Source organism: Anas acuta, chromosome 1 (genome assembly GCF_963932015.1).
Source record: "Anas acuta chromosome 1, bAnaAcu1.1, whole genome shotgun sequence".
In the NCBI taxonomy this organism is placed as follows: Eukaryota; Metazoa; Chordata; class Aves; order Anseriformes; family Anatidae; genus Anas; species Anas acuta.
In genome coordinates this window covers 201414999-201557614 of record NC_088979.1, presented here as the reverse complement: position 1 = coordinate 201557614, position 142616 = coordinate 201414999, and the positions used below count along the sequence as shown (strand labels likewise).

The 142616-nt window shown below is 46.2% G+C and overlaps 1 protein-coding gene and 2 long non-coding RNA genes across 12 annotated transcripts; 2 read left to right on the top strand and 1 right to left on the bottom strand.

The window, feature by feature from the left end:
- The first annotated feature begins 25061 nt into the window (after positions 1–25061).
- On the top strand, positions 25062–27379 carry LOC137850096 (putative mediator of RNA polymerase II transcription subunit 29). Its single transcript, XM_068670316.1, has 2 exons — positions 25062–25069; positions 26728–27379. The coding sequence occupies exons 1-2, from the start codon at positions 25062–25064 to the stop codon at positions 27377–27379; spliced, it is 660 nt and encodes a 219-aa protein (XP_068526417.1).
- Positions 27380–27548: 169 nt separating this feature from the next.
- Positions 27549–134184, top strand: LOC137849930 (uncharacterized). 10 transcript variants are annotated; one of them, XR_011092181.1, is made up of 9 exons: positions 27549–27853; positions 65091–65347; positions 87197–87248; positions 119489–119641; positions 120456–123263; positions 124688–128792; positions 130796–131420; positions 132113–132223; positions 133079–134184. It is a non-coding gene; the product is annotated as an uncharacterized lncRNA (long non-coding RNA). The 10 variants fall into 10 exon arrangements; XR_011092178.1 differs by having other exon boundaries at positions 119489–123055; positions 123150–123263; XR_011092174.1 differs by adding an exon at positions 37716–37955 and having other exon boundaries at positions 119489–123263.
- On the bottom strand, positions 103014–106508 carry LOC137849931 (uncharacterized). Its single transcript, XR_011092182.1, has 2 exons — positions 105876–106508; positions 103014–105583 (listed from the first exon to the last, which is right to left on the bottom strand). It is a non-coding gene; the product is annotated as an uncharacterized lncRNA (long non-coding RNA).
- Positions 134185–142616: the final 8432 nt, after the last annotated feature.

The window sequence follows — 142616 nt, the reverse complement described above, 5'->3', positions numbered from 1 at the left end:
ATACAGAGATGGGAGTCCCACGAGGCTCCCACAGGAGGAAGGAGCTCCTTTGTCGGCTCCACGCACAGATCTTCCCCGCAGGGAAGGCGGCAGCTACTGAAGAAGGAAATCTTTGAAACCGCGCCGTGCTGCAAGCAACTCTCAAACACCCTGAGCGACCCCAGGAGGAACACATAAGGAGCTGGGTTGTCTCGAACGGCTTGAAGGATGTGAGGAATTTCCTAAAATCATCATCGAGGGCACGTCCGTATTAATTTGTGTGACTGCAGAGCCTTGGTTAATTACCGAGCTGCACATCCACTGGAGCACGGTGGCTCCTTCCACCCCGGCTACTCAGCGGAGACCCAGCGCCCACCGAAAATTCCCCATCACCCATCCTCATCCAGCATTATAACAGCATATATATGTTATAGCGGTAGCATTATAACTTCCACACGCCTGCCCTAAAAAGTGCTCCGAAGGCAGCATTCACCACTAGCTCCTGGGATCCCATCCCTGATGGTGGGATGCAGGAGGATGAGGAGCCCTCAACCCCTTCCCAGCTCTCCGGGGTGACCCCGAGGTGTTGAGCATCCATCCCCATCCTGAGGAGGACGTCCCACCAACAGACACACCACTTTCCCCTTTGGTTTTTATTGTGGCTTTTTTTTTTTTTTCCAGTATGATGCTGCTGTGGCTGCTCAGGAGGCAGGACTTAATTGGAGAGATCTGGAGCAAGGCAGATTTTGTCATGTAAATGATTCCTGTCACAGGACACGATCTAAATTTGGATTCTGAGGCTGGGGCTGAGCAGAACAATCTCTGCCGTAGCATGGCAGCTGTCAAAGGTAGGGAGAAGCTTTGAACACCTACAGGAGTGATGGCTGGTGCCTTTTATTTCACTGCGGGGTACATTTCATCCTCTGAACACATCGAGTGATTATATATTGCTGGACAGGAACGATCCTGGGAGACAGGCTCTATTATTCCCACTCCTTTTAGCTAGGGTAGCCAAAAAGCCCAAGCGCTTGTGGGCAATAAAAGGAGTCGTTATCAGGGACATGATTTGATCTTGAGATTTCCAAGCTCCCAGGCCTGTGCTCAGGCCACGAGCCAACATCACAGCCTGTTTCTGTTTAGTGTTTTCGCTCTCTGCTCTTCGGCATCACAACAGGAGGCAGCACTTTCTGCTCCGCTCCGCCTGGCAGTGCTGCCTCTCGCCGTGTTGTCCCCCTGATGCTGCCCCACCAAGTACCTGCTCCTTTAAAACAACTACTTCTAAATAAAAAAATAAAAATAATAATAATAATAATAGAAAACAACAACAACAACAACAACAACAAAAAAAAACACAGCAGTTCTGACAGCGATGGATAAGTCTCCAGTAAGGATGGTTTTTGGGTGTGGATTCTCTGGTGTCTCATAGGGTGAGCGGCTGAAGCTTTGCCTGTGGGTTTGCAAGACTTCATGGCCACCTGGATTCCCAAGTCTTGCTCTTCCCTGCTGTTCCCCTCTACCTGATTGTTTGCTTTCATTATCAAATCAGAAATTTCACACTCGCAAGTCCAGTGGTTCTCCATCAAATTCAGCTGAAATTGGCCAAGCTGTGAGAGGAGCTGGCGAGACAGGTCCATAAAGCACGAGCCCAAAGGCATGACACGTGAAAGCATTGGCCTTGCGTCCTTGGGAAGCCAAGCTAATGGGGAACAGCAAAAATTTGCTCTGGAAAATGGCTGGAACAAATCCTGTTGAATGCATAATGCGAGTAATCTTCCAGCGGCCGGGAGAAGCGCTACGACAAGCAGAGCAGGGAGGTGAAGTGCCTCATTCATAAGATCCTCCAGCAAACACGGCGCCTTGTCACGCTCATACAAAATACATGAAGAAACCACGATTTTTGGTGATATTCAGTGTTCACAAGTACTCGGTTCAGCAGTTTAACTCTGCACAGACCCGTCATGGGCACTGTGCTGGAGCGGATCCCTTTTGGATGGGTTCGTTTTGGCTGGCCAGAGAGTAGGGCTGCTGGGGTGGAGTGATTATTTAAACAGCTTCAGCTTCAATGCAAATCCCTCGGCTGTGAATATTCAGTTGTAAATTTGACATACGGTTTCTATATGCCAGTAAAACTTGACCTAGACCGGTAAAACTCTTAATGAGCTAAAGAAACACACCCACCCAAACACAAATCTAGAAAACCTCTTGGAACACATAAGGAAATATGGGCAGAAGGCTGTTGGCAGCGTTTGCCTTCATTTTGCTGAAGGTCTTTCATCAGCTTTTGATTTTGTGACCCGGAGAGCAGTTCCACGGCGTATTAAATTAAAGCAGCCCATCCTAATAAATCTTTTTCAGGAATAACAGCACCGAGGAGCAGCTCCAAAAGGCAGCCTGCTTGCAGTGCCATCACGTAGAGCGATGCGCCCTCCCCAAATGTAGGGCATGCGAAGTAGCAATTAGTTAGCTGGGGGGAGACCCCAGTACATGAATTTGGGGCGGGGAGCTCTACCTGAATCCCCCCTGGTAGGGAACCTGCCTGAGGTCCATCTGGCTACCCATGGGTTGAACTCTAAGTGTCTGGATGCATTTGCAGAGCGTGCAAAGCCGCCTGCCCCGCTCCCAGCGTCACGGCCACGTGCCGGGCTGCAGGACATCACGCCTGGGCTCTGGTCCATCTCCCGCTCGAAGACGTGGTTCTGATTTTGGAGACCTCCTCCTGGCTTTGGCTCCTCTCCAGGATGGAGGAAATGACTCAAGTGACTCTTTGGCAGCGGCAGTAAAGAGGAAATATTAAAGAAATCCTTGAAAATGAAAGAGGCACAATCACGAGCAAAGCCCAGTGAAAGCCCACTGCTGTTATTATGATTTTCTTTTTGGTAAAGCCCCTGTCTCGGGTAGTAATTGAACCCAGAAGGAAATAGGATATTGTTCATATCCTTCCCGTGCCCAGGGGCTGAAGGTATGAACCAGAGCTCAGATGTGCAAGGAGCTGCACGGATCCAGACCACAGGGACCAGCCTTACCCCAGCAGCACCTTCTGCCTCCTGCGAGTAGCTCAGGAGGGAGCAGATGGACTCAGATTTAGGGACAGATAAATGAATACGAGATTTCAGTGACAAAGCCATCTGTCTCGCCAAAGTCACCCACTTCAGTAGTCTGCGAGGCTTGGATCCACCCACTTGTGTTGTAGAGCCAGACTCCAAGCTCGGGGATTTTACTTATGGTTAAGTGTGATGTCTGCTTTGCAGGGAGATGAATTGTGCCCTAGGGGTAGATGCTTCTCTGTATTAACTGCAAACGCAGAGGAGGATTTAGCTTTGGTTTTGTCATCTAGAGTCAACACGTCCCAGGCAGATGCTCAATGGTTCAGCTCTTTCCTCATTAGAAGGAACTTGGTTGGTGTCTTGGCTCACTTGTAGTTAGGGCCGAAGTGATGGGCATGCAAAGGGCATGCTGATGACACCATGGCAAGAGGACTGGTGCTCAGAAGGACCTCTCCTCACCCACTGCCACCTGATGGGGTCTTCTCCTAGCTTAAAGTCCCCATAGGAGCACAGGAGCACCTTTAGTATTTTGGGTCCTCAAAGACGCACCACAATGCTGCAGGTGGAAAAGAGGTGAAGTTCTCTGCTGTGTCCCAAGTTTTCTTGGTGTTTGTGTACTTGGACAGGAAGAACCACCTGGGCCATTGCCCGCTCATCCTGGATCAGCACCTCCTTTGAGCTATGGCACATCAGGGTCTGGCTGGGACATCCCAAAGGCACCTGGGGACACACAGCCAAAGGGAGAGAACACCCACTGCGGCATCAGAAACAAGGCAAGAAGTCCCAAACACCTTTGGGACTTAAGCTTTGGGTTAAGTTGGCTTTGCAGAGCAGCTCCCAGGAGTTGGGTGCTTGTGCCCTGGTGCATTTTTGGGTGCATTGACCCCAGGAGCAAACTCTGGACCTCGGTCAGAGCCCGGGTATGGGTCAGGCTGTCTGCCTTCCTCCCCATCCCTGCCACTTACAAAGAGCTGGCTGGCAAAGAAATTAAACCCTTTATGGCTTCATCTCCATGAACCCCAAATTTCTGCTTACGTAAATGAGAATCACAGAATCGTTGACCACCCTGAGCTGGAAGGGACCCGCAAGGGTCAGATCATCAAGGCCAGCTCCAATTAATGTGCAGCCCCGATTAACTGGAAGCCTGCTGCAGTGGGACTGATCGACTCTGCGGGCACCTCCACGGGACAGAGGCTGCTCTGTGTGCCAGGGGTCTATGCTATAATGCTTCATTTGCTTTTTGAAACTTTGAAATGTAAAAGGCCACCCGGGCAGAGATTTTTGGGGCTGCAGAAGCCAGCTGGGCATCCGTGCAGCATCTCAGCCGTACAATAGGAGAGGCAGCTCTGCTTCCAATGTGTTTCCTTTGCTGTCCTCCCACCCTCGCTCCTACGAGCGCCTCATCATAATTCCTGCAGCACAGCTGACAATTCTCTCTTGTGTTTTCTGTCCCTGAGAAGTCTCTGCTCAAAGCACCAGCGAGAGCTGCCGGGTATTCAGGCTGAAGGCTCACACAGGTACCTCTCACGAGCTGCTTCCAGGCTACTTGCCTGCCTTTTTTGTGGTCTGGCATGGGCAAAGGCATATCCACCCTCTGGGCTCCTGGGCTTTTTGTTGGAAAGAGCATCAAAAACTCCATCCTTTGGAAGCTGTGCTCCTCGAGGAGCCATCAGCATCCTCTGGCACAGCACCATCAGCCACCGCCTCGTTAAATCTCAGCTCCCCGCTACCTCCAACACGACCGGGGCTCTTGAAGGTGCCTGGCGAGCCCCGCACGTGTTTCTCCTGCAAATGCATCAAATGCATCGCTTTCCTTTGGTCTGGCTGATTTTCCAAGCCTTGCCACAGCCGTTCATTGATCCTTTGTAGCAAACTGCAAAGCAAACAAACAAACAGAAACAAACCAAACCACAACCCCCCCAAAACACAACACGAGACGCAAGATAAAACCCCGAAGCCTCATCAACCTGCATAGCTTAAAGCCAGAGAATATATTAAAAATTTCCATCATGGAAATTTCCTAGCTCAGCATGGAGATTTCCCACTATATTCGACTCTTCTGTTTTTCAAGGCTGCAAGCAAAGAATGGAAATTTCCAATTACTGCATCAAAGGCTGCTGCTCTCCTGACAGTCTGCTTCGCAGGGGTCATCTGCTCCTGTAGGACATTAAATAATTTAAGGGAGGGACAGGGAGGGTTTGCTCAGCTGCAGCATTTCCTGCGGGAGGCACCAGCGTTTCCTCTGGGGCTGGGTGGGAGGGAAGGAGCCCGCTGGCCCCGCCGGGGTCAGGACCTGGGGGGCTGCTTGTGCCAGGTCCCTGCACGCTCAGCAGGGAGCAGGGGGAGCCCAGGTGCTGTCGATGAGCTGGAGCTGTCCAACCTTCACCCTGCTGCTTCCTCTGGATTGTCTCCATCCCATCCCATCGCATCCTGGAGGGGAGGAGGGAAGATGGAAAAGCAGGGAGGGATCTTGTCACTCCCCCCCCGCAGCGGTAACACCAAAATCTCTGCTGGTCAACGGGGCTGTGGAAAGGGGGTGGAAAGTCTCTAAGGGACGTGGGTTGGTGATGGGACGTGGGAGGTCAGCCTGATGGTCGGAGTAGGTGACCTTGAGGGTCATTTCCAACCTGGACAGCTCTGTGATTGCCAAGGCAGGAGGATCTGAGCCACTTCTGCCTCCCCCCTGTGCCGTGGGTTTGCAGCACGGGGTGAGCAGAGCAGCCCCGGGCTAGGGCTGGTGGCAGCCCCTACCTGGCAGCATTTCATCCATTCCTGCTCGTGGACAGCACTGGAATTCCCTCCCAAGGTATGGTGTAAAAATGCAAAGTAATGGCACAACCCGGGTGATTTTCTTCATCGAGCCTCAGCACCGCAGCATGAGGCATGTTCAGGATGGTGCCATCAGCGTCTCCAGCTCATCTGCCTTGGCATGAGCACGGGGAAGGAGGAGAGGGAGGAGAAATGAGTACGTACGAGTCCAGGGAGAATTCTGACTTGGCCTCGCTGTGTGATTTTTGCAGGCCACGTCTTATCTGTGCCTGTAAATCTGGCTCCGTGATATTTATGGGAGCGCTCTCGGATTAATGCGTCTTCTGAACTCCGGTCGTTACAGAGTGTTTTCTGCTGGTCCCAGCTCATTACAGAGGTAATCATGTGAGCCAGTTTATTTAAAAGTGGAACTGGATCTGAATGTTCTCCACGCTGAAAGGCTCTTAAGAGCACGAGCTTGCAGCAGTAACTGTCCGTACCTCCGCAACTGCTCGCATCCAAGAAATTCAGAACTCTGCACAACAGCATCTACGTGGTTGTTTCCTTTATGGGGAGGCAGAGGGAGACAAAGTGGGTTGTTTTAAGGTTTCTCTATGAGTTATTGGTAAAACCGGGATCAGAGCCCTGGTCTTGAGGCGTGTTGGCCCTTATACCTTTTATATCCCCTTGGTTTGAAAAACAACTCGTCCTGGTTGGTGTCATCAAGCCCAAGAGCAGGTATTTGCTGTCTCAGAGGATCTAGATGGGTCATGGAGTTACAGAATGGGGTAAAATGAGGTTTTCTGTGAGTCTGTCTTCATAATATGTTCCAGAAAATACAGCTGTTGTTAAGGGGAGCGTCAGCGTGAGTCAGGTATGCGACGAGTTTCAGGCAGCCAGCACAGGAAAACATCAGCAAAGCTTTCTGAAAATTAGAGGAAATAATTTCTGACACAAACGGTCTTGCACCAAGCATGAGGCAACTGGCCCAAACCTCATTATGACAAAGAAAATTACATTTATCACCGGACCAGAAGCTGGTGGCTGTGCACAGACCCACGAGCATCACCTGCAAAGCCCTTGGTAGGAGCTGGGAGAGAACAGCCCCAGAGAGGGATGCAGCAGCTGGCAGCATGGTAGGGGCTGGTTTCCCAAAGCTGTGGAGAGGAACGGGATGAAGCACTGAGATGAAACCCCAGGATGGGAATGGGAAGGTTGCAAAGAATTTTGGGGGTGTGTCCAAAAAGCTGTAACATTTGGCATGGTGCTCATCTTGGCCGAACAGCAAGAAGAAAGCAGCAAAAAGAAATAAAAAGTAGCGTGTAGTGAAAGAAAAGCAGAGAAAGAGGGGATATAGATAGCAGGTGGAGGGTATGCTGTGGAGGGAATAATTAGGAAAACTGCAGCTGGCACAGGCAACGTGGATGGCTAAGGTATGGAGGATGTGGAGAAGTTTTTAAGGTGTTTGATGAGCAAAGGAGTCCTTGCAATGGAGATATTAAATGGGGAGGGGGCAGAAGCATTCAGACACGTTTATTTTCTTTATCTAGAAAGAAGCAGTGCCACGTGTTTGTGTCAGGAGGGTAAAGGAGCTCCTGCTCTGCTCTTCAGGTGGGATTTGGTTCGTCCAACCCAGCTATCAGGCTTTAGCACCCGACCCAGCTGGCTTTTTTGCCTTCCTAAGCAGTTTATGGAGAGAGACATCTCTTCCTGAGGGTGATTCAGTCGCTCCGGAGATAGGTGGGCTGAGCCACTTTCTAAAAGTGACTTTTTTATTTTATTTTATTTTCTCCATTGACTAGAGAGGAGGAGGCTAGACGCTTGGCTCCCGCTACACACCTGCCTTTTTGGCAGCTAAAATTAGGTGAGATGAGTCTCATTTGTTGGTAAAACCAAGAGGGGTGTTGGATATCTACTACAGACTTTTATTTTTAGATCATTCATCCAGGAAATGTGCATCAAGGGGCCCGTAAGAGCTGCCTCCAAAGGCCTCTGGACTGCTGGCATTGGTTTCACTGCTGGCCTTGGCACAAGGAGGAGCTCTCGAAGGCCAGGGGAAGGGCGAGGAAAAAGCCTTGATAAATAGGTTGACGAAAAAGGTTGACAAAAAGGCAAGAAGGACAGCATGGGGAGCTACAGCTTCAGTCCCACACAAAACAGTGGAACCGCTGACGTACAATTCAATCCATATGGAATTAAATGAGAAGAAAACAACTAGCATCAATCCAGCCAGTTTGGGTAGAAAAATGGTATTTTCAAGATGTCATTTTCAAGACTGGTATTTCAATGGCTTGCCATTCTTCAGTGAGATTACAGATTTATTTGTCAGAGGCAATTACAGCTCTACAGTGTGTTGTCCTCGTACCCCAAACTGCATACTCACTTGTCAGTGATATATTTTCATTAAAAAACTGGCACTCTAAATTATCAGATCGAACCCATTTGTAACATGGGTTAGAAACCGGCTGCCAACAACCTCAGAGAACATCCTCAGCTGGGAATTCAGCACCAAATGCAATTTTGAAGGTGAGTTTCCACAGGGATCAGAAGGAGGCCTGACACGTGGAGGCAAAGCAGGGAAATGCTTTGGCTCACGGTCTAGGAAAAGCCCCACCAGATGTTGAAGGGAGGAGGACCTGACTCATGAAGGCTGCTCCTCGTGAACGAGTCCATCTGCCTCCCTGATCTCATGCTCATGCTCGTCTAGAGGCTGCTCAGTGACTGCAGGGTTTGGATATTTTCCTTGTACCAGCTCCTAGGACTCAAGACTATATCCCCAAATCCCACCAGCTGCAGATACTTTAATGCCAGCAGCTGTTGAGCACCGATGAGGTCAGGAGGCCAAGGGATGGGCACATGGGAGCAGGGAGATGGCATGTGAGGGAATCGGGAGGGAATGTGCTCCATCCTCACTATGTCCAAAATATTGGGTGGCAGCAAATCTGTCTGCTTATCCCCCCGGGTTCCCTTCCTATAAAATTTGACCCTATAACCTCAGCGAGCAATCCCCAGTAGACCTCCAGGTAAAATAGCTTTATCTTACAGCTGAGGTAGGAAGCAAATGTTCTGGCCAGGGACTGCAGAAGGCCTTGTTCTTCCAAATCTTCTCCTCCTTGGCCAGGCCCACTTGTTTTTTCAGGCGTGCTTTGGATACGTGGCCACCCAGATGCAACTTCTCTGCAGCCTGCACGTGGAAGGGAAGGGGATTTCTCCTGCACAGGCAGGTTGCACGTTGTCTCACTGCTCACCACCCAGTGGAGGATGGAAGGCTCTGTGTATCGATGTAAGCCGGTAATTAACCACGCTAAATAATGAGGAGGTAGCTAGATAATTCAGTCTAACCCTTCCCACTCTAATGATAGTGTTTTATGGGCTATAACACATTTTCCAGCTGGACCCTACTGCTCTCCTGGTAGCACTTTGGACTTCCAGGGACTAATGTAATACAATATGATATAATATAAAAAGCCTTCACGGCAGCCAATTATACTTTTAGAACCAAGTAAGAGAAGTGCCACACAAGATGGCAAAAATTACTCTGCTAACACGAGAGATTCATTGCACAGGGCGTTTTTCGTGTGATGCCCAAGCAATGACGCAACCCGGTCCCTCTTACAGCCTCAGTATATCATGTAGACAGCAGGGGAAGTGTGCAGGAAGGATCCAAAAGTCCTGGGCTGAAATCCCAGTAAAGCCGATGGCAGGATTTCCATCCCTTTCAGAAGGGCCAGGAGCTCACCCCTGAGAATCCGTCCTGGCTCTGCTGGGCCGTGCGTCCACCTCCAACTTTTCCTTTCATGCCATCTGTAAAACGGACACAAAACCACCTGTTTTACTCACAGGGCTGCTGTGCAATTTAACGCACCGCCTGTTGAAAGGGTCGGAATAACCGCAATGTTTTCTTTATTGCCTGAATATCAGCCCAGGGTATGAGGGCTGGAAGCAGATGCAGCTCCCAGCTGCGCTGTGCAAGCAGCTGTGAAGCCCTGCAGGCAGCAGCAGCTCGCCCTGGGGTCCACGTGCCCACCGGTCAGCCGCTTGGGGCAATAAACAAGGTGTAAACTCCATAAATCGCTTGCTTTAGACCCTTTCATCTTTCAAGCCAGTTTTTGCTTGTGTTCCTCTTGGCCCTTGGGCTTCTAGCCTAGGGAAAGCAACAAAATATGGACTCAGATGGTGCTGGAAAAATTTTCTCTGGGAAAGCCAAATGGATCCACGCTGAGCTGAATGTGTCTGAAAAGGTCTGTCCCATTTCTAGGTGTTTACCAAATTAAACTCAAGGAGGGGGCCTCGAACTGAAGATCCCCTTAAATCAAAGTGTGCCAGGGGTATTGTGCCCCCTCTCAACAGGACAAGCCGGGAGAATGTTATTCAAACAGCGAGTCCTGCCCATGTCTGCCCAAGAAAGAGAATTTAGAGCCTGAAAGAGCTTTTCTAAAGTGGAAGAGAACTGACGACACGGTGTCCCTGTGATAACCAAACCGCAGGGAGAGCCTGAAGTTCAGAGGCAAAGAAGTGAAGGAAAGATTTTGGCTGCAGCAGGCCAGCACAGGGACAGTGGCACCCTGGAAATGAAAGGGAGGGCTATAGAAGGGGAAACCAGGAGATGAGTCACTGGCAGCTGCTGGGGAAGGAGGCAGCACGAGTGTGCTTTGAGCCGGCTTTCCACCCCCTTTGCCGTCTAAAGCAGAGGATTTCAATGCCTGTGTTCATTGTTAGCGCAGGGCGAGCGCCTGCTGAAGTCCCGAAATCTTCCCTCCGGAGGCACCGATGTAAGGATTTGGAGCAGCAGGTCACAGCCCAGAGCTGGAGGGATCTCCTCCAACCCCACCTCGAGCATCCTGCACGCCTTTGGGGGGCACACAAGCAAAAACCCTGGAGATGCAGGGCACGGAGGCGAGATGCGCCCGCTGTGCCCCGTCCCAAAGCAGGCGCTGCGAGCCCGGCAAACAAAAGGCTGCCCCGGGGAGAGAGGAATTCACAGCCACCATTTCCCGGAGGAGCTACTGAAGGCGTCGCTAATTGCTATTTGCACGGCTGGAAGCGCCCAGGTAAGGTGCAATGGCTCTGCCCGCCGGCTTTTCGCGTGCGGTAATTCAGCCCCCGCGCCTCGCTCTCCGCCGGCCGCTCCGGCTTTGCGCGGCGGGGAGGAGGCTGCCAGGAGTTTGTAAGTTTGAATATTCCTCCCGGCCGAATAATGGACACCAGGCTTTCAGTAGATGGGCGCTCAGGAGTGTTAGAGGAGCCCTAAATGGCCGAATTGTTCCTCGCGCTGAAAGAAGCAGGCATGATGTTTCCAATTCTTCTTCATTTCAGACAACAGCTAGCTGTTTTCGTTTACTGGAGCAGGAGCCGGGGAGGGAAACAATATTGAGTGAACGGTGCTGAAAAAGGCTCTGTGTAAAGCAACAAATTTTTCTGACATGGACCCAACCTTGCTTTAGAATATTGCTGGCAAGTCAATAATAGGTACAGCAGAAATCAATCGGCAGCAGTGTTGCAAACGAGGCAGGGAGCACAAAAAGTCCTTTCAGCACAATAAATAAATCTCTGCTTGTTCAAACAAGTAGCGTTTATGACATGATATGGAACTTCCAAAAGCAGGCATTTGTGCAAACAAAGATGTTAAGTTTATTAAGCAGCGTAACCAAAAAACAGCTTGGAAAACTCTTCTCCTCCCCCTCACAAGACTGGAGAGATAAAACATTAGGAAAAAAAAAAAAAAAATCCGAGCAAAAGGATCAGAAACTGAGGGATCTTGCAGAGAGCTGCAGCAGGGGGGAGGCAGCCTCCTGCTCAGACAAGATGCTCTCTTGGGCATAAAATTATTTTTAGGATACAAAGCTATGGTATCGTCCTATAGAATTCAGCAGGAAATTATACCTTTCTGTTGAGCTTTTGGCTGTTATTAAATGTCTGCAATAGAATTTTAGAGGTTATTAAAAAACTCTGTAAAAATTAAATTATTCTCTGTTTAACTCTACAGCCTTTTAAAATAACTTCCACAAAACTGAGTTAAATTTCAATTGACTCCCACTGCTTTCATTGCTTACCCAGGTCTATGGGATTTCTCCCTTACAGGTGCATTATGTAACATTAAAATTGCAGTTGATTTTCATTTGTAAGTAAGCGGACTGCCTTTCAGCTACTCTGCTCCTTATTAAAATGTACAACTCAATAGTACTAAACAACTAGTAGCACGGCATAAAAATCTTATAAAACACTCACAGGTGCATATAGAAAGAAAGGTGTTCAGAAATGCTTGAAAACGATTAAAATGATGGGTTTAAAACCTTGGGAAGTCGGGAATAACCTGGATATTGAGAGACCTAAGCGACAGTGCAAAGCACAAAGAGAAAAAGGCACAAAAAAAAAAAAAAGGAAATTTTGTAATGTATGAGCCACAGTAAGGAAACCTCCTAGGAAACTGGCAATCTTGCAGCCCATCAGAGAGTAAAAGGAACAATTAGGATGTTGCAGAGAAGAGAAATTATTTCTTTGTGTCTCTTTCCAACCCGGAGATTGTCACCAAAATACTTGCTCTGTGCTTGCTCAATGCACGTAATGAATCTGGGAATATTGTCGAAGATTTAGGCTAAGCCCATGCTTGAACATTTTGTGGGAGTAACAGCGTCAGCAAAAGCCCGTGTGCTTTTTATATTATACCAGCAAAGAGTCAGCACAATGCAAAGACAGCTTATTCTGCGAGAGGAAGCTTGTTTACCCCAAATTACCCAAACCAAAAATGCCGACAAAAGACAAGTTTGCGCAACATCTCTGCTGAGGCTGTGTGCGTGGATGTAGGATATGGCCAGAGCTCAGTTATATTCCTGGAGCTAGGAGCTGGGTTTCTCAGCGTGGGCACTGCCATGTTCCTTCCCAGGCACCCGAACATCCAAGGCTGAGCCCAACTCTTTGTTCTGGATGGAGAGAGGCAGGCGTCCGTTCAGAGCATGTGCCCCAAATGCTTAACCCAGGTTCATAAAGGACATTTTGGGATGTTCTCAGGTGACTCACCACCATCCCCAAGATGAGGAGACAAGTCCCGTGTCCCAGCCATGGCTCCCAGATGCTGGCTATGTTTCCTAGGGCTCTGCTTTGGGACAGCTCCAGCCCCCAAGCATCCCCTAGCACCACTCTGCATGCCTGCAAGCCCCGCTTTCCTAGACAAGTCATACAAGAAGGAGATGCAGGAAAAAGATAAATTAAAGAACAAGAGGTCATTAGGATGGTCTAATGGGTACCTCCATGTGTTTTGGGGCCAATTAGCTACAAAGCAGTAAGCACTAAGCAATATGTGCCTTCTTTGCACTACAAATCTCCGATGTACCAAAGGACTGCAGTCCACCTGGGCAATGCCCACTGACAGCAGTGACTTTAGAGGAACAGCCGAGTGGTGGCCATTTGGGCTGTGTTCCCTGGATCTCAGCCCAGCTGGCAGAGCCTGGGCACCAGGCTAAACTCTTTTACTCTCCAGAGCAGGGAGAGTCACTCAAATTGCCCATCAGGAAAGCGAAGCTCAGGGCCATGCCCCTACATTGCCTAGGAGAGAATTTGTTAACCTTGGCCAAAACTACAGCAAGCACCAGGCTAAAAATGTGATAGCAGGGGCAATTGTTGACCCTGGTGCTGGCCCTATGTGGTCTCCAGTAGCCACTGGATCAGAACAAGGTCCGAAGAGCTCCCCCAGCTACCTCCAGCAATGCCCTGGGAGCATCCCCAGCCCCTGGACACGGGGCTGTTTGCAGGAAGCACATCTCCACCCTGGATAAATTAGTGCCTGGGATCTGCCTCATGCCCTGCAGCACTGCACAAAAACAGGAAAGCCGTGCAGCCACCGTGGCTAAAAGTAAATTCATGATTAGCTAATATGTTTTGCTGTAATAGTAACACAGCACTGTCTGGAGCTAGCTCAATAGCCAAAAATGACCGGTGATAGTTACACCCTGTGCTTTGCACAGAACAATAAATAAATGATCCAACAAAAAATGCCTCACTTGGTCCGTCCCATTTCTTTACTAAGGTGCAGGCAGAAGTGCCAGTTCTAAGCTCTTGGGGGCAGGACTAGTCGTGTTTTAGGCTGAGGCTTCCAGCATCCTCCATTCATCACTGTCCTCGGTGGCTTTCAGAAATCCCAGCTATGAAGCAACTATTCCCGGGTGGAACATAAACAGTTGTGCTGGTCGAGGCTCCGCTCGCGCCCCGTGTCGTCACTGTCTGCAGCAAAAAGGAGCTGCAGAGACGGGCTGCATCGGGGAATCCTCCCCCAGGTGCATCGCATGCCCCAGCTCATGGCAGGGACGGCGTGCACCTCCCTAGGCTGCTGCCACCAAGGGGGTGGGAGGGCAAAAAGGTGCCCTTGGGCTCCCTCAAGGAGCACCACCAAGGTCCCTGCACCAAGACCAGCGTGGTGGGACCCCACACCTTTCCACAAAGCAGGATACAAAGGGGAACGGCAGCAGGGACCTCCCCAAAACTTTTCCCCTCCTGTTTCCAGATGCAGCACACTTCCCAAGAGAGCCAGGCGGAATCTGACATGAGTGATGTGGCTTTTGGCTGGCCCTCTCCACCTGTGACTCTCAAAGCATTTGGCAAGGCACACTTTTCCCTTTCTGATAATTGCAATAATCTAAGCAATGCGCATAACGATTCAGAGCTTTTATAATTGCATACTTTTGTCCAAAGGACACAACACAAAGCAACGCAAATTAATTTCCCCTCCTTCAGTTTGCAACCATGAGTTAATTGCACAGAAAGCAAAGGCAGAAGACTTCTGATGCTGTCCCAAGAAATTGCTGCTGTCGTTCATCCAGCTGGTCAGGATGTGATGATCAGTATCAGTTACTCAGCAACTGATCTGGCGTTGGCCTCCTTTGATTTAATGTCCTGTAGACTCACTTGAACTCGCACGCAGAAACGAGTTCTCCTAGGGACACGCAGAGTCTTCTCCTGGAAACGTAGTATTTCTCGTGGATCCTGGAATTCCTCTGAATTACAGGGAGGAGTTTTTCCACTGGGGAGCAGAGTGCTTGTGAATCAGCCTTCTGAAGAATTAAATTTGCTTATAATTTAAGATTTAGCTAATGCACAGGATGATCTTTTGGCAACGTCGTGATGCAAGCTTGACGTTTTGAGGTTATAAACCTCAAGCAAATAAAGGCAGAAAGAAGAATGGCTTCAGAAAAGTTCCATTGGGCTATAAGTCAGAGGCTGTTCCACAACATTTTATCTCTGAAATGTCATGCTGTACTGGCCTCAAAGCAAGAAGAACAGACGGTTCATCTAATACAATTATTTTAGGATCCTTTCATCATAAACAGTGTGCATGCCAAAATGAAAACGTATCATGGGAAAGCATTTCTCATTGAAGCCCGAATCTCCTCCCTAATGTTTATTCTATGTCATGGAGAACACCAGGGGCCAAATACACTCTGGGCTAAAAACACTGGCATGAGTTCTTGCAACATAAATCTGGCGGCGATTCAGGACGCGACAGCCGAAGGAGGCTGCGGGCTCCCCGGCCCCGGCAGACCCGCTGGTGGCTGGTGATGGAAAGGGGGTGATGAAAAGCAACCCGAAGCACACCACGGAGGCTCGCTCCTTTCCACAGCTGCTGGCTGCCGTCCTGGTCCCTGCCGTGTCCCGAGCTCCTGGGAGGTGCAGCGGCAGCCCCGACTCTCGTATTGACGGAGATCCCCGCGTGGTGGTAATTTGCACCTCCTTGCAACAGCAATTTGAATGCCGGCCCGGGTTGCAAATCAATCTCTTCTCCATTTTCAAGAACATCACAAAGTCTTTTTTCCTGCGAGGAAAGCTTTCGGTGCTGTTAGCTGAGTTGAGGCTGCTGCATAATTCTCTCTTATTCTCAGCACGTTCACTTTTAGTTGATTATTTCGGCTGTTTCACTGCTCCCACATTCTGGGCTATTGTCTTCTGCCTTGCGAGTGTGATCTATAGTTTCAACCACAGTCACGCTGCACTTTGCTTTATTTAGATTCCTCTTATTTCATCGCAGTCCTCCTGCCGTGGGGCTGGGGTGACTGGCTTTCACGTCACCGCCGAGGTTAGCAGCAATGACTTTCATCATTTCCTCTGGGTCAGTCCTAAAGACACTGAACAACCCAGGGTCCAGAATAAATAAATGGGAGACTTCAATATCTCCAGCATAATTGAATTTCAAATTGCGTTGTAAGATCTATGGGTGAAATAGTTTTTAATCCATTTAGTCTACCAGATTAGTCTTTGTACCTTTTTCTTTAATTGGGACTGTGTTCAGGAACTGTTCAATAACTCGCAGAAATCTAAATAATTTATAACAGCCTTATCTTTATTAGCCAAACTTACATTCTCATTAAAAAAACATCCATTTGTTTGACACGACAGGCTTTCCATAAAACTGCTCGGGCATATCAATCAGGTTAACGTCCTTTAATTCATTACCAATCATGTCCCATATCAGATTTCCTTTGATATTGTTTGGGATCAGTGTTAAACGGATGAATTTGCAATTACCTGGGACTTTGCTGGTATAGGAAATTCAGTCTTCTGCAGGGCATCCGCACAGCATCCCAGCACTGCAGGACAGTTTGGGTAGGGAAATACCTTCACACATCTCCAGGCACCAGGGCTGGCCTCCACCAGGAGTTGGACTTGATGATCCTTATGGTTCCCTTCCAACTTGGGATATTCTATGATTCTACGATCCCCATACATTGCTCAGAGCCTTTTGCAAAGATGGAGACCCCAAAGCTCCTTGGGTTGCTGTTGAGCTGTATTTTTTTTCTCCTAATACCTACCTGCAAAGTCCTTTGCTGCAACTTGTACTGACCACCTCTTGTTCTATTATTTTGCCCCTCCAAGGAAAATCTGGCAGTGTCTTTCCAATAATCTGCAAGGGGTAGTTAAAGACACCAACAAGCTGCCTCTTCTCAAGCCTGAACAACTTCTGCTCTTCTGTGTCCCACCAAGTCTCCTCCATGGGCTCAGTGTTGTGTTATAGAGTCGTAGAATCATTAAGGCTGGAAAAGCCCTCCAAGATCATCTGGTCTAACCATCGCCCTACAACCACTGTCACCCACTAAACCATGTCCCCAAGCACCACGTCCAACCTTTCCTTGAACACCCCCAGGGATGGTGACTCCACCACCTCCCTGGGCAACCCGTCCCAGTGCCTGACTGCTCTTTCTGAGCAGAAATGTCTCCTCATTGCCAACCTGAAATGCCCAGCTTCACCAATAGCCCAAGTAGATGCAGATTGCTGCTTATTTACTGTTCTCTGCTTTATTCATATGGCTTAAAAGCTATGTACTTCCTCGGACCTGCCCCGTGGAGAGTACTTGAGAGCCTGGAGAGCCAAAGGAAGCCCTGAGCCAGAGCGTAAAGAGGAACCAGAGAGAGGTAGACATAGGTGGAGTTGCAGGTCTGGCACTCATGCGACCCTGCAGGTTCAGCTTCTTGTTTAAAGTTGTCATCATTTTAGGAAGAACGGTGACCTGAAGAGCTGGGGACGTGATGTAATACATTTCACATGGGCTTGGGTTTGTTGTCCGATTTTCTAAAAGATAGCAACACATTTTTTGGTGAAAAGCAATGCCATCTGTGTGCTGGGCGATATAAATCTCAAAGAATAAAGGGACGTTTCAACAAGCAATACACTCAGACCTCTAATTGCCTTTCCTAAATGCCTGCTTGGCCTCCCACCGAGCTGGAGAGGGGTGCCTCAGCAGGCAGGCGACCTCTGTAACGCTTACAGGAACCATCACATTAATCTGCCACCCTAAAAAGAGCTTTAGATAAAGACTCCTAGCTGCTCTCTAAATCTAGGTGCTGGGAAGGAGAGGGGAGGAGAGAAGGGTGTGGGAAATGGCCTCCTCCATCCTTCTGGCCAGGAGTAAAAGTCAAGGCAAGGGCTGGCATAGTGGAGAGCTGGGGATGGGCTTAAGGGACAAATTGATTATTAATTCGATCTGTGATAAAAGAGCAAAATAAGTACTGGTTTGCTACCTGGAAAAAGGACCAGACGTCTCTCTTCTGCAAAGAGAAAAGACAGATTTTGGCTTGCAAGCCCAGTAGAAAGGCTTTAAGCTACCTTTAGAGGCTGGCAGCAACTGTCCAAGTGGTGGAGCAAGTGATGGGCTGATGGACCAGGCTGTGACTAGTGGGCAGGAGCTTGCTGAGAATAGGAAGGTGGAGGTTGACCAAGCTGGAAGAGAGAACAGACGGATGGAGTTCATCCCTCTGAAAAAAAGGAAGGAGCAAGGAAAGCAGAAAAAGGAGGCTGGGCAATAAGCTGTATAAAGTCTGGAAACAAGCCTAGAAAGTGATATCTGTGGAGGAATGGCATGAGTATGGAGGACTGAAATGTGAAAGACGAGGGACTAAATGAGTTTTAATTATCAGGGGATATAAAGGGTGAGAAGAGAATGCCCTGGAGAGGTGTCAGAAATAAGAGGAGGGCAACAGAAATTGTGTGTAACTGAATCAATGGAAAACAAGAGAGGAGAAGTAACAACAGACTGGAACATCCATAATTTGTCATGCTTTATCAGAACTACTTCTGCTGAGGGAGTAAGTCAATCCAAAACAACAAAAGAACCGATAAGAACCGGTTAAAATCATTTGAAGAAATTAGACCAGCAGGGCTGGATGGAGCTCTCCCAGAAAGCACTGGCCAGAACAATTCCTGAATAGCTGGTGACAGGGAGAGCCTGAGGAGCAGGGGGCTCCACGAAGAGAGAAGGGTAAATGTAGTGCTTGTCTTTAAAGAGGAGATGGGCTGTGAGAATTAGCCAGCAGTCAGTTTAGCATGTAATGCAGAGAGATAATACAATAAACTGCTAATTAGTTATTAAGCACTTGACTGATAATAGAAATATAGAATCAAGCAGCTTGGCTTTGCCATAAATGAGTGATGCTAAAGCCATCCAATTTCCTTCTTTGAGCAAAATGACTATGTTATAGAATAAGGGAGAGGGAGTATACGTGATGTATTTTGAAATAAACAGGGTTGTCAACACCCTTTCACACAGCATTCCCATAAGCTGACCAGGAACTATGATCTCTGTGAAATCATCTTAAGACACAAATGACAGAGAAAAACTGTATTCATACAAGAATTATGGATTCCCTTCCTCTGCATTGAGAAGGTTTTCCAAACAGGCTCCCGCAGGGTTTGCTCCTGGACCCGATTCGAATATTTTCATTAGCTGTTTGGATGACGGAATAAAGAATATATAATTCCTCTGGAGGATGTATTCCAAAATGTGCCTGGGAAATAGTACAAAATCAACCGGAATTGGTTCAATATGGACAGAAGCAACAACACACAGTAATGCAAAGTGGCAAACTACTGGTCAAGCAGCCATTCGAAGGAAAGGGAGATGTGAACAAGACCCCAAACCGTGCACAGCTGTTGCAGAAAAAAAAAAAAAAAAAAAGGTAAATCTGGTTTGGGGACATGTGAACTGGAGTATAATAGGTGAAACTTGAGAAACAATTATCCCAGTCTAATGAGGGCTCAGTGTTTGGGTGCTGTACTCAAAGAAAGTAGAAGAAAGATGTAGATGAATTGTAGAGGGTCTGGAGGAAAGCAATAGGGATTACAGACAGGTCAAAAGTTTGGAGGATAGGCTGACAAAATTTTCTTTGTTCTGTCTGGAAAGGAAAAGATTGCAGGAAAAGATGAAAACTATTTTCTAACACAGTGGAGACTTATAAAAGGATATTGACAATTGTCAACTTGTTGGTTTGATTTGCTGCAAGGAATGTTGTTACTAGGTATCTGGGCCATAAAAAAAAGCCCCATAATCATAGAATCAGAAAAGCCTCCTAAAAAAGAACTTCTCTTTGAATTAAAAATAAAATTTCTAAATTAATTGCTACATCTTCCCCTCTGAAACATGGATTAACCTCTCCCTGGGATGGTTTGATTCTTCTCAGGGCACAGAGGGGGATGCGTGGTCCCTTTCCAGCTTCTCCCTTTCCATGCCTGCATTGTGTAGTGTGTCAAGGCTTCTATCTTCCTCACGGCTGTCCAAAACATCAAATATTGATGCAGATCTAGTGCTTGTGCTTCAGCATAACTTCAAACCCCGTTGGTGAGAATCAACTATCAAACAACAGCAGAAAGCCAGTGGTACCAAATGAAGCACGGAGTTTTCCCTGACCCTTACCAAAATCAGTCTTTCCTCCTGTGCATTGCATAGTTTGACCAGCTTTGTTTTCCATGAACCGATGTTGCTCTGTATGAACAGAATAAAGAGCATCTCCCATTCCTGCATCTCCCACAGGCAGCAGGGGGGTGAATCTGGCACCGTGGTCCTTTTTCCTTAGGGCTAAAAATTAGTAAGTGTGCTGGTGTGCAAAGCTGGTGTGCAAAAATATGCTTTATGTGACAGGGAAATGGTGTGTTTCTCACTTTTCCTTAACTTGAAAATAAAGGAATAATATCTGGGAAAAGGTTTTTTGGAGTGGTTGTTCAAGAAATACAGGTGTTGAGGGAGAAAGAAGGAAGGAGTTAACAGCCTATCAGGAAGGGACAGAATGGTTTGGGTTGGAAGGGACCTCAAAGCCCATCTCATTTCAACACCTCCCACCAGCCCAGGCTGTCCCTAGCCTCATCCAGCCTGGCTGTGAGCAATTCCAGGTTGCTGGGACTCTAGGAGGTTTATGAAACAACGTTCAGGATGTCTCTGGGTGGAGATAAAGGAAGAGAGAAATCAAACAAAACCAGAAGCGGTCTCATGGTAGAGTCCGTTTTACATCAACTAATGAAAGAAGGAGATTGAGGAAGGGTTTTTTGAAAAATATAGGAGCCATGCAAAGAATGATTGCTGATGGACCTGAAGGAAAATAATTCACCGAGGTCAAGAACATTTCGAATTTTGTAGTGAGAAGGAAGAGAAAAATAAGGAAAGGATGAAGGGATTTAAGATTTTGGCTGTCATTCCTTGTAGCCCTTAAGGTTTTGGGGAGCTTTCTGCTACTCTGAAGGTGTATTATTTTCTCCTCTTAGACCAACACCAAGTTCTGAATGAACAGGTTTCTGTGTCTGTCTTTGTTTTTGTGAAACATTTCATTCGTTCCATACAAGTAACACAACTGCAGAACTCAACACAGATCTGTGGCATGGTTTGGTGGAAGGAATGAAGTCTGCCCTTATTTTGGAGAAGGAGCAACTGAGCCTTGGTTGGCACCAAGAGGTCCTGAGAGGCAGCATGGAAAGTCACTGGTGCCTATGAAGTTGTCTCTGCACTTCATCTTGAATATTTAGCAAATGAATGAGACTTGGGTTTTCAACTTAAAAATCACTTTATGGACCTTGTATGATGTTCACGGCATCCCCAAATGGCAAGAGGATCATTTCTATTCTCAAAAGCATGAAACAGGGGCAAAGAATTTGATAATTTATGTTTGGCAAATCCTGATAAGCCTCAAAGGTGAAACTCCCTTCATTCACGGGAGAAATGAGTTGCAAAATCAATGCTCGTGCAGTCTCTGCACCTCTCTGCTCGACCGCTTACAGGGTGCTGGGGTGGCTCTGGCAAGCAGACTACACGTGTTGCTGAAAAGGTGCATGAGGAAATGATCAGATGGGGTAGGATGTGGTTAAAGCCTCAGTTTGCAAACTGGAGCTAATGTCAGGGAAGCATAGCATGTCTCACATCCACTAAAAGCCCCCAGCAATCACTCCCACTAAGACGAAGGAGCAGCACAGAAGGAATTGTGACCTCCCGAGTCCCGGTAGCTTCTGGAGTTGTTCCTGTTCATACTCCATTACGTGCTGCCCGGGACGTAGAGCACCAAAATACACCTCGCTCTAGCCCTGAGGCTCGGCTGCAACCCTTGCAGCTGCAGGAGGCAGAGCCACAGAGAGCCACAACCCCCAAATCTGGGTTCTCACACCTCCAGTTGCTTGGGCAGAACCAGCACGGAGGAGGAACCAATCTGTCCACCCCCTTCCTTCTCCATCTCCCCTGTCCACGCTGTGTGGCTTTGGGGAAGTGACTGCAGGTAGGAGCAGGCTTATCAGACTTTTTCCCCACCTATTTTTTAGCCAGGACGTGCTGATTGACCATATAATTCTCCACGCACGCTTCCTCTCCGTCTCATACCAGGCAGCTTCTGCTACGGCTTCTTCTCACCCCCTACCCCAAGCGCCTCCCATCCCCATTGACCCAGGTACCCCTTCCACTTCCAAATCACAGTGTTAACTTGACATTTGCAAAAGGTCACCGTGCTTGCTCTGCCTGAGAGTTACATTGCTCACTCTTCTGTCTTCGTGCTCCGTAAGCCCTTCCAGCCAGAGGTTACCTCCTCGGGTATGGCTGTATAGGGCCCAGGAAAAAAACCCGGATCTCCTTTGGTGCCTACCAGCTGCGACAGAAATAACTGAGCTCCTTGATAGAGAGGCTGCTTTTGATGTTACAGATTAATTTTCAGAGGGTAATGACTCTTAATTTACGTGCAAAAGCCTTCCTTCCAGAGGAGGTCCGTAGCAGCACCTCATGGCATGACAACCGATGCCTTCATTTCAACAAGAACCAGCCCCAGATGACTCCGAGAGTCCCTTCGGGTACTGCCGGAGCACGTGCCATTTGTGCCTGCTGCAGGAACAAATGGGACACGGGGCAGGTGGCACACGATGCAGATTTGTGCCTCTATTTCGTGCACGTCAAGGCACGGCTTTTTTTAGCGTGCGAGCTCCGGTCACGCTGAATCCGTTTGCTGCATCCAACTGATTGCGCTAAGCTCAGCGCTCGTACGGCTGCCCGGGGCAGGCAGGGTGCAGCTGGGAGGGAGAGGAATTAGAAATTAATTCGGGTGAGGATGGGGCTGAGCCCGTTCCCAGCCATCAGCTTTTCCCTTAGAATGGCATTCCTTAAATTACCCTCGAAAACAACTTGTTCCCTGAACTCCCCCAGTTCTTGATCTTTTCCATGATGTTTCTTGCCTGCTATACAAGGCAGGGTAGGGCAGAGCTGTGGCTCAGTGTAGCTACAATTAATCTCTGCAGACTAATTGGCTGGTGCATGTGGGTTTAGTGGCTGGGAGGAGGCTGCTGGCCCTGCTGGGTTCTGCTTTGGGTTCTGACCCGGCTCTCGTCCTTCTCTCCGAGGGCTGATTTTCCTGCAACCTGCAGCAACAGAGCTGCCTCTGAAGCAGCCACTCTCTCCCAAGTTCATCTGAAATTCATTAAAGGGTTCAGAAGCTTTTGGGAGAGGGGGGCGGACAAACCTGCGAGCAGCAAAAACAGCAGGGCAGAACCCTTATTTCCTGCCCGAAGAAATAAGAGGCATTTCTTCTCCTTGGTGCTGGGCTGGCGACCCACACAAATAACAGGGAAAAGCGACCACGCAGCCGGCTGCAGAATGGGAATAGGGAAAATGACTCAGCAAGCCTGGCACCAAGCTGGAGAAAACACAGGTACATTATAGCCTTCCTCGAGCATCCATCTCGCCCGTGACGTGATGTAGGAACAGCAGCGAGCGCAGGTATTTGCATCTGATGGAAACATCCCCTCTGATAAATGATTTAGCCCTGCTTTTGCAAATAGTTATACACGGGAGCAGAGCAGGTGAGAGGCTCCATTTGTATCTGTCAGTAAGGGGGGGAAAAAGTTCAATGAAAAGCTCTCATTGCTTTTTAAAATATTTTTTCCCCCTGTTATCAGTTAGCAAATAGCTGCTGAATTATAGTTTCATGCTTTGCTCATGTCATTTTTCCTAAGATCAGTATTTCCTGCTACATCACCTTAGAAACTCGATCAACAAACACTGTGCTCGACATGTAAACAGAGCTTTATTTTACTTTATTTTTGACAGCAGCCAGTGTTTTAGAAACCAGAACACTCCAGGTTCTCTGGGCTGTTTGCCTCCATTTCACAATTTGGGTTCGGTTTTGAGGGCCTGTCAGCATTGTTTACACCCAGGTGCGTTTGAGCCGCGATGTTTTCCTGCGAGTGGCAAGGAAAATATATTACTGCAAATTGCTTTCTGGAATCAGATTTTCTCTTCTGTTGAGAATCTAAATGAAACTGCACTTTCTAGCACGTGGGAACTAAAGAGTGAAACGCGTTCGAATGAGAAGTGAAACGAGCAGATTTAGTTTCAGTGACTGAGATGAACAAAAAAGAGGCAAAGACAACGCTGGCAAGCGAAAAGGACCAAGTCGAGAGCCGGAGCTCCAATAAAACCCAGGAGCCTGAGCTGTACCAGAGGAATTAAAGAACTCAGACGGGCCTTTTAACCATTGCCCTGGGGAATGGCACCGGCTCCAATCCTGCTGTCCATGCCAGAGCCCTATAACATTTTTTTTTTTTAATGTTCATTTGGAAAATCACGGCTGGAGCACCATTTAAAAAAAAAAAAAAAAAAAAAATAGAACCAATAAAGTTTTCCTACTTGCTTTCACTTTGAGCATCTCCCAGGTAGCTGGGGTGAAAACACTTGTCAATTAATCCAACAGAAAACAGGGGGATTATTTTTGGCAGTTTTAAAACAGCCGCTGAGCCTCCTGTGATCCGCCCCGCCACACAGACAGGCTCCATCAGTTAGGGATTAATTTTAAGGCAGATATTAAAGCCTATCACATGATGACGGATTTTCCTATATGTGCGGTTCGATGGGATGCTACAAAGCCGGGGCGTACGCATGCACACGCACGTGTGTGTGCACGCCTGTGTTTGGTTAAGCCTTCTTCATTCATAGCCAGACGCAGCCTCAGGCTTCCTCAGGCCTTTCCAGGGAGCATAAACTTGGGAGGGAGAGAGAGCAGAACGATCTTTAAACCTCGCATTTTTGCAGGCAAGTTTCTGAAGCACATAAGCTCAGGTGGACAGAGCCAAGCTTGTAAAGATTTTACAACAAGCGATGTTTTCGAGAGGAGGCAGAATCCCTGCTCGCTCTTAGCCCGAGACCTCGTTGTAAGAACTCAGAGCAAATGCCGTGAAAAAAAAAAAAGCGAAAAAAAAGCGCTTTTTTTTTTTTTTTTTTTTTTTTTTTTTACAGAAATGCGTCGCTTTGCTTTCCTGCCCAGCTGTCACCTCGAGCGTCTGGGCTTGACAAAATGAGACACAGCCGCGTGACGATGTGCTGTGGCTGCCGCCGCCGCTCAGCCTCCTGCAGAGCTCCCAGCGCCGGGCACCGGTCTCCCCGTCGCAGGCTGGGAAGGGAGCGGTGCCTTCTGCTTGCCGAGACCCTGTGCCAGGCAAACTGGAGCTTTGCAAAGCGGGGCTGGGCTCTGCAGCGAGCTGGGGCTGGCTCCAGCCCCCAAGGTTTTGCAAGGGTTCGCATGGCGAGGTAACTCTCTTCCCATGACACAGCAGAACAGCAGCAGCAGCAGCAGCAGCGTAAAAGAGATTGGTTCTGGCAGTGCTCCGAGGAGACTATTTTATATCCCAGCTCCTGCCTCTTTCTCCTTTAAGGACGATCCAGAGGAGGGGATGTGGAATAAAAAGAGGCTTAGCGAGGTAGGCAGGATAAACCCCCGAGGAAATAGGAGGGGAGGCACGCTGGGGCTGGAACCCACGGCAGTGGGACAGCCTGGATATGATGGCAGAAAGAAATAGGGTGGTAGAAAACACCCTAAAGTTGGGCAGGAAAGGCCAGATGAGCAAATACGAGGTGTAGGGCACACAGGGGGAAGCATCTGAGCCCTCCAGGGAAGAAGGAAGGAAGGGAGGATGAACTGCTCCACGCTCGGCTAACCCTTTTTCGTTAAAGTCATTAATAGCTCCTAAAAAAGTCCTGGTTAAGTACTGAAAAAGAGTAATAAAACAGCTGAAACACCAACCTGTTATATGTACAGCTTGTTGCGAGGGCAGGCTAGATTGAATGGGGTTGGGCACGGGTGTCCCAACCCCAAAAATCCAAACAGGGGAGCAGAAGGAGGTTTGCCAGGACAGGGCCCGCACGGGGCATTGTGTCCCGTGGACGCGTGATGGGCATCGGTGTCAGCCAGAGGTGAAAAAGGCAATTTATTTGTCTCCCTTTATGGGAACTCTAAGAGATGCTGAATAAATTGGATTCCAGTCCTGTTCTCAGAGCCACGGGCCACGCTTTGAACCACTGAGGGGACGCGATTTTCAGCGGGGCGAGCTTTGCCTCCCTGTTTTTAACAGTGAATAGCTAGCCCCCTGCCAGCCCCCTGAACTTTGCGCTTGGCTCCGAACCCCGCTGCAACATCGCAGCTTTGGGAGCAGAATTTGGGGAGCTCCCACGGGAACCACATGCCACCAGTCCTGCCTAAAGCCCAGCCAGGGCCCGAGCCTCCGAGCAGCGCTGCAGGGAGAAGGATTGAAGGCGGGTGAGTGGGGCGGGTGGGCTCGAGCTCCATCCCCACCATCCTTGGGGCACAAGCTTGAGCTGAAGCCACTTCAGCACTGAAGGCAGAACAGCAGCCTCCGAAACGCCGGCGGCCTGCGTGCCGACCTCCAGCGGGGAGACCCCCGCCGCACGCAGCGGGACGGCCGGGATCTCCCCAAAGCTCCTGAAATATCTTCTCCTTCCTCTTTCTCTTGAGAAAGCAGCTGCTTGTGTGCAGGGCTTTAGTGCAGTGTCAGGCGTGCATCACTAGGAACGGCTCCTGCAGGCATCTCTCCCTACAACCTGGATCAGAAAGCTGCTGGTGGTACAGCTTAGCTGCTCCATGGTTTTTATACCAACCGGCCGAGCTGCAGAGGTTATCCCACGTTTGCAATGCCTCAAGGCTGCACAAGCACAGAAATGGCCCTGCTCGCACCTCCTGCCTCCGTAGGCTCGCTGGCACAACCAACTTTCTGCCGCTTCAGCACCGGAGCCGCAGCCCCGGGGATCCCGCAGGAGGCTGGGGCTGGGAGCATCCCCGCTGAGCAAGGTGCCGCGGCGTCAGGGCACGGGGTTTTGCCAGGGGGGAAAGAAGGGGAGGGGAATAATAGTAATAATAGTAGTGGTAATAATAATGATGGTAATAATAATAGTGGTAATGATGATGATGATGATGATAGTAGTGATAATAATAATAATGGTAATGATAATAATGATGATAATGGTGATAATAATGAAGATAATGATGATAATGATGAAAATGATGATAATAATGATGAAAATGCTAACAGTAATGATGAAAACAGTAATAATAATGACAAAAACGGTAATAATACTGATGAAAACGATAATAATAATGATGAAAACAGTAATAATAATGATGAAAATGCTAAGAGTAATGATGAAAACGGTAATAATAATAATGAAAACGGTAATAACAACAGGGAAAGTGCTAATAATAACGATGAAAACGCTAATAATAATGATGAAAATGCTAATAATACTGATGTTAATGGTGATAGTATTGATGTTAACAGTGGTAGTACTGATGTTGAGGATGATAACGCTGATGTTGAGGATGATAATACTGATGTTGAGGATGATAATACTGATGCTGAGGATGGTAATGCTGATGTTGAGGATGGTAATGCTGATGTTGAGGATGGTAATGCTGATGCTGAGGATGGGAACACTGATGTTGAGGATGGGAACACGGATGATAATAAAGCTAATCAGTCAGCGAGAAGGGAGCCCAGCACGGTGTTTTGGCCGCAGCAGCAGCAGCAGAAGCAGAAGCAGCAGTAGAAACAGCAGTAGAAGCAGCAGCAGTACAAGCAGCAGCAACAGCAGTAGCAGCACTAGAAGCAGCACTAGAAGCAGCAGTAGCAGCACTAGAAGCAGCAGTAGCAGCAGCAGTATCAGTAGCAGTATCAGCAGCAGCACTGGGGCGGCGTGGGGCCGGGGGTGGCGGCGGGTCCGGCGGCGTGGCGTGACGTGAAAGTCCCCTTTAAGTTTCCACGGAGAGGCCTCCGGGTGTCACATGATGGACATGATATAATGAAACAACATTGTGCGGAGGGAAGCATTAGGGGAGCCCGGGGCGGCGGTGCTGCTGCTGCTGCTACTGCTGGTGGTGGCGGAGTGTGGATTGGGGAAGGTTGGGGGGGGGGGGGGAGAGAGGCGGCGACAAGCGACAGGCGACATGCGGGACCCCCCTGGCTCTCAACACCTGCACCTGTCCCGGGGCGATTTGGGCTGCGTGGGGCGGATAAGGCTGAGGTGAGTGAGGAGGAGGAGGAAGGGGATGAAGTATGGGGGGGGGGCTGCGAGGAGGTGGCCGGAGCGCTGGGCGCGGCGAGGGGGGGGGGGGGGGTGCCGCGTTCTCCCGGCCGGTGTGTAGAGAGAGAGAGAGAGAAAAAAAATAATTAAAAAAAATAAATAAAAGGGGGATGAAATGAGACAGGGGAGAGGTGTGCGGGTTCATATGGGGGGGGGGGGGGGTGCTGGCGGCGCCATGTTTGCGCGGCGGAGGTCGGGGGGGAGCCGCGGAGCCCCCGCGGAGCTGCGCCCGCCGCGATGTCCGCATTCCAGCTCATGTTGCGCAGATAAAATTCAAACTTGAGGTAAACACGGGCTGCCGGGGGGGGGAGGAGGAGGAGGAGGAGGAGGAGGAGGAGGCGGGGGAGGAAGGAGGGAGGGAGGCAGGCTCCGTCCCGCTCCCACCCCCTGCCCTCACCACCCCCCCCCCCTTCCCCTTTGCACCTGGCTGCCCGCGCCCTGCCCCGAGCCCCCCGGGAGAACGTGGAAAGGGGGTGAAGGTGGGGGGGGAGGGAGGGAGGGGGGGTTTAGCTGCGCTTTTTAATTAATTTAATTTAATTAAGGGACCCCCACACCGCACACGCACACTTCTCCTTCTGCTCGTCCTCCCGTCACGCCGCCTGTAGGGAGAGGAGAAACTCCGCGGGCGCGGCAGGTGCGCGGGGCCGGTGTCGCGACAGGGCGCTGTGTGTCGCGACAGGAGGGCGCGGAGAGGGGGGGGTTATTTATTTATTTATTTATTTATTTGGGGGTGCTGTTTTTTGATGCGGGGGGGGTGGGGAGAGAAAAAGGAGGCTTGGAGGTGTTGTTTTTCCTCGCGGCGAGGATATGGTTTGTTGTGTTTTTTTTGGAGGGGGGGGGGGTGAAGCAAACAACCCCCCCAGTAAAGAAATTTAAAATAATAAGAATAAATGAAAATACTGCTTTAAAGCACTGAGGGTGCTGAGGGGGGGGGGGGATTAGGGCTGCGTTTTGAAGTGCGTATGGAAAAAACAAAATGTGGCCGAAGAGAAGAGAGAAGGGGGGGGGGGGGGGGACAAGAGGAGGAGAAGGGGAGGGGGAGGGGGGGAGGCGGGGAGGGAAGCGCCGCTGCCTCGCCAGCCCCGGGCCTGTGACACGGGCGGTTTCGCTGGCAGCGGGGTATTTTTAGCACTTCCCCGAGCCCTTCGTGTGCTCCAGCCGCCGGGCGAGAGCTCCGTCATGCACGGACGAGGGGCTCGGTGGTGGTCCCGGGGCTTGTGGTGGCCCCCCCGGGGTTGATGGTGGCCCCCCCGGGGTCCTCGCGGTGGCCGCCTCGGAGCCGCGGTGGTCCCGCGGCCCCACAGGTGGGTGCGAGCTGGGAGGGGTTTTGGGGTGGTGGAAAGGGTTTTGGGGGGCTGGGAGGTGTTGAGAGAGGGGTTTGGGGGGGCTTGAGGGAATGGTGGTGGTGAGTGGGGTTTTGGGGTGCTGGGGGTTGATGAGTTGAGGGGGGTTTTGGGGTGCTGGAGGGGGTCACGGTATTGGGGTGGTGATGGCAAGGTGTTGACTGAAGGGGTTTTGGGGTGCTTGGGGGAGAATGGTGCTGGGAGAGGGGCACTGCGGCATCAAGGAGCGAGGTTTTGGGGTGCTGGATGGGGACGGAGGGAACGCCGTGGTGCTACGGAGCTGGGTTCTGGAGGGCGTGAGGGAGCGGCAGGGAGCGGAGGGGACCCCATGGCGTCGAGGAGCGGGGTTTGGGGTGCCTGAGGGAATGGTGATGCCGAGAGGAGATGCTGGGGCGATGAGGAGACCCCATGGCGTTGAGGTGTGGGGCTTTGGGGTGCCTGAGGGGACGGTGGCATCGAGGGGGGACGCTGCGGCGATGAGGCGCGGAGCCGTGGGGCGCCTGAGGGAATGGCGGTGCTGAGAGGAGACGCTGCGGCAATGGAGGAGCTGGATTTGGGGGTGCGTGAGGGGACGGTAGCGTTCACCGGGGTCCCTGTGGCAAGGAGCAAAGCCTTGGGGCTCCTGAGGGAATGGTGGTCCTGAGGGGGGACCCTGTGGCGATGGAGGAGTGGGGTTTGGGGTGCGTGAGGGAACGGTGGTGCCCAGGGGGGTCCCTGTGGCGATGGAGGAGCTGCGTTGGAGGTGCTGTGGCGACGAGGAGCGGAGCTCTGGGGTGCGTGAGGGAATGAGAGCTGGGTTTGGGGTGCGTGAGGGAGCGGTGGTGCCCAGGGGGGTCCCTGTGGTGACAGAAGAGCTGGGTTTGGGGTCCCTGAAGTAACGATGGTGTCCAGGGGGGTCCCTGTGGCGATGGAGGAGCAGTTTTTGGGGGTCCCTGAGGGAATGACGGTGTCCAGGGGGTCCCTGTGGCGATGGAGGAGCAGTTTTTGGGGGTCCCTAAGGAAATGACGGTGCCCAGGGGGGTCTCTGTGGCGATGGAGGAGCAGCTTTTGGTGGTCCCTGAGGGGATGATGGTGCTCGGGGGGTGTCCCTGTGGCGATGGAGGATCTGTTTTTGAGGGGTGCGCAAGGCACCAGCCTCTCAGGGAGGGGACGAGCGCCGCGGGCAGAGCTGCGGAGGCTTTTCCTGCGTGTGGCGCAACCCGGGGCTGCCGAGAGGAGGGGAAGGAGGGAGGGCAGGCAGGCAGGTGGCGTGAGGGCCTGTTGGGCACGGCTGGATGCGCTCCTATCCCCTTGGGGCCGCGGAGCCACGGCCGCCCGCGGAGGTGCCACAGCGGGGCTGGCCCTGAGGCGAGGGGGGCGCGAGCGGCGTCGCGGAGGGCGGGAAGCGCGCGAGACCCCTCGACGCGCGGCGGCGGCAGCAGCCCCCGCCTGGCGCCTCCTCAGCACTGCACCAAGGCGGCGGGCCCGCTGGCCCCGCCCCCCGCGCCCCCCGACCAATCGAATCGCGACCTCCCCCCCCCCCCCCCAATTGGTTTCCCCCCCCCTCCCTCCTCCCCGCCCGCCCTTGGCAGGGAGAGAGCGCGGCCCGCCCCCGCCCCCCCCTCCCCTCTGCTCCCCCCCCCGTTTGTTATGGTCTCGGCCACGTGCCGCCGGCTCCCGCCGTCACGCGGCCCGGCCTCGCGCCGCCCACTGCCCGCCGCGGGGGGGGGACGGGGGAATGAGGGGGGGAACGCGGGGTGTGTGTGGGGGGGTGCTGACAGGAACCGGGGGGGTCTAAGGGGGTTCTGACAGGGATTGGGGGGTGGTGAGGGGAATGAGGGGGTCTGGGGGTGTGAGGAGGGAGGGGGGTGGCGGGAGTCATGGGGTCTGGCGGGAATCGGGGGTCTGACAGGAATCGGGGGGTCTGGGGGTGTCTGACAGGAATTGGGGGGTCTTGGGGCATCTGACAGGAGTCAGGGGGTCTGACAGGAATTGGAGAGTCTGACAGGAATTGGGGGATCTGGGGGGGTCTGACAGGAATTGGGGGGTGGTGAGAACTGGAGGGTTTGGGGGGGTCTGACAGGAGTCAGGGGGTCTGGTAGGAGCTGGGGGGTCTGGGGGGGTCTTACAGGAGTTAGGGAATCTGAAAGGAATCAGAGGGTCTGACAGGAATTAGGAGGTCTGGGGGTGTCTGACAGGAGTCGGAGGTCTGACAGGAGCTGAGGGGTCTTGGGGTATCTGATAGGAGTCAGAGGGTCTGATAGGAGCTGGGGGGTCTTGGGGTATCTGACAGGAATTGGAAGGTCTGGCAGGAGCTGGGGGGTCTTGAAGAATCTGACAGGAACCAGGGAGTCTGGGGGTGTCAGGCGGGAGCTGGAGTGTGACTGGAAGCAGGGGGTCTGGTGGGAAATGGGGGTCTGGGGGTGTCTGACAGGAGACAGGACGGCAGGAGGGAGCTAAGGGGTCTGACAAGAGCTGGGGGTTATGGGGATGTTGGGTGGGAATTGGGGTGTGTGATAGGAACTGGGGGGTCTGGGGGGGGTCAGACAGGAGCCAGGGGGTCTGACAGGAACCAGGGCATTTGGGGGTGTCAGGCAGGAACCAGGTTGTGACAGGAACTGGGGGTTCTGGTGGGAACTGGGATGTCTGGGGGTGTGTGGCAGGAGCTGGGCCTGGCTCCCATTCCTGAGAGGGGGGTTCCAAACCCTCCCCCTTTAGGAGAGGCAAGGGGGACCCCCCCCCAGTGCCTTCCCCTTCTGTAGGAATCAGGCTTTCGGTCCACGAAGCATCTTTTTATTGGGGAGTGGGTCTGGCTCGTGGCTGGGCAACCTGCCCTGCTGCCAGCAGGAACCTCTGCAGAGAGGTGGGGGGGTTCTCTTAGGAAGAGACTGGTTTGTGCCTGGTGGATTTTTGTCCCCCCCATGGTGTCCCACAGGAGCTGCAGAGCAGTTGTGTGTCTGTCCGGGCTGGTGGTGGTGAGGCACGGTGCTTTATGGAGGTACCCGTTTGTGTAGGTACCCGGGGGGATGCTGCGAGGAACGAGCTCAGCTATCGGTCTCCAGAGCCTATTTATAGGTAGGTTGGGCAGATCTTACCGTAAAGGACTCGTGCGTTTGGATACATGGTGAAAGAAGGTGTTTTAAACGATGTTGTTTCCTTCACAACAATTTCTGAAATGGGATTTTATGGAAAACAAGGGAAGAACGGCCGTCAGCCGGCTACGCAGGGGAAAAACAAGTCGGTTGGGCGTTGAGGAACGTGCTGCCATTTTAAAGCAAGTTCTCAGCAGTAAGAGGATACGCAGCCCGAGGTCAGTGCCTTCCAGGCTGCAGGCAGCAGACCCTGGCCGTCTGCTGCCGGCTTTACACAGAATCACTGGGACAGGACAGAGGAAAGGGCATCTGCTGGCTGGAGGCATAAGCTCGGCACGGAGACCGTGTGCCTCTTGAGATCTGGGGGTTTGAGAGGGTGAAAAACATGGCAGAGCAGGATTCTAGGTCCCTGAGGTATCTTAGCTTCCGAGTAAGTGGAGGAGGAGTGGGGAAGCAAGCCGTATCTGGGTGTTCTGCTCTCTGTTTTGCAAGTGTGGAGTTTAAAAAATAAAAAATTAGTGTATTTTTAAGAATTACATGAGGCTGGCATAGTGGTTCTTCAGTAGCCTTAAAGAGTTAAATAACAGCAGAGGAACGAACGAGAATAGGTTAGGAAGAGCAGAGAGAGTTTTATAACCAACGGTGACAGTCATGCACGGATATTTAAATCAGCCTCAGAGTTGCACTTGCGTCTTTTATTAGTGGGATTTTTGTGTTTTATAACACAAAATACGAACAGGATGGGAAGATAAGGTTCATGGTACGTGTCGGTCTCGTTCATGAAATGGATCGAGGGTGGTTTGTGCTGCTTCAGTGTGCTTTCACTTCCATTCCATCATAACGTTACCGGTACGATGTTCTGCGTCTCAACTACTGAGAATTTCCAGAAATCGTGGAGGGAATCTGGCCTGAAGATAGCAGGAAGGGAGTTGTGCCGAACGGCGAAAGGGCCGGGGTGGTAATCAGCCATATTTAGCACATGCCGGAGGGAGCTGCTATTTTGTGTTGGTTACGGCAGTCATTTGAAATGGAGTTATGCACAGAAAGACATGCATCCACCCAGGTAGCACCGGCTTGCTTTGTACATCTGCATATCATTGTATTTTGGGGGAAAAACGTGCCTTAAAATAGGAAGTGAATAGGGAGCCCTCGGTCTGGTGCGGATCTGGGGGTGCTGGAAGGTGCCCGTAACGGAGCGTGCCGGCGTCTCGGCTTTTCGAGTGTACGTGGAATTACTGGTGGAGTTGATGGCACCAGGAAATTGCTTTCTCTATTTTTGTTGGTGAGACGCAGCTAACGTAAAACGAGCCCTTGGATCCCATATCCCCTTTCTCTTTAATATAACTAAGATCGTTTATCTTCTCGGACGGCCGGGGGAGAAATATTTCATTTTGTAACTTAGTTCACCTGCCCTCCGATTGCTGTCAGTTCATGACAAGGAACAATGTGTGCTGTACGCTGTGTTCTACAGAGCTGTTGTGGCGACGAGCACGATGTATATGAGGAAAGGTCTGTGAAAATAGGTATTGTGCCAGTTCCCCTCACTTTTTACCATGCCGATTTCTTTCTCATGTAAGAAGTAGTCAAAGTTTCACGGTAGGATCTAATTTCTCGTCAGGTTTCAGTGGCAAAAAGGTTGCTATTTTGCTGTTTGTATGTACTTTAAAAAAGGTTTTGGAAAGGATCTAAGTGCTCGTGCTGGTTTGCGATAGGAAGTAGTGAAAGCTTTTTTTTTTTTCCTGTTTCAATAAAAAGGGAAATTGGAAACTTATTTAAACCATTTGTTTGTTTATGCTCCTGGTAGCCTATTACATGGTTAAAATTGAGAGGAGCTCGTTAATCCAGGGTAGATTTCTTTTCCACTGCTGTAATCATGTTTACTATGTATATTTTTTGTATTAACAGTGAAAACATGGAGTTACCTTTTATTTTTTTTTTTTTTTTTGTGCTGCCACATCTATAGTATGAGTAGCTGTAGTTCATCATGCAGTATTTGCGTGGTGTTTTTTCCACAAATAACTGCTGCTGGAATTACGTGGTAGCACCAGAATATGAGCTCAAAAAGACCGTAACATAAAGGGTCAGAGCACTTGCAAACATAAACCCTGAAATGCAAATATAAAAAAAAAAATGATATCCCCGATAGTTCTCGCAAGTCAGTTTCACGATAATGTTAGGTCCTGACTCATGGCTTTCTGAATGACTGGAGAAAGAATTAATGGGGTTGTGAGCGTTTGCCAAGAATTTGTGCATAAACAGTATATTTTTTCTGGCTTCGGGTTTTACAAAAATCCAGCATAAAACCCTCCATCCTTTTTTGGTCCTTCAGGGCGTTACACCTCAGCCAGCAGGCGTAGCGTTGTTATCTAACAGTGAGACTGGAAACTGGAGTTGTTTGTGTTCTGCTCCGAGGTTCACCCTTACCAAGGTCAGAGATTTCATCCTTCTCTAGTTCTTGACCTGGGCACTTTATGCTTGCAGAGGGTCCTAATTTGTGAGTGCTCCTGAGCCTCCTGGAGCTGTGGCAGGAATGTGTTAAATGTCCCCCGCAACGCGCTTCTGCACGGGCTGAGTCTGGAGATCTCTGCAAGACCGACAGCTACAGGGGGAAAATACTGATGGCGAGAGTAAAACAGCCGAGCTGAACGTGTTCCCTGAATTTCCTACAGAAAGTGATGTGTTTGGCAGGACAACAAAAAAAAAAAGTGATGATTGTAGGATGTGCTGGTTGTAATTAGTTGTAATCAGCGTGGATGAGGAAGTTTTGCTGTTGACAGTGGTTTATTTTACAAGCGTTTCAGTCGAGGCATGTGGCAGAGTTGGTGGGTGAGGGGAGATGGTCCTGCTCCTGAACTGGGCTTCACAGCGAATTCCAGTCTCCTGTTACTTGTTACTAGCTCTTTATTTTTTTTGGTATTATTATGCTAGGAAGCATTAATGGGGCATTGCTGATGTTATTTTTTTTATTGTTATTATTCTTGCTAGGCTATAAATTTGCCACTAAAGCGTAAACAAAAGGAATGGAGAAAACAAATGGTTTAAAGGGCATTTATAGCACCATTTGTGAGCCGTGATTTTATTAACACGTCTCTGCATGTAGGTAGGTCCTACTGAAGGACGTAATCATGCGATTATTTAGTAAGCAAGCAAAGCTGGTAAATACAAAGGTACTGCAGCAGTTGTGGTATTTTCCTCTGTCTTTCATTAATTCTTATTCTTTGTCAGCAAAACCTATGACGTGCTTACATGTAATAAATCCTGTACGACAGTCTTACCTTAACAGAAAACTTGTGAAGTTAGTTTGCTAATAATACCGAGAGAGAATTTTCTTTTTTAATTTGTGTCAGCAGTGGTCAGAAGCAGCAGTTAGTTGCTGGGTGGGAAGATGAGTGAAAAGGGGGGGGAGAGAGGAACCTGGTAAGCATCCTGCTCAGCTGTTACAAAATGTCCGTAGTTCTGGCGCTTTGCATAGAGGGACGTGCTGGTTTGCCTGATGCTGCACCGAAACCAAGCAGGCTGGCAGCAGCGCGGTGTTGAGCCCGAAGTAATCCTTCTTATTTATTTTTTTTGGTAGTATTTTATTAGTTTGGATTAAATATTGTCTGTGGAGCTTCTCCTGGGGGAAGCTGAGTGCGTCCTCTCGGCTGGATTTTTTTAAAGGGGGGAAAAAAAAAAAAGCCCTGAATCTGGGTTGAATTGTTCTTCATCTGAATCGTGGTCAGGTATAATTTTGGTGCTAAATAAACTTTCAGAAAAGAAAAATTATATTTGTAAATACAAGTTAACCTTTTATATGGAATATCCTGAAAATGTGCTGATTTGTGTTACTGCATTCTGTTTAGTTCACTGACTTTCGGTATCTCCGTAGCAGCTATCGGAGGAGCTTCTGCAAGCATAGATTTGTGAAATGAAGGCAGATCCTGGCTTGATAAACTACAGCGTGCAGAGGAAATAAAGGAGAATTAACTGGCATTCAACTTCTAGCCTCCTGGGGGGGGGGGGGGTGGCCGGGCCGGCCGACATTTGCTTGTTTTTTGCCTTGGTTGCTGTTGGTGTCAGCCATGGAGGTGTTTGTTTCTCTGTGGGCAAATGCTGGGTGGCAGGAGATGGTTAAGCCAGGAGCCGAGCATACCGTCGTGTTTCACTGCTGGAACTCGGTGGGTGGGGAGATTTGGAGCTACCCAGCTCCTACAGGGAGCTGTGAAGCCTCCGGAGACCGAAGATGCGTCTAGCAACGGTGTTTACTTTTAGCAGGAGGGTGAAAAAGGATTTCTGGCTATTAATCTGGCTGTGTTTTCCAAACTGAAAGCACTGGTAGGCTTTCAGGTGTCGCTGCTGTGTTACTGGGAGTTCTGCAGTTTGGCATTTTTAGGGGTGCTCTTCCTCTTATTTTATTTTTTTATTTTTTTAACTGATCTTTAAACATGAATCTGTTAATGTCTGCTGTATATCAGTGTGTCACCTGTACTTCCTGGGAGATCTTTATGTAATAACTTCTGTGATTTCACGGCAATGGCACAGGCTCCCAGAGCAACCAGAATTATTTATCCTATCGATAGAGAACAGGATTCCAGACCTGCAAAAAGCAGCAGGTATTTTCTTCTCCGTGAGACATAAACATAAGAAAGACGTGTAAGAAAAGCCTGAATGGAACAGAAACGCTCAAGTCCTGCGGTATTAAATACTGTTTATGTTTTTAGACAGGTGTCAGCGGTGCTGGGAATTGCAGGCAGTACGCCACTCGCTTCAGAGCGGCCTTTAAGCCGCCGAGTGCCGTTGCCCTCTGCCGGAGGAGAGCAGAAACACAGCGCTGCGTGGTGGGCCCGAGCTGCCAGAGCCACCCGAGGGTGCTGGGGGGCTCTGGGACGCTTTTCTCCTCCTCGCTTGTCGCTCTGGCTTCCTTGTCAGCTCAGGTTGAAGCCAGGTCGGCCAGCTCCTTGGCTTTCCTTCTTATACTGCCCGTGGGCGTCTCCTGGGTGAAGTTGTGGGTATAAACAGCAGCCAAACGGTGGACCTGGCATCACGGGACCTGCTAGTTCTCCAGAGTTTGTCTAGGAGCCACAGCTCATTCTGAGAGCTTGGGTAGCAAACTGTGCGCCCTTCCTATAAAAAAAGAAAAGATGGGAGCTCTAATCTCTGAATGTTTAGCCCTGTCAGGTTTTGGTAATTCGAAGTTATCTGTGAAACAATGTCGATCCAGAAATTAGTGTTTCAGTGTAAAGGGCACTTAAATTTGAATAGTCTTTGTAGACCACGTAACAGGAATGCGATCTGACTGATTTATAATATATGTGGTTTCACTAACACTGCATATATCTGCTGTTTTGATAAGCCTGTAGCATAGCATAGCACAGCCTTCTTTTTTTTTTTTTTTTTTTTGTGGTTTAGGAAAACGCCTGCTTTATTCTTTTCAAGAAACTGCAGTTTTCACGTATTTGTGGTGCTGAGGTTAAAGGGACTTTACGAAGACAGATTTCAGCGATCCTGCTTCAGGGAGAGCCTCATTTCTCCCGTCCTTGATGGGAGGATTACAGGCATTCGTAAGGAAGTCCTTGCTGAATATTGGAGAGAGAAAAAGGTCGGCCACGATGACCAGGGAGAAGTAACCATCAATTGCTAATTGAAAAGGTATTTACTGAGTAAAGCTCAATTACTTAAAAGCAGTATTATTTTGGTCACAAGGGAGTCTCATCTGTAAGCTGGAATTTGTGCTGGAAGTCAAAGTTGTGTAATACAGGAGGAGGAAAATGCTGGTGGAGGTGTTGGTTGGTTGGCCCAGACCCCCGGCATTACAGTGGGAGAGGTGGCTGTCAGAGATGGAAATAATCTTTCAATTATAGACACATGCAAAATAGATTCTCCAGGGGTAGCCTGGACGATGGGCTCTAGTCCTCCATTGCTTCCAGCAGACGTGCAGCATGATTTCCACAGCCTTTTTTCTTTCCAGGCTCCAAACTGAACCCTTCGTTGGTCCTCCACAAGGCTGTTTGTGGTTTATCACTGATCTTTAGAAATCTACGTCTCAGTTCCAGCATAAAAACCTACGTCTCGGTTCCAGCTGACATGGACTGTGGTGGTGCAGATACTGCCCGTTGGTGCAGATACCTCTGTTCTTCCCTTGGGTTTTGCACATGCTGCATCTGGGGATAGCAGTTAGATGCATTTAGCCTTTATTTTGTTCTAGACCAGCAGGTCTTAATATTTTTTTTTCATGCCCTTCCCCCTCTTCAGGATGTATTGCATGCCCCCGTAGTCTGAAGACCGCTGGTTTGAAAAACAAGCTGTTTTAGTCTTTTCCTGTAACTTTGTGTTCCTGTGGGTAAAGCTCCTTTTGAGAAGGTTTGTGTAAGATCATTCTCATAGTTGGTAGGTCAGGTAAATATTACAAATGCACTCTGTCGTGGCCAGTATCATCCTGCTCAGAGTCTCATGGGGATATTCCTTGTTGCACTTACCCTTCCATTCATGTTTTCCTTTGCAATTACCACGTCCTCCTACTGTCATGAACAGGTTTAATTCTGTTCCACGTGCTGGTGGGTGACAAAGTAGTGATGTGTCTTCTGGCAGTTTGTTACAACATCAGTTCCCATGAAAATAATCTTTTTACCTGAAGTGTTTGAGGTCTGTCTTGAAGAATGGCTTTGTGATACACGTGACGTCTGTAATAGACAAGGACTGTAATTTATTTTTTCTTTACTCTGCTACTTTAGATAAAAAAAAATTCCCGGCTAGATTCAACCTGGAAGCCAATGTTGAGACTTTGAGATGCACTCACTTTTGTAGCTGTGGGAAATTAATTACTGTATACCTCCAAGGTTACCATATAAACCGGCCTGCAAGGTTACCATATAAACTGGCCTGCAAAGTATTTTCTGGGTAAATTTTGCTTGGCTTATTTCGTTTTTACATTTGATCTCTAAATCTTCACGAATACCTTAAACAATGGTAATAACTATTCATTGTCTTTCTTAATAACGCAAGCAGAAATGCATAAGGTTTTCCAAAGTGGGTTCAGTAATTCTTTTTCACTTTAGATTTCTTCTTTATATGTCACGTTTTTTGGAATGCTTCTTTGTCTGTGCCTTCTACCAGTATCTCTCTTTGTTGTGCTGCTGCCTTGCAGGAAACAAAAAAGAAAAAGAAAAGGGGTAGTGGAAAATAAGTCCATACTCTTACTGCAGGTGGCTTTCATGATTCTTGTGTGCGGTGTTTATTTTTTCCAGTTGTTTTGCTGCCTTTCCGGCAGCAAAAGGACACTTTGCTTATTTCCCGATTGCCAGCTTACCTTTGTGGTTTGGTTGCTCTGCAAGTTTTGAAGAAGGAATCTGGAAGGGGAGAAAACAGAGCAAGAAAAGGGCAGCACTGGGACCTGTCCTCCTACCCTGTCCTTGCCGTGGGCCGTTCGTGGTGGCCTGTGCATGTGCCCGAGCTCAGCTGTGCTGGGACGAAGCCTGACTTGCAGCGATAACGCACGTTCTCCTCTCCTGCCCCTCCCTGCCACCCAGCCGAAGCATGAGGACGAATGCAAATTCCGCCTTGGTACTTAAGGAAATCCTCCTGCAGATTGCAGCTGTATGGTTCATAACTTCGAGATTTCTCAAGTGAGGAATGGAACAGTCATCTGGTTTTCTTGCTGACCGGGGCCTGGAAGTGAATGCCTCCACATCCTGTGATTGTGAGATGGGTGTTTCCGAGCGGCTCCGCTGCAGGCAGTGCATGAATGGATGCTCAGGCAAGCTCAGGATGCTTGCTTTTAAGACAGACTTCGTAGCAGCATCTCTTACAGAACTGGCTTCAGAATCTAATTTCTGCTACCATCATTATCTCCATTTAAAATGGGTAAAGACTGTAAAGCTGCGTTCTCTCAGCTAATTGATATTCAGCTGACCCCTCTACTTCTACATTCTGTGTCTCTCAAGGGTTCTGTTAAATAATATTTATATTAATAGTATCATCTACTGCCGAATCCCTCCTGTGGTTTATAAGAGCATATTTAAGTATTACATTATGTTAACCAGCTCTGCCGGTAGCTCAGGATTCAGGTTGCTTGTATTTGCAGTTATTCTGCTGCTGAGTTCCTCATCTCCGTGAGTGTTGCGAGTAACAGAGGTGGGGGCTGCAGGGGAGAAGTCTGTGAAGAGCAGCAGGGGCTGGAGGCACTGCTGTGAGCTCTCCTGAGGAACCCTGGTAAGGCGTAAGGCAAGCTGGCTGTGGCTTTAACTGGTGCATGGGCAGATGGAGCAGCAAGCGAGCGCTGTCTGGAGGCAGCAGCTCCTGAAAAGAAAGCTGAAGGTGCAGGAGCACAGAAAGAAATCCAAGCTAGGTAAGGTTAGAACGTGGAGTCTGTGGAGAACAGAGAGATGGTCAGCGCAGGGAGGCTGGAACAGGTGAGGCTCTTCTGGAAAAGTTCAGTATAGGATGGAAAACAAATGTTAACACCCTACACAAAAAATCAAATTGGCACGTTTAGAGAATAGGCGTAATGCCTCTTCTCGGAGGAGCCACTGAACTGGTGCTGGATTTAACCTGGGGTACAGAAGTCAGCTCAGGAACAAAGCTGGAATCTTCAATTTGGATTTCCTAGTAAGATATCTCATTGTGCTGCCACTAGATTAATGTCTTGGCCCAGGATAACGCTGGCTTTTGAAGAGCTTATCTTCAAATGTTTAAAAATCTGTTCTTGTGTTTTACCATAAACTGATGTGGTCCAGCAGTCATCTGGCTCGCATACTGGAAATATTTTGTTTTTCTTTTTACATGAGTCATTACCATGCATTTGTTACTATGGTTGTTTTCTTTTAAAGGATTTCTTCTGCCCTTGACTTACCACAATGTGGGGCATTCAGGGTTGACTTAACTCCCAACGTAGAAATTTCCTCTGGGATTGCTAGTTTCTAAATAAATCTTTCTAGGTTACGTGCCTGTAAAATTAACCAGTCTTACTATTACTTCTGCATCAGTCCAAGTTAGGACGTTGCCCTATTGCGCATACAAGTCTTAAAACTTACTTTAGTCTTCAAGGAGTTGCTCATAACTTGCTGGGGGTCAGCTGCTGGAGGTGCTCTTACTCGGTAGCAGGGATGTGTACTTGAAGGAAATAATGAGCAAAATACTGTAGTGGATGATATTGCTGATATTTTGGGTTCCACATAGCTTTAAAACTGAAAAAGGGCAACATTGCCCATGCGTGCTTGTTCTCATTAAAGTATTCTATTAATAGGTAGCGGTCATTTCTCTTTCTTTACGTAGTATTTAAAATATTTTTCTGTAACACATTTCTTGTCATAGTTGAACCTAAATATCTGCTTCTGTTCAGGAGAAGCTGTAATGTAAGTTCCATGGAGTCACAGACTGGTTTGGGTCAGAAGGGACCTCAAAGCCCACCCAGTGCCACCCCTTGCCATGGCAGGGACACCTCCCCGCAGCCCAGGCTGCCCCCAGCCCCATCCAGCCTGTCCTTGGGCACTGCCAGGGATGGGGCAGCCACAGCTCCTCTGGGCAGCCTGAGCCAGGGCCTCATCATCCTCAGAAGAATTTCCTCCTTATATCTAATCTAAATCTCTCCTTTGTCATTTTAAAGCCATTACTGCTTGATGAAACATGTTTCCTTTTTTTTTCTATTGTTTTCTTGCTGAAGGGGTTGCTTTAGATCACAGAACTTTTTAAGCTGGGTCAATTCTACTTATTTCTTCAGTAGCTGATAATTATTTTTTCTTATCTTGAATTCCTGGTCTAAGATACGTAGTGCTGACAGTGTTTGTGATATTACTGTAGAATTACTGCTCACTTTTGTGGTAAATACATGGAACTAGTATAGGCTTCTAAGGTTTCTCAGTCTTGTCACTTGGTGTAGGAAGTCTGATGTGGTTTAATGGCTGTATATTTGTGTTTCAAGCTAATGAAACTCTTCTTAAAAATGGTGGTGTTTATTTTTTGTTTGTTTGTTTACCCCCTATTGCAAAGCCGGAAGATTTCTACAACGTTGGTTGTTCTGATTAGAACCTTTCTTCCAATTGCCAGCTTAAAGGTTTCAAGGCCATTATTATAACCTCTTTATTAAAAAACAAAACAACAACAACAAAAAAAGGTTTTGCCTCATGTAGCTCTCTTTCATGTTTATTCATCTAATGGTTTATGGCTAGGAGTTGTATCACTTATGCCTCTTTGGTCAGGTAAGCAAACAAAACTCCCAGGATTGATTATTTTTTTCCATTCTTTTGATCGTCCTGAACCGTGTCTGCTCTGCATGCTTGGCTCAAATCGGAGACGGATTTGCACCTTAGTGTGCCTACTGCCCGCGCTTAAAGCAGCATGGGACACGGTGTCCCTTGGTGTCTCTTAATATCCTCCAGAATGTCTAAAGTCTGTGGCGAGTGAGCTTGCTGTGCCGGGCTTTGATGTGTGGTGCAGTTGGAATAGCTCATCAAAGCAGAAACATGGGCGAAGGAACTATTCTTAATCATTGTGCAGTTGTTAGCTGCTGCTCTGCAGCTGAGGCTGCATGAAATAACTGCGTGAATCGTCCTCCATTTCCTGCCTCGGAAACTTCACGGTCCCGTCGTTCATTTTGGAACCGGTGCTGCGGTGTCATTTCCCAGCTGAGACCGGCATGGAGTCTGCAGGTGCTTCTCTGCTCCGTTCAGCCGATTCCTGCCGTTGAGCAGTTGAATGTAAACCACCGATGGAGCAGAGAATAACAGCAAGAGCTCGTGCAGGCAGGCTTCCGTTGTTGCTGGGAGGCAGCAGGAACAAGCAACCACGTTCGCTCCGTTTGTTATGCTGGTGCTCCTCTTCTGCTCCTTCCTACTCGTGGTCTAGATTGAATCATTTGGCTGCCGTTAATGATCTTGGCTGAGAAATTATAATTTGTAGTCTGAGACCACGGCTGGTGGTCAGACAGCTTTTTTCTATTTTTTTTAATTTTTTTTTTTTTAACCAGTGAATCCCGTTCCTTCTGGCAAATGCAGGGCTGGCACTTGAAAGGTAGAGGTTACCATCTGGTGCCGTTCCTGCTACCTGAAATGTTTTCTCTATTGATGCTGGAGCCTGCACCTTTCTTAAACAGGGACCACGGTATAATAGGGCTGCTTGCAGACTGCATCCAAAATTGCTGCTGTAAACTGGGGTCTTGGTAGCTTTATTTCTTACCTCTGTCCAGCCAGTGACCCATGGTTTCTTTGTAATGGGCTGCACTTTCCCTGCTGCATAGTTTCCAAATTGAGGAGCTGTTTACCTGGCCGAAATACATATTGTGCTCAAGTATATGACTAAATCTGCAGCTGCTGAAATTCACTTCTCTTATTCAAGTTCTTAAGATTATTCAGCTCCTTCTGTGTGATATCCTGGTTCTCCTTTTGTAACTAAGTTTTATCAACAAACATCAACATGTTCATTATTCTTAGGCCAGGATTACTAATAAAGGAGGGGGGGGGGGGGAAGCACAAGAAGCCTCTAGTCTCCAAACTTATCTGATAACTATGTAATTCAAAGTATCTACACCATTCTATCAACAAAGATCATGGAAAGTTGCATGTAGAGATCTTTAGATATGTTCCATGCTTTGAAAAAAAAAAAAAAAGAAAAGTTGCACTGTTAGGTGTTCTGTTTTATCAAGATGTAAGACACGTCCAAGGATGTTGTGATGGATTTAGAAGAAGCAGATGGTGAGGTCCAGTTCTTCTGAAGGCATTTCAGCTCATTTTGAGTGACTGCAGGGAAGTGAACCAGACAGAGAAGCTGCAGATAGAGAAAGCCTGGAATTCCTTTCCATCAGTGATAAAAGAGCTGATAGAAAACTGCTTAAACTTTTGTATTAATTGAGGAAAACCCATGAACGCTTTGATGCAAGTGTGGGGATAAGTACATTAAAGAAGAAACAATGTAAGGAGTGGTAAAAGGGCTGAGCTGCAGGGAAAAGCCTGCTGTAGGAGATGAGCAGATAAATGGAACCAGTAAGCCTGTTAAGACATGTCAAACAGTGATAAATACTAATAGAGCCTTCAGCTGTTCAGATGGCAACGTAGGAAGGGGAGGTGAAGCCCACACTGAAGGTGACAGCATTTGGTTTGGTTCAGCCCCTTCGTAGGGACGTGGGGAGAAGGCAGGATGGGTAATGGACATAAGGCTTTAGAAACAGAGGTGGGTGTAAGAGTGAAAGATGCTAAAGCACTCAAGTCTGGATGATGTGATATGCTCCAAAAACTTCAAAGGATTTTTTTTTAAACTATTCCAGAACTGCAGTAGGAGCGTTTTTCTTTTTTAAACACATGTATGTTGAAATAGCTGAACTAGTACGCTTCTTCCAGAACTCAAAAATAAACTGAACCTAAAAACTTGGACTTGGACAGCTAGATACTCCTAGAATTCTACTGAAGCCATACTAAAGTGTTAAAAGAGAGCAAGGTATTGAGCATACTGCACAGAAAATACAATTTGCTGATCAAAAATAAATCGTGCTGGAATAACCTGACATCTCCTCCGGCAGGACCTGCTTTTTCAGAAGTCAGCCTTCCCCCAGGCTTTGGTCAAGTCCTTGGGAGGAATCCAAATGGGAAAGTACTGTTTGAGCTGCAGAAGGGGGATGTGTTTTATCAGAGAAGTTGTGGTGTCAGTGACAAGATGGCCCAGAAGCAGTGACAGTTCAGCAAATGGAAGGAGAGGGGTGGGGACAGTTCACAGAGAATCAACTTTTATTTTTTGGTGATTGGTTTAGGTGCAAGGGGTGAGTGACTCTGCCTGTCAGGGCTCCGCACAATAGGTTTTTAAGACTCAGAAGTTAAAGTAATTATGGAGGGATTATTGCATTACAGAGATGTAATGGTGTTTCACTGCTTGGAATGACACAAGTGTTGCTCTGATGCGTATTTGGAACCTCTAAAATTCTTATTCCTTCCGTTTAGAGTTTGGTTTTGATAACCGGTGAGCGTTGAGTTAATAGTTAACATGTGGATGTTAAAAGAAAGCGTTAGCAAGTCGTAGCGCTCTCTTTCATTTTGTAATCGTACAGTATTTATAAGAAGCAGTGAGGTCATTGGCTTCCGGTACGAGCCACTTCCTGAAAACCATGTTTTACATGGTAAATCTAAAAATGTATTTCTTCGAAAAACTCAGCTGTGTTTTGTTTCCTCTCCTCTCGATTCTGACTGTCCACTTTACTTCTGTTTCTGCTCCAGCGCTTACGTACTGCCGTAGAATAGGGCCGCTTGGTGACGGAGGGCATGGGCTGCCTGCTGCAGGTGCTGCGGAGAAGGTAGCTTGCAAAGCCAGAGCAGGAGGAGGTAGTGTGGAAGCAGCTTAGAGTCTGACACGCAGCAAGTATTGACGGTCTCAAACATGAGCGAACCGTGAATCATACGCTGAGAAATAATCAGATTAAGATAATGAGGTAAAACCAGCATCAGCAAAAGTACTTAATGTATTATTTTCCTGTTGGGTTACGGATATCTGAGGGGCAGTTGTTCTTAGGCAATGCCGGTTAAAATCAGTTTGTTCTTGGGCTTTTCTTTATGCGAAGTTATCATACAGTCGGTTTCTGAACGCTTAGGTTTTAAAAGTAACCATCAAATTTCATAAGACTTGAAGGATTTGGCAGTAAAAGGAAGCAAGCATATATATGCTTCCTTGCTTGCAACGAAACAAGCCTCCACACTTCATTTATGCAACATTTTTTGATCATATAATATTATTGTTTATAATGTCAGAGAATATTTTAACTGTGACCATGTTTAAAATATCCAAATGCAGTCATAATTGAGCAGTATGTATTAATTAAGCTATAGCAGGTGAGTCTGTGTGTGGGAGCCAGGCAAGATCTGAAGAGCCTGGCACATCAGAAGGAAAAAGGTGTTTCAGGGTAGTTCAGAAGAGTTGTTTTTAACCAGAATTGGACAAACTGAAATTGCTAAAAAAAGTATATGCCTCTTAAACGCAATGTAATCATTTAAATGTGTGGGTCACTATTTTTATTTTTTTGCATTGTTTTAGTTGGCTGAAAGGCTAATTAAGTTTAATATATATATACGATCAGAGTGAAGACAGACCAGAAGAGCTTTATAAACAACTGCTTTGATATGCAAATCATCTGAAGTTCTGAAATACAGGAACATAAAGAACTTCTGCGGTCAAAATGAGTTTGAGAACCTTGTGTCCATTTGAAGATGGAAGATAAATAAGAATTTTTGTGGTTAATCATATACTTGTTCAGTTCAAATGAGGTATTTTGTTTGACCGTGTAACAGAATAACGTAACTTGCTGGATTTCATAGAAATAATAGCAGTGGGAAATTCTTGAAAATACAAAGACTTTTAAAACTTAGGAACAGTTCATGTTATTTTAGCCAATCATCATACTGATGTGTTGTTTCTATAAAGTCATTCTCTGTGCCTCTGTAAAGACATGCTGCCTGTCAGCCTGTAGTTGGCAATGTTCCTGACCGTTGCCATGGTTATTTTATTGGTAATTAGCATTTGTCAATAGCTTGTCCATCATAACTCTTTAAAATCTCAAGCCTCATCTGCCCATACCACAGTCACTTTAGAGATTTCCAAAAATGCAGTTCAAACCCTGGCTTTACGTGGCTTTGTTGGCTACTGGATGAGGGACATGGGTTCTGAATTTATTGGGGAGAGCTGTGTTATTGTGCTCTTGATCCTTTTTTCTTTTTTTTTATTTTCCCTCCTCACTTTTCTTGTCCAAATTCCAAACTTGTGGACATGAAGTAGAACCAAAGTCTACATCACTGTGTTCTTACTTTTAGTGTTATTGAAAAAATTGTCTCCTCTACTAATGTGAAAATGATTGTGTACTAAAGTTACTGGGAGCTGTGGGAGTGTGCATTTGTTTGCTGTCAGGCTTTAGCTTTACCATACCAGGTTCAGTTCGTGCCTTTCACATGAGGTGCTAATGTACCCTTCCCATATAATCGCTGTGTGGTCAGATTATCACTTAATTGTGATCAGTTCATTCTGAGACATTAATAACTGATAAAAGTTACCACTTCACAGCACTGGCAGCGTTGGAACATCAGGGGGAAAAAAGCCCGAAGCCCATTTCCACTTTTCCCTGCAGTGCTTTGCTTGCTTTTCATAGGGCAGAGCTTGAGGATCTTGTGATACTGGTTTAGGCTGTGCCTTGCCTCTGGCACGTGAGCCTCTTGCTTACAGCTGCCCAGGCAGCAGTCGTGGCACTGCACTGCACACACCGCACGGCTCTGCACCTCTCCTGGTGTCGAAGGGCTGGGGAGAACAGGATGGCTTATGCTGCCTTTAACCTCCTGGTAAGAACTGCAGGTACTCATTCAGGTGGTTCATACGGGGGGTTATTAGACAAAAAAGTCATCCTGATGGTCAGGTTCCAGGTCCAGGTGGACTTCTCCCAGGTGAAATCAGTAGACCTCTTTGAGTTTTTCATTGCTTTGTATCTTGTTACTTTCCTTCACAGGCTGGGATAATCTGGGAGTTTCTCACAATTTTCACCTTCTCTGTCCAGTACATGGTCTGGTTACCCAGCAGGTGAAAAATAAACCTCAGGCAAAGTCTGTAGGAGCAGAAGGATGAAATGCAGTAAGCTATGATAGAAAAGCGCTTAGTCTGAGTGATCTGAAGTCTCTGGACTGTGATGTACACCAAGTCGTGTGCTGCTGCTTTGTCGAAATGGATTTGGGGTTGAAGTTCACGTTTTAGGTAATTTCTGGATTGAAAGAACACTGTGTTTTTTGTTGTTTGAAGTAGGTAGCTTTGGGGTGAAACTTTGGCACACACGGTTAGCTGGAAATGACGATGGAATGTGTTCCTTAGTTTTCTGTGTTGCTTGAAAACCTAAACCATGAAGTATTTTGTGAAAGGTTATTTAGCATTTGCATCATCTTCAAAAATGTTTAAAATTGCTTTATTAGTTTTATGTTTGGTGTGCAATAATGACTGGTAATCTTTGGGTCTTCATTGTATTCCTGACTGCCTACCTACTGTTGAACTTGTAGGATTTTGCCTGCGTGGCTAAGCATGAGCAATATCAGGCTTGACAGCTGCGATGACGCTACATAAAATAAGATGAAGTAAGTGAAGAGTTAACCACAGCAAAGCTCTTCGCAGTATCACTGCAGTTTCAGATAGTTATCACTAGGAGGACACACAGACCACAACATTAAGGAACTAATTGTTTACCTTTTCGCATTAACTGCTTTGGTGCTAGTTTATAAGACCCAGAGAATTGCGTCGCGAGGTTGCCGTGTAATAATGCGCTAATTCAGATACTTTATTTTTTTCCAAATTGAAAGGGAAAGTTGTGTGACAGAGTAGAAGTGAGTACGATAACATTTGGAAATCTCCGTGTTTGCTTTGTCAGTGAATCAGACGAACGCTTACTCTCAAGGGCGTACGCCAGGCAGTAATTGACATTTCGGTGGAAGCGATCCCTTTTTGTTAGCAGTTTTTGTATGTTTTTTTTTTTTTTTTTACTGGAGGAATTTCTTGCACCTTTTTCTGCAGTGTTTACAGAGGCTGCTGCTGGGCAGGGAGCTCCGTAAGACGGATCGCTGGATTTGGTGCGGCACTTGCTGTCATCTTGGCTAACGTGTAATCTGTTTGTGATCTGGTGTTTGCAAATCGCTTTCCTTTTAGTTGTTTGTATGTATTTACTTAGAGTCTGATGTACAGTAGCTGTACCAGGTTGAGTAATATGGAAATTAGTCTAATTGATTTAAATAGTTTGTAGACTGCCTGTGTTGCTGAGGCAAGCTGTTACCTAATAAAGATTTCAGAATCTGACTCTTTCTGTATCGGATCGTTATTGATATCACACATGCAGACAAAGATGATAACTGAAGCATATGCTTTAAATAAAATGACACGAGAAAATGAAAAATGCTTTCAAATTTAAAATTGGGGAAGGATGCATGAACATAACACCAGATGGAGAGAAAGAGAAAGTAAGATGCAGATTATTAATAAAGTGTGATGTGTTATGGTTACATAGAATAGAATCTTAAAGGCTGCCATTGCGTACAACTCGCTGTGACTTCTGTAATAGTTGTTGTATTGCATAAAAGTGAAAATACGTCATCTGAGTCCTCTGCAGTGAAGAGACCTGATGCTACAATAAGGAGCACAGCCGAGGTCTAAGTGGTTTTGAAAACCCAGCAATTGTTTTGCCCTTTAGATTGCAGGAAGATAGAATCTGAAGTAAAGATATTACTTGTTGAATTAATAGTTTTACTTCTCTAGGTTCATATACTTACTTTCCTTAGAGACATTCTCCTCAGTACTGCAGCTAGTTTCTATAGTTTCATTTTCTTGGACGTAGCAACAACCCCCTGTATCTCCCTGCGAGAACACTTGGGCCTGGGATTGTTGTATGGATGCTTTATGGAAATTCCTGTGCTTTAAACAAACCTTTGCACTTTTTGCTCATTATCTGTATTATAGCTGAGTTTTTCATGTATTTGCTAGTACTTGCTGTGCTTTAATCCTCGTGACGCTAATATCCTGAGCAAAACCTGGTGTATTTTCTTGCCAACCATTTTTATTTGTTTGTCCCTCCATTTGTATTATCTCAGTTCAGTTGATTTTTTTTTTTGATTTTTTTTTTTTTTTTGTGGGAATCAGTCTGTTCTATCACAAAAACTTGTTGTTCTGTGTCAGGCCCTTAACTGTAGAAAAGCGAGGACCCAGCCTGCTGCCCGACTGCGCCGACTATCTGCTGATTCTCTGCATCAGGCTGGACACTGCACGTCTCGGGCTTTAGACTTCTGGATCATTTATGTCTTCAATTTGAATCAAATTACAGGGTTGTCGAGACTGTTCTCCTTCTGCAGCGTTGCTGCTAGGGATTCTGGAGAGATTTCCTTTATTTTGCAGAATTTTCTGGAAGTCTGGAGTAGGACCTGACTCAGAAAAGTGCTTCAGGTTCTTCAGGCGTTTCACTACAGAGGGCTTTGTCAGGCTGAGGCTTTTTGGTCTGTTTTCAGGATTATTTATTTTAAAGATCCCATTTCCCGTTCATATTAGGAATATTCTAAATAATGATGGAATTATAAGCAGAAACCCTGCATAATGCTGCTGAAGGATTAGAGGCCTGCAGCATTTTTGTAAATGATCTAGTTAGAATTTTGGAAAGCGTTAGGCCTTGATTAATCTAACCAGAGCAAAGACTGGGAACCTTTTGATATTAGTATGAAAAATGAGGACCAAACTGCAAAACTTAAGTGTAGAAGACAAAGAAAATATATATATATATATATATATATTATTTTTTTTTTTTTCTTTCCCAAAGTTGGATGAAAATGCTGTATATTGAAGAGCTGCCTTGGACTAACAGAATGAGACAAGCTGCTTTCAGAATGAATACGTGCTGAAGTATGGTTCTTGTTCTGTCAGAGTATTTATACAGTGAGTAATTACAGTATCACAGGATATTTGCAGCATTCTCAAGATGCAGTATCATGTTGGTAGGGAAGCAAGATTTTGATTATTCAGATCCTTTAAATGAGGAAGCAAATAGCTTGCTGCACAATACTGAATTACACGGATGTATTTGTTTAGGTTTTTGTTTAACAGCATAGCAATTGTTAACCTTTGACTAAAAGCGAGTTCTTTGGAACTCATTCAAGGATTTACATTCAGATAATGATTCAGAATTTGAGAGAGTTTCCAAAACAGATCAATACTGAGATCTTGTTTGGTGAGTAACATCAAATCAGTGTCATAAAATTCAGCTGTGAGACTCGCAGATTGGCAGCTGGTGCAGAGCTGGAAGAAGGACCAGGGCAGGGGGAGACAGGAGAAGGAGGAAGATGAAGGCAGGCCACCAGGCAGATGGGCAGACTCTTCAGACTGAAGTACACACAGCAGTACCTCTGTGAGTATTAGCATTTGTGGTGCAGCAGATCAGGGTACTCTGTGCGTTGCTGCTAGCAGTGTAGTCATTTGTGAAATCCTAATTTTTGCAGTGGTTAGACTCCATTTCAGCAGATCTGCTAGACTTGCATTTTGCAGCCTATGAGGCGTTCCAGAGAGCAGGGGCTGAAGCAGGCCTTCGGAGTCGGACCCAAATAATGGGAACTAGAGAAAATCATTCTGCAGTGATGTGTTTTTTTTTCTTTTTTTTTTCCTGGAATATGGGAGAATGAACCACTCATTCTTTTTTTTTTTCTTTTTTTAATTTTTATTAAAACAAAAGATCAACAAAGGGGGAGGATGCAGACTTTATCTTTACAGATACAGGGTTTTTTATGGTGTCTTTTCCATGAATAATCAGTCTTGGCACTCGCTCCCGTTGGTGCAGAAGTACAGGAACTCCTGCAGCACTGATGGAAAATGCTGTATTTCCATCAGTGGATTGCCAAAGGCAGTACTGCTTCCATGGTGAAGGTGAACAGCGTCTGACTGTGCTGTCACAGACTGGTGTAGGACCTGATGGAGCTTCTCTTATTGCTGGTTTCCCCTAGTGTAACTCCAAAAGACAGAAAGCACTTCTGTGCAATTCTAAGCAAATTTCTGAGAAATATGCTTCGTTTAAGCAGAAATCCTACAACTTACTTCACAATCACGACAATCACTTAATTAAAGGATTATTTCAGCTTTTTATCCAGAAATAAGCGTATTTTCATTTTCCTGTAGTCAGCGGGTGCTATTTTTTCCCTCATACTTTTAATGCAAGCCTTTTGTCTCTTTTTCCCTTTTAGCCTTTTTAACTAAAACAGGTTTCATTGCTAAATGAAATTCCTGATGCTGCTTACGTGCCACAGGTGGTAGTTGTGTTGGGGTAATAAAAACTGGGATGAGTTGAGGAATGATAACGAGCTGTTTGTTGCACAGCTGTCAGAGGATCGTGTTCTAACATTGCTTTGACCAGAGCTTTGTTGTAAGAGGAAACCAATTTCAGTGGCAGGTAATGTTTGCAATGTCAGCTTAGACATGTAAACAGCTCTGAACTGGAGTATAGCAATTAATGTTCTGTTCTAGGTACCAAGCTCGACCTGAATCAATCTCATGTTCTTTTTTTATTACAGATCCAGGTTGCTTCGAGCACCTTGGCTTTGCAGAAGAGTATTTTTATATCTAGTCTTTCACAGTCTTAGGGGAAGTGTGTGAGGCTGGCGTCAAGTGTAGTGGCCTATTGAAGATAAGGTGGTTGAACTGACATCAGCTTGAAGAAGGCTTTTCCTATTTATTCACGTGACCTGCCTTTAACAGCTCTTGAAAAGCACACGAGTGGGTCTGTGACGTTGGCAGTCAGTATCTAAAGAAGCCGTTTCCAGGGCCTTGGCTTGTTGCTGTCAATTTGCATTACCTGGTGCCAGTTTCTTGAATTTAGTAGGAACAGAGTGGAAGAAAAGAGGGAGAACAAAGGATAGACTGGAGTGGTCATCCCTGTGCGTTAAACTTTGTGCATTATGGAGAAATAACCTCTCGGAGCTCATGGCCACTAAGGATAAAGCCTGCACAGCTTGTTTCCAACCACAGTGCTGATAGGTTTAGTGGAATTGACGTCTCTGTATTTCAAAAGCTGTCTCGAAATTTGTTGGAAGGGAAAGGTGGTTGACATAAATGTAACCAAAACAGAAATAGAGGAATGTTATTCCTGGTATTGTTCAGGATATTTTTCTTTTCTGTGGAATACTTGAGAGGTAGTTGAATCATTAACAGGAATGACAAGCTAGGAAGTGACGATGGGAGTGCAGTGATCAGACTGGATAATTCAGTCAAAAAGTCAGGCCCCTCCCTGATACCACATCAAGGTCAGAGAAGTGCCTGTTAAATCAGCACAGGATATTTTCTGTGTCTTCATCTCTCAAATATTCATCCTCAAGCATTGTTTCTATGATTGTTTGGTTAAGAAACCATTGGAGCCAAGTTAGTTTTAAGTAGAAAACACACTGCTTTTGGCTTTTTTTTTTTTTTCCCCCAGACACCAAAAAACATCTTTGGAAACTGAACACAAGTATGTAAAGTAAGTAGTAAAATATTTACAGGAGTAGTACTAGCTGTTTAATTCTCATGTAGTGTGTTCCGTGTTTCCCAAATAACTTGTCTTTGCATGGGTAGTGACAAATGTAATCCAATGTCAAGAAGAAAAAAAGAGGAGGTCTGAAATGGTTTCCATTTTTCATGGTCACCCAGCGTTTATGGGTGTAAAGGTGAAACAAGACAAGCTGCTGTATATTGTGTGCAAGAGAAATTGTACTCCTCTGCCTTCTTTCTTTCTTTCTTCTGCCCGAGGTGCTGGATTCCCTGTTGTTTTCTGCTTCGGTACCGCAGACTTGGTGGTTCCAGAAACAAGACCAGTTGTGATGGTTCGTTGCTCTTAGGGAATGGTGAAATGTCATCTCTCAATGGAGAGAGGCTGCGGTCAGAGGGGGAGGGTGGAATGGGTTTTGATGTTCTTCATGGTGTTTCCTTGGGACGGGGTCAGCATGCCTTTAATATTCTGTGTTTGTATACGTCATTTCTGACGGCAGAAATACACTTCAGAAGTTATTTTGCCAAGGTTTTCATCTTTTGGACAAGAGCGTGGCTCTCTGCAGTGCTTGGAAGTTTAGGATGTGATTCCTCACATTTTGTTTTTTTGACTGACTGGATTTAGTCAATTGAACTATTTTACCTGGATCTCCATCACCTGCAGTGAGAATTTTAGCAGGTTTATGTGAGGGCACTTACATTGTAGAAATTAAGCGAGGCATATCCCAATCCAGGGTAACAGCGTGTGATTTGGTTACCGTGCAGTGTGAGAGATCTCAATTTATACTTCTGTGTTGTGCTGTTTTTCTGTGAAAATCTGTAGAATCCAGGGTCGTTTCTCTTCCAAAATTAAAATATGCTAAAATAGGCTTTTGCAGTCAGAGTGGAAAATGAATATAACACTTTTTTAACATGGATTCATCTGGGATCTCTCTTGGTTTCCATGAGTTGTTCTGGGACAGAATAAGACCAGTCGGTTTGATTAAACTAAATATGTCCTAGCACTGTGGTGTCTACCTTGGTCACCCTGCTATTAAAATCCTAAACAGATAATATTTGTAAATTTTACTCTGTTCTTGTAATGAAACTCTGCAATGCAGTTAACTGCTGGTATTAACATACTCATTTGGATTGATTAAAGAGATGCTGGATTACAGGGCCATGTTCCTCGTGTTCCCAAATCACTCCATCTCTGAAAGCGCTGTTGAAATACTAGGGAGGAATAAAGGTTGAAGTGAGTCATGTTAATCAAGTTCATGTACGTCTAAACCTTCCTGTTCAATCTGTTAAAGCCCTGCTGAAATTGCTAGCTGGGATTTCAGTGCTGGCACCAAGGTGTAAATTTTAGCTGCCTGTTGATGCAGTCTTTAAGTTACTTGAGTTTCATGGAGAGAGATGGGTGCCATGGAGAGCTCCAGAAACAACCCCTATCTGCCGTGATGTCCTCTAAATGTGATGCACCAGAAGCAAAGCATTCTCTTATTAATGATGCCTGATTTAGGCAGACTGGATCCTGAACAGCCTGCTATCAAGATTTCCTCTACTCCTTTTTATTTTGCTTTGCGACTGAACTGTCTTGAGAGGAGAAGCAGCAGAATCTTCTATACAAAACATATCCAATACAAGCAGAAGCAATCTGTGTGGGATGTATGCAAAATAAGGTGTTAAGGTTTTCAACTAAAGGGTTCGGGGAGGAGCCCCTAATTTACGATGCTGTCAGCACATGTAGCAGAGGTGTAATACGCATGATTTTCAGTACGTTAAGTTTATAAAAATGCCTGAAGTGTTGGTTGTTCCTCTTGCACTCAGTTTTAAATCGGTTTCATTGAATACTTTATTTAAATAAAGACAAATTAGGTAGAAGAACACCTAGAAGAACACCAATGATAGTAGATGACAGTCAAAAAACATCATTCTTTTGGTTAAAGCCATTTGTCTCTTTAGTCTGCAGCATGTTTTAACATACTCCTCTTGCTTCTTCAGACATCTCTTGAAACTGGAAAATAAATTAAAAACAAATTTATGCAGCTACTCAGTGCCAAGTGCGATTCCTCCTATCTTTGCAGCAAAATTGATGGAAATCTGCTGGTTTGCTGGTAGGACTTGGGCGAGGGGCATGCTTCTCAGGGAGCACCTTTGCTGGCCAGTGTGTCCCTGGCAGGTGCTGCCAGCTCCCCTTGGTTATCAGCGTTGGTTCTTCTTGAGTTATTTTCTGCACCAGTAGATCTCTACTGCCGATCGTTTAATTACTGTGGATTATTTTAGGTATCACACTGATGAAATGGGTGAGCAGAAGGAAACAGAATAGGGTTGTCATGACTACTGTGGCTTTTTTTTTTTAATTTTTTACTTCCCTTCAAAAAATATTTTTATCTAAATTTTTTAGGGATAAAATTTGCTTGGATTGTAAATTAATTGTCATACAGCCACATCTTCCAGTTTTGCTGGATATTGCAAAGGGTAAAAAGGGAGAGTTCTCTATCTTTTCATGAGGAGAATTGAGTTAGTTTGATACTCACAAAATCCATTTCAAACCAGGTGGCTTTGCATAGAATTTACCTATGAGTTAAGAAATATTTTTTTTTCCCTTTTGAACTAGTAATTTTTTTTTGTGAGATTCTACCTGCTAATAGTCATGATTTCATTGTTTATTTTAAATTAATGTAAATCCTTTTCTATGAGTAGATTTCTGTAATACTCATGCCTCGGTTGTGTTTAGAAGTGATTTTCTTTGATGGAATTGATTCAGGCCTGTAATTATTGCGTAGCAAAGGGAAGACCAAAGCAATTCAAGATCTTATCAGTCACTCGAGAGGGCAAATCACCTTCTTTATGATGGATCGAGTCAGCACATTGCTCTTAGCCATAAGAATGAGTCTCTTTTTTTCTGGGTACCTTCAGAGCGGGCCTGAAATTACCTGGACCATTAGCAGGGTGGTGCAGGGGCTGATTGAGGTCGTGTTTCTTGCACCATTGGTGTGTCTTCAGCAGTAATCAAACAACAGGACAAGCAGGAATCCTTCTACAGTGAACAGCACAGGTCTGGCTTTTAAATCAGAAGAATTTCCTTTTGTTTTTTCTTAAGTCTCTCCATTTACAATTGTTTGTTACTTGAATGTGTACGTTTAGGGCAGAACTATAAGACAAGTGCCTGACGAGTTCCTTACTGGGTTTAAGGTTGGTATGTGCCTCTGGTCTTCCCAACACGCAGAGGAATCTGCAGTAACAGCCGTGTCTGCAGCACGCTCCTCAATTCCCCAGGAGCTCTAGCTTTTGTTGATGATACAGCCAAATCAGCCTGAGCTGATTTAATTTGTCTCTTCCTCATCTTAACAAGCTAGCCCTAGATGAACTTGCCTGTTGCATTAAAAGGCTGCTACTTCTCCCCTGTGCAGCCCCAAATCTTTCTTAGGGATGTCGTGCAATCAGTGTTGAAACCAAACAGTAGAAAAATGATTTCTCTTCATTTTCCTACAGTTGCAGGTGTCTCTTCATATTTTTTGTACATTTAATAGAGGTTAATCATTTCTGGTAGCCATTTTCTGCAAGAATAATTCTTATTATGGACTAATAATCTACAGAAATAATGTTTTTTCTTGTGCATCCTAGTTATTGAATGCTACGAGCAGCAGGACGAGGAGTTGTGTACCATTGGGTTTTGGTGCTGTACTGGTTTTCCTCCAGTGTAAGCTGCATGCAGTTCATTCTGTTCAGGAGCTTGTCTGAAGTCCCACAAGCAAGCCACTTGAAAGAGCAAACGTAGAACAAAGGATGTGAGTTTGTAGAAAGTGTAATAGGACTTTGAAGGCTCCTGATGGCTGAGATGCTTGTGTGTTGTGCGGTATCTTCAGTTACAGTCTGTTCTTGTAGTTGGCTTTCAAGGTACATAAAGCCAAACAACTGAGGTGTGATGATCTGTTATCTCCCAACAATTCTTTCACATCCTGTATATTGGTGTCTGTGCTCTCTGCTATCTGACCGTGCTTCGTCAGTCCACATCCTGCCTTTGCACATTGGATTTAGATGTGCAATTAAGTGCTGATTAATTCCACTTGCTGAAAGGAGCTGGTCACACAAAGTAGGGGGAGAGAATGTGAAAGAACGATGCTGCTCTGCTCTGTTCCTTCTCACTCCGTTTCTATTTTGGTGACAGACATTGCTTTAAGTTAAATATCTGTGCTTCCATGAATATAATCTTTATTTTAAATTAAATAATAGAGTTTGGCAGAAGTTGGCAGCACTAGAAAAACGCTCCTACATGCCCTGAGTGTTTTATTTTTCCAAGGGTGAGTGTGTGTATGGTAGTGATTGAGAAAGAATAAGTATGTGTGGGCACTGGCAGCTGGCCACGCTCCTCATGGCATGCACTGTAGCACCTCTTCCTTTGCCTTGCAGAATGTACAGGTGTAGATCCATAAAGCACTTCTTTCAAAATTGTATTAAATAAGGTGCTCTTAGTCACTTGGCAGTTACAACATGCTGCCAAGTGTAACACTTCCTCTTAAATTGTCGATTATCTGCAAATGATGAAATACTACACAGTTACTGCAGCAGGGAAGAAGCATCTTCTCCAGCCATACAACACCGAAGTGTGAAGGAAGATGCGCTGAGCAGAAAGCCAGGATTTCTCCTTTGCCCCTCCTACTTACTGCTTCTGCATGTGAGGAGCCTTGCTCACCGAGGCTGTCTGCTTGTGGCAAGCAAAATTGTCACTCAGTGCGCTCACAGCTGTGAGTTTTGACGAGGTCGGTCAGCAGCTCGAGCACAGCAGGGCTGCTCCTCCCTCACTGCCGCCTTGCTACCAGGAACAAGCGAGACTTCGGCAGCTTCCCGTGTAACGAGGTACGGATTCTGGATCAAATGTTAGAGCTTCTCGCTTCTACGTGAAGAAATCGGATTCAACCCCGGGGTATGTTCCAAAGGGAATCGCATTAAATCCGACTGTGGGCTTCCAATTACAGTATGTGGACCCAACACAACCGGGGAGAGAGCTGAGACACGCACACAGCTCAAAGATGTCAGGCAGAAGGAAACATTGGATCAGTTCGTCTGACATTTAGGGTGTTGTAGGTCATTACGTGCAACTGTTACTCCCTGTTTTGAGCTCATGCTTGACTGAAAAATCAACAGGCATTTGTTTCAAACCTTTTTCATGCTGTCTGTTTTGAAGTTCCTGAAAAACGGAGACTTCAGCATCAATTCTAGTAATTTGTTCTATTGGTTAAACACGTTCTGGGCTTTCTTCGTTTCCTTTGTGCTTTTCTGCATGTCGAGCTCACATTTATGCCTAGTTCCTAGTTTCCTGTAGTTTCACAGCAATTTTAAGCTGGCATCAGCTGGCAGAGCTGCTGAAAGAAGCAGTCAGCTTCCCGCAGTCGCTTGTTCCTGCTTTGGCGCCAGCTGGCGTGGCCAAAGCGTTGGCCCTTGGTGCTGGCCCGATCTTCCTACAGCTGTACAGGGAACCCGCCTGCAGAACCAGCAACGGCAGCGACAAAATCAGTCTGGGTACGAAGATCTGGCGCAAACACAGCTGCGTGAAGGGTGCTGAAGCAAACAAGTAGGTGGAAGAGGACAGGAGTGAGCAGTCGGGGTGGGAGGTGTGGGCAAGGCTGCCTGTTCTGGTGGTGGCTGTCCCAGCAGCAGATGGTGAAACGATGGAGTGACTTTCAGCTGTTGGTTCTTGGCCACTCCGTGCTATAAATGATCAGATTGTGCTGGTGGCTTGTGTGGTGTCGTCTCTCCATCTGTGGCTTGGTCCTCGTGGGGTCAGCATCACGACTTCACAGCCAGGTGTGCGTACGTCAGGGTGCTGATGTAAAAACTGAAGTTACTTTATGTAGCAAAAGCAGTTTAGAAGCAAATATTGTTGGAGTATTAATATTGATTTTCCTGGTAAAGCTTAGTATCTGTCATGGTAATTGGCAGATGATACTCAAAGACTTTTGACTGTCTTACTGCAGGGTTTGTATGAAGCAAATGGGTCTTGGTTATTAGCAGGGCAAAAGTGCAGATTCCCAGTATGTGAGAATGGGAGGTGTAGGGCTAGGAAAAGGGGGAATGGCTTTAAACTGAAAAAGAGTAGGCTTAGAGTAGATAGAAGGAAGAAATTCTTCCCTCTGAGGGTGGTGAGGTCCTGGCCCAGGCTGCCCAGAGGAGCTGTGGCTGCCCCATCCCTGGCAGTGCCCAAGGCCAGGCTGGATGGGGCTTGGGGGCAGCCTGGGCTGGGTGGAGGTTTCCTTGCCATGGCGTGGGGCTGGAATTAGATGATCTTTGAAGTCCCTTCCAACCCTTCGATAACTCCCAGAACCATCTTCTCCGTAACTTTACCAGGCTCTGAAGTGAGACTGACAGGCCTATAATTATCAAGGGTCTCTCTCTCTTTTTTTTTTTTTCTTCAACTTTTCCTAAAAGCCGGGACATTTGCCAGCTTCCAGTTGACTGGGTCCTCTTCAGATTCCCAAGACCATTGAAAAATACATACTTGGGGCGCATGTAGCTTTGATGTAAGAAGTCCAAATACGTACCAGTTTTCTAGGGTGTCAGATAGCGCCGATGTTCTTTCTATACAGAAAAAGTCTTTTTCCAAATACTGCTGAAAGCATGGACTGATTTTAGCGTTGTCAAAACATGTTTTATGCTTGCATTGACGTTTACCAGTGACTCTCACTTTTATATAGCACATATTCTATAATGAAAGTTGCTATGTTTTCTTCTCAAAAGATTTCAGCATTGTTTAGGCAACAGCGTTGAGTGAATGAAGCATCTAGTCACTATTTGTTACCTTCTCACTATTCGCCGTGCTGATACCAAATCTCTTCTGGCAGCCCAGTTAAACACTTCACTAGAAAGAATTTCTTTCTCTTCTGTGGTGCGTTTGGTTTTGGATAATCCGATTGCGTATTATTTCATTGAGTTCATCCTCACAGATTCTCCTAGCAGCCACAGATCGCGTTTCACACATGGGAACTGATAAACAAAGCTGCAGAGGCTATTTTATCCTCCCGTCTTGCTTAGGAACTCCTCCAAGCAGCCCGGTTCGTCAGAGCTCTTGCCACCACTTCGGTGGAGAATGAGGAAGCCACTTCACTCGAGATCTGACCGATTGCCAGCGGATGGTCAACTCAAACGCTTTAGAAGTGGTCGTGTGGATTGGCTTCTCTCAAACAAAGCTCCTCGAAGGTGCCCAGCCACGCTTGTCCTGGGGATGTTCTGCTGCTCCTCCTCCTCTTCAGAGCCTCCCACCTGTGTTACCTGTCCCATTGCCCTTCATGGGGCTGCTGGCTGGCTGGTGTGCTGTGCAGTCATGTCCCAGACAAGGTGTCTTACGTTCTGATCAATCCTTGACACATATTTTGTATATTTTTCTTTTGGTTCAAGCTTTGAGAAACTTTCTGGGGTGAAAAATGTCAGGCCACCTGTGACTTCATGGGGGAAATTCCCATATTTCTCATTTAGAACTCTCAGTTAAGGGTTCTATTGAAGGCAGAAGGTATTTTTTTTCCTTTTTCTTCTTTGATTTCAGTATTTGTTGCACAGATTTTTATTAGCCTGGTACAGCTGTAAAATGGCAGCGTTGTTACCATCTTCACTGGAGGTGGTACAGTTTGAAGAAGGCTTTGCAGTCTGATTTAGTTGTTTGTACTTCATTATAATTTGAGAGTCTTTTTTATTTACCAAATACTTGTGATTAAACCATAAAAAAAACACCATAAAGAGGAGATAATTCTCTTCACAATACAAGGTCTTATTTCTCCAGAAACCTGTGAAAGCAGGAGGTTCTTGCCAGGTATAGAAATTTTCAGTAGGTTGCTCTTATTTTCCCCTTACTATATTTCAAATAGTAATGCATGTGACATTATTGACAAGCTTTCTCACAAAGGATATCCAAGTTTGACAGATCTTGCTAAAACACCATTTAGCGTGCATCTAGGTGGAAATAAGTGATACAAGAATGGATCACCATTAAACGGTGCTGAAATAAACACAGCCGTTCTTCGAAGAGTCCTAATGATGAATTATTACTGGAACTGCACTCAGCGACTTGTAGAGTCAGTGGGAGGCTTTAACTTCATTTTCCAGGAAACCCAGAAGGCTCGCTCTCACTACAGTGCCTCCCTCTGCTATCAAATAGATCACCTATGATGTATGTATTTTAGAAACGTTCAAAGCATGCAATTAAAAGGAAGTTGTGTACGCAGTAAGAGCTTTCTGTGTCCACTTCAGATGCTAAAAGTACAAGTATCGAGAAATCACTTGCTTTTGAGTTAACAAGAAATGCCAGTTCATAGGAGTTTTGTGTGTAGCAAACTTTTTGAAGACTTCCTTCAGGAGAAAAACTGTAACTTAGAGAACCCCATTTTCATACCTGGTAAGAGATGGTCAGTAGGTTTTCCAAACCCACCACGGGGCTGTGGGTGAGACCAGGGACAAAACAAAGAACTGGGCATTTAGAAGCATGGTCCTAGCTTGAAAGTACCCTGCTGCTGTGAGCTAAGCTGGAATTCCCAAAGAGGAAAAAGGGAGGTGAGAACTCAGACCTTGTTTGTTGAGGTTGTGGCAGTCTGACCTTCCCTGGCTCTTTCTGAAAACCCCAAGGTAGGATGTGTCATGAGTTGTTTGAATTGAAGGCTGCACTCTCCTCTGTCAGGTGGTGGGAGATCTGCATTCCCCGAGGACACCTGAGCACAGCTCTTGGGCCATCTGTTCTGAGGACAGGGGAGAGACTGATGAGAAAAGAGCCTGTGTGAGGAAGGGAGACTGCAGAGAGGATGGAACAGACTCAGCAAGGGCTCAGATGTGGAAAGAGAGACTTCTCCTCCAGGGCTGCCTAGGGACTATGCAAATTCAGGTCACTAATGGCTTGCGAACAAGCTTGAAAACTAAAGGAGTTACTGAAAAGCTTTTTCTTCCTCTTGCTTTCACTTGTAGCTGTTCAGGAGTTCTGTGCTTCATGCATCTTTCTAGTAACACCTCGCTCCGGAGCCTGCGGTGCTGTTACTGATCCGAGGGTGTTCGAGTCTCCAGAGAAGCGCAGGCAGCTCCTCCAAGCACTCGGTGCCTCAGGGGCTCGTCGTTAGAGACAAGATGGGAATCCGAAGGCAGCTCTGTGCTGTGGGCTCACGCTGGGAGATGAGCAAGGCTGCGTGTCCTCTCCAGAGTGGGACAGACGGTGCTCATGCTTTATTTATACATTGGAGAGATGGGAGGACAGAAATACTCCTTCCAGTCTAGGGAACAGCTGCACGGAATTGGGAATCTTTCTTTAAGGGTTGAAGAAAGCCAGCTAGTGGAGCTGCTGATCTGGGTGTCTACGTAACACCCGAGAGGGAAGGGCTTTGTAGAACCTGAAAGAAGTCAGAGGTAGGGACTCTATTCATCTGGTGGCTCCGATACCTTCACCTGTAGGGAGCAGCAAGGCAAACCCAAGAGCAGTAGGTGAGCAGAGGCTGCAGCGGGATTGAGAAAGTTTAAGCAGGAGGAATATGAGCAGAGGTAAGCCACTGAACTGGAGTTGGTCATGGGAAGATTATGTGTTAAAATGAATGTGTACAACATGAGAATGGGTTAAAATGGGTTCCAAAATACATAAATAAGACAAAAAGCTTTCCCGACCCCTCTCTAGCCTTTGGGAGGATTTATAGGTTATGGGATGATGCACCAGCTCCAGAAGCTACGACAGGCAAAGGCTTTAGAAGTCATCTTACAGAGTCACATCTTGAGAAGGGCTTAAGATTTAAGTCAAGGTAGGAGAAGCCTTCTGACACAAATTTGGAATAACCTCAGCGATACTGTTCTGTGTGTAAGGCAAATGAAAACGGGAGGTGTTGGCACCTGTTGAAAACTGGATACTCTGTTTTTGGGACCATCTCTGTGATGTTGAACTGGATTAAAAGGACTAAAATGGGGGAGTTGGTCATGTGCCAGATCTGGATTAGAACAGCAAGAGGTCAGCATTTTTATTGAGCTCATTGTAGGCTGAAATTCATCTGTCTTCCCTGTGAGAAGCATCAAAATGACCTGATGAGTACAGGGTAAGAAGTGCTTGAGAGTAGCATTGAGATGCCTGAGGTAAGGAAGGAAATCCACCTTTCCTGGAAAGAAAAGTAGCCCTTTGTGGTAAAGAGGTTGCTTCGAGGCTTTGGAGACCCTATCTCTGTCAGAGACACTCAAGGGAAACAGAAAATAGATGGGTTTTCTACTGCAGTAACAGGACATGTAGGAGATCTATCTATGTAATATCCACTGATGTGAAGAGGAAGAAAAAAGATTTTAGTATTTCACAGGATTTTGGCATGCCGTTTCTTCAGAGGGAATCCCTAGGAGATGTGAACCAAATGTGGCTGACTGAAGAGGAAAGTTTGGGGAGAGGATGGAGGTACATGGCAAGCACATCCCGGGTTGGTTTGATGTTGAGAGTTGAGAAAACTTGTGTTAATCCTAAATTGTGTCCAAAAAATTTAGTCTCACTTCTGAAACTGCTGTGAACTGCTGAAAAGAAGAGAACAATTCTTGTACCCATGGGGAAGGAGGTGACCTGCAGAGGGCTGCTTAAACGTGCTTTGTCCTCGGTGGGGTAGGAGAAGGAAGGGAAGCTGGGAGAGAATGAAATAGCTTCCCAGTCTAACTTACAGTCAAGACAACGCAGTGGGAAGGGTTAGCACAACTGCTTTGTTTGGTTGGGTTTTGAGATGGGGCTGGAGTGGGCAATGTGCTGGGCTCTGCAGGTCAGCAAGGTGCTGAGCAAGGGCTGAAGGAGAGGATGTGCTGGGAAGGGCACAATGGGCACTGCAGAGGTTTGTCCACAGGCCCTTCTGCTTCTGTTAACCCACTTCAGTCTTCTTTGTGAAATAAATATGTATCAACTCCTTCTTGTTAAAAACTAGCTCTAGAGTTAACAATATTCTGGTGACTTTTAGCTGTCTCGTTCCTTAAACGTGAAGGCAAATCTGCCTTCGTGTCCCTGTCTTACAGGAGGTCGTGTGAGGATGTTTGTTAACAATGCAAATCAAAATTTATACAAGTGAGGCCTTGAGAGACTGCTGCTAGCTTGGGTGTATTAATAGAGCCAGGCTCTGGGTGCAGGAGTGATGGTTTGCGTGACTGATAGCTCGAGGGAAATTATTTTTAGAAGTCTTGCTATTAATTATTTGTTGTTAACAAATCGAACGTGAGAAAACAATGAAACAAAATATTCTTGAACGATCGCAGTTCAGAGCTTTGACCAGCAATAGAAAACGCAATTAGGTTTGGTTTTCTTGTTTTCAAATTTTTTGCTGGGTTTATTTGTGTTTTTAATTGTGAATGTTCAGCTTTTGAACTAATAAGAAATAGGGGAAGGAGAATTTTCTGTACTTTTAAATCCTGTGTGCTCTGCTGGAGTTTTAATTGTGTTTTAAGCAGTCGGTTCTGGTTTTAAAGCCTAAATGAAGTTTGAAGCTATTAGCTGTATGGTACAATGTACAATGATTCAGCATTCGTGATGAAATCTATTTATAGTTAACTCTATTTTTATTCAAAGAAAAACAATAGCACTGAATTTCAGGCAGTTTGACCAGACACTGAGGAAAGTCTGTTGGAGCTGAGGAAAATCTCGAGTTGCCTGATCTTGAAAGCTGAGCTAGTGAGCTCCTCCGGCATCAGCATTTCAGGGCTGTCCTCTCTAAGGTGAAACGCTGTGCTGGAAGGCTGCCTGAGGGGTAAAGCCTGCCTTCCATCTGCAGTGAAAGGGTTATCTACATGAATTGTTTTGTATTTTTAAAGAATTGAGCAATATAACTCAGCTTTGTTCATTTTCTCCCTCTCTTTCAGGTTTTCCTGACTGTTCTGCGGCCATACCGCTGCAGCCGCCATGGATCCGAATGCTGTGGCTGCAAAGGCTTCTTACTTTCTCATACTGGATCCCTCAAATCCAAGAGCTGCTTGGCAGTTTCCAAGGCAACCACCTGTGGAATAATTAAAAAGGATGAAGCGTTAGCGTGCCAAAGATACGGAATTCTTGCCTGGAGAGAGCACTTCGTTTTCATCCGTTGTGAAGAACCAAATGTGTCTCTGCCAGCAAAGTTAAGGTAGTACAATTAAAAGAGTACTGATTTATTGTCTGGAGATGCTGAAAGTTGGCGTAGGAGTAACACTCCTAATATGCCCATATGCTGTTCACTTCACAAAGTGACCGTGGATTGCTTACTGTTAATTTTGGGGGGATATTTAAACAGAAAATACAAGAGAAAGATGATGGAAAAGCAATGTGAGTGAACAGCATTTCGTGCAAGTAAAACATTTGCATGAACTGTTTTGCAGTTTTTGCTGTCTTGCCTCACAGATGATTTTAAGCTGGTAAGGACTAAAGTGGAGCGTGCATTAGTGGGAGCATAAATATAGGAAGTGGAGCCTTCATGCCAAGTGCACTGAGATTTCTTTGGCATTCAGTGGAGTGATGGATATAAAAGGAATATAGGAGTGGGCTCACAGAAAAATGACAGAATCTAGGATCTTTCTTTATCCTGTAGCCTAATAAAGGGTATGCAGCGACTAAGTTGATGTTGGAACTGAACTGTTAAGCAGGTTTAGACTCCTGGGTGAAGCAGTAGCTAAAATCATTTTTAAGCCAGAATCAGAGCTGAAATTGCCCAGTAGGAGACCAAAAGGTAAAGAAAAGAACTCTGTTAGAATACCAACTAAAAACAAAAATAGCAAATTAAGTTCTGCACATTTGAAACATGGCTACAGAAGTTTATGGCAAGCTCTTGCACTCTAGATGGAACTGGAAACCTTATTCTTTAAGTATAATATGCTGCTGGATGTATCTGCTTGTTATATCTTCTTCTCTGCCAGTCATTCAAGTACATTTGAATAGAAAAATATTGTTCATTTCTGACAATGAAGTTAAATGGGGAAAGCCACATTCGCGTTCTTCTCATAGTCCACATAACTGCTCAGTTAAGTCTGGTTACCTAGCTTAATGCCTTTGTGCAGTTAATTTTAGGCGTGACACTTTTGTGTCATTTATTTCAGCAAAAAAAAAAATCTCTGAATTTTCAAGCAGAAATATTTGGGATACCATCTGGGCTTTACATAATCAATTTTTACTGCCAAGATGTTTGTGGGATTCTGTTCGGATGTGGATGGGATTTCACATTCCATCCCTTTCACAGCACAAGAGGATCATTGTTTTTAGATACGGTGGGTCCAAGAAGAAATACAGATTGCTTGATGGCAGCTTTGTGATCTGAGGGAATACAAATAGACGCCCAACCTATCTAGTAACCACTGTTACATAGTCAGGTTCCTACAGAATCTCAGAAGTAATATTTGTAGGCGGAATCGGAGTGCAACTGTACTTATAAACCCTAATAACTTAGCTGGCAATTTCAGTTTTGCTGTCACCGTAGCTTAACTGCTAAATTGATTGTCTTCTGAAGTAAGTCTTCTGGCTGTTCACTTCTTTTCAGCATACAGCCGAGGAAAAGGTGTTTTTTGTGTTTGATGTAGTTTGGTTTTGTTGGATTTTTTGTTTGTTTTGGGAAAAAAAAATACTGGTTTCCCATATGAAAGGAATGTGCTGGCAAAGTATTTGCAGCAGGCATGGAGAACATGACTGACACACGGCTCAGGTAGAGTTAGGCAATGGGGGTGTGCGTGTACGTCTGGATCCAAATCTTCTGCTTTCCAAGAACCATGAGTAAGTCTGAAAGATGAAGTGTGTACTTGGGAAAGAGCGTACGCCCGCGTGTGTCTAAGACTAATGCAACAGCTAGGTAGTAATCCCGTGAAGTAGGTCAGAATTCCCATGAGTGTGCACAGAGGAGAAGTTCCCTCCTGGACACTCCTTGAAAACACCCTGGCCATTACACAAGTACCTTACTTCTTCTGTTTTTCCTCCAGTAGTGTGGGTAGGATTGTTCTCATGAATCTCAAACTCATAGGTAGTGCTGAAGCTGGTGGTGGAAAGCAGACAAGGTGGGTAGCTCCCAAAGGTACCTGTACCAGACCTGCTCTAAAGGGATGATGTCTAGATTAGATTTTAGAAGCACTGCTCTTTATCTTGATGGCTCAACGAGGCCATTACTTCAACCTAGATCGGAAACTTTGTGTGTGTAATTGTCTTTAATACCTAAGACCCACGTACAACCACTTTTTTTCCTCATATTCAAGCAACCTGGTCTAGTGGAAGCTGTCTGTGCACGTGGCAGGGTGGTGGAATTACATGGGCTTTGAGATCCCTCCCAACCCAAACCATTCTGGGATTTCATTCCTAATCCAGAAATAGGGTAAGTGGATTTGAGCTTGGTTACTGGTACAACCCAGTTGCTCCCAGCTCAGACAATCGACCCTGGCAATTCTTCCAGGCTTGGGATAATGCGGTTCAATGTCAAGGATACCGGAGAGCTGCATGGAGTTTGTTAACATAGTTTCTATTAGAAATAAAAACATGCAGGCTAAATTTAGGCAGCTGGACTGTGTGAAAGAAAATAGAGCGGCTGGGCAGAATTTCTAATCTTGTGTGTATAGTTTACGTTTCACTAATTGTTATCCTTGAGATATTTTACAGGACTGAAGGGGAGGAAAAACTTAAAAGCTGTGATTTGTTCAGCAATCCGGATTTTTTAAGTGGTTCAGTACATGGCAACGTAGGATTTGTTTTTGCAGCCTTGGCTATTAAGAATTAGTGCTATGTGCACCTCGAACAAGTGAAATTTTCTTTGTGCTGCTCTTCTGTAACAGAAGATTTATGTTACTTTGCGCGTTGGGGTAATCTGAGCTCCTCTGGAAAGAAAAAAAAAGTACAAATGAGTCATATGGTAATGCTCTTAAAAAATATTTGGTCCAGTTAATGTACACTTTTTTTTTCCTATTTCTGTGCTGTTGGCTCAGCTGTATCAAAGGAGTCAGTTACAGCGTGGGTCTCTAGACTTATCACTGAAATGCACGTTGGTTTTGCCATATCGGTGGGACTGTTTCCTAGAAGAGAGAACTTTCTTCTGGCTGCTTGGAAATCAAGGTGATTTTTGGGGTTGGGAGTTTTCGCCGGGAATTTTCCTTCTGCCAAGGGGAGTCAAGAGTGAAAATGTAGGGCTCGTAGGGAAAAGTGTTAAGCAAGAAATGCCTTCCACTTCCTGGAATAGGGAACTCCAGCAAGGAATTGAGCTGTTTGCATGGGCTTTCTCTGGACACCTAATATCTACGTTTCTGACGGGGGTTTTAGGGTGTATCAGGGTGGGCAGACACGTCAAGATCTCACCAAGGTGTTGTAGAAAAGGTGCTCAGTGGTCTCTGGGAATATCGGTCACGGTGATGCTACGTAAAGTCACGCATCCCAAGGTTTTTAGGACCATCTCTTTCCTCTTTGGCTCCTCAGAGATCAGAAGAGAGTTAAAACGAATTGCCCAGAAATGACGAAAGAAATTTTCCAGCGGCATCAATAGAGGACGCTATTTTTTGCCCATCAGCACCACCATCAAAATCAGAAACCTCACTAAAAATGGGTTTTGCTCCTCTGCATCACCTTTGAGTGCTCTCGATGCTCTTGCAAATAGAGTTGTCCGCTAGCTGGTAACTTCAAGATGAGTCCTAAGATCACTTGCTCTCTGCCAGCCCTTGCTGCTTGTGCGTTGTGGATACATCTCAGCATAGTTCAGAGGACTTGCCCTGATGAATCAGACAGAAATATTAACACCTGACAATTTCTCAGGACATCGTACCTGTGCTAGGCAAAATGAATCCTGGAGAGGTAATGAACATAGACTGGAGAGCAGCTTCTGTCATACACCCCCCTGGAGCAGTGTTTGTCTCCAGCAGCGGCCAAAGGTGGGTAGCTGAGGAGTGCAGGAACAGAAGAAAACTGCATGATGCTCCTTGTGCATGCCCTTCAGTCTTCAGACATGGGGAGTGCAGGGGCTTACTGAGCCGGATGTCTCCTTAAATGTTCACTTGGTTTGTCTTCTTAATTTCTTAAATACTCCCTTCAAGCCACGAGAAGTTTCAGGAATGTAATACTTGGTGATTCCATAGCCTGACTGATGTGGCAATGTAGTGAATGAAGTCCCATGTTCTTCTAACTCCCTTTAATGACTTCCTCTTCTACTGCAAGAGAGGTAAATGATTAATCTCTATTTACTCTCCCCATGGCAATCATAATTTTCTAGACCCTACCTGGCTTAAGTTGAGACCCAATTCAAAGCCTCTTGACCTGTATTATCCCCCCCACCCCTCCCCAGGGGTACCCTACTTAATGCTTAATTTCATTGACTTTTTGAATTTCATCGATGTAGTTTATTGCCAAGTCAGCAATCTGTTTGCAGGCTTTCTCCAGTTTTTCCTGCTCATTTACTGTCTTTGCTACCGTGACTAACTTAATACCATCATCAGATATCATCTAGTGAGCTCGTTCCATGTCGTTTATGAGTTCATTGAACACTGCTGGGAGCAGATCCCAGCACAGATCCCCATGGGAATCTGGGGGTGGAAAGGAGGAACCGTGATTGTACCAAGTCCTAGCAAATGCCCACTTTTGCATGCGATGCGGTTGAGTTTATACTTGTGTGTTGTTGTGGTAGGCTTGTCCAAGTGGAATCATCACTAACATTTTTGTAGGAATGCTGATTGCATTTATAAGATCTGTTACCGTTCTCCGTCAGCTGCATATTTGTAATTTCACCTTTGAAAGACGTGACAGGGAAGAGATTCACCTTTTTTGATGATGGCTTTTAGAAGTGCTCTTTGCTCACAGTGCAGCAGTTTTCATTTTCTCAAGTTCTATTCTCAAAACTGGCTTGTTCAGGACGTACTGGTGTATCACTCTGCACTAGCAGTGCGTACAAAACAGCGCTGAAGAAGGTAAATTGAGCAATTGGGTGAATCTCTACAAGTCTAAAGGTACACTGGTTTTAGGTGGGTAAGTGTGGAAAATTACATTGCATTAACAGCAGAACTAAGAGTTGTTCTTGTTTCCTAATGTGCATCATGTTTTGAAGTTCAGGGACGCCTCCCAGCAGCCCAGGCTGCCCCCAGCCCCATCCAGCCTGGCCTTGGGCACTGCCAGGGATGGGGCAGCCACAGCTCCTCTGGGCAGCCTGGGCCAGGGCCTCACCACCCTCAGAGGGAAGAATTTTTCCCTAGTATCTAACCTAAATCTCTCCTCTGTTGGTTTAAAACCAGTCCCCCTGTCCTATCACCACACCCCCTGACACACAGTCCCTCCCCAGCTCTCCTGCAGCCCCTTCAGGCCCTGGCAGCCCACTGGGAGCTCTCCCCGGAGCCTTCTCTTCTCCAGGCTGAGCACCCCCAGCTCCCTCAGCCTGGCTCCACAGCAGAGGGGCTCCAACCCCTTCAGCATCCTCGTGGCCTCCTCTGGCCTCGCTCTGACACATCCCTGCCCTTGTGCTGGGGCCCAGAGCTGAACTCAGGCTCCAGGTGGGGTCTTAAGAGATCAGAGCAGAGGGGCACAATTCCCTCCCTCGCCCTGAGGAACGTTTGCAGGCTGCTGTCATCTCTCTTCATATGGAAGTAGTTCCCTAACGTTGCTCATCACTGTTTTTCTTACCAGCGTTACCCCTTCCTAAGGTGGGGGCACCGAAGCAGTGCGCAGAGCTCGCGGTACGAGCGTGCAGCAGATGGATGCACCTCACCCTGCTGCTCTCTCCTTCGGTCTCTGTTCCCTGCCTAATGACCTCTGAATTCCTGCTTGCGTTCTCACTGCTGCTGTTATCAACCACTGTGAAAGCTGTGTTTTCATAGAGCTATCCTTAGTGACTTCAAGGTCTTTCCTAATGAGGAAAAACTAATTTAGAACCCTTTATCTTCTGCGTGCAGTTACTTTTTTTTTTTCCCAGATACTGGACCTTGCATTTATCTACTTGAACTTCATCTTCTGTTTACTCTCCCAGTCACACTGTATAATAACTAGCTGGAAAAAAAAAAAAAGACTGGGAACTTCACTTAGATTTACTTAATCTTTTCTCCTCAATAGACCTGTGATCTCACATTGAATCATCTTCAGAATAATTAATGGTTACATTAAAATGACAGTATGGATTTTTATAGGACTATGCTTTTGTGTGTCTCGGTGGAAATGGCTATGTGGTTAGCATGTTAATTAACTGTAAATAAGATGACCTTGCTTCTGTTGTGGGTTCTAAGAGTTGTTTGAAGAAGTGGTAATGAAGGGTATCTTAAAAATGTTGTGTTTACATCCCATTGACAATGTTGAGAGCTTGTGCATCCCTGAAGTCCTGCAGTTCAGCCACTTGAATCTCAAGAGATGAGATTTGTCACTGGTAGCTGTCACCTGCTTTTGTGGGACCACGATGGTCATCTCCTGCCTCGGGCTGAGAGTGGTATGGGGGACTGGGGAGCTGCTCCTTCTTGCAGGACTTATTTACATATCTTCTCTTTCTTACTGTGCTTTTGTTGGAAGGAAGAGGTATCTCTGAGCTTCGTGAGCTGTCGTGTGTATTGAGCTACTCAGGTCAGTCAAGGTGATGTAGAAGCTATCGGGAAAATGTTCTTTAGGGGATTGTGTCCCTAGTCCTGCTGGAATATCCTACTATTCCTGCTAAGAATATGCTATTGAAAATGGCCAGAGGGTGATGTTAAATGCTGAATGCTGTCCCCAGCCAGAGAAGGTGAAAGCAATTTGGCTCACCCTATGCAAACATCCCCTCGTGGGCAGGTAGGTGCTGCTGTTTGAGCTCTGCAGTGGCTCCAGCGGGGTGTTACACACCCGGAATGCCTATAAATCATTGCAGACACCTGCATGAGGTCAGTCAAATCCCATCGTGGTATGTAACGGCATTTGCAAGGCACGCTGTGTTGTGATTTGGGTGGTTCAGAATTTTGTCAATTTTTATCACTTCCTTGAAAAATAAATCTAATTGAAAAGCCCAGGGCTGCGGTCAGGTGGTGCTTTACTGAATGAAAAAAAAAAATCCATTTTTAAGCAATGCAATGAGCTGAGCTGAATCCATCCTTAAAGGTCAGGGTTAATTTGAGTGTTAGCACTTCTCTCTGCATGGTCATTGGCAGCCTAGCAGCTGAGCTGTTCTTGAGTTTTTAAGATGAGTTTGTGTCAGCCTGGAGCTATTCATACGCTACCCCAAAAAATAACCTTCTGAGTGTATCTTTCAGCGTGCTGCTTGCTGGTGATTGTTCATCCAAGTGACTGATCTGAGTGGCTGGAAATTTTGTGGTGCTTTACCTTCGGCAGGATGAGCCACACGCTGAAGCTCAGGTTTGTGTGGGTGAACGGGCAGTCCCGCGTCAAGTCTGTGCACCCAGCCTCGTCAGCAGCCTCGGGGCTGAGGTTCACGAACTTTTTTTCTGTTCCCTTTTGTTCTGTCTGCAGCTTCCTCGGCTTCGGGCTTCGCAAGAAGGCAGACAGGTCTAAAAACTATGTAGATTACATAACCTGCTGCCGGGGTTTGTTTCAGCTGCGGGGTGGCTGCTCTCAGTTTCTGGCAGGGTGAGCACGCTCCTCTGCCCACCACACCATGCCAGGGCTGGGGCTGAGAGCAGGTGTTGAGACTGACATCCTCTGATCCCTTTTTGGGGTGTGAATTTGAGGAAATGTAGGATTTTCAGGGGACCCGAAGGATGCCAGTAGCCCTCTCCTAATTCATTCCCATCAAGTAGATGTGGATTAAACACAAACGCTCAGGAACGGTGTCAGGGCTGAGAAGATGAAGGGTGTTTTTGCATACTGCCTGCCAGGATAAGAAAAATTAACATGAAATTCTTGTGGTCTTGGAGAATACTCGCACAGGGAGTTGTCTGTTCGACAGATGAGGGCTTGAAGAGTATTTGGGTTGGATTAGTCATTTTGAAAAGAGGACTCGCATGCGATTTGTAGGAGAATGTTTAAATTTCTTTGGGATACGTTAACTTCCACTTGCTGAGGACTTCTCATTCTGATTCTCAAGGAAATGAACCGGTAGTTCTTACTCAAGCAGAGATCTCACTGAAATCAGTGGCAAGGATTTCTTGCTGTTAGGGAGGCCTGCAAAAAGTGAGGTTAACTCTACACAGTCTGAAGTGTGAGGCTGGACTGCTCAGCAGTCAGTGAATAGTCAGGGTTCTGCTCATTCAGAAATTGTTGTTTCCTTCAAATAGTCTGATTTTTACCTTCTGTAGGGTCCCAGGGTTATTTCAGTAAAGGTGTTTCTAGTATTTTCTGTTTTGGGCACTTACTCCAGGGTTACAGATTCTGCTGAGGTGTTGCTGGCAGTGATACAATCAGTGTCTTGTTTATGGTAACTTCTTTTAAGGTTTGTAATGCAAATATCTCAAATATCTCAAAAAATCTGCAAATATGCAGATGTCAGAGCTCCAGGTCCTCTGGAGTTGAGGATTTCAACTCCTGTAACCTGCTTTATCCACCTGATCCAGGCAGATAATGAGGAAGGGTCTTCACCATCAGTCTCATCTGGATGTCTGATTTTCAGAGAGCTAAAGGCAGAGTCTCTTAATTGCAGGAGTAATTTCAGATGGCAAGTAGTAGGACTTATTCCTCTTCCTCTTTTATGATCGTTGAAGCTGTGGGTTCCTTAGTTTTTCCTTGGTGTTCTGCCATGAAAAAGCAGTCTGTAGATAATTGTGCAAAGGAAACATGGTGCTTGATTTGGAGTGGTATTTGTGTTGGGTAGAAGAGGATCAGCATCCTAAAGACTTGGGCCTAACTCACTTTAACAACAAAAAAAAAGAGTTTGGTTTTGTATATAAGTGATTTTTTAATGATACTGCTTCTCTCAATTAAATCTCTTCCAACTTAAATAATGAGATAAACTGCCATATGCTAGTGTAATGCCAGCACACAAATCGTGATAAAATATAAATTAACAGAACTGCAATTTGGGGCTTTAATGCCATCAGAGGGATCCATGTGGGAGCCCTGTTCATTCTGCACAAGACGTGGAGTTGGTTGCACCACCTGCCTCTGTTCTGGAGGCTTTGGGATGGAGGGACTGGGAAGGACAGAAGAGAAACTTTGGCAATTCTGGTGCCTGGGGAAGTCCTGGTGAATGAACCTCTTCTTCCAGGAAACACTGCACCGAGGTTTAAGAGCTGGCACGTGAGCTCTGCAGCCTGCTGTGGATGCTGTCTTGGATTTTGAGGCAGAACCAGCCCTTCTGTGGCCATTTGTGCCAGGCTGCAGTTAGCAGTCTGTGGAAACTGGCTGTGTCTGTACCAGGGAGTTAAACGGGGCTTAGTGGGATTGCACAGCGTCCTGTGGTCATCCCCACTTGGAAGTCCTTCGGGGGGCTTTGTCCAGCTCTTTCCCAGGCAATGCAGGGGGTGGTTCTGGTGTGGAGTTTGGCTGCTGCCCTGTGCTGCTGCCAAAGGCAGCTCAGCTGTGTGAACGTGGGTTACACAGCATCTCTGCTGGTCTTTGGGGCCAGAAAAGGGACTTTTTTAAATACTGATACAGGAATAGGCACAGGTGTCTTGGTACTCAGTAAGCAAAGGGTCCAAGGCCCAAGCAGCTCTGGAAATTTGGATACAGAGCTTATCTGGGCAGCTTGCAGAGTTGTAAGCACAGGTTAAGTTCTTTACTTCCGATTTTTATTTACTATGATCTTGTTCGACCCAAATATTTAACTGATCTATGTGACTTGGACTTCTTAATGTTCATCTTTGGAAGTCCACATGTATTTGGACAGAGGCTGCAGACCACATAAACACGTCTATTAATGGTGAGCCCATAGCTCAGATGCCTCCCTGTTCTGTTTTGCATAGGCATCAGTGAAGGAGTGGTAAGTGTCCAGCTGCTTGTGTCTAGGCAGTTGTTTGGGGTCGGTCGTGATGAAGGTAAAGTTTAGTTTAATGCATGTGCTTCACTAAAACCACAGGTATTTATTTTAGTGCTAACATCAGATACTTGTAATCTTGAAAAGGCTGGAAAAGTGTGATGCAAAACAGTAACTTTTTTCTTTCCTTTTGGTAAAGAATACCTGAGAGGAGTGCGTGGAAGCTGTCAGCAGCATTCCCGAACAAGTATTCAGGCACAATTAGGCCACTAGTATTTTGGTGATTGATTAAAATGAATGAGACATTATAAATAACATTTTGAATCCTTTCTGTGTGCCTTCTGTTTATTTTACTTATTTTTTAGGGGGAGGGAGAAGATGTCAGATAATTTTTGGTCATTTCTGCGCTTCCTTGGAGACTGGAAAATGTTTCACTACAGGCATTTGAGATTCTTACGTAATCTGGTAGTTCTGATAACAAGAATTGTAAGAAAAATGCTGAGCAATTCACATCTTGTCAACAAATTACAAGATTGAGAAAGATTGTGCTAAATACTCCCGCAATAATTTCACCAGAAATACGAGTATTCTGGGCTCCTGGAAAGCATATGTTTCTCTAGGAATCAGGGTTGTATCCTAAAGGAGTTAAACTCTCATCTCACGGAATAAAAGAGGTACTGACAGTTATTCTGTAAAAAGAACGCATTTGGGTTTTGTGGAGTATTAAAATGGAGTAAAATGGAACTGTAAGAAGGCAAAGAGCTCCAAGTTCAAGGTCTGTGGTTCAATGGGACCAGCCAGGAAGGGACTTGATCCCATGTGAAGCACAGTGAGGCTTATTTTACCTGCTCTGGTGCTTCACAACACTTACTGTATTCAACAGAGAGGGTTTTGTTATTTTTTTCCAGTATAAAATGAAAATACTGACCAATTACTGCTATCTCCTTTTACGTTGCACTTCCAGAAACGAAAATGTAAATGTCCTTATTTTTAGGATGGTTTGAAATTGCCATATTCCGATACCTTCTCCAGAATACAGATAGCCTGAAACAGGAATCCAGAAATTGAGGATGACTCAGAATTAAAAATGAGTCAGTTTGTGCTTTATTCTGTTAAATTTCTTTGAACTACGGAATTAGAAGCAGATGAAATGGTTACCTTAGGGTGCCTTGTCCAGAATTGTATAAATTCCCTTGCTGCACATGACAGGGGAGCAGGGCAGCTTCAGAGGTCCCTGTAGCACGTGCAGGAGAGTGACAGAGGGGATAAAACAGGAGCAATCTGTGCTCCCGAGCTGCCTGAACATCACACAAGGCATTACTGCGTGCACACCTTGCAGAGCAGATTTTGCAGATGTGGGGTCTGCCGTGAAATCAGGTACAGCAAGAAATATTTAACCTCGAGTACCTACAAGCAACAACTTTGTTTAGTTCCTGAAGAACTTGTGAATTGTCAGTGAATGCCATTAGGCGGCTCACGGTGCAGCATTCAGAACAAAATATTGCAGCATGGAGCAAGGGCGCAGTGTCAGCAGCTGCTTGTTCTTCATTTTAATCCCGTTGTTTCTTAACTACAGAGTTCAAAATCTTCACCTATTACTGTTCTCATTCAATAGCAAGAAACAACCTTCCTTTCTTACAGTATTTCCTCCATTCTTGCTAATCTGTCATTTCTTTTGTCCCTCTCACAGCGTGTTCCTTGTCTGGTGTCACAGATGAGCTCTGTGTCCGCTGGCACAACCAGCCGTGTAGGTTGAATATGTCCCTTAAAAGTCTCTGTGTTTTTACTGCATTATTAGGACGTGAGGAACAGTCTCAGTCATGTCACAGAAGGTTTAGATTGGGCGTGAAGGATTCCTTCATGGAGAGGGAGCTCAAGCACTGCAACAGGTATTCAGGAGCTGCAGGGATGTGGCACCAAGGGGCATGGTCTAGGGATGGGTTGGGGTGGTGGTTGGACTTCATGAACTCAAACGTCTTTTCTGGCCTGGATGATGCCCTGATTATTGAGCTGTGTCTGTTCTGCCAAGTCCTGTCACTGCGTTAGCCAAAAATTGAGTTTCTGGACAGACAGAAGGGTGGTGATAAAGTGTTTGGGTGATGGGGGGCTGAGAATAGGGACTTGGGTGGTAAAAGCAGTAAGCATGTCGTCCTGTTCTTCTCTGGTAATTGTTTTGGCTAAAGTAATGTTCTCCTGACATGCAACTCCTCATCATTTTCTAATAAAGCACAGTTTAAGTCACCATTTGTTTCTCCCCTAAATGGTATTTTCTTTCTTTCCCATCTGAACTTCAGCTTCTGTGTTACTTTTTGAAGTAACAAGGAGAAAGCAAAGTAGTGGATCAAATGTTTTCCACGCCAGTGTTTCTGCAGATTGGTTTATTCAGGAGAGTCATCTTCCAAGTGCTGCTTTCTTCAACTCAAAAGGGAGCAGTTCATCTTCACGCAGTGTGCTGCAGTAAGCATTGAAGAGCAATACAGTTACAAATTAAAATCAACTTCAAAGCTAATTTTTTGATTTCATATCTAGCTCTTAATGAAGTTTTAGTTTCATGTCTTTACACCAAGCCTGTAATCTGGTCTGACCTCATCTGACTGAAGATGAGATTTTTTTTCCACAGAAGTGGGTCTTAGAGTGAGTTCCTTTAGAAAGTTGTCTAGTCTGAACTCACCAAGTAGTGGTAAATCTTGCACCTCTTTTTTTAAGGTTAAATCTTTAATAATGCTATAGCAAAATAAAACAAGAAGTTATTTCAAAATGGAGCTCTTTTGGCTTCCAGCCTTCGTATCTTGCTGTGCGTTTCTCCGCAAGTCTTGCAGGGTGGGTTGCTGTTTGTCATAGTCACAAAGTATCGCTAGAAGTTGGGTCACATCCTCATCTTCTCCGTAATAAACTGTCTTTGCTCCTTTGACCCAGCATCGTGAAGCCTGTATCACAGTGTGACTGTTTTCTGAGCTCTCCCTTTGAACGCTTGCCAGTCCTTTGGCATCTTTGCAGGGTGGGTATCGGAACTGGACATGAAGTTCTAGCTGAGAATTCAGCTTGGTTTGTTTCGTAAACACTGAAGGATGGTGTCATCAGCCAAACCATTAATACGCCCTTGCCCTGCACTGGCAGTCCACATGGAGATGATTCACTTCAGAGTGAAGCCTCTTCAGAGCCCTTTCTGGGTAGAAAGCATCCCAAGTCCCAGAGGAGTAGCCTGTGTTCCTTCTGGAAGCACGGACAGCTTTGATTTGTTAGGATTAAAATCATTTGTTGTCTTCAGCCACCGCTAGGTCATCGTGTGGAGCATTACTATTTCCTCTGCCAGTACTTCTGTCATCTTAAAAGTTGTTTTTTTATTATTATTATCTAACTTACAAAATTGCCAGGGCCCAGTTCGATGCCAGTTACTGCTCGTGTCACACAGGCAGTAACACGAAAGCCTGCCATCCACTTGCTTTGCATAAGACAGCAGTTTACCAGCTCTGGAAAAGATGAGGGGACTTTGGTATCCCAGGTGATTCTTCTGGCGGACAGAATGAGTCATCTGCATGTGGACTTCAACATGTGGGTGAGTGAATCATCAGGTGTCGAACAGATGAAGCTTTTCAATGGGACATGCACAAGATCGTGTTTTCTCACAGAGACAACTTGTACCTGCCTGAAGAAAGGAGTAGGGAGGCTGGAATAGAGTGACATCGAGTGCCTTCGAACATGTTACCTGGGGAGCTTATCCGTAAGCCAGCCCAGTGTTGCTTTTCACAATCCTTTGTATGTGTGGGGGATAGTGACCTTTAAAGTACTGGTAAGAGCAGCAGCTTTGGGAAAAACTAAAATAATTGACCAGTGGTTGCACAAGAAACTGAGCACAAGCTTGTCCTTCTCACGTGCTTGTCTCACAGAACAGCCTGTAGGGAGGCTATGTAAATTGGGGCAGCACGTGATGACGACCCAGCACGTACGTAGAGCCTGGGGCTGGATAAAACCCGACTGCATGTGTTCATCCGGGTTTGACACAGGGCTGTGGCCAGCGCCCGCTTGGGCAGTAACCGCAGACTAAACTGCAGGATTGTCTCAGCTTTGCTTTCTTTTTTTTTCGGTAGCACATGGCTGAGTTCCATCATCCACAATCGTGCTGAGTTTTGGGTTTGACTGAGTTCTGAAAACTAGACAGCAAAACCATCTTGCTGTTATGACAGATTGGGGATAAGAAATGAAGCACGATGTTTAGGTGTGAACATGCTAGGTAAGTCGGGTTCAGAGCTTCAGCCGAAACCTGACGTGGGTTTACATGAAAAAACTAACAATCATTTCATGGAACTTCAGCTAAGCTTTAGTTTTGTAATAGTGCTGTGAGCTCAGGGAATTTTCTTACAGGTTTCATTATAAAGCATTTCTCAGTGGGCTTTTTAAAAGGGTTTTCAGGAGGTACCAGTAATTGCAGCCTTACATGGACAGAAGAATTCTCTGAGCAGTGAATTTTTATTTTTATTTTTTATCTCAGTGAGGGCTGCAGGCTGAAAATACGTAGATTTTAGTCACCAAAGCAAACTTAAAGTGAGGTAAATTCATTCATCGCAATTAAAGGTGCAGATGCTTTTAGGATCTGACCAAATAGCTCTAAGTAAAAGCATGTTCTTCATTCCTACTTCTGAATATGGATTTTGTAGAGTGGAAGGGTTGAGCACCAGAAGTGCAATAATAATAAAAAACCCAACACCACCCCCACTCTTCACACCCACCCCTTCCCAGCTGTCTAGCTCAGTAACTTTCACACCATGGTTGCAAGGCCAGAACGATTACAAATTAGGGTTAGCACAAAATCTAGCAATCTGAACGTTTCTACATCATTTTACTGGAACGTAGAGGCTAGAATTTCTCAAAGAACAAATCCGACAAAATGCACGAGGGCAGGGAGGTCACACTTGTTTAAAAAAAAAAAAAAAAAAATTCACTGCAACAGAAAATGGGATTTCTTAGCCTTGCTTTTCAGGCAATCCGAATCATACATGGCACTTCTGTATCCTGGGATTATTCTCATTACCGAATTTCCTTCTAGGAGGAGGTGGCAGGACATTCAAACAGTTCCATATACAATACCAAGACCCAAAACTTCTGGCTATGGGGCAGTTCTTGGCTGTTTTTTTTTTTTTTTTTTTTTAAGTGTCCTTAGGCAAGTCCCCAGGTGCCCATAACAAATTCATGGGAGCAGCAGAGTATGTTAAACCTTCCTAAATCTTACCCTGTGCAGAGGCTCTCCGAGGGCTTATTTTCAATTGTGGTGGAAGGAGCATGCTTGGTCTTCACTCTGATTTTTAACTTCGACATAGATCCCTCTAATTTAGTTACCCCAGGGCTAGACCATACTGCTTTTTAGGATTGTAGAGCAGCCATTAATGGAAATTGGTTGAGAGTGGGAGTGCATGCATGTAGAAAGTGTGTATAAAAAGATAAAGATGAGCCTCTTGCTTGTGATGTGCTTAGATCAAAGCCAACAACATGTCCTATACCTTCGAGTAAATTAGGTAGAGAGCTGCTGTACTCTGAATAACAGCTGCCACCGCAGCCTTCAAGGCAGGAAAGCTTTTGTGGTCCTCAGTAATGTGCAGCTGATTCTTACAAGCGTGTGAGTTCTCTTCTGCATACAGTGATGTACAACTCCAGGTATGGATCAGGGGCTTTGCCTTGATTATGACGTGAGATCAGTGGTTTTCAGGTATCCTTACAGGAAATTATGGTATCAGCAGTAATTGGGGATAAAAGGTACACTCCCTAGTGCTTGAACCCAATGAACCCTCTGGCCATTGTTGCCTGTGCTTATATTTACAACGGCAAATTTGCAATAATGCAAAAAAACAACCTGTTGTTCTTCATGGCAGCGTTAAGAGGTAGTGTATCAGAGAATAAGTATTTTAATTGCTGCAAAAGAATCTGTATGGAAATCGGGTACATACCAGTCACAGCCTCCCTGCCTGCTACCCTGCTCTTAAAGGAGGCGTGATAGCTGTGAAGGCATCCTTAGGATCTGGGTGAAGTATTCATACTGCACTTGTCTGTGCCAGAACACCTCAGTGTATATTAAGAGAAGTCAGAGTTCACCCCCCAGGGAGATGTCATAGTTTCCCCAAGAAATCCAGCGTCAGAAACCCAAACCAATGTACAGACACAAATCAGGTGATTGCCAGCCTAGGTCTAACAAAATCGACTTTAAGTGAAAATGTGGTGCCATAACTTCATGTGCTTTTTTTTTTTCTCCTTTTGATGCATGGTGTGCGTTCAGGACTGTAGGACAGGGAAACTTGTATTCTGCCCAGCACTTCTACTCGGTTCTTTTTCCTGCTCTTGCTGTGCTCCGTGTGGGAGCTATCACTGTTGAGAACACACTGCGCTCCTGCTAGAAAAAAGACTAAAATTCATCTTTTAATTTATTTGTCCTCTCGTTTGGAGAGAGCAACTAATGTGATTTCGCATAATAAAACCAGCCATGTGAGAATCCACAGAGGTGATTTTCTAAATTTAAGGTTTCCCTTGAATTTTTTATCACAAATAGATTGGATTACTATAGGCTGTGTCAGTGTGAGTCACTTGTAAGTGCCTGCTAATCCAATAAACCTGAGTGGTTTCTTATGGAAATACTATTTTCTGATTTCTATTTATACTGTGGACCTGGCCTTGCTGAATCCCCACTGACTTCACTGGAAACATCTACGTGGAAAAAACTCGTCTAATTTCATATGGTAATGGACATCACCATGAATCAGTAAAACGAAAAATAGCCTCGAGTAATTAGTAAATGTTTTAAAACGAGTTATTTCCCTCAGTGTTGTTCTGTATTTTGTAGTGTTTTAGGCTGAGAGTAAAAACAATCTGCAGAGCTTTTTTTTAATTTAGTTTGTATGGAAGGTGGAACAGTGTTAATAGGTTTTCGCCCTGTCCTACAAATTCCAGTGGTTTTGCTCCTCTTGTTGCCACTGCCCTACTTTGTGCTGGTGCAGTGCCCTTGGATCACTGTGTGCCGTGCTGTCCTACCACTCTCAGCCCTGCTGAAAACTGCCTAAAAAAATGGAATAAAAAAGCAGCCGCTTTGAAATCATGACTTCAGCCTTTTTCCTCTGTTTAGCTTGAGCAGCAGCTGGTATTACGAGACAGCAGAATGCAAATACTTGGCTATTTTTCGGAATTTGTCTGAAATTAAATTTAAAAAAAAAGTGAGGAAGGCAGTTTTTCCAACATGAGATAGGTTTTACTTCCCTTCCAGAGCAGCAGGAGGGTCTCACAGTCTTAAAATCTAGCCTCTAACCCTGCCCATTGCACAATACCGGGATCTGTGTTTGCAAAATGGATCTCTCCAGCGCTTAGAGGGGGGAAAAAATAAACGTACTGGAAATAGTTTGACAAAATTCAGCATTTGGGACATATGCAGCGCTGCTGATAACCTTAAGGCACCACAATCTTCATAATGTTAAATTTACATGCACGTACCGAGTGCTCAAATACCATCCTCCTCGGGCTCTACTGGCGCGTTGTTGTGCGTGGTGTGAGGGCTGGGACGCTCAGCTCCCCTCAGTTTTTGACGTGTTGAGACAGAATTTGTAAATGTTGGCTGCCTACTTGATCACACGTATTTGTGATGATTATTGAGCCTCTGAAATAAACGCTGCCTGGGGAGTCGGATCGGTAGCTGGGGAGATGAGAAGCTCTAATCTTGATTTTGCACAACAAATTCTGCTAGTAAATGAATAAATTCTGCTAGTAAGTGTTGCATGGCATTTGGGGAGGCAGTTCAATACTGAGATTTTAGATCTGTTAGTGGTGGTGGTTTATTAGCAATAGCTCCAGATCCTGAATTAGATCCTTAATTAAGATTTCAGCTAATTTTGTCACTAAGCATCCAGTCTCTCGAGCAGATACTCAACAGAGTAAGGGAATGCGCAGAGGCCTGGGAGAAGAGTGAAAATAAAGCAGAGAGTTCTGTCTTCGTGTGTTGAACACAGTTGAATAATATAAAAGCATATCTGATGAGGTAAATATAAAATCTAAAGTACAAAAAGACTGATAGCTCATGTTAGTGGAAGCCTCATTCTTGCCACAGAGTGATAATAGATAGTAGATAGTGCACTAAATAAGCTGGTGAGCATAATTCTATTATATCGCAGGTCTTTTGAAGGATCTGAAACCCCTTTTGGAGTCACCAAGGGAACAATTTTGGTAATTAACAGATTTCAGGTTAAAGAATAAAGCTGCGATATCTCTGCGAGCAGTACGAGCTGTGGCAATCTTCTTGAAAACAGTACGCACGGGCAGGCTGGCAGCGAGGTTCAAAGGCAAAACTTACTCAACACACGGACAGCTGAAAACGTAAGAATGCCTAAATCAATATGTTCATTGCAGGGGCTTGAGCCAGCTTGGGTTAGGTGGACCTGGCTTATTGCTGCATCTGACAGCAGCGTTGCATCAGCTGGGCTGAGGGCAAGATCGCTGCCCAGGCAGATTTGTCTCGACCTGAAACAAATGTGCTCTTCCCTCCACTCAGCTTATTTCTAAAACCAGCCTTTGTTTAATATGAGAGTTAAAAATAAGCTTTCTTTTTTTAGAAACATGCCCTGTGGCTGGTCTGTGGACCAGAGGGCTGCTTCTAACCCTGCTGTTTTGTTAGGTAGCTGCTGCTCTGCGTAGGGCTTTCTTTTGGGAACGGGACACCATCAGTGCCCTTAAAGTTGTTCTCTTGTCTGTGGACAACAATGCAGGAACACATTGCCAAGAACTGGGTTTGAAAGTTGTCCTGTTCCCTTCCGAAGGCATACGCTAACCATAAAGCCTGAAAATTGAAATTATTAATTGTTTTTTTTTGGTGTTTTATGACTTGTTGCGCTCCTGTGGAGGTGGTCAGCTGCAGGAGAGGGGAAGAGGACTCTCAACCCGAATTTTCCACGATGTGGTGATGAGGCACTGTCCCAGGATGCCAGGTCAATGCCATCAGTCTGTCTGAAGCCTTAAGCCCAGGTTTCCTGCTTCTGCCATGACCGCAGCTCTTGGGATGTTGCACATCAGGCAACTCATCTTCCTGTTTGTGGAGAGCCAGACTCCCAAGAACAGGCTTTTTGAATTATTTTCCTGCATTCTTAAAAATAGGGCAACTGTACCAGCTTGATCAGAGGCACTTGAATTGATTCTGATGAAGTTGGGTTGTCAACGTTTCCCTTCTTAGGTCTTCAGACACCCCTGGCCCTCTGCGCCCGTGCAGGGACTCTGACTGTGATTTCATGCTGTTGATGGAGCATTTGGGAACGTGACTTACCTTGAGAGTGGAGCTGGGTCCTTAATTCCATTTGTCTGGGTGAGTTGCACAGAAGGAGGAAGCTGATGGTAGGTGAGGGAACGGCTTGTGCATCAAGGGAAGGAGGAAATCCTCTTTTTTTCTTCTGTCCAGGGTTCCACTTGCTGTACGTTTGGGCTGTTCCCCACCCACCAGAGGGGTTGGAGCCCTCTCACAGAGCATGCAGTGTTGTTTTTTTCCTGAAAACAGAGCATGCTCTCTGATTTCTCACTCTCCTTCCATGGAAAAAAAGCAGTGCTGTGAGATCAGCAATTACCTTTCCCCAGCACTGTATGTTCTCTAAACGCAGGGTTCAGCTAGGAGGTCACTTCAACAACAACTAGAAACGATGGCTGTTTCCAAAGGCTTCATGCAAACCTGCTCTTCTGTAAGCACTCCGTACTCGAGCAGAATGCTAGATTTTCTTCCAAGTGCAAGAAATCCATTTTATGTGCTGCTTTCTGAGCAAGATTTGTTGCTGGCTGTTTATCAAACAGCAAGAGTGCTGCGGAGAGAGGGAAAAAAACACAGTGGCAGAAGATGTTTGAGTAGCTGAGTACCGCTTCTCCCCCAGGAGAATTGCTTTCAGGACACAAGGTTGTTGATGGAGTTCCCAAGTGAGTACGTGTTTCCTTTCCCCCTCCTTCGTTCCTCATTAATCAGTAAGGTGGGAAGGCCTCTCTTTGTACTCGAGGCATTTTCATGGAGTTGTGGCAATTCTTCGTAAGTTATAAATAAATAAATAAATAAATAAATAAATCCCGCAGCAGTAACCCAAACACAACGGTTTGTGCTCCAAACTGCAAGCTCATCTCACGCTGTTGAGATGCGAATTGAAATTGTGGGCACAGAATTCTTCCTCTGTTTAGAATACATTTTTTTTGTATCTGCTAATGACATATTGTCATGCAAATGAAGTTGAAATAAATTAAAGGAAATAGTTTTCCTCTAAAGTATACTCAGCTGTAGGACTCCATAATGGAGATCTATTTTCAATTAGAGTTTGGAATTTGGAATAAGAAGCCACTGAACTAAACATAGTTGCCAATTTTGAAGGGACATAGCTAGCATAAAATCACACCCATCTCCAAAATATGTTGATCTATTTAAAATCTGGAGGAGTATCATGAAATCTGTGGTTTTACTTTGTATATTTGATTGTGCTTGGAATTTAGAATTATTTTTTCTGGATTTTTTTCCCCCCTCACAACAGCATTTTGAGAACAGAAATGCCATTTTTTTAAAACCACAAATATTGGCTGTGCATTTCAGAGGCAAGCAAAAATAGTGGCCAGGGTCATTAGTGAAAAACACACTCCATAAAGCTCTATTGTTGCTTTGCTAAATTTAATAGTGTGAGGTTTAATGATGTCCCTTCTAAAGGAGTTAGACGATTGCATACCTCCTAATGATGCATGTATGCATTTCACATTGAGATTTTAGAACCTCAGCTGATGAAGGCAGGATTGGGAAAACATTTTTTTCCATGCACAGTTGCTTGATGAATCGATGAGATTCTCTGTTTTCTTCTGAATGCGTCGTTGGTTTTATTTTTTGCTGATGCTGAAGGTTGGGTACCTTGTGCTGAGATCAACATGCAGCCGCTGTTGTGAACCACTGATAGTTTTATTTTTAAATATGTTTGTCCATCTAATTTTACTGCATGTTTATAAAGACTGTACTTTCTTTATTGATTTCAGAGGGAGCAGTATGACAGTGTGAAAACTAAGACGTTAGGGTGACCGAGGCAATTGCTGCACCTTCTCCAGGTCCCACGGCTTTGTAACGTGTAGGTGAGGGAAGTGAAGCAGCCAGAAAGATCTGTGGCATTTTTGCGTCCCTTCATCATCCTCACCCGGCTGCAAACTTTAGAACAGAGCCAGGGCTCTTCCTGGCATCCTCCTCTTTCCATCTCTCTCTTCTTGGTGCTTGTGCATCACCATTTGCAGCAGACTGAGCACCGTGCTGACCTTGAGTGCTGAGACGTCTTTGTATTGCATTTTCCAGTCCATCCCTTGCTGTTTAGTTACTCATTGTCTGGAACTTACCAGTTTGTACGGAGCTTTGAATAGCTCTTCCAGGTCACTACTTGGCATGGTAAAGGGAATGAGGAATTTTTTTGCTGGTTCTGCTAAAGTTTTACTAATTAATGGTGTGGCTAAAGAGAGAATGCAGCATTAGAGCATTCTTTTTAAGGACAATACTCTGAATAACTACTTCATACATTTTTCCTTTTTTTTTTTCTCCTCCCTTTTTTTGGTTGCTTGTTTTTTTAAATTTTAATCTTCATAATGCTTTACAAACATAAACGAATTCCCAGTAAGGCATGGATATACTTTGTGTTTTTACAGATGTGAATCCGAAGCGCAGAGCAGGACATAGGGGCTGACTTCAATTCAGTGCCTGTTGCAATGTGTTGGGGTGCTTGCAACATAGGGCTAGCAAGTATGACCCCAAAAAAGAGGGAAAATTGCCACTTTTCTTGTGTAGGTGTTAGAGGCAAGGTCAAGGAGTATAAAATAATGCTATATAGGTATCTTGGAGCAATTAAATCCCTTTTTACATGTTTTATCTCATTTTTTCTCTGGTTATAAGGAGCTTCTTTGGCAAAGTCAGATTTTGGCATTGTTGACTTTCTTTGGTGGCGTGCTCAAATCACGAGGCAGTCTCCGCAGTTCATCTTGATAGAGCGCTCTCGTAGCAGAAATATTCTGGCAATCCAGTTGGAGAAATAGAAATGAATGATGGAATATTTTTTTTCCATTGCTGAGTAAAAGCAAACAGTAAGCTTCAAGCATTAATAAGCAATATAATAAGAAACTTCAGTTCAAGTAAAGATTTTTTTAAAACAGAATTTGTCTTTTTTTGTGTTGCAGAAGAAGAGAAATGGTGACCGAGCTGTGCAAGTGAACCAGGACTATCCAAAAGGTAAGTCAGTCAAAGGAGACTGCTTAGTTTGATTGTTTATAAGACTAGAGGACATCTGTGCTGTAAGACGTGTATTTAATTGAGAAGATAATTAATTTTCCTCCCTTCTTTTGACTGTGAGTGTAGTGTGTGACTTTGTAGAGTTGTTTGGAGTTAGCTGGTTTGAAGCCATGTTGCTCAGGGCGAGTTGGACTCGGTAGGTCGTTTCTCTGCCTTTCTCATCACTGCTCAGGATTGTGTCCTGTAATTGTGTTGCTGCTGCTGTTAGAACCATGGTGGTCCAGTGATGTGTGGAGGAGGTCTGCAGGGAAAGGCGTTGTCTCTTCTGAGGCTGTTTCTGATGAAACTCGAGGAGTCAAAGCAACCTACAGGTACACAAGAAGGGCTAGAAAGGGTTTTCGGGTTACGAAAGCTTGGTAATATTCTCCGTAATACCAGTTGGTGCAAGGAAAGTTTTAATCTTCCTTTCAGGCTGCTGAATATTTTTGAATATATTGAAAACAATTATTTGGAGTGCTGTATGTGTTTGTGGTTTAGCACAGGAGTTTCTTCCATTTTGGTCAAGAAAGACAAACGTTTTTCAGTGGTATTTCAGATAGCAAGCCTTACAGCTCATCTTCCTGATTCACTTGCAGTAGACACCGGCAGACTTTTAAGATGTGTGCTTGTAACTGTCTTGAACAGAGCAGGTACTGTGCAATCAGAACATCTACGCTGCAGTTGTAATAACAAAACCTAATATTATTCTGAATTCGGTTTCACACAGGGCTAATAAGTGAATTCATTAAATGATTACATGAGGCTTTCTGTGTATTGTTGAGTCAACTTTAAATTATCCATAAGTCTGCAAAATGCATCTCAGTGTGCTTGAGCAAAGGATGAGTATGTTCTTAACGCACAGGTTTTGATATTATTGATGCCTCCAGTTTGTCAAACAGTCGGTATGGGTGGTGCTTTATTGATCCTTTCTCTATGGCTTCCATGAATGTAATTTTAATTAATACCTGTATCCTTGTCTTGTCTGAAGTGTTAGTAATCTTACAGACTTGCTTTTTATAGACACTTTCTATTAAAAAAAAAAAAGATATTAAAAGTGGTAGAACATGTGTCAGGCATATGCAATTCCTTCAGCATCATGTTTTCCACACTGATTTAATAGCTATTGAATCTCTTCAAATATTCTTGTTTCCAAGACCTGTTTTACAGTAATAAATCTTCTTGGCTGTAAAATTCTTGAAATGATTCAGGAGGACAATTGTTTCCTTAGCACATTCCTGAAGAGATCATAGTTAAAAATGGAAAGGTCCTTAACCAGGTCACTTTTTTCCTTCCAGTGCATGTAGTCAGTGCTGAAAATTACAGTTAATTAAATCACCAGTGTTTGTCCTGGTGAACCACAACTTGGCACTGATGCGCCTTACTGTAAATTCTTAAGAGAAATCAGGGTAGCAAGTTTTGTATTGGAGTGCCACACTGAACTGCACTGAGAAATGCCCGGCCAGAAAAAGCTGTGGCATGGCTTGAGACAACTCTTTGTTTAAAAAAATATATATAAAAATCTGTCTTAAAATTGATATTGAAACTATTAATGAACTTGCTGGAGACTTACTTAATTTCCCTGAATGTTTGCACATGAAGCTAGTAGATGGGCTGGGGTGCACAGGCTTTTTGACACAGAGGGTAAGAAAAAGCCTGCTCAGGGTAGTTTTTAACATCTTCCTTCCCTACAGTGAGTGCCAGTTTTAGTTCTGGGGGTTCTCAAGTTGTATGGAAACTGCATCAACGAGTACATGATCTGTTGTGTTTCCAGGTTGTATTTCTTTGGGTTTGCTACCAGAGTACATTTGGAAATAGCAAGCCCTTACGTAGGAGAAATCCCAAATGAATTCTGCAGTCCATGATGTAGGTTGCATGCCTGACAAGTTATTAAATTACAAGGGTGATGAAGTTGTGTGACCTGGTCTGTTGGGTCCCAGAGGGTGAACGAATGTTGTATAATCTGTGCGGCTGTCTGACAGCTGGAGAAGGCTGCGAACATCAACCATGAGTTCCTGGGAGCAGAAGGGAGTTCAGCCAGCATCCCCTAATGAGCTCCACGAATTGCCTTTGCCAAGGGAAGCCGTTCGGTAGCTCGTGGGGAACACGACGTGTGCCAAGGCAGGGGAGACGTGAGTGTGCCAGAAGCACACAGCTGGAGGAGGATCTTCCTGGGTGAAAACACAGGTTATGCTGCGAAATTCCTTTGTCAACCGTGGTCTTAAAATCTGTGGCTTTCTGAAACACTGTTTGTTTGTTTTTTTCTGTTTGGTTAGCTGGATGGCAGGTGTTGGGATCGTCCTCCAGGTTGTTGAGCTTTGAGGAAAGCAGTAAGTCCTAAGGTTTGTTCCTCCTTGGGCATTTCCTTCAATTACTCAGGCTTTGGCACCTGAGATACTTGATCCTCTTTAAGTACCTTGGGGTAGGAAATAAGACTTTGCAGCTCCCCCAGGCTTTTTAGCAGATTTGTGTATGAAATCTCCTCTTACCATTGTTCTGGAAAAAGGAGTCTGGTATCCACGCCATCCTCACCTGCCAGGCAGAGGGATTTCCATATAAACAGAGCATTTTAACCAGGTGCTTTTACTGCGAGATTTTCAACCTTGTTCTTCATAATAGCACCCATGAGTATTGCAAGAAACTTCCCTGCTAGTCACTATAGAGAAAACCTCTGTGCTTAAGAGGTGGGCTTGGGGATTACGTCTGCACTGTAGGATCTCAACAAAAATGCTTTGTCTCATTCCTGTTAATGTCTCCTGGAAGAAAAGGGGATGCTAGGAAGCGTTTTACACGTGGGTGTGTATGCACAGACACTTGTACAGCTGGGGGGGAGCTGCCATAGTCCTGTTGGAACTATTGGTTGGTTGTGTAAAGATCTGGGGTGGTCTAACAAATGGATGAGGTGATGGGATGGTTTTTACTGGCAGTTCAGGTCCTGCTAACTTTGTGCCTTTGTGGAAGCCACCGAGTCGTGTTCCTCATTCTGACTTGTGAAGTGAGAGGACTGTACCTGCTTCAGAGTTCAGGCATCAAGGTACATCTTAGTATTTTGACTTTTCAGACCCAAAAGCCTAATATCTGACCTCAGGAGAAAGCCTACTCCTTGCACACCTGCGAGCAAGCAAGTTTCTTAGGCTGCTCAGTCTGGTAGCTTTGGCAGGGATTGACAAGGACTTTTTGCAGAGAAGAGAGAAGTGCAGCCAGCAACCGTCCAGAAAACCATTTTCCTCTTTGGCTACCTCTTCTGAGGAGGTCCACTAGTGCATGTGGCGTTAAAAGAGACAAAAACCACAAAGAGGTCAGTGCTTGGATGTGTGCGAAGTAGCCATTAACGCAGGCAGCGAGTACTCAAAAAGAAACTCTTCATTTGACAGTGCAGTCTTCTAGATGACTTATAAACATAAAAACACACCATATTTTTAAAAGAGCACTCTTAATTTCTGTCAGATGTGAAAGTACCTGCAAGTTTGATGTGTGTGCGCCTGCTAGGAGCTACCAGATTGGTGTTTTATGAGTTGCCTGGGGTACGGTGGCTTCATACACAAAATCCTGGCACCACCACGAACACTGGGAGACGTGTATCAGCTTTGCTGTGTGCTTTGGGATCTGTGGTGCTCAGAGCATGTCACAGTTTAGGATTCCCTTTGTGCAGCTGTGTTCTGGGCTATATGAGGGCTCAGGGAGCAGGCCTCTGAGCTTCTTTTGCCCCTTTTTCCATAGTGATGCAGCTGTTACAAGAAAGCTTTGTGGAAACTAACACCCCTCCAAAAAAAGGGGGGAAAAAAGAAAAAAATAAATATGTATCATCCCAGAACGTATGCATCTGTGTTATTAAGATCTGACTGGTACATTCCCAAGTTAAGTGGTACACGGCCCGTGTTCCTGCTCTTCTCACCTCTGTGTGTTGATCAGAGCCTCCCTGGTAGTCCCAAACCTGTGGTTTTCTGAAGACTTTGCGTGTTTAAAATTGGAAGACACCCAGCAGCAAAACCTTCTCCCCTTTTTTTTCTCCTTTAAGTGACTCACTCTATCGAAAGGATAAAAAGCACTTGGTTTCAGAACCATGTTTAAGATCTAGAGTTTATACAGAAATTTCTTTTTTCTCTGCTTGGCAAGCTAAAATTGTATAGGGCTGGAGCAGTTGGGTGACCAACTTGCAGTGGTGCTTCCCCTGATGCCTCCCTCAACTCTCAGGCAAATCCATGCACACACACAGGGAGTAACGAGGAGCTTAGCATCCTAAATAACTCTCGTTTCTCGTTTTGTAACCTGGGGGGTGTCTTGATGCTGGAGAAAGTGAGCAACAGGCAGAGGACAGGGCACTGATCTTGTTAAACACTTTTCTCTAGAGATGCAGGGTGAAAATACATCTTGGTTATACAAATATTTTTGCATTGCTAATGCTTTTTTCTTAGCATGAAACCCAGAGATTAACAAATCATTTTTTGACTTGATTTAGATTTTTATTTTCCCCTAAGTGAGGCTAGTTTCTATAGCTCAGGGGTGGGAACCTGTGTGTCCTACAGGCTATATATGACTCACAACTGTTTCGTACAGCCTACTATCACTTTACTTTTTCACGTTATATAGATCAGTACTGACATGGTTGCTAACACATGGCTGCGGCCTGCCAAATACGTTTCAAAGCCTTGGCCCTTAGCTAGAAACAGATTTCCCTGAAGTTGCTAAAAATTGTTGTGTCACAACCTGTTTTCACTTGCAGGCACCAAGTGTCGGTGAGTCCCGCTTGCTTCCCAGGCAGCCGGGGATGGAGAGACTGACATCGTGACATCCAGGCTGGGGGGGATGCAGGCTGTGATGCCTGATGGGTTGGAGCTCTCCAAGCACTGATTCAGCATCCTGGAGCTTTGCATACCATATTTCTGTCGCCCAGTGTCGTTTGCTGTGGGCTTTTTCTTCAAAACACCAAATTCTCCCAGGTATGGGAAGCAATGGATGTGCGTTCCTCTTTAGTTTTCAGCATCCTTTGGCCAATCCAGGAGGGTTGGCCTAACAGGCTGGAAAATTACAGCCAGCTCCATCAGCCTTCCAGGAGGAGAGCTGCTGGTCCTCAGAGGAGGGCGATGGCTGCGTCAGGCTGATGGGCTGCTGGCTTTCTTCTGTGCCCGCAGCATCTTCCAGCCCTTCTGCACGGGGCAATCCCAGCAGAGGCTGAGCTCAGCTGAGGCAGGTTGTGCCCTTGGCACTGAATCAGCCTTCAGCAAGAGGACAAGGGGGTGCAGAGGATGCAGTGAGGAGAGGGAGAGGAAGCTCACGTCTCGTTGGATGTGCCCGTCACAAGTCAGGCGTGGAGATTTTCCTCCTGTCTTCGAGGCTTAGATGTGTGTACGTGAGAGTTCAAGTACCTAGAATAAAGGTCTTAATATTGCCTGTGTCCATAGGAAAAATAATTTGCCTTTAGATTCAAATTTAGGATTTTTTAAAATGTTTTTCCCCTCTTGGTTTCAAACTAATAAAACTCATATATTGTGCGTGTATAAAGGAAGAGATAACGGGTGAGATGATGTCGTGTCAGACAAAAATTTGCAGAGATGCCACTCAAAATTAACACTTAAAACTCTAGAAAACCTTGTTGTTGTAATGCACATTAGAATTCTTAAAATACTTCACGAAGGCTGTGAGGGTAAAGCCAGGGAGCCCGGATACCTGCATTCTGGTTCTACTCCATCTACTTTGTAAGCTTGGAGAAGTTGCTTTGCAGTTCCCTGCCTTGGTTCTCCTGTCAGCAGCGTGCTTTACTTGCTCTTGATAAAGAACTTCAAAATAAAACCTTGAATTGGTGTTGTTATGGACTGCCATAAACTTAATTAAAATCCCTTTTCCTCCTCCCTCATCCCTTCCCAAGATGAGAACAAGCCGCCTGTTCTTTTCCAGGTGGAATGCTGGACTGATGTGCTGCAGCTGCTTAAGGTTAGGATTTACCTGATCCCTTCTGCTCTCCAGACACCCAGTGAGCAGCTTCAGCTGGAGAAAACCCTGCGGTTTGCACCAGAAAGCACTCTGTCAGGCTGTCCAAGCCCATCAGCATCCTTCCTTGGGGCAGAGGAGCCGATGGAGCCACACCAACCTGCCCTTACCCAGCTGCGAGTACGGATCTCAGGGCAGAGAGAAGCTCTTGTGCTAAACCTGCTGCTGGCAAGAACATGAGAAGTGAACTCAAGCAGGCATTGAGCTCTGGGGGTGCAGAAAAACACGTGGATTTTGTACAATTAAACATCGTGGAAGCAGTTGAGCTCGACAGAGTTAAATCTCCACGCTTGGAAGAAAATGAACACCCGTGCTGGGGTGCTGCCCTACTCAGTGATCTGCCGCTCGTGTTCTCTGCTACCACTACCAATGTCCTGGCCAGAATCCCACGTGGGGAGCTGAAGAAGTGGGTTGTCTCAAAGCAGAACCCTTCGGGCTTTTTGTTCTGTGCTGGTTCTTGCTGCAGCTGTGCTGTGCCAGCATCTGCACTCCGTATCTAGAAGCAGCGAGCGCACTCTGAAGGGTGGCTGCTGGGCGTTGCTGTGCTGAAGGGGTGTTAAAAGCCTTGTGGTGTGTACAGAGGTCAGATGTAAGTTGCTTTAATTAAGTGTAAAAGCTGTGTGTGTGCTGCAGAAGAGGACAGACAGGGATTCCCACCTCTGACTTGTCTTCGTGCTGTCCGGATTTCTTGGCTGTTGTCTCCCCTCTCACATACTTGGGCAGAGACGTTTCATCTTCTCCCTCCCATGCTGTTAAAAACAGCATCAGGCTTTGGAAACACGACAAATCTGGAACGTTTGGGGCTGTCGAGAAGCCCTTCTTGCTGTTTGGTACCAGAGCCATCCTCGTCCTTCCTGAACCACACACCTAGACAGCATTTATTTCGATCAGAGCGCCGCAGGAAGCAGAATTCCCATCCTGTGGGACACTTCGCCGATCTGATTTTTATTTTTTGAATTACAGAGCTTGGACTACCCACCCCAGGGCTGGCAGGCGGCCGGGCAGGAAGCCGGACAGACTGGCCTGCCGGCCAATCTTGTTGCCTTTTTTAGAGCATTTTGATGAAATCAGCACATTTCCATGCAATCTGTGTTTTGCAGCGTAAAGATTGCTGTGTTGGGAAGAGTTTGGGGGCAGCTCCAGTTGGAGCCTGCAACTTGCGGCTTCTGGGAAGCTGCAGAGCAGTTTTATTTGTTGTTACAGACAACCTCGTGAGAAGAGAGGTTGTGGTTCTGTGGATGAAATCCCTCCTGGAAGGATGTTCTCGAGCCAGCATGAAGGATTTCCCTCTGCGTGTCAGCGTTTAGGTAGGTGAGCTAGCGGCCAGGGGCCTCGTGTTCCCGATCTACCTCTCACATGACAGCAGCTTTCTGACAAAATTGCTACCAAATGTTGTGTGTTTTCTCAGAGCAGTTTGCATTGGGTGAAATCCAAGCCATGCAGGACACAGCTCTCATCTTTTGGTGGGGCTCGGTCAGGTTTGGAGCAGGTTGTGGTGCGTCTCCAAGCTGTACTGGTGATAACTGGACCTGGCTCTTCCTCCTGCTCAAGGCAAGACTGCGATTGGGGTCAGGTCAAGCTGCTCAGGGCCTTTACTACTTGAATATCTCCAAGAACTGAGAGCTGATGGCTTTTCTGCCCCCCTCTTCCAGTGTTTGCTGATATCTCTGTTGAATAATTCTCCTTGCATCTAATCAGAATTTGCCTTTCTGCAGTTCAGGGCTGTGGCCGCTTGCCATTTGGCTGTGTGGGGCTGAGCAGCTGCAGTTCCTCAGGAACCCCCTGCAGGTGAGCAGGGCTGGGAGCGAGCAGCCAAGAACCCTCCTTCCATCACTCTTCCTCCCCATCTCTTCCTCTTTTTGGGCATGGAAGTGCTAAGGAGAAGCAGGACGTGGATTCTCAAGATAGAGCTGTGTTACTGAGTGATGTTGATATTGACTGGACTTCTTTAGCATCATCCCAAACCCCTTAAATCCACTGGGCTGACCTATGCAGGTATCTCACACTTAAAACAACTCAGACTGATCTTGAAGGTATTTTCTTTTACTTCTTTTCAGTAGATGAATCTTCCTCCTTGGACGATTCTTTGCATTTTGAGGCTGTAAGCTGTCAGTGAGTCACCAATTAGCAGCTCAGTGTAAATAATTTCAAGTGAAATCATTACATGTTTACTGACGTAGTTGGTGCGGTCAGAGGAAGCATGAGGGCAGCCTTGGCTTTCTGGAGAAGCTCGTGTTGGAGAGGATTTTGAGTGCATCCCGAGAACGGACTGGTTGTTTACACAGATGTTCCAAATCATCCATCCCATTTCAAATGAGCCGGTCTTGCATGGGATTCCATCCGTTAAGGAGTGATATATTGGAACAGGGGATGCCTTTATCTGCTTTTCTCGTTGCCTGTTGAAGCTCTGGTATTTGCACAGTCACAGCCTGAAAGCTGTGTGTGTAAATCCCACCAGAGGGGGACCTAGAAGATAACCAAGAACACCAGTAAAAAGGAGGAATAGGGCAACTTCACCTTCCTGGAGTCAGTCCGTACAGGTTTGGTGGTTCTTGTGTACACACAGTCTAACTTCCCTGGAGCCCATCCAGATTGACAACGGGTAAGCCACTCGGCAGAAATCAAAGGAGGTGTAATCTTGTAAAACTTGCATTAAAGGGAAGTTTTTGCATTTCTATCCAGAAGCTGCCTGAGCAAACATCTACTATTGACTTGATCTCTTAGACTGATAGCCTGCCTTTGACTTGGTGTGTGAAACTTAACTTGAGCGAAATGGACCATACTTTTTTTCTTTTTTTTTCTTTTTTTTTTTTTTTTTTTTAACATTTAGCATCTTCCTTAAAAAAGCATGTGACTAGGTGCTCCTGTCATGGCAAAAGGTAATGATTTAAACTCCCTCTGTGCTTACTGTGTTCTCCCAACTTCTCCTCGAGTGCTCGAGGTGCATAGGGAACGAGAGGGCTGCTAACGAAATAAAATGCAGTGAGATTCAAGAGGTTGCAGCCTGTAGGACTCAGCTCTGCAAACTGTTTTTTCCATACCCAAGAACCATGAGTCAGATTTTGCAGAGTGACTCAAATCTGTCTTCAGCTTCATTTGAAGCCGCTGCATTGGATGTAGAATTTGAAACAGCGTTATGCAGAGAAAGGGCTCGGTAAACTGAGTTTGAGCATTCCCTTTTAGTGGGATGGGGGAAGGAATGGCCACAAGTGACGGGGAAACATAGAAGGAGGTTTGGGTGTTCCTCAGTCCCCAGAAACGTGGGCAATCCTCCTGCAGCCTGGAGGAAATAGAAAGGTGATCCTTTCTTCTGCGCTCCTGGGGGGACTTCCCAGGGCCTGAGAGATAGTTATTAATTGAACTTCCCTTGTCCTTGCTGCTGATCTGTGGTTGGGCTCCAGCTTGAGAGCAGCACACAAGGGTGTGGGTGCTCCTTGGGCTTTCACATTCTTCTGCCAGAAGCCTCCTGGAGACGTCCTTGGAGATCCAGACGCCAACCCTGGCCCGCAAGGAGGGCAGTATCCGCCTCACACCTTCTTTTAAATAAATTTAATTTCCTTTTGTTTTGCACTTCTTGCCTTTATCTTCACCTGGGTAGTGTTCCTGCCCATAAAGCTGTCCTCTTGGGTCAAATGTGCTGGAGCTGCAGCCCTTGGACAGGATGTGACTCCTGCATGTTTTGCTGGCTGTGTCATGCACAAACACTCCCTTTCCTCTGGAGGAATTCGATGACAAACTTGGAGGCACAGCCACCTTCCAAGTCTCGGTTTCTCCTCTTCTGTTCCCATGTTTCACCCTCCCTCTGAGAAATCTTTCTTTTTTGATCGTGGATTTCGACCAGGAAACAAATTTGATGGCTCCATTCTTAACCGTCGGTCTTTGACTGCCTACAGTCAACATCCTAATATTGTGCTGAGCAGAGTGACTAATACCTCCTGTCTGCCTGACGGCTTGAATGAACTGGTAGACAGGCATGAGCTGATTTTTCCTCTTCTCCCATGTAACCAGCCTAGAAAGAATTCTCTAGATTGAACTTTCCTTCCTCAATTTTAGGTGGGGACCCTGAGCAAGGGAGTGACGGAATTCAAGTGCAGCAGTGCAGAGAGCATCTCTGCTGGCTCCCCTTCGTGGTGCGAAGATGAGCTGACAGCACCAGACACACGGGTTCCTGATAACACAAGGTCTTGTAGGGCTCTGGCTGCTTCTAAATCGGCCCAAAACTCAGACACCTCTGAGTTGTCCTCACCCTGAACGAGGGATGTCGTGTTTGTAGCCACGTCCTGCTTCTAGATTGTTCAGGTCCTCGTTACTTTTTGTAGAGGTTTCTGCTTTATAAGAAGGTGTAAGGGACTGGGATTCAGGAGCCCTGCAGCAGTCTTGGTGCTTGTTTCCACACCTCCACATCTCCCCCAGTTTATTTTCTGCTAAAGTTTTATGAATTTTAGTGCAGCGCCTCTCAAGCACCATAAATAAAAACCCAAAATGAAACAAAACAGTCTTAATAAGCCACAAATATCAGTATATTTAAGCAGGAGTTGGTCGGTTACCTTGCCCACACGGCTCTTTGTTGCACCTCCTGCCAGGAGCCTCGGGGATGCCCTGAACCACAGCTCGGAGCATCTCCAGCCACCATTCCTGGCTGCACGGACACTGGTTGTGGTCAGGGACACAGCATCGTGCCTGCAGCCTCTCTTCTTCACAACTGCTGCTCTCTTTTGGTTCCTTTTCTAGTTCCTCACTACATGGGTACGTGACTGTGTTACCACTGCAGCTCCAAGCCCTCCAGTGACTTCTGAGTCAATTACCAAGAGGCTGAGAACAACAGGTTTGGGATTTTCCATGCACAGATCCCTTTCAGAGAAGCTCTGCATGCTGCTTGGAGAAAGTAATCATTGCCTTTGGGAATTCAGAAGTCTGCTTCACTCTCAGGCTGACCTGCAGAGCTGCTTCTCTCTCTGATATTTATGTAAAATTTTATTTCTAAGGAATTTAACGTGGTTCACCGTTGGCAGTTACCTCTTTCTGATAGCTCATCAAGAACTCTTTTTGATAGCTCCTCAAGAGTTTAAATTAAGCCTGTAATTTCGGGCACCTGTAGCTGAGTAAAATAAACCCAGTTCTGCCAGCAGCTCCCTCCCTAGTAATGCAGTCGCTGTTGGATGGGTGCAGTCTCCCTGTCAGTCTGTTGTTACTACAGGAATGCTGAAAACCATCCCCTAAGGTTGAGGATGCCTGAGTCACTCCACTGAAGACAGGTTTCTAAATCAGCATCCAGTTTAGCTCAGGATTTCTGAAACACAACCACTTCCTGGGCAGTGTGATAAACAGGTACAGGTATTTTTGTAATTATTTTTGTCTCGGCTTCGAATCTTTCTTGGGGTTGCTGCCATGCATGCTGGAGGCTTATCTGGCAGTCTCAAACTACTGGAAAATCCCTGAGGATCTGGTAAATGAAGCACAGAAACCCCACGTTGTGACCCAGCAGCCTTATTTTCGGCCCCATCCAATATCTCAGCTATTCACATACACACACCCCGTGCTCTGGTCAGACCGTGCCTTACGCTGAGCTAACACAGAACTCAGCAATAAATATTTTAACATTTTCTGACTTCCTAGATGCCAGTACAATAGCTGGATGTGTCATTCTCCAACACACAAATTACATTCTGCCGAAACACTTGACGGTGTCACCAGGACCCTGTCAGAGATTGACCCCATCGATTCATAGCTCGCTGCGAAATCCAGGCTGTGCTGCTGACTCTGGCCTAGTAAAATGAATCCTCGTTACGGTTTCCCCCTCTGCACGTGTAATACATGGGTTTTAGCAAGCCTTTGTCAAAAGGGAATAGAGTCCTTCAGTATTTAAAAGAGGTCATCTTATTAAAAGCGAGCTTGTACCGCAAAGCCATTTTTTTTTTTCTTCTCTTTTCCATTTTTAGGTCAGATGATTCAGGTTTTCCTCCGTGCTTTTAACCTTTTGCCATCCGAGCGAGTTGTTCGAGGGACAGCGATGCTTCGAGGCCATTACTGAAAAAACACTGCCTTTGATAGGGTGCTTCTGTTTCACTGTCTTCTTCTTCTGTAACGTTTGCTTATCCCTTTGTTATTTTCCATTTTTCCTTAGCACCGAGCTAGCATCCAAATGAATGCTCCTCTTGTTTTTTTTTTTAACCTCTCACGCTTCCCTTTTTAGCATAAAAGTCCATACAGGAGAAGGGGGAGAAAATAAAAAAGGTCTATAGCTCATCGAATCTACCAGCTTTTCATGGAAATGTATACAGAATTGCTAGTAACAGAGAAAAAAACAGAGCATTTTAACGCTTCTCATTCTCATTTGAACAGAAATTTCCATAGCTTGCTGGATGTTCCCTCCTTGCATTTTGTTCTTCAGATAACAAAATGAGTGCAGGCTTTTGTAAACTTCCCCTGTGAAAGGCAGGAGAGAGTTCCTGATGCACCTGAGGGTTGTCCTGCCTTCTAAATACTTAAAATAGATGTAAAAACATCGGCAGGAGTGTGCAAGTCTGCAAGCACACAGAGATCAAGAACAGGTAGCTGGACTGTGGAGAGAGTGATGGGAGAAGGGGTGGCAGAGCTGTGTTGAAAAATATCCTGCAGATGGATCGTGTGGTTCACAGCGGCTGCGTTTGGAAAGCAGAGGCTAAATTCAGGTGTTAAAAGGGCTTTATGCTTTTAAAGGAACCCAGTATTTTATTTTGTTGTGCGTGGGGTAAATCTCTCAAAGGCAGTGGGGTTGTACGAGGCTTACATCAGTCGCTGCAAGCTGAATTTGGCCCTTTATGTTCTGTGCTTCGTAGTCATGTGATGCTATTTCCATAAATCATGCACTTGAAAGGTTTTCTTGCTTCCTGCTTTTACCAATCAGATCATATAAAATGCAGATGAACCCAGCTTCTGGTTTAGAAGCCTAAGCAGAACACCCCCTCTAAATCCCCTTTTATCACGCCGGTCCTGGTTCCCCCACCTGAAAACAAGATAGCAAGAATGACAAACTTTGACTAATACCGTGGAGTTTTTTTGGTCTCCTCCCTTTCTTATTTTGACCTGTACTTTGCTTTCGTTCTAAAGTGAACGTAGAAATTACCCTGTGGGAGTGGTGAAACTGCAGCAGAGAAACAAAAACTATTTGGATTCTTCCGAAAGCTATTCATTCGCTTGCTCTTCTTTTTATTAACGGCTCGAAGCATGCAGCTTGTCTTGTTCTGACTGCGTACCCCTCAGCAGGAACGGAGGTAATGCTTTGTGGCTCTTTTCATTTTAATAGCGCTTTATCAGAAAAGGTTTTTGTGTTTTTTCTCATTGTTATTTCAGCGACTTTGAACGTGTGTACGCAGCTCTACAGCTGCCTGGTGGGCATATTTCTATTAACCTCAGCGAGCTCCTTTTCCAGGAACTTTTTTTTTTTTTTTTTTTAGTAGAAAAACGGGGCTTTAGGTTCGGATCTGGGCTACGCAGGTGAAAATCTCAATTCTCTCCAGAGGAGGATGATGCAGAGCTGCTTCCAGCAGCCGTCAGCAAATTTGCAGCCAAAGCCGAGCCTGTAGCAGGTTTTTGTTTTAATCATACCCAAAACCTAAAGAAACATCTCTCTGTGCTCTTGGTATCAGCAGCACTTTCTGTGCTGGGGAAAGTACGTTCCTGTAAACCCATGAGCAAGTTCTGGGCGCTGCTTTCTCTGCAGCAAGGAGGTATTTTTAGCAAGTCCTTCAGTGTACAACTTCCTAAGTCTTTTCTTATTGATTCACTGCAAACGCAGGGTGGGTGGCAGGTAATTCCAAGAGGATCCTTGCCCCAAAACCGTGCCTGCTCCCTCACTGCGGGTGCAGGCGGTCACGGCTCCGAGGCACGGGGTATGGTAAGGATGAGAGAAAGTTTTGCTTGGCTGCTGCCTGAAGTAGGAGTGCGAAGAATGTCTCTGAAATACTGCAGAGTAACTTTATGCCCCTTCACGCCTTCGCGAGGATTTTGCACGGGGGGGAGGAAGGAAAGACAAACGGAAATCCTTTAGATTTTGCTAAGGTTTGCCGTAGATAGCCGTTTCTGGACCTGTTCCAGAGGTCTTTATTCGGCGTATTTCTCCTTTTCTCACATGAAAATGTTCCTGGTGGTCTCACACAAGGCGTTAATCCCAGCACGAGCAGCAGCATCTCCTGCAAGCCACCAGCCCCGGGCTGGCTGTGTGCTCCCCGGGGCTACCAGGGGCAGGAGGAAGCCGTGGCTTCGACGGGACCACTTTAAAGAGACACCAGGAGGGAAGGACCCTCTGGTTAGCTGCCCTGCTTTAACAAAACTTTATTAGAAGCTCGTCAGTACTGGTATGTGTGGCTCCTGATACCTGCATTAGTTTTGATGGCTGGCATACAGGTCAGTTGGTCTCAGGAAACACAGTTTTTTCCGAAGTGCTCAGCGAGGGCTGTTTGTCTCCTGAGTACTCTGAAAACAGCACTCGTCTGCACGGAACAGGGAAAAGGTACATCAAAACGTAGAAGTAAAAATCCCAGTTCCCTGCCAGGGATCCTGGGCTTGGCGTTGCATTCCTGCGTGCGGCAGTTCCCCATCTGGACAGAGATCAGTCGTACCCACTTCTCTCTACTGGCTTCACGCTAAGCGAATGAAATCAAGCTCACTTGTTACCTGTGTGGCGTGAAAATAGTCTGTGAGGGCTGAGAATTGCTGCAGCTAGGAATTCTTCCGAGTGACAGGGTAAGCAATAGACAATTAATTGCAATTAATGGCTACGCTGTGTTCCTGTAGCCGGTAGTGCCGATGCTCGGTGCTTCCGCGGGGCTGCAAACAGCCCAGAGCCCCAGAGCAGGCTGCTTGAAGAACAGGATGAGTTTGGTGGATGATGGTTATCAACATCGGTGCAATGAGATCGGTTTCATTAAACCTCTGCAGTCAGACGTTGTATATTCTTGTATTTCTGCTGCTGCTCACTAAGCAGCCAGCTGTCCGGTGCCAGCAGGACTTTGACACCTCCAGTGTGCAACCCAAGAGGAAAAAATCGTGCAAATGAACTTGTTCAATAATTAACTGCATGCATGTATGTTTCTTTTAATGAGTCTTTCTCCGGACTTAACTATTGAAAGGTTGGGTTTCAGCTTCTTCGGTCAGAAGTAGTAAAGGTCTTAACAAACGTTTGCTCCATGTCAGAAGCTGACCAAGTGGTGGTTCGGTGTGCTGTAGGAGCAGTCATATTGCCTCTTTTTATCCTATTTCAGCTGGTTTTGTAAGTGGTAAGCTATTTTTCAGGTATCTATGCACATTATATACATCTATTCTATTCACCAGACGTTACACACACGTATACATATTCTCCATCCATTTCCAAGCGACGAGAGGAAAGTTTGGCCTGTGTGTGTGGCAAGAAACGTGGACAAGAGGAGAGCAGCGAGCTTCCCGCTCCGGTCTTTCTCCCTGGCTTGCTAGGTCATGCCTGGTGCATGTTTGTGTGCCTCGGTTCTGCTGTCAGAACGAGGAGGTGAACGTTTGGGATTGCTCATGGGATCAGAAATTCTTGAGCGATTCTAAACCCGTATCAAAACATGAGATGGAAACTTTTGAAAAAAAATAATAAAAAAAAAAAAATTGTGCCAGCGTTTTTGGACCAGCTTTTATACCTGAACTCAAATTTTGCAATAATGAGTTGCACATACATGCAAATACTGAACCTACCTCTTTTTTGTCCTTTCTTTCAACTCTCTTTAACCACAGCACACATCAAAGTGTTACCAAAAGACTGAGCGTAGGAATTTATGTTTGGAGAGCATTATCCATAGATGACTTCATGTTTATTCCAGCCTTCCCTGTTTTCAGGTTCTGAAATGCTTTTGTAATTTTTTCCATTTGATTTGAATCGAAGCCATTTTGAAAAAGCAAATTATTTTGGATTCCTTAATGCAAACTTCCAAAATTTATCTCCAGCTTTAATAAAACTCTACTGCTCAAGCCTTTTTTTTTTTTTTTTTTCCCTGAGCTGTAGAACACAGTGAATGAGAATAAATAGAAGCTGGCATGTTTCTTCTTGTGCAGTTTTATTGGTGTGCATGTTTGTTCATTTGTCTGTTAACTTGTAGAATTCCATGATCTTACAAAGTGGTTTGCGGTTTGAATTGGTGAGACTTTCCTATTTTTCACATTTTAACCGTTACTGACATTTTAATGCAGTAGAAACAATGCAGCAGAAGAGCCACAAGTTGTTTTTTTTATTTTTTTTTTTATTTTTTGAAAATAGCCATTAGATGTTATGGTGCTTTATTGCTCTGCTTTTAGAAGGTTTTAAGAGTTTCTTGATGGATTTCTGGGCCTGTCTTTCATGGGGTGTTATGGAGGCACATTGATCTGTATTTGCATGCCCAGCTGCCAAAAAGCCTGCTAACAAATTGGGTGACAGACACTCCAAGAGCTGTCTTTTCTTCACATCTCTTGATTTGTAGGGTTGGCTGGAGCAGTTGCTGGTTTTTAGGTACAATACCCGGGTTGCTCCGTTCGGGATCTGACTCTTTACCTCCGCTTGCGCAGTCACACGTCGCGTCTTCTCCATTCTTTATCTCACAAGTGCGGGGAGCCTGCCTGCTGCCCTCGGCACGGAGCTGAGCCGCAGCACGTTGGGCTCGCTTTGCTCAGAGCTGAGGGACTGCTGGAACGCCCAGTGGCACACGGACAGCTGCGTTTTCTTGTAAAAAGCAGCACTGCGTGCTGTACATGCTGTAACAACAATACCACTGAAGCAAGAGGTCACATTGATCCACGCTGGAGTTCACCGGTACTACGCTTTGCACTGAGGTCAGTAATGAACTGAAACAACCTTTCCAGCATTTGCTTTTCCTCCTCGCGGTGCCAGCGGAGGAGCTGGGAACGGCCTCCTGGAGTTTTCAGGGAAACTCATTGTTCACGTAAACCCTGGGAAGGAATTTCCCTTCCTTCTTGGCCTGCTAGGTATGCAGTGAACCATTCAGTTTGCTTTAGCTGCATACCATCTGCATTTTATTTTTGTTTTGTTTACTGACTTTCCGCCCGTGTCGGTCCTTCTTTTAGCGTGGGTATATTGTTGTGCAGCCCACCTTTGCCAACAGGGCTCTGCCACTCTTTGTTCGCTCCGAGCAGCCTCGCGTTATGCAAGTTGGGGTTTGGAACAGAGCTCCTCTTGGAAAAAAACTGAAATTGGGGGAAATTCTACCTGTATTGTGCCTGCAGGAGAATGGGCACTGGCCGCTTTGATTGTTTAGGGCCGCTGCTGTTTGTCTGGCACGCGTGCAGTTCTGTACTTCGTACTCACGTAGCACCGTGTGCAGGGACCTGCAGTCCTTGGGGCGTGCTGCTCGAGCGAGGAGCACAAACCCAGCTTCTTCCTTCTCCACCGCTTGTGGCTCTGCTCAGCATCTGCTTTTACTTTCCCTCCGCTTCTTTCTTCCCCGCTGCTTCGAGCTTTGCTGGAAGAATCGCTCCTTCCTGAGATGTCTTTAGCCTCAGTCACCGCTGTTTCATGGCGAAGCTGGTGCCGCAAGGAGATCCCAGTCCCAGAGCATCAAAGATCCCAGTCCCACAGCATCAGAGATCCCAGTAGCACAGCACCAGGGCTGTTGGAGCTGGAGGAGCCCCGCATGCAGTTGGGTTTGTGACGTCCCTAAGCAAACCGTTCAGGTGGTGACTTCGCTGTGGCCAAACACCACAGCAGCGATGCTGATTCTGGACTAAACCCTGCTGCTGGAGGCTTTGCAGAGCACCATGCAAGGAAGGTCAGCAGCTCGGCACAAACCCCGGAGGCTGGGTTAGAGGAACGTGACCCTGTGGCTCCAGGACCCAGGCTACATCCGCGCGTTCCTGCGGTGCCGTGGCCAAGCTAATCAAACCACCCCGAGATGCCAGGAGCTGGCTTTGCAAAGAATAGCATTGTTATTGACGGTTTTTCATTAACCAGGTTGCCCCAGCTTCCTGTTACCTGACATATTTGAGAGTTGACTGTGTTGTATTATGTTGGAGTTCCTTACTGAACTTCATGGTCCAGAAGTTTGGCTGGCTTCTCCTCGGAGATAGCTCCAAGCCGTGTTCTCAGCAGCATTCACGATCCAAACATTACCAGATTGTTTTGCTAGACAAGCCTTTAGTGTAACACTGATCAAAATCTAAGTCACCGTGTTCTTTCTTCAAAGCTAGGTGAGAATGAGAAATCAGTCAATGTTCACTAAATAAAAATTCCTTCTTCTGTACAGGATTTGCATCCAACAGCACTGTGATGCTAGGCCTGGATGACCACACTGAGCAGAGTTGTCTCCTACCAGGAGTTCTTGCTGTTAGGTAAATCAAAACATGTTTGTTCAGAGGGTGACTCATGGAAAGCTAAGTAAAAGTTTTATAATCAGATCCTTTGGAAATGCTAAATGGCACATCACAATGAAATCGTTAAAGTCTCCTTACATAAATTGTTTATACGCTGCTAATCCTCTTCTACAGTGAAAAGAGCACTGAGTGGGGCTTTAGCACAGAAAGTAAGTGCAAGCTTCAAGCTACCTGTGCTTCCCTGACTTCTGTGATTGGGCTGAATTTGAGTGCACTGCCTGATTGTAAATCTAAAGATCCTACCCGAACCCAGGTGGAAGTTCCCGATGCAGAATACTTCCCAAATCCTTCCTGCTGAGCAGAAGGGATTACACTGACTCTGCAATGGAAGGAAATGGCACGAAATGCATTTTGCTGTCAGTGTTTCTGCAGTGAAATCCCGTCCTTCCTTGCATTGTGATGTACCTTATTGCCAAAATCACCCTGGGATCCTAATTGATCCTCTCCATTTGCATACCTCCTAAGTCCTCAGTATTTCTTCTCAAATACTTGCCGGCTGAAACCTGGGAGAGACCTTTGGTAACCACTACTTGCCGTGGAGAACAGCTGACACCTGTCAAAGGACTGATAAAGAGCCCTGGACGACGTAGCCAGCCTGCTGGGAACGAAATAACTGGGCTCAGCTGGAAAAAATTAACCTAAGAGCTTAGGATCTGTCATCTTTCTTGTGGCGTACGTGACAAAGAGGTCTAGCTTTCAGAGGCACTGCAGCTTTATAAGGCATAGAGAAGGTTTTGTTGAGTTAACTTGGTAAAAATGTCTGCATTGTGTGTGTATCTGGAGGGGGCTCAAGCAGAGGCTAAAGAAAGTTGGGTGAAAACAGACTTTGGGCTACCCAAAGGCTGACCTGTATCTCTGGGAGGTGCGATGACTTAATAAGAGTGGTGTGGCTGGGAGGAAGTGTACGTAGTCAAATTTTCCCTCCTACTTCAACATTCAAATGTGGATTGTAAATATAGAAGGCACTGCCTTCGTCGAGTGACCTTTCCTTGGTACTGCTTGTCCAGTTGCTCCATAGCCTTACTTCTCGAAGAGGGAAATACCAAGAGGTAACATCGACAGTGCCAGAGTGAATTTGCTTACACGCATGTAAGCACAACTGGTATTGTGAAATGGAACGAGTGGGGCATAGGGAATTTCCAGATCCCAAGATGAAAATAATTTCAGAGAAGTATAGACAAGTTTGAAGCAGTACCACGGTAAACGAAAGTTGTTAGGTCCTTTTTTTGCTGCCACCCAATTGTGTACTTTTTGGCACTGGAGATGTGTTTTTTTCTTCACGAGACTCAAAAAAACATGAACAAGCCTGCATGGATTTTATAACACATGATACCTTTATTTCGCGATCACGGGATTGGGGTTAGAAGGGACCTCAGGAGGTCTCTAGCCCGACCTTCAGCTCCGAGTAGGATCAGCTCTCTCTGGCTTTCACCTGGTGCCTTTGCTGTAACCAAACTTTTAAATGTAGCTGTGATTTAGTCTTTGTAGTGAAAAAAATCTCAGGCCGAGTAGAGGCTGCCGATCAATTAATTGAGTTTTAAATCACACTCGTTAATGAAGTACTGTCTGCCTTCCAAGAGCAGCTGCGCCTTTCTGCATGGAGGCGAAGAGGATAAAGGGAAGAACAGACACACCAGTCCCAGACTTCCTTTCACCAATCATCCCCGGATGGATTTTCTCCACTTGCCAGATACACTTAAACTAAATTTTAAGTTATTTCAGCTCTGGGGCCGCTCTCTGAGACTTGTCACAGCCCAAGAGTCAGCTCAGTGAGGTTCAAGGAGCCTGATGGTGTAGGGCTGCTGCGGTTTCAGTGACCATTTGAAGCTTGACACGTGCTCTGCCCACTTGTTCTCAACACGTGTGAGTACCATTGATGAGCATGGCTAGAAAAGTGTACACTTCCACGTATTTTTTAATTTCTATTTTGTTGCTTTTGGTATGATGGTGATGAAAAGTACCTAGGCAAGGCTGCCTGCTTGCCTGTGGGCTGCTGGTTGTAGGACAGGCTCGCTTTCTGTCACTGCCCTCTTCAGGACAGACCGTGGCTCATCTCTCATATCCGTGTGTGTCCCTTCTCTTCGTGACCTTCCCTGGTCGCTGAGGCTGTGCCTTCGCAGTCCCCTTACCGAGCCGTTGGCTTGCAGTGCTGCTGAAAGGCATGGCCCCATTTTTATCCCATTTTTGGATCTTGTGCAGTGCAGGATTCATGCAGCCGATGGACCAGGTGGCAGGAAGACACACCAGGTTGCCCTGCAGCAGAAATGGGTCTTGCACTGGATTCAGCTGGGCTTGCTGGAAGCGTTGGAGATCTCCTGATCCATCCTTACCTAGCAGAGTTTCAGGCAGGTCAGTAGTCCGTATGAGGTCAAAGCAAGGTCTGTTGGGACCTTGCTTGGTTGTAGGATTTATTTTTGAAATTCCTTTAAGATCAGCAATAAGACAGTTACCCAAATTTCATAAACCTTTCTAAAATTTCATTTCTTGAATCAATGTGTAGACATAATGGACCGACCTAAAGAAGTGGGAGCACTCCCCGTGAGGACCAAGTCCCCTCTGGGCCTCCCTGCCCCATGAAAGGTTGGACCCCGTGGTTTTACAAAGTCCCTTCCAGTCCAGGTTGTTCCACGATACAATCGCTGAATTTATTTGATGAAATGGCAATCTTGTGACCCCTTAAACTAAATGGACTGGAGAGAGAAGTGGGAAACTGGATTATTTTTTGGTGTGTAACTGATGGAGCTCAGCAGGACAGGAGAGCAGAGTTCCTGGGTACCAGCAGAGGCCTGTGGAGAGATGTGGGTGCGTTTACCGAAGGAAGGAAACCTGTGACACATCTCAGAAGCATCCAGCAGGCTTGGAAGGACAAAAATGCAGCTAATCCCTTTGAAAAGCGGGAAGCTGTGCGTGTTAAAAGCGGTCCTTGCTGCAAGTGGCAGCTCTCAGCACTGCTTGGCACTGCGGCTTGGCCAAGCAGTCTTGGCACAGAACCCGGCCTTGACCAGGAAATGATTTTCTCTGCAGCTCAACGTCAAGGGGAGGCAGCTTCGCTTCTCTTTGAATGCACACCTGGAGAAGGTGGTTTTAAAAATGATTCTGCTTGAGCAAGTTCATAAAAATCTGCCTGGGTGACAATAAATGTTCCTCGGCTTTGCCCTGAACAGCCTCTTCCTTTGAAGTTACTGTGGCTTCTTTGTCTGATGTTTTTGTTATTGGGAGATATATCTCAAACCCCAAGATTTACAGGACAACATCCACGTTATAGAAGACCCAGGGGAGAGGAGGAACAAAGTTATAAACAAAAATGAGTGCCCTGATCCCAAGACCAGGTTTACAAGATAAAGGTATTTTTCCCTGCTGGGTTTAGCCCACATTTTCCTGCATAATGGCAGCTTCATCTGGAATTTAACAAAATCTTTGTTCCTTTCCATTCAGACTCAAGCTGCAGAAGCATTTCTCTTCTCGTTACAATCAACCCTTGGCTGCGGTGGAAAGAAAGGATGTCTGAAAGTCTGCATTATGGTTTCATTGTGGGGTCAGATAGAAGCTGAGGATGCAGCTGAGAGAATGAAATGTTTAATCTCAGGCTAATTGTAGTGGTAGCTGGCAAAAATGGGCAGTGAATGAGGGCTTTATTAAAACATATTCTCAGGTGTCAGCGTTGGTTTCTGTCAGATCTCTAACACACAGCAAAACTGTTTCAGGCACGAATGCAGAAGAGGCTTAAACCTCCCTCAGAAGAGACTCTCGGAGCCAGCAGAAACACCCCGGTAGGGTTTTCTTCCTTGAGTCCTGTTGGTTTTCTTCTCAGCGTTCCTCTTTGCCAGATCTCTTGCATCAGGGCACAAATTTCAAGAACCATCGGTTCCAAGTTCCTAAGAACCACCTGCAGCAAATGGCCAAGCAGGGAGTAGCATCACTGAGAGGAAGGGGGAGAAAGCTGGTGCTCTGGGGACGTGGAGCCTGCTGTTACCTTTGGCATCTGTGGTATTATTTCAGATCACGGCTTGTTTTCTGCTTGCAATAGTTTGGTTTTTTTTTTTTTGCAGAGTAAATCTGAGGACCTCAGGCTATAAGTGTGACCGAGGAAAAAAGCACAGCCCAGGGAGACTGGGATGGGAAAGTGAAGGGAAAGGGAAAGTGAAGACTTCACTTTGCCCTGCCTCGGTGCAGAAGGAGAGAAGACACGGCCGTAGCTTTCAGCCACAGCAAAAGCAAAGATAGAAGTGTGTGTAGGTTGATAAACAGGGACAGGAGCCATAATTAGTGCTGGGAAAGCACCCTCGTGCTCTCCAGGCCTCCTCGTGGAGCCGCGCGGTGCCAGCCAACGGCAGAGGAGTCACAGGTTGGTGCCAGCGATTCATATCCACTCGGTGGAGTTGCTTTGAGATTTGCAGATGATACAGCTGCTAAGTGCTGTTATTAATGTTTCAAAGCTTCTGGCTCCCGTTTCCATACGTGGATCATCAGCCTGTCTTCCCTTGCCATTTTAAAATAATTGGATGACCTGAATATCTTCGAAGTAGCTGGAGTTGTTGCTCAGGCACGGGCTTTACAAATGAAATCTTTCATCTGATACACTTAATGTTAATTTTCCTTCTGTAATGGGATTCTCTTTACCCAAATTTACATGATGGAGCTTGCAGCCTGCTGGAGATGTTCTCCTCCAGTGGTAAATGTGCCCGAGCATCTCGCAGTATGTGGTGAGAAACACGTAGGTAGCTGCTCGTGTGCCATGCGCCTTGGCGGGCAGACCAACAATGAGGGGTTTGTGCGGTTGTTGCTCCAACAAGACTTCAGAAAAGCGCCGGCCTGCCTGGCTGTCACTTCTGTTGTTGTACTTTGCTCTTGGTGACATCACCGGTGGCAGCTAAATGGAGTGTGTTAATTGTTAGATGCTCTTTGCCCAAGGATGTTGACTTTTCCCAGCACCCAGTCCTACTCAGCCAGTTTGGCAGAAGAAGCTCCGCCAGCCAGAAGACGGCCACTTGGTTACGGGTACTGCTGAGAGAGGAGTCGGTCTGTTCGTGTAAATGGGAGGCAAATAATTAAGGAGAACTAAAAGCCACGTGAATCATCTTTACGTTTTCACCATCTCCCTGATGATGACGCAGAGTCAGCTCTGGAATTAAAACCCCTCCACTGTGTTAAAAGTCATTTGAGATGCCTCTGAGATCAGTGCTGTTCTCCAGGATCGCCTCTGCAAGGTGAGGATCTCCAAGTGCCTTACGAGTGGTGAGGGATCAGGAGGTGTGATGTCCCATCACGACAGACAGACAGATTTCAGCAGGGCATAGCCCACACCACGGCACGCACACTGTCCTCAGGACGAGCTCTCAGCACTTAGGCATGAAGAGCTGATGTTAATTTTACCAAAACCTTCCCTCCTGGTCCCTCATCTTCTTCGGAAGGCTGTCATGTGCCTGTGGTTGTGCTCTGGGGAGGCCTGGTGGTGAAGTTCAGGGGACTCTCGTTGCTAACCCTTGGTATGTCCAGAGCAAGGCGGACTGCCCAGGGGGTTTCCAGATCTGATATTTGAAGTGAAGCAGTACTGCAGAGGCCAGGGCAGTGTCAAGAGCTTAAACTGTGTGCAGTAATAACCACATCCTCCCCGTTGTCCTTGGGGTCCATCCTCTTCTCAGCCTGCCTCACCGGACAGGGAGAGCTTAGCCCTTGATGCTGTGCTCTAGGGACGGCTCCCCAGCAGCTCCCATTTCATCTTCCTCCCCAAATCATCTCCCTCCATGGCTGTGTCCTCTCCACAAACATAAATCTGAGGTGACAAATGGTGCTGGGTGGTGCTGAGCTGGAGACTTGCTCCTTAACATCAGTAGGAAATGCAGTCCAGAGCTGGTGGTGCACTTTGAACGTCGTGCCCTTAGCCATGAGATGATTCTTCCTTCCTCATAAACATCCTTCTATTAAAGGAGGAGGATATTGCAGGATGAAATCCACTTTCTGCTTTTTATCTCGCTGTGTTTACTTTCCAATTATTTCTATTAAGAGTGAAAATAGATCAATCGCTTCCTTTGCAGGCTGGCCCGAATTTTTCATCCTTCTTCTCATAGACAAGGCCTGTGCTGCAGAATTTCATCTGCAAATTGGAATAGGAGAAAGCTTAAAACTCTCCGAGTCATCACGCTAGCTTGTGTTTTTCCACTTCAGTGAGGAGACAGAGGAAAAACGTGCACACTAAATCATTATCAACAAGCTCTCGTTTTCTGAGACACCTTGCACAGCAGCTTAAAGCAGAATTGGAAAGCAGATCCCTTCATTTCCATCGGGCAGGGCTGCGAGGTTCCCGGCTTCCCTCGAATGGGGAAGAGCCCAAGGTAAGGCAGCTGTGTGCAGTCAGGTGAATCGTGCCATGGAAATGGTGGTTTCTTTCTGCTGGCCATAAGGGGAGTCCTCGTGGCTAACTGGGACACGTCTGCTCCCTGAGCATGCAAATATAAGCGGGGTGAATCCCGGTTTTCCAGCCTGCTCCCCCCCTTCCAGTTGGACCACAGCGCCTTGGGTTGTCTCGATGGCTTAGGTAAAATGTGGAACAGGTTCTCAAGGGTTTTATTTTTAATGCCAAATTTCGCAGTGGGGATTGTAATGATGCTGAGGAAGGAGCCCATCCATCCGAGCACCTGCAGTTCTCCTTGAACGGCATCGAAACACGGCAGGAGCGTGTTTGGAAGAGGCTCGGTGTCATCCAGGGCAAGCCTGCGTTTTGGGACAGCTGACAGCCCGTCCTTCCAGCGGCTCTGAAAACAGAGCTCAAATTGCTGTGGTCCTACAAAGTGCTGGCTTCATGGGAATAGGAGCTGCACCCACAGTGTATGCCCGAGGGGGCTGGAAGGGCTGACCTGGGGCTGTTGGACCGTGATGTCCTGGGAGGAGCTGCTGAGGGCACTGGGGGTGTTTGGTCTGGAGCAGAGGAGGCTCAGGGCAGACCTCGTTGCTCTCTGCAACTGCCTGAAAGGTGTGGGGAGCTGGGGGTCAGTCTCTTCTCACGGGTAACCAGTGATAGGACCAGAGGGAATGGCCTCAAGTTGTTCCAGGGGAGGTTCAGGTTGGCAATGAGGAGCCATTTCTGCTCAGATAGAGCAGTCAGGCACTGGGACGGGTTGCCCAGGGAGGTGGTGGAGTCACCGTCCCTGGGGGTGTTCAAAGAGAGGTTGGACGTGGTGCTTGGGGACATGGTTTGGTGGTGACATTGGTGGTAGGGGGATGGTTGGACCAAATGATGTTGGAGGGCTCTTCCAACCTTAATGATCCTATTCTATGAATACAAACAAGATGTTTGCCATCAGGTTTCTTGGGTTGTGTGTTCACAATGCCTGGCTGGGCTGCTTCTGCTGGGTGCTGCTGCCCGCGTGGTTTTGTGCGGAATATTTGCTTAGGGTGACTCTCGGTATGTAAATACCCAAATAACACCAAGCTGATGGATCAGGAAAGAGGAGCAGGATTCCTGGAGGCAGGAATGGAGCACGTTGTGGTCCTGCCCTGAAGCTGAGGACAACAAAGGCAGATCCCTGTACGTCGTCCGTGTAGTTTGGGGCATCCTTCCAGAGCTGAATCCTACATACAGAGGGAAAACAAAGTTGTTTGCCACAGCACCGGGGTTGAGCTGTTACTAGAAGGGGGAAGGCTTCTTCCATCTGGACAAGAAGTATCTTTGCCATTGCCCTTGGGCTTTTATCAGGAAGATTTCTTTCCTGCTGGAACGCAAATTGCCAGTTGTTTTTCACTGGCATTAGCGCCGGTTCCAAGGACTTAAGTCGAGCGTTGAAGCCATAATGGTGAATTTCTAATCCTCTTTTTACTGCAGCTGCAGCGCGATGCCACGACAAGTACCATGCCCGAGCTGCACCGGCGCCGAGCCGACTTGTTCTTTCGGAGGCATTGTTGGTCGAGGCAGAAACATGCTCGTGCTCACCAAGTGGGCTGAGGGAAATTAAGGACCTGGCAGCGAGAAGAAGCCAGGAGCCTAAAGGAAGCGGTGCTGCCAAACGCTGCCATCCCTGCCAGCGCCGGTAGCGGGGCACAGCGAGGCGCACGCCGTGTGGATCGCTGCAAGAGGTGGCTTGCCCGCGGAGCTGACTCAGTGGGTCGTGGGCTGCTGTTGGTGTTTGCTTCTCTGAGGTGGAGAGCTCGGGTCCACCACTGTTGGGATGCAGAGCGCTTGGCCCTGGTGGAAAAGCTGGGTTTTTGGGTGAAAAAATACAGTGCTGGGACTTGGCCTGTTGGTAGGTTGTGCCCTGAAAGCTCTCCCTGCCATCAGTTGATGTTAGCGGTGTGCTGGAGAGGTTGGGAACTGGTTTTGGGTCTGGTTTTGGGCTCGCTGGGGTCTTCCAGCCTCCTGCATCTTCCTGAGCACAGTGAAAATATTTGAAGTTTTATCAATGACAGCGACTTGGCTTTTCAGGCAGGAAAACAAATCGCTATTTTGAGAATTTCAAAGCATGCAGGCATCAGATAAGGTACACTTCGGGTGATACCCAGCCACATAGGTTGCTTTCCTCTAATTGCAGCTCTGCAGGCTACACGTGTCAGTGCTCAGGACTCGAGCAGTGCCCTCCCGTGTGCTCACCTTCTTACCTTGGTTGCCTGCCTGTCGTCCTTCCCCGGCTGCTCCCGGTATCATTTTACCTGTACTTTTCCATCCCGGCTGAGGGTAGCGGGATAAACACGGTGTGATGTAGAGCAAAGTCTTACCGTAGTTTTGCAGAGATGCCAAGAGCTTCAAACGTGCCATCTAGTGGTGTAAACACAGCACTCCCCGTCAAGGAAACCCCCCAAAATCCACCCCCTCGTGCTCATTACTTCTGAAATATTCCCTTGTTCTGGGTGGAGGTAAGCACTTAAAAGTTTCTGCTACCCCATCGGTTTTTGGAGTGTGTGGAGCGAGCTACTTGGGGACTTGATAATCAGAAAAAGGAGCAGGAAATTTTTTAGGCTGTTCTACAAAGTTTATGCTAACTCGAGAGCTCTGTGCCTGCATATCGAGAAAAGAGTTTCTGCTGGTGGTGCCTCCCCTCGGAGGAACCGAAGGGAGTTTGCAAACCAAATGAATTTTAAGGTTAAAACACTTTGGTTTTGGTAGGGAGAGGAAGATGATAACTGGGTGGTCTGTAACCATACGATGATTCATCAACTGTTGCAAGAAGCCCTCCCTTTGCAGATCAGAGCTAGGATGTTGACCGCTGCAGCTTGCAACCTGATTTCATCCTCCGCTTGGCTAAAGAAGGCTGCAGCGAATTGCAAAAGACTCCAAAATCTTCCTGAAAGCCATCCCTCATCACCGAGACAAGCACAGGCCCTACAACGAGGAGCGTTAAAAGGCACGAGGCTCATTCCACCCTTCGGCGTGTGTGCGCGATGAATTACGGTCTGAATCCAGCCCAGCAGGAGTGTTTGTCCTTACTCTTATCTCCGGTCCGAGCTCTGGCACAGAATTGGAGTTGCGCAGGTTGGGCTTTGTGTGCTTGCTGTTCCTAGGGTTTTTACCTAGAGGTCATCGTGTCCTTTGTTACAGCAGGCAAGTTTCTTTCTTTTCGGGTTGGGTTATGTGATCCGTCTGCTGTAGCTACCGGAGGAAGGCAGGAGAGCGTTCCTGTGCTCCCTCGCTTGCCCCTCAGGTCATCTTTTTCAGAGCAGGGCTGGAACCGAGCCTCTTCGATCGGATCCTGCAGCTTCTTTTGTGTGTGCTGCTGGTGTGTAAGCACGTGAGACCAAATGGAAAATATAAGAAAAAAAACACAAAATTTCTAGCACTGGGCTTGCAAACTGCAAATAATATTATGGAAGGAAGATGCTTGTAGGGAGAATAAGAGAATTTAAATGTCTAAAAATAGCCAGCAAGCTAAGCGGGAAGAAAACTAAATGTGCCAGCATTAAACGCTGGAAGTGTGTCTGTCCTAACCCGAGGTCTGCTTATGTGGCTTGGATAAAATGCAGAGGGAGGATTAAGGAGAGAAATCAAACCCTAGGGACGAGCAGCATCTCTTCAGCTGACTTTTCCAAGGATGGTTTGAGTGCGGTGCTAAGCCCTGGGGCTGTGCTCAGCCTCTTTTGGGTTAAGGCTCTGCATCCAAGTGCATGAACCAGAGCACAGGTACTGCCCGGGGTGTTTCAGCCCCAAACTTTGCAGGTTACAGGCTTCAGGGTCAGCCCCAGAAGGATTTAAAATTAAACGAGACGAGGTTTAGGTCGCAGCTGGCTTAGTCCTCAAGCTGCGACCAGGCTTCCAGCGCTGCCTCCTCCTCCCCAGGCTTTTTGGGTGAGCAACCCCACGGGCTGCAGGGCGAGCAGCAGTGATGGGGGCACGGTTTGGAAAGCTGCAGCAGGTGGGAAAGGAGCAGGGGATCTTCAGAAGGACAAGGAAGTAGCACATCCATTAATAATAATAAATAGGAAAAAAAAAAAAAAAACAGCCCTGCATTGGGAAAATTCACATCATGCATTTGGAAACAGTTGTCTTTGAATGTATTTGTTTTAATTATTTATTTTCAGACTTAGGTGAGTGGTTTAGGTGAGCCATTTCTGCTGCTACCCGATTTTTCTTTCAAGGAACGTGATATTTTTACGCTAAAAAAGCGGCTGCTTCGTACCTGTCATCTTTTCTTGAATGGGGTTTGATTTTATGGCAGGAAATGTTGGACTGTTCATGCCAATGGGATGCGGCATCTGACTTTATGACCGCCGCGCGGGCCTTTTATTAGTAAAATTTAATGTGTAACAGGGTAATTCCGTTGCACCTACTACTCTGCTGGCTTGATTTTCTACAAAATAAGTGTCTACTTCCTTGAAGGCCTTACATAAGCACGCACTGGGAACGGGCCCAGCGTGTTCGATCACAATAAAGGAGCTGATTCAGACCGGGCTCTTTCTTAGAAATAGTCGTAAACAAGTTTATATATAGACACTGCTCTTATGTACAAAACTCGCTGCAGAAATGCTTCTAAGGACCAGGGGATCGAATATATGGCATCCGTGAGCAAACCTGTTGTTGTAGCTCGAGGCGAGGTTTAAGAGAAGAGAACATCCCCGAAATCCCGGTGCGTGGAAGGGGCTGAGCTCTGAAGAGCTTTCTGCTCGTGCCAGGAGAAAGGCGTTTGATAAAAGGCTCGGGAACTCGGGCTGGCATCCCACGCATGCAAATCCAGGTGCTGTGTGTGTTATATTTGGGTGTCGGGGTTGTTCCAAGCCGGTCAGGACCAACGTTAGGTGCTTTGATCCCTCGCTTGTGCCCAGTTGCATGCGAGATGTGACAGCCCCCTCTCCCTTGAAGTCCCCACCGCTGAGCATCACGCCCTGGGGAACAACAGAGGGCTGTCACCTGGGGGGCTCTCCTCCCCCTGAACCAGACAGGATCCCAAATGATCCCGGACAGAGCTCACCGATGGGGTTTTATCTCGAACAGGTCCCAGCGACGTGAGGGCTGCGTGTCCTGAGCTCTGCTGCCGGCTCGCGCTCAGCATCACCGGCTCGGTTCGGGACCAGAGGTGGGAAGCCTCCAGCCTTTGTGATGGATTTTTTAAGGACGGTGCCTTGCCTCCTCCCTAACGAGCTGAATCGTTAAAATATGTTAATGGCAGCAGACACACGAGAAGGGGTGAAGCAATACCCTGACACGTTGAATAATTAGATCATCTCCTGCGCAGGAAAAAACTCGGGTGCGAAACAGGAACAAGAAGAGCCTCCCTCCCCCTCTGCCGAGGCACCAGGTCGGGCTCTTGCTGCGTGCAGAAGCAGGTTAGGCAATTACATCTTCAGCATTAATTCCTTTTTGTGAAATTCCCGAAGGTCGGAGGCGCACGTATGGGCACTGACGGCCACTAATCGCCTCGCGCTCGGCTGCTGCGTTTTTGGAGAAGTTGGAGGCTTGTTTCGGATGGCTGAATTGGCGAGCTGCGTATTCGTGATGAAACAAACAAAAAAAAACTGAGCGCTGCTGGCCTGAATTCATAAACAGCGCCGTGGTTAATGGGGTTTCCTCGCTGAAACCCTACTGATTGCTGTCCTGAATAGGAGTTAGATAAAGGGAATTTCTTCAAGAGGTGCCGGACGCTGTGGATGCTTTCCTCGTAGCCTTTGTCATTCTGGCAAAGCGGGGTTTGATATTTCTGAAAAGATTGATTAATTTGCAGTAGTAACTGCTTCTAATCTCCGTGATAGCAGCGGGGTGGGAGCTGGCACCCACGGGGGGCCGTGGCAGCGACGAGCAGGCTGGGCTGTGCAAGTTGACTTGTTGATAAACACAACCCTTGACTTTTTGTTCTCCTCCTTAATCGCTTCCTTCAAAGAGTTAACTTCCCAAGCAGCCACAGATCAGTTCTCTCTCGGTTGTTTTAATTATTCTTCTCCTCACGCACGGTGAAGGTCTCGTGTTTGGGAAATGTCTCCTTTTATTTTTGCTGTTTGTGTGTCCCCTTCCCTCGCCGCTCCGGTGATGCTGGCATCAGGCCGGGTGAGCTGGCTGCGGTCGCGTCCTTTTTACCCACTTTCCCCCTTTTTTTTTTGAGCACCCTCGGGGGTGACACGAGCGCTCCTCTGCGTGGGATTTCAGCGAGGGAGAGGCTCTCGTGGGGGCCTCCACGTGCTCGCAGCTGAGCAATTTCCTTTTGTCCCGCTGGCAGGTGACTCAAAGCAGGAGCGAGCAGCTGGCCGCGCCGTTAGCCGGTGGCCGCAGCCTCGGGAGATGAGTTGTGGAATTTCCATCCAAGTCGGGATTAGGCTCAGGAGATGATGGCAGCGGCACAAAGCACGCCGGGGGACCGCAGGAGAAGAGGAAATCATTCACGGCGACTCATCCTGTGGTTGGGTGATTCAGGGGGTCTGCCGGTGGTGGTCACAAAGGCACGTGGCTCAACTGCATCAGCTTTTGTGTGCTGCGCAGGATGCAAACGGTCTCCGAAAATTAATCCTGGCCTTTTGGATTTTTGTCCGGTGAATTATTTCCAGAAAGGAGTTACTGTATTTTCTGGAACGCATATTGTGAAATTCTTTTCTTTACAGTGGGCGAGTTTTCAGCTGGTGATTTATCAACCAAGTATTTTACAGGATCATAGTTAAAGGCTCTTTTTAAAGAAGAAAAAAAAAATCCTGTGCAATAGGGAAAGCAAAAGCATCTCGGTTTCCAAATGATGGAGGAATAACCGAAAGAGCTCGTTCTTGGAATAGGAGCTCCATTGGCACTCGGTGGTGATTTCCTGTGCATTTGCTGTGAGAAGCACTCGGTGATGTGAGTAGGTGGTACTAAAGGGTTATTACGAAACCAATTTTCAACCAGACGTTTTGAGTCATGGATCGGGAAGAAGGCTAGCAGCTCCGGAGCTCTCTCTTTGTTCAAGCAGCGCTCCTGCGAGGCACAGGCAGGATGCTCCCGGGACGGAGCGGGGACAGGTTTGGCACCGGGACCCTGCCCTTCTTCTTCTTCTCCGTGCCGCCACGTGCCCGCGATGGGTTACGGGGCTGGAGGCGCCGGGAGCAGCGGGCAAGGTGCACGGCGAGCGCTTCCCTGCCTGTGTTTTCTTTGTAAGTATTTGCTCGTGGCTTTTCCCAGCCGTGAGAGACAAAATGGGGCTGTGTCAGGACGGATGCCTGTGCCAGGGCGAGGTGGTTTTTTTTTTGGGAGCCCGCTCGGTTCTGTCCTGCGAGCAGCTGAGCTGCTGCTGGCAGCAGACAGTTGGCTTCTCCATCAGGCAGGGGAACAAAAAAAAAAAAAAAAAAAAAAAAGAAAGAAAGAAAAGGGGGCGTTTAAGGGAATTGGTCTGGCTCCTAAACCGAAGGAATTGTTGACCTACTGACTCAGTTATGAAGAATTAGGGAAACAGTCTTATTGTGGTTTCTTTTGTTGGTGGCAGATTCAGAAGGCGTCTGCGAGCGGCCGGGCAGGACTAGCACAGGAGAGGTGCTTCTGGTACCTGCTGCCTCTCGCCTGGGGCTTGTGCCAGCAAGGAGCCGACCTCACATCACACCTGGGCTCGATTTCGGATGCTTCTCCTGGCAGTGCAGGGGTAAGTTTATGAACTTCTCCTTTTCAGTGCTAAGATGCTATCTTACTAAATGGCATGGAAAGAAATCTCTTTCCAGCTGTGTGAGCGTGGCGAGGTGTATTCGTTCTCCAGCAGAGCAGCTCTTAAGAGAATTGCTGGCTGGCCTGTGCGAGTTAAGGAGCCTGGAAATCAGGGGGCAGGCTTGGATCAGGGTGACAAAACCAATCCCAAATGGCTTTTCCCTCCCCACTTCCACCTGCAGACTTCTGCTGATGAGGGTGCTAAGCAGCCTTCGTGCCCGAGCCGTGGGATCGGACCATCCCAGAGGCCCTGCTGCTCTCTCACATCCCTGATACTCGTTGCTGAATGAAGCAGGGCTTTGGTTTGCTTGGATTTCACATGAAAATCGGATGGCCGTGCCTGGAACTTAATGATACTTTTCCTGAAATACGCCTAGAATAGAAACGTTATTTTGAAGTGGCTTTTTAAATCCCAAGAAAAAGGCTACCAATTAGTGGTTTCTCAGAAAAAGAAAATAAAATAAATAATTAGAATAAAAAAAAAAGATTAGCATACTGTTGGCTAGAAGGAATCCCCCTAGCTGGTGGAGCTGGCTCTGGAAATCGTGCTCTCTGGATCTGCTCTCGACTGCCACAGGTTTGGGGCTGGTTTTTGGAGGATAGGGCTCTTTTGGGGCAGTGATTATTCCTAGCTGTCCGGTCAATAAAGCGAGGATGGTGATGTTTAACTTCACCTTCTGTGCTTTATCAGCATCATCGCTCTGCTTTCCTTTTAAAGAGGCTGTGGTGTGATGCCGTAGCTTTTTGCTTCCCAGCAAATCACGCTGCACGCATAGATGGCAAGAAGATAGGGAAGGCAGAAGAGAGCTCGCTGGATTTATCAGGCTCGGTGGCACATCTCCCGCTCAGACAGCAGCTGCAGTAAGTGGTGCTGTGTGCTGACAGACGCGAGGATTTCACCGAGGGGCAGCTTCCCTGTCCGGGCTGGGTGACGTGAGGACGTTTGGCTTTTCCCAACCCTCTCGAGGCGTGAGTTTGCAGCATGGTGCTCGGGAACCTTTCCCCCCCCCCCCTTTTTTTTTTTCCTGCAGCGTGGAGGGCAGCACACCCACCACCCATCCCCACGGAGCTGGGAAGGAGCCCAGGGGCTCAAAAAAAAGAGGAAGGTTAAGCATTGTGCTGGATTTCCTTTCCTTAAGTGCTTCCTTTGGATGGCAGGAGAGGAGCTTACGTGCGCGGCAAGTTTCTAGTGAGCAGTTGCGCCGAAAGGAGTGGGAGGCAGGGTCAGGGAAGAGTCACTCGGTTGTTATGTGGGTGTGAAAAGCCTCTGAAAAGGAAAAGGCGGAGGAAAATATTTCACTTGAATTAAACAAATAAGGGAGAATGTTATATGAATTAGATATGTAAAGTTAGGCTCCTGCCAAGTATTTTTGTGAATTAACTGCATATCTTCTGAAGATCATTTATTTAATGTTAAGCTTATCAAAATGTTCTTAAAATTGAATGTGTTTGGAAAAAACAAAACCGAAACAACAAAAAACCAACCTTCCCACCCCCAATTCTTTTTTTCTTATCGTTTCAGATAGAGAGAAAGGCAATTGCAGTTTTTTATAGCCCCTAACTTGTTAACTGTTAAACTTAAATTGAAGCAAGGGATCAAATTTCTCCCTCGCACCGGAGCAGTTCCATTTACTGAGAAATCACAGGCAGGACCCGTTTAAGGAGAGGCAATTTTAGATCTTCAGTTAATGGCTGTGTACCCACCTGCGGGGCAGGGGAGCTGCTGCTGCTTTGGGGAGCTGGCTCTTCCTGTCTGTTCACTGCTAGGGGTGGCACGGACCCAAATTAATGGGAAAAAAAACTGTTCTGCAGTTTGAACGCTGATGGTTATTTTTTTTCCACGTGTGTTTGTAGTATCTCTGATTGTTTCTTGTTTTTAAAATGCTGCCTAATAGAGAGGAGAGAACCTAAAATACACGGTGCAGGGATTACTTCTTTTTTTCCATGCTTTCTCTGATTATCTTGACCCAAAAAAATGCAGCCCGTGGAGGCTGGTATAACTGCACTTCCTCTCTGACACAGAAAACTGCCTGCTTATTGCATTAGTAAGCGCAAGACTTGATGATTAAAAAAATAATACTAATTACAAAACAACACCTTTATCATAAACCATATCTTTCTCAGCACGAGTCATAAATTGCGTATCAGGAAAACAATAAAGCAGCGTGACGTGAGATAGGCAGGTGTGTAGCGTGATTTCTTTCACTAACACATCCGAAGGCTTGATGTTTTAGGTGTGTGCAGTGTCTTGGTGGCATCCACGTGTGCTGACTTCCGAGGGATTCCCTTCTGAAGGTGTGCAGGCACGGTAGGGAGGCGTTGTTGGTTTTGCTTTTTGCTTTGTGTTGTAAATTTGGGAGCTCAGCTCTTTGTGGCCCGTGGCAATCCAAATGCAGAGTTTGTGGCTGGAGTTTGCATAGAAAACGGGTGAGCTCGAGCTGGAAATTGGAGCTGGAAGAGGAGAGTGCTTCCTCTCGTATTGTTCTGCTGGAATCAGGATGCCAACATTTAAACAAAAATCATGCATCGAGCCAAAGGAAAAGGTGTGCATACCAGCAGTGTGGGCTCTGAATAGGAGCCGTGTGCTGCCGGGAAGTTACAGGAGTTGTGCACGGGGATCTCTGGAATCTACCTGCTGGCTTTCCTCGTTTCCTATCCATTTCCTCATGGCCTGGGCTGCCCGCAGGCAGTGCTGCCCTGCCAGGCTGTGAATTTAGGGGTTTTCTGGCACGATTCGTGCTCGGAATTGAAGATTGCTCACCCGAATTGTAGCTTTAAGGACCTAAGAGGCTACTGAAACTCCCTGTGTGACCTGTTATTACAGGCTCCTGTACGTACAGCTTTATTGCCAAAACATGAGGTTGGCAGAAGTGAGTCATAACCGTGAAGATCTCCAGCTTCGCTCTTTTGATTTTCTTTTATCCACCAAAAATAAGCATATTTCCAAGAATACAGGTAGGTATGCGCTGTTCTCCTGTTAGGGCAGAGCTCTCACTGGCTCTTCGGTCTATTTACATAGCTCGTAGGATCTATTTTGAAGCTTTAGTATAAAAGGAGCTCTGTATACATTTTATCTAATCTTCGGTGCAGTAGGCATGAGCAATTCCCGGGGTAGGGATCAGCGTATAGGGCTCTGGCCCTTCTCCTGGGAGTCTCTTTCTCATGGAGTCATACTTGCCCTGCAGTGCTTTCTCTCTCCTCTTTATGGCTCTGTGGATTTCGAATTCCTCTCCGCGCTGGCACCGCTCCACCAGGAGGGCAGGGAGCAGCCTCAGCTCAAGGTCTGCCCGAAGGCTGCTGCTTCGAGGACTGTAGGAAGGGGAATCCACAGGGGGAGAAGTGCCCAGCTGCTCAGGTGAGCCCTCACCCTTGGATTACTCTTCAAAGTCAACGTTATGACCAGTTTTGGATGTGTCTTTGGATCGTGATGTTTACATGTTGTCTTGCAGTTGATGTTTTAGCGTGACCTGAGTGTACCGAGCAGGATTTGCTGTGCAGATTTCACGTCTGGTCTCAGGGCTGGCTTCTTCCTAGGCCAGCACTGCTGACCACGTGGCCGTGAGGTGAGCTGGATCATCTTCCTGATCTGGTTGAAAATCAGATTTTTCTTCCTCCTTTATGGAGGGAAAGTAAGGTTTTGGCTTTTCAAACAGATCCAAGCCATTGCATAGCTGCATGGCCGCTCGTGCTGGTGATGAAGTAGGAGGAGAAGCAGCCAGAAGCACAGGAGAAGGTGGGGCTGCCCCTTTCCTTGACACCTACATTAAAATTAAATTCAGCACAGCCTGATCAGGAAAGTGCCCCTTGCCTCTCTATTATTCACAGTGGAGCTCAAGCTAGAGCTAAGGGCTGGCTTTGTCAGGTGTAGACACACATTTAGTGAGCCTTGGCCTCCAAACATGCACCTATCCATTTTTGGTCTTCCCTCTTCTCCACTGGCACCTGGATTTTAGGTGTCTCTGTTTCATTTGATCCATGTGCATCGAGTACTCGATGTACTCCTTCAGTACACCAGTAACAGAGCTGCTCCTTTCCATTTTCTGTCTGAAAAGTGCAAAAGTACTTGAGACAAGGGTTGGCACACCTCTTGTGTTGGGTCAGAGGAGTCCCTCCAATGCTACCATTTCTAGTCATCAGCGTAAATAGTACAGAAGAAGTATTTGTAAAGCCTGATAGGCTCGTGGCACTTGGAGATTCACCGTGTTTTTTCAAACAGCATCACAAATTGTTCTTTCTGTTGATGCTTCTCCCAGGCCTTGCCTTTGGATTTATGGGATTACAAATCCCACAAATCGTACCCTGTCCTCATCAGAGTTGGGGTGTAATTCCTGTTGTCCAGGAAAAGAACAATGAAAGATCCCAGACCCAAAAGAAGACCCAGACTCCAAAGAAGCTTTCAGGGCAGAAGTGGTTCAGGCAGAGGGATTCTAGCAGACACGTAGAGTTCTTCATGTCATAAGGAATTATCTGTTTATATTCCTTTTTTCTGCTCTGGAGGTTCTTTTGCTTCTGTAGTTTTCTTGTAAACTTCTCTATTCTTAACATTTTTCTTGTTAGAACCCAGTTTTCTTGCACACATGCTTTAAAGATGAAAGTTGTGCTCGTGCTCTGTCTGCTCTTGAGCTTTCTGCTTTCTGCAGGTACACTCACCTAATAACTTGGAAACAGCAAAGCACATGATCAGAGACCCAACCTGGTATTTAACCAAGAGGGAGGATTTTCTAAGCCTGAAAATCAGGGGTAAATAGTTGAAAATGCCTTTTAGGATGGATCCAGTCCTGCTAACGCTTACTTGCATGCATGAGTAAAGTTATTTGCATGCATAAGCAGTGACAGAGTTGAACTCTGCATCATCAGATCTGCTGTCAAAAGTTGACCCTGGGCATTTTGTGAGAACGATGATGATTGTCTCTTTAATTACTTAAACTCTGTTTTGCCTGTTTCGGAGGGCGATACACAACTCTGTAATTACTGCCATTCACATCAGGCTCTCTAATGGCAACGCCGTGCACAACTTCGAAGGAAGGCGGCGTGGCGTAACTGCAGCACACAGACACAAGGGCATCCTTTTGGTGGAAGACTTTGATTATCACATTATTATCAGCCGATTGAGCTGGTGCTGAAGTTTGCCAGCCCTCTGGTAAGTGCTCTTACGGAATTACAGAGTCATAGATGTTAGAGATGGAAAGTGCATTAGATCATCCAGACCATCGTCCTGCCAGGACTTGTTTTCTGCTGCATTTCTTTTTTTTTTTTTTCTTTGCTTCTGCGGTTTATGGCTAGAGATACTCTAAGAACTTGGCCTTCCACTTCGATCTGCTTTTCCACCAAGTTTGATGGTGAGATTTTTCTTTGCCTGCTCTTTGGCCTAAATTTTTCCGTTTCTTTGTTTCACCACATTGTTTCGAGTCTGCGGTCTCATCTTCCAGCAATTCTTCTCTCCGTGATGTTAACAGCCTGCAAATATGAGCAGAACAGTATTTGGGGCTCTTGAATATTAATGTATCCCTTACCTAAGTGCTGCACGTTCAGATCTTTAGGATTTGGGGGAAAAAAATCTGATTAAAGATAGGTTTTAAACCAAACTGCTAATAGGATAATTTCTACAGTGTATATTTTCTTCCAGGATAAGAGTGGTCTGTGCTGGTGTTGCTTGAGAAATTGCTGAAAGTTACCTGAAAAGGCCAGATTTACTCTGGAAATGTTTTTTTGGGGTGGGGTTGTTGTGCCAGTGTAAATAAAGTGATTTTTAACTTTGTTGTGGCATTTAGGCTCTGAGGAAGTCATCCTGTGCAGGCAAGTCTGCAGAAGGCGTTGCAGGGAAAAGGAACGAAAGGAGACGTTTCAATCAGTGACAGAAATGGTGGAAGCTGTTTTGTCGTTATCTGCATCTTCATTTTTTCCCCTCTTTCCATTATCCTCTCTCGTTCTCAGAACCACGTTATAAATACTGTTTCTTTTTAGAGTTGTGCTCATCTTGGTGGGATCTGGGGGTTGTTTGCTTGTTGTTTGTTTCTCAATGCTTGGTCTTCGCTACCAGAAGTCTTGGGCGCCCAGGCAGGGTCATCTCTACAATTTCCAGCGTCTTCACCACAAAGAGCTTGACCAACACCCCCCAAAATAAATATCCTTGGCCATAAGAAAGACAAACGGGCATTGTTCTTGCTCTCACCCCATGAGAGAGCGGCTGGTTTGGGTTTGGTGTGAGCTGGCCCGTGGCCACGCTGGCCTGAGCCAGACCATTCAAAGAGTGGCCTACGGTCATACCCCGGCGCCTTCAGCCTAAATCTCTGGTTTCTGAAGCATTTTATTCCTGTTCTCATTGCAGAATGCCCCAAATGATGAGAGGGTTGCATGGCAAGCCTCCAGAGAAGACTTTTTGGTTGCCTTCCTTAAAGCCACCTAAGAAGCTCGACGCAGGGTAGGGATGTTGATGAGAGAGGTGAGGACAGGAATATTGCAGGAGGCAAAATTACTATTGCCGAGTGGTTTGAAGGTATTTGAGGATGGGATTGTGTAACTGAATGGGGAAATGAATGAGAAACATGTAAAGGGGTGGGTTAGTGAGTGAGTAAGAGAAAATGCGAGTGGGCGGGTAATTAGACTGGCAAGCGCGAGAGGAGGTAGGAGTGGGTGACTGGAGGGGTAGGTATGTAGCAGGAAGGTTGAAGCAGCTTCATGGGTCGGCTTCATGGCAATACCTGAAGGAAGGGGAAAAATCATCCCCCTCCAGGCATGTGGACGAGTTGGGTGCTGGTGCAGGCACTGCACTGTGCTCAGCAGAGGACCTCGAGAGGACCTCGAGAGGACCTCGGTTGCTTTCCAGCAGCCTGCTGCAGCCTGTGGGAGGGCAGGTTGTTGGCTCTGCCAAATAAATGTCTGTGTGTCTGTCTGCGTGCAGCCAGCTTGGCCTTGGTCATGCGGCTGTGTGCTGCTCGTGGTCATGCAGGAATATGTAAAACCTTTACTATTTGAAGGTGGTTTTGGCTCTGACGAAGTCACGGAGAAACCACATGAACCCAGCACACGCCTGAGCACATCTGGAGCGCTGCTGGTCGTGGTGGACGTTGCCAGCAGTGGAAACAGCCCAGAGCTGCAGGTGGAAGGAGTTAGGTGGCAAGTACCGCAGAGCCCCAGCCTCTGCTCCCACCCTGCTCATGTCCAGGTGGCTTCTGAAGCTCTCCAAAGAGGGGACACCCCAGCCTCAGGGCTCCGGCACCCACGTGGTGACCTTCCTCATTGGAGAGGCTGAGATAAAAGGTACAGAAGTGACAGATGAGGTCAAAGTATGAGCGTACAACGCAGCATTACAGCATCTCCCGAACCTGAAACGCATTTCTTTGCAATGAATGAAACGTGAAGTTGCAGTCACCTTAAAATAATTATCAAACCTTGGCTGATGACTTTCATTAGGATCTTTTACCACAACCGGTGTCAGGCTGGCCATAGCTCACTGTGTCTAATCAGTAATTGTTTGTAATTTACCATGGCAGAGTTACAGCCCCAGCTGTGACCTTTTCCTAGCCGGGTACAGTCGGGCTATTGTTGAAGGTAATGGCTCCACTATCCCGTTAAGTTACTCTAAGTTGTGTGTGGTACATTTTCAATATTTATTGTAAGAAAGCAAGTCCTTTTGAAGTCCGCATAGAGGTGAATGACTCCTGCAGGAAGTTACGGGCTTTATCTTAGCTGCCCGAAAGGTGTGTGTTTGCTAAGGAATAACTAACACGTGGTGCTGCACAGAAACATCCTGCTGCAGACCTGGCCCTGCTGCTTTTTGCATCAAGTAACCAGGCAAGGTGAGAGTTACCCCTTACTGAACCTGTTTTTTGAGGAAAACCACGTTGGTTGCACGTGGATGTAAGGGCAGGATGAAGACCAAGCAGCCTGCTGTAAGGAACACGGTGACTCCGTGGTTGTCATTTCATCCTACACGGGTGGTTTCAGCCCACGGCGTGCTCTGGAGGCTGCTCTGGGAAGGGGGACCCAGCCCAGCACCACGGGGTTTTTGCTACTGCCTGCCAGCAAGGTGCCTGTTCTCCTTGCGGGGCACAAAGTCCCTGCAGCTGGGTTACCCCAGCATCTGGGACAGGCATCAGGGCATCTAACTCCTCAAACCATCCCCAGAGAGAAATCTCATCTTCAAATCCACCACCTGTTGCACAGCAAAACTCCTCCAAAGCTTGTAACTGCAGCCAGGCGAGCTCATGCAGCAGGCAGCGTGCTTTTTCTGTCAAACCCAGAAAGCGTTCGCTGCGCTTAAGCAGATGTCGTGCTGTTAGAAAGAAACCAGATCTCGTGCTGCTGTTGAAATGCTGTAGTAACCGTGCTGCGAGGTAAGGTGCAGAGGAACGTGGGGGTGTGTTTAATGCAAGCCTGCTGGGCTGTGGATCTGTCAAAGCCCAGGATTTGCATTACTTACATAAGCTCAAATCACAGGAGCGTTCACACGTGCTCGGTGTTTGAGGAGCTGCAGGAATTGAGTGGCTGGGTCAGAAGCACTGCTCGCACTTGCTGACAGTGGGATTGCACAGGAACTGTCGTAGTACTGACAACTGCAGCCCTAGCTAGGAGCTTGTTTGCTGTTACGCTTGATGCTAAGGCTCAGAACAACAATCGTAAGAGCAGCGTGCGCCTGCGATGGAAATACAGATAGTCATCAGATTTCTGAGAGTACGTAGGAAAGAAAACCTTGAAGTTTCCTTTCTGTTTAATTAATTGTTTGTTTCTTTTTTGTGGGTGACAAGGTTACAGAGCATTCGTAATAAGCATGCTTCGTCTTTTGCCATTTTTTTCCATATGGGTGTGTGCTTCCTTTTCATTATGTTGTTTTTCTTTCCTTTTTTTTTTTTTTTTTTAAAGCAGCCACTCCTTTCATTTTAAGCATAAGAAATGAGCTGCTTTCGGAGCAGAAAACAAGTTTCATAAACATCGCGATTCTGATCCTTCTAATCCTTATTACCTGTAGGGGCAGGTGCAGGAAGCTACGACAGGGAAGGAGGCTTACTAATTTTCTCAAGGCTTGGGATTATGCAGTGGAGCAGAGTTATTTTAGACGCTACGGAGAAAGTTCACAACAACATGGTCAAAAGGTGCGTTGCTCAGAACTACATCCCCTTTGCTTGGTTTATTTCACTTCGATTTTTATTTCACTTTTGCCCCGTAGAGGTCTTAAGCCTTTCCAGCTATCGTTCTAAACACTAAACGGGAGTAGGTGGCCTAAAGTCTACGTATTATCTTAATTGTTTCCTGCTGTTGTAAAGTAGATTTTATTTCTGGTGATATTATCTCTTAATACTTTCATTACCAGGCTTTTTCTGTTTGTTTGTCGAAGGGACACACTCAAGAGAAAGTGAAGGGAAATGCTCACTTGATCTCAGGAAAAATAGAGCAAGCAGTTAATGTTGGTAGCTGTACTGACTCTAATCCTGAGGTAGTGTCCATAGGAAAACGGCCAGACAGCTTCAACAAGAAGTAAGAATATTCTTAGCGCGCTGAAACTGTTTAAAATACTGAAATGGGAGTAGGGCGAGGAGGGTGGTTTAAAAAAAGCAAAACAAACAAAACAAAAAACAAAACAAACAAAAAAAACCAGCGCCCGTCCCTTGTGATTCTCTGGTTTTGTCTGAGTTGTTTTTTTTCCTAGCTACGATCAGTCATGTGTGTGAGTTGTTTGCTGCCTTAAGACTGCAGCTACGTGCAAGATGTATTTGCCTAGTATTAAAATTGTGTGTGTAATAATATTTTGGTGGTGCTTGCCATCTGGCAGATCCGTCGCACACCTTTGTATTAAAATCCGTGGCTCCCTGTTGGCGTGTTGTTGTGTTTTATGGATGGAGACTTCAGTGCACGGACTTGTTAGGTTGCAATTCTGGTCTGAGGAATTGTTTGGAGCTTCCTACTTGTTGCCAGAAATAGGGTTTCACTCTTCTGTCTTGCTGGGCCCCGTAGGACCAATCCATTTGTGGGCAAACACTTCGTCTGCTTAAAAAAAATACTCGGTTCATTTCCTAGAAGAAATGCTGGCCAGCTAACACAGAGTAAGAGATCCAAGTGCCTGCTTCCCCCGATGGTTCAGGAGGTGCTGGAAGCTTTGTGGTTCTGATCCAGAAGTGTACGTGCAGACCACAAGGTGTAAATCTCGGTCAAAAATGATCTCAAGGTGGTACGCCCATTAAAAGCTGCGTACAAATACTTCTCTCTTGAATGAAGTTAATAAAATTGTGTCAGAGAATGGGATAATCATGATAATGAAAATCAGAGATGAACTTTTCCAGTCTCAATATCTGTAACTGAGCTGTTGTTGCTTAAGCAGTATTATTATTTTTTTAAATAAATAAATCAGCTTTCTGTGCTGCAGGAACACCTTTAGAAAAGGGCTTCTGAGCTGCTCGAGTTTGTCAGATATATTTGCTTCCATTTCTGGCACGTACTGACTAATGAATTTCCATTTTGAGCGTAGAGCCGTCCTTTAAAAGACCGGGTTTTTGAAGTGCTCGGCAGCAGACAGCATCTATGAGCTTAATTCCAGCTCGTGGTGGCACCTTCTGGATACTGAGCAATTGGGAAATTTCACCTGTCACTTGGGGAATTGATTGAAAGTTGATTTTTTTCCAGAACCTGGCATGCTCCACGGTCAGCAGTGTAATACAGTACAAGAAAACAGTCCAAGTCTGCTGTCTCCCAGGCTTGGTAACAATCTAAAATGTTTTCTTCTCAAATTGCTTTTAAAACATGAGCATGCAAATTTGAACGTGCTCTGCAGATTTGACCTGTATTTCTCTCTGCCTGGTTGGAAGAAGCCCATCAAATTATTTCCATATTGTTTTCAGTAAATCTCCAGTTTATTATTCTGAGAAAATTTGATGCATCTGCTGTGCCCACGATCTGGCTTTCTGATACGCAGATGCACAGCCCTGCCTATCTTGTCAAATCAGTGTAGCAACTGCTTCTACAAACTACGTGACAATGTACAACCTCCTATCTGAGAACCAGATCAGACAGAAAATTGGGCCTCGGTCCAAAAAATAAAAGACTGCAATCAATCTACTCACTGTGTCAGCACTCAGATTCGTTTCTGTTACATACACTGCAGGGAAAGGAAGTGGAAAACACGCGCGAGCATCCAGAAACGGATCCCTGAGTCATGGAAGATGGCTGAGATGGGCGTTGTTCATAGGAGCTGCATAAAGGCTCCTGTTTTTTGCAGGCGCCTGCTGGGCTGGTAGACGTTGACGCCGCTGTTGTAAGGCTGTGTGACACTGAGGAAGTCGGTGAGTGACACTCCGGATGCCACGTGGTCGCCCTGTTTACAGTCAGCCCAGCTGTAAGCGCACACCAGACACCAGCAGCAGACCTCTCTGCTCATGGTTCACAACATCCTCCCTCTGCGTGGTCCTCAGCCTTCCCACCTCGCCCTCGGTACCGGCAAGGATTCACTCCAAACCCATCCTTGAAGTGCCGAGGAGCTGGGGTTGGCTTGACCTCTTGCTTAAGAGCCTGAATTTCCTTCCCTTCCGCCCGCTGCTATTCCTGGCTGCTGCTGGCACCTCTCCTGCCATGGTCCTGTGCATGGCACTCTCCTCTTAACACTCTCATTTCCCAGCAGTAGCCACCTTCTCTAAAATGGGCTTGGTTGAGCAAATCATTTACCCCTGCTACAGCGAGGAGGCTCGGCGGGGCCGTGAAACCCATCCACGATGGCCGTAGGCAGCGCTCAGGTGCGTAGCAGCAGGGGTGCTTCGGGGTTACAGCAGTAAATCCTTCAGGAGCAAATCTTGTGATCTAAAGGCTCCTGTTCCTGGGCAAAGCCACTTGCCAAGGTCTAATCTGTGCCTTAAAGCTCTGCTGGTAAATCCCATCTGGCAGCTCTGCCTGCTTTCGGAGGGAGACACCAACATCCAAATGTCCTCCTTGGGAAAGCGCAGCAGAACCTTCACTGCCCACAGCAAAACCAAAAACCTTTATAAAGGTTTTTTGTTGTTTCACTTTCCTTTTTTTTTTTTTTTAATTCTTGCTACACTGTGGGTGTGCAGCAGCCTACATGGGTGGGATTTGGCTCTGGCACAAAGACCAAATAACTTAATGCCTTCTCATGTACCTGTCTACAAATGCCCAGGGACAGGATTCAGTTGCTGGCAGGTGGGTGTGGGGTGCCTTAGAGACACCTCAGGGTACCTGGGATGTATCTGTGGGGCCAGCAGGTACAACGTGAGTTTTCTGGGACTGATGCAATGCTGTAGATAGTAGCTGTAGGCCAGGCAGGGCACTGCACAGCACCTAAAATGACCAGAGCTGCAGACACTGTTATATTTCAGCAATGGCACATTCATACTGAGTGATCTTGCTCCCATATAAGGTGAAGCAAGTAAGAAATAGTTTAGAAATAAAAAAATATTTCATGTCCTTGCAGTGAACACCGCAGAATTTGTAATAGTTGATTGGGATGCAGAGAAACTAAAGATGTTTTTGCAGCTAGATACCTGGGAAAGAAAATCCTCAGATGCAAAGCCAATAACTCTTGGTGAGTGTGACTGTAGCTTACTGCTTACGCTGCTGTCAAAATTTTGGTGTCAAGGTCACACATATTTGCCCATTAAGCTTTTTGTTTCCAAACAAGAATTTTTGGTTGTTCTGTCATTGCTTAGTCGTAAATAGTGAGTTGTTCTATGAAAGTAGGGGACAACATACATGTTGAGCCAAAACACTATAGCACATAAGAAAATTGGGCTTCTGTTTTTCACTGCCAGTTTCCTTCTCTTTTCTATCATGTCTTGGTTTAAAAAAATCAACAAGCCCATTGTGATGGTTTTGATTAGGCTTCAACAGAGATAATAAACGTATAGTGTCTCTTTGTGAAAGGAGTTTTTAATTATTGTTAATTGTACTTGCTAGCATCATTTCTGAAGGGAAGCGGAGATGACCTCATTCCAAAAGTTGTCAGTCTCATGCCGGTGTCATTCACCGCCTGGAAAAGAGGTTGGCTTTTTGTTTCTCCTTGCTTTTTTTTTAATGAGGAGCTGTCAGCTGGCCTGGTGGTCCCTGCCGCTTTGGAAACACTTTGCAAAGTCTGGTGTAGTAGCGTGCTTGTTTCTGAAACGTTCAGCTTGAACAGGAGCACAGGACTGGCTACGAAGGACAGTTAGCAAAGCTTTGAGGGTTTATTTACCTTGTTCTTTCACACTAACATCCAGTCTTGGATGTTTTCAGCATCTACCCAAAGACCTGATTTCTGAACCCTTGGAAGAGCTTGGCTTTGGCATGCTCTTGGGGCAGTGAGAGTTTTGTCTGTCTTCGTAATTCATTTCCTGTGCTATTCCCTTGTCTCATCTTACACAAACCTTCTCTAAAATACCCCAAATTTCCAATTCCCTTTCAGTTCATCAGTGCAATCTGCCACTGTGCCTGCCGTGTATCTCAACCCTGCTGGAAATCCCCATTTCCCACCAGTACCTCGGTGCCTTTTGATGGGATGAGCTAGGCTGGCAAGCTGATCCAGCCTCCGTTGCCACTTGGCACAGCAATGCCAAGAGCCAGATCTGACAGCCTGAATGCCAAACCCCAGTGAGATACCAGCAGTGAGGCTCCTGAACCGCTGGGCTGGCGTCTTTTCTCGGTTACTGCTCAAGCAGACTCTTGCTGACTTGAATCACTGTGCTCGTTTTCAGTCTCAGATGTGTATTTAATGATGATTTTTTCTCAGTATCAAAACCGTTGACTTGGAGATAAAAAGCAAGATGCCAACAGGTTTCTCTACAAGGGAGTAAGTGCTCAGCTGTTTCGTTTTCTAGCCCTTGCCTGGAGAAATATATAAGGTCAGTGAGCTTGGTACCTTAATGGGTCTCCTCGCACTGTGAGCCATGATCTAGAACTCCATGTTCCTCTCATTCTTTCTGCTGCTTCCTAAAAGACAGATTTCAGGTCTTGGTGGTGTGAGGTGCTAGGTCACCTTACTCTGACTTGATTTTGTCTTTATTTTTGCCATCTGTAGCATGAGGATCTGTTGGTAAACCTGCATCTTACAGGTTTGTGCTGACAGTCATGCTGTCTTGTTAGCATTTTCTGTAGTTTATCAAAATAAATTCTAAATACAAATACTCTCAAACCTTTTCATCTCCCAGGCAGGACAGAATTTATCTCATGATGCTTTTTTTTTTTTATCTATTTTTTTAAAAGGTGTTGGGACTGTTCTCATCTTTACTGTGTTCTTTGCAGGACTTAGAGGGCAGTGAGGCCCAGGCTGCCCTGAGGAGCTGTGGTTGCCCCATCCCTGGCAGTGCCCAAGGCCAGGCTGGATGGGGCTTTGGGCAACTTGGGCTGGTGGAAGGTGTCCCTGCCATGGCAGGGGTTGGGATGAGGTGGACTTTGAGGTCCCTTCCAACCCAAACCAGTCTGGGATTGTATGAATCTCCAGATCTCAGTTATCTTGCACCTGCCAGAGGTGGATCCAGAAAGAAGCTGATAGGATTTAGTCTCTGAAGTGGTGGGTACCACGTGGGTTGGGAAGGTACACCTCGATCAGCACAAAGTACAAGCTGCTTCATCCTGAACAGGCCAGCAGGAGGCTGAGTTTTGCCCCTCATTCTCAGAAACTTCTGTAGGAATCATGGTTACAAGGTACGTCATGAACCAGCAGGCTGTCTTCGGGACAGTTTGACTCCCAGAGCCTGAAAGGGAAGAAATGACCTTTTTCTACCTACCAACAAATCCAGAAACACAGCTACCTTATTCAGAAGCAAAGCTGTATTCTTAGCTTCAGCAGAATTTCTCCTTTCCCTACTGACGTGCATTTTTGAAACGCAGGAGAAGCAGTGAGTGTGGATGTGGTGGTGGCGGATGCAGAGCCCTGCCGTGGGAGAGCCGGGTTTATTCTCGTCGTTCACATCTTTACAGCTTCCCGCACTGTCCCACCCTGCTTCTTGACCGTGACCCTTTCTTGTGGGCAAAACCAGCTCTTGATTTAAAAAAGGAAAACAACTTAAATCTGCCCTAGGGCAAAAATAAATGACGGCGAGAATACCAGAGGATTGAGCAACGTGGACACGTTGTTTCCTTTAAGGCTTCTGACTATAAATGACGTCACGCGGATGGTTGGGATGTTTGCGAGCACTACAGGGCTTGGAAAGGGAAAGCCAATCGGAAAAACACTGGGAAGCTGAACAATTTGTTATGCTTTATGACTCCCTGGTAGTTTAATGAGGGAGCTATTACTCATGCGCTGTCACTGCACATCTAGAAAATTCCTCTGGGTTTAAAAACTGGCAGGGAGAAGTGGTTTCCTAAAAACCACTGAATTAATTAGATAAAGCCTGTTGCTCAGGAGTCGCGGACAGGAAGGGTCGGAGGTGGAGCTGCGCACGACTCACGATGACTTGGAAATCTCTGCAAGATGCTGCCCAGAGCAGAGGGGGTCGGTGGTGCAGGAGGGAGGCTCAGCATCTCTTTGGTAGTGCTGTTGATCTGGGGGAGAAAAAGGTGGGATGGGTTGTAGCAAATCCTTTCCCTCCATTCTCCAAAAATACCTGGTACTGGGGTACCAGACTCCTAAAGAGATGGGATTTGAGGAAAGGTTTCTTACAGACAGTGGTACAAGGCAATATATCATGAATATCAAACCTTAAAGTGTGTTATGTGTATTTAAGGAAAAGAAAAAAAGTATTTGTTTGGTCGGCTTCACTGTACAGCTTTAATTGAGTTTTCATGGTTTTATAATCTGTACTCCCACCTCTCTCCAGCTTCTGACTCCCTGTTTCATGTGCCTGGGTTATTTTACAGGTTTGTGTAGTGCAATTCACGTACTTACTGCAGTTATTTTAGTTATTTTAACCTCTCGTGTCATGTCCACGCAGGATACGCGTTATCTTCATCTTACCTGGAAACCTAACAGGAATTTATGGCCCTTGAAAGCGGGATGAGTGCTGTTTGTCTCGTGTTTTACAGCCTGGTGCAAACAGAGGACTGCTCCAGCCTGGAAATGCAGGTGAATGTATTCCCCAGCAAACTCCCAGCGCAACTCCTGCCTTGCAAAAAGTGCTGATCCCACACGGGCTATTAGGGAAATCTGTAAGGAGTCTCTGAAGTGTGACACAGTGATTAATAGGACAGTCAGCAAGCGGCTGTGATAGGATGATGAATGGCAGAATCAGCACACCACTGTAACACTTCTAATGCAAGTTTGTGGTGTGTCGCAGTACCTCAGACACCATCCTGCTCCTTCCTTAGTTTAACCATTCAGTGCTGTGCATCAATTTTGTTTTCTTTCCGTGTTACTAGCCTTGGAGAACTCCTTCAATTACTTTTTTTCCCCCAAACATAAGCTCTAATATAGGATATTACCAATTTTACATCGAAATACAGAGATAATGCAGCAGAAGTTGTGTGTTTCAAGCTTCACGTCAAAGGGTTTAGCAGTGCCCATGCAGCATGCGCTCCCTTCTGAAACAGGCAGTACTGAGCTGGCTCTGAATGTTTTTAAAAGCACGTAAATGCCCGGTTTTGTGTCTCTGTGCTGGATTTTTGCCCTTGGGTGTGGAACTTACTGTCTGGGCCGGAGTTAGGAAATGCTCCCTACATCTGCTGTGACAAAGCGTTGGGTGTAGGACGGCTCCGTCTCACCACAGTAGGAATGGGACTTCCAACCGAGACTGGGGGAAAGCTTTGGGAATTATGAGGATGGCAGGGCTGTGATGCAATTCCCGTTATTCTGGGACTCAAACCACCCAGGATAGAGGGAGGCACTTCCGAGGCACCTTGTTTGTAATGCCTTAGGCCAGCATGTGGGCACTCATGGTGGCAGCAAACACGGGGATGCTCAGAGTAGCTCTGAGAGGGCTTCTCAGGGCACCAGGAGTAGCAGGACTGGTGTCAGAGCAGTGCTCGTGTGTTGGATCTGTGCTGCTGCCATTTTCTGGGGTGGACGAAGTGTGAGGCTGGAGGCCAAGGTGATGGAAAACATGGCTCACCTTTCTGGGCAGAAGCCCCAGGGGCCAGACTGCTGCTGCCTTGCCATGTTCTGGAAAGAGTTCTGGGGTTGGCGTGGATTCTGGTGGGTTTTGGGATCTTTCAGGGGACGTGCAGGCTGTTTGTTGCTAGTCCAGGGGAGAATCACCCCAGATGGGACACCTCTGACCACCAGCAGCAGGTAACACCAGGCTCTAAGATCACACTTGCAGTCACCCAAGAAGCTACCGAATAAATGGTTTTATCACTCCGGGCACCTACATTCTGCCAAAATTTAGGCAGAATAAAACAAAAGTCCATCACTTGCCCAGTGTTTTCTTTGTCTGCAGTCTGCTGACCCTTTAAACACCTATCCCCGAAATGTGAGCTTGGGAAAGAGGTGGCCCAGTGACCAGCCACGTGCCCACAGCCCTCCAGCCTGGTGCCCAGGGGTGCTCACCATGCACGCAGCCGTGTCATGCTGTTTGTTGCTCAGCCACCAACCCAGCAGAGAGACCGTGGGCTTCTGAAGCTCTAACCCTGTGTATTGTGCACCACTACAAATTTTTGGTTTGCTGTTGGTAGCAACCTAACTCAATTTTCCCATTAAAGAGGGCTCAATATAGCCTCCTAATGTTATCATGGCTCGGCTGCTTTCCCTTCTTTGCTAATTGCGTGCCTTTCCCTGTTTTCTCTCCATGCTGGAAGGAAGCTGCTGGAGCAGTCGGCGTTGCAGAGAGGCAGGGCATGCCTTCAAGGGGTGCTGCTCCCACCTTCATACCGGTACGTGGGCACTTCTGCACGTGCTGTCAGCCAGCACCTGCTCCACACTTTCTGTGCACAGACATATGCACGTGCTGCCTTCAAATCACCATCAGGCTTTACATTTGAAGGCCTCCCTCTCCTTCTTTCTGAAATCCTCGCCAGGCCCTTTGCTGCAGCTGGCATCGCACAGCACATACTTCCTTACCCCAGTCATCACTTCAGCTATTTTATCCTTTTAACCTTCCCAGTTGCTACATGAGACAATTGTGGGGATAATCTAGTATGAATTCACTTGGCCCGTACCAAAACCACAGAGAAATTCTGCGCAAAAGGAATCTCCCAACAAAATTATTCGCAAGGGACTGGAAGGGAGAGAACACAATGCAAAAACCCAGTCCAACTGCGAGGCTGTGGGGACAGCAGCACGGGCTGGCAGCTGCGGGTGTCGTGTCAGACCTGTTGCAAGCACCGCGTGGTTCCTGCAGCCCGGCTGGGCAGGGAGCAGACCTTGCTGACAGCCTCTTGCTGCCATTCGTGGCGTGCGTCGTCTCGGGGAGTTTTGCGTCTTCGGTGCAGTTCTGCTCTCTGCCTCCAATTCCCCTTTTCTCATCACGTCTGATATATTAAATTGAATTTGCAAATTATTACAGATTGACATTAGGATGTGCCTCTTAACAGATCGGGCTAAACGAATTACATGCCATGAAGTAAGTGAACTCATTTAGTAATTGATGAATTAATTTAATTATCTGTCTGTTAGAGATAGGAGAACTCAAATGTAGGCAGCATAAAGATCTAACTCTTCTTCACTAAGTCACCTGGGTTCTTGTTATTTTATTGTTTCTCAGCCTAATATTGGCTGTATTTTTTAAAACTGTAAGTTAATTCATTTGCAGCTTGGGGTTCTCTCTGATTCCATCCCACACCATTTCAAGGCTGACTCCTGCATCTTGAATTTGTTTGAAACCTTAAGGTGCCTATTCATTTCTCCTTAGCTAAATATTAGCACTGGTTCTTCCTCCTTATCCTCTGATCACTGGACAAACATTCAGCACAGACAGTTGTCTTGTCCAGGCTGAGATTTTGACCTGGCTGGATGGCCGTAAGTTTTGATCTCCGCTAATCATATTCTGAATGCATTCACCAAAAATGAATTCTGCATCTTACTTCCCAAAAGTTGCCTCCACCAGCACATAACTGCCTGCTGCTGCTGTGTAATCGAGTTCCAGATGTGCATCATTTCATTTCTCTCCTGAGATGCTTCCCTGACTTGCCAGATGTGAATTAACGTCAGCTGCAGCTCAGCATCATTTCAGCAGAAAGGAGCTTTCTGCCGTGCCAACCCTCTGCAAATGCCACAAAAGTACCTTTTTATTTCAGCCTCTATTTTAAGGCTGTGTGTTCCTGTGATGTCTGGAGTAGATCAGCCACCAGGCTCTTAATTTGCCTACACGGGGGGTTTTATTGTTTCATTATTTCTTATAGTTCCTCTTCTCTTGATATCTCTTCACTCTTTCCTGAGTCAGGCAGTAAACTGGAAACCAGACTGCTCTGATCCTGTTTCACATGAAGCTCTGAGTTCACCAGCATGTCTTGGTCCATCGCAGGGACAACAGTTTTACAGTGCCTCCCCTGGAAATCGCAGGGAAGCAAACAATCTCCATAGCTAAGTATCTCCATAGCATCCTCAGACTGAGTTTCTCAGGTCCCATAGAAAATCAGAACAGAAATAGAACTCGAGCCCTCTTTCTTTTAATGCTCAAATTCTCATGTGCTCACCTTGTCTTTAGCTTCAAAAGGTAGAAATGGGAATAGGGAGGGGAGTATTAGGTTCAAAAAGTGAGCTGCAGCAACATGAATATATGTCTGTTGTGTTTTTCAGATGGTTAGGGATGTGTTCAATACAACTGAATTTGTTCGGTAGCTGCAGTAGATGAAAGCAAGAAACGCTCTGCAAAACAAGATGACTTTCAAAACCCAGCAGCGACTTCTCCCCATCTCACTTGCCTGTGTTGAATATGTGGAGCATTACGTTGTGGTCCTCTAATTAGCTCAGTAATTTCCATGGCGTAGGCCAGCATCGGTGTTCATTATTGAAGCACAGTGCCTGTTTTTGTCCTGGAGATGAGTTTTGTCCTGTAACAGCAGTCAGTGCATGAACTGAGTGGGAAGAAGAGGTTTGGGAGTGAGGATCAAATCTGAACGTGGTCCTGGGGCTGTAATCAACGTCCAGTGCCACCAGACATTCATGGTTGGTCCAGGTGATGGGGAACCCCTCATCCTTGCTCCCTGGGTGGTGAAGATCCCTCTCATCTCCTTGCTCTTCGGTCTTCAACACAACACAGGGGCCATTCATCTGTCCCTAAAACCTTTAGGTAAATCCGTCATCCCTCTCATTTCACAGCCAGAAGAAACAAACTGCTCAGTTAGGTGACATAGGTTGGATTAAATGAACAGATACAGAAAACGGGAGTTTAAAACATCTGTATTTATATCCATATGTGTATCAAACCACTGGCTGGTTCTGTTTATTCTTTTGGTCAAAATGGGCTGTTCGTGGAGAGTCTGCACGAGCTGCATTTATGGCCTTCCCCTGCAGTGGTGGGAAGTGTCAGCTGCCTGTGTTCCTGTAACACTGGCTTATTCTGTAATAAAACGTGTGATCCAGCGTGGAAGCAAACGTAAAAACATACGATAGCCGTGCAGCTTCCCTCTGCCTTTACGAGGAGAAGCTAAAGTGAAAATGCAAACAAGCATTTAAATAAGCCCTTTTATACATTCCAGGTGCTGATCTCCCGAGAATGCTTTCCATATGCCAAAGGAAGAACACGATGTTGGAGGGAAAGCCTATTTATAAATGTGTACCGACTGCAAGGTAAATAACTCCTGTTTCCAGTAAATTAATGGAATATGCTCTCTGCACTGGATGTGTTCCCTGCTGAGAAGTAGCTGGGGTAAATATATCTGGCATGCATTGTGTTTGTTGCTCTGCAGCACGGTACGTAGGAAGCAGGTATTTTTAAAAACCGTTTTCTCATTCTTTGCTTCTTAAATACAACAGAAGAAGGGTTCAAAGGTGGTTTGTTTTGCTCTGAAAGTATTTCTGGATTGGCATTCGTGTTTTTGCAGTGTCATCCCTGATGGGAGGGGTCAAGAATACTTAAATCTTCTGCTAAAAGATTCTCTGCAGTCTGTTTATCAGGCCTGGGAATTGAGCTGGGATTAAAAACAATCACACTTGGATCTGATTAAATTTCCTATCCCTTTCATTTGCTGTCTTCTCTTCTGTGTGGTAATTCTATTTTACTTGCTCTTCAGTAATCAGAGTCTTTCAAAGTAATCATAATTGGAGTTTGTACCGTACCAGAAAAAACACAGAGGAATAAACATTTTTGTGCATGTTTATTGTTACTTTTAAATGATACCTAAGGGCAGTTCTTTCCAGGTCACATTTCATCCTCAGACAGACAAATTAGCATGATAATTTATGTACCAGTGTGAACGAAGCACTGAAGATAAGCAGAGGGGCAAAAAAGTTACAAATACCTGGCTTGAAGAGCTGACTTTGTGGAGACATGAGTGGATGCAATGCATGGCACAGGAACACAAACAGTAGGTGTAGTTTCTGAGGGCTTCATGACGGGGGCATTTCTGCTCAGCGCTGGGATTAGCACTTCTATTGAAACTTATGTAACAGAGCCTTTGCCGGGGTGGTTTCTAAAAATGATGTTCGTTGCTCTTCAGATTCCAGAGGCTTTAAGTCAGAGGAAATACTTTAAACTGAAGAACTGCTTTGTTTTTTTTTCCATTGATCATTGGTTTCCTCCCAGTTCCCAATTAGATCCTACTGCATGTGTAAGACAGCAGTGGAAATCAAAAAAAAAAAAAAAGAAAAAAAAAAGTGGGGGTTATAATGAAAAGACTTGGGCAAGGAGCACTGAATTTTGTTGTGAGTGGTTCCTTTGTTATTATACCTTTGTTCTAAGCATACCTTAAAAAAAAAAAAAAGGAATTAGATTGATTATTGTGTAGTTGGTTGCACTGTACAATTTCTAAAGCACAACATCGGCCACTTTTGTCCAGAAGAGCAGTCAGCTGCTATGGTGATGGGCACAGGATGGGAACATGGACAGAAATAGTGGTGAGGCTGAAGCTGGGCTGTTCGTCCTTCCTTACTGTTTCAGCAGCTCTTGCTGAATTTGGTATGACTGAATTCAAGGCGATAGCAGGCTATCTTACTTTTTTTGGCCTCAAATTCTAGCAAATACTACAAGAAAATAGGCAAAAAAAAAAAGGGTGACACACTCAAGCTGATAATATTTGTATAAACCTGCATCTCATTCCCTTCAGTGCAGCTTGTGCCTGTTGTGCTTGAATTTGGGTGCACAGAAATCTCCCTCCCCCTGTAAGAATTAGTGGCTTTTTCAGTAATTTTCAGTAATGAATAATTCATATACTAAAGTCTTTGTCACAAGAACATCTCACTGTTTCTCCCCCAGCTTGATCAGCTTGCTTTTGTATTTTTAGGATTTCTGTTTCCCTAATCAGCCCAAAAATAAACCTGAAGAGGTTTCAAGAAACAGAATTCAGAGTAAGTCTGAGACAACTGCACATCGAGGATATTGCTTTGCACAGTAGGTGATCCTCTGGCACTTTTCTATTTGCAGCTCCTTCTTTTGCAGAGAATTACTTACCTGCAGTACGAGGCCACGCCACTGCCATGCATTCAGTGCCACAAAGTAGACCAAATGGGATACATCTTACTTAGCTTCTATTTTTCAATAACTTCTGAATCTGTAATCCAAAATGACTCCTTCGACCGGAAACACGCTATCTGTAATTTAGTGATAAGGTTAGTGGTAAACTTTGGTTGCCTGTTTTATTGATTTGACTGTAAAAGCTCTCACTTAAGCTCAGACTGAGAAGCAGTAACTTGGCTAAAAGCCTGTCTAAGGGTCTGGAAGAAGAGAAGAATGATTTTGAGGTTGTCTTTTAATTCACCTATTTGAAGAGCAACACAAAGAGGGGACTAACTCAAACAGCTGCTGATACTTTATTTTTTCTTCCAGATTCTGAGGACATCCCTTTCTGTCAATAGTGAGCTGTTCCAGAAATAGATGGAGAAAATTGTACATGGGGGAAGCTTTTTTTTTCTGAGGTATAGCACATCTGTGTCCCTCCTTGGTACTTGGAGATACCTTGCAGCATTGGCC